General features: G+C 42.8%; 5 protein-coding genes across 6 annotated transcripts in view; 2 read left to right on the forward strand and 3 right to left on the reverse strand.

Annotated features, from left to right (window-relative positions):
- mllt10 (MLLT10 histone lysine methyltransferase DOT1L cofactor) overlaps positions 1 to 13,600 on the reverse strand; it is a gene marked incomplete at its 3' end in the record, with an annotated part of 38,131 nt that extends 24,531 nt beyond the window's left edge. Inside the window, 6 exon segments of the mRNA XM_034200076.1 lie at positions 5,020 to 5,113; positions 5,330 to 5,433; positions 5,518 to 5,627; positions 7,803 to 7,857; positions 10,199 to 10,278; positions 13,238 to 13,600. Of these exon segments, the coding sequence (XP_034055967.1) occupies positions 5,020 to 5,113; positions 5,330 to 5,433; positions 5,518 to 5,627; positions 7,803 to 7,857; positions 10,199 to 10,278; positions 13,238 to 13,400 (606 nt within the window).
- A 9,958-nt stretch (positions 13,601 to 23,558) lies between these two features.
- skida1 (SKI/DACH domain containing 1) lies at positions 23,559 to 28,705 on the forward strand. The gene has a single exon (XM_034200079.1). It carries the CDS (start codon positions 24,026 to 24,028, stop codon positions 26,297 to 26,299), a length of 2,274 nt encoding a protein of 757 aa, XP_034055970.1. The 5' UTR covers positions 23,559 to 24,025; the 3' UTR covers positions 26,300 to 28,705.
- Positions 28,706 to 35,007: 6,302 nt separating this feature from the next.
- On the forward strand, positions 35,008 to 93,415 carry LOC117535544 (polycystic kidney disease 1 like 1-like). Its single transcript, XM_034200058.1, has 54 exons — positions 35,008 to 35,038; positions 38,501 to 38,607; positions 39,883 to 40,145; positions 40,659 to 40,787; positions 41,159 to 41,328; positions 42,768 to 42,933; positions 45,113 to 45,352; positions 46,810 to 46,942; positions 47,445 to 47,648; positions 48,148 to 48,329; positions 49,334 to 49,537; positions 50,163 to 50,326; positions 50,410 to 50,622; positions 50,713 to 50,757; positions 50,902 to 51,120; positions 51,536 to 51,607; positions 53,088 to 53,267; positions 53,353 to 53,430; positions 54,100 to 54,242; positions 54,528 to 54,648; positions 55,001 to 55,157; positions 55,708 to 55,900; positions 56,226 to 56,282; positions 56,377 to 56,664; positions 58,020 to 58,250; positions 60,030 to 60,143; positions 61,501 to 61,649; positions 62,119 to 62,219; positions 62,693 to 62,891; positions 63,470 to 63,553; positions 64,060 to 64,267; positions 74,241 to 74,347; positions 74,474 to 74,573; positions 77,355 to 77,483; positions 77,552 to 77,725; positions 77,809 to 77,983; positions 78,391 to 78,485; positions 78,997 to 79,322; positions 79,846 to 79,930; positions 80,427 to 80,567; positions 80,649 to 80,767; positions 82,100 to 82,210; positions 82,293 to 82,398; positions 82,573 to 82,638; positions 83,001 to 83,137; positions 83,632 to 83,860; positions 85,598 to 85,702; positions 86,115 to 86,255; positions 88,233 to 88,355; positions 88,739 to 88,951; positions 91,935 to 92,096; positions 92,386 to 92,547; positions 92,660 to 92,709; positions 92,803 to 93,415. The coding sequence occupies exons 1-54, from the start codon at positions 35,008 to 35,010 to the stop codon at positions 93,143 to 93,145; spliced, it is 8,244 nt and encodes a 2,747-aa protein (XP_034055949.1). The 3' UTR covers positions 93,146 to 93,415.
- Positions 93,416 to 97,327: 3,912 nt separating this feature from the next.
- Positions 97,328 to 108,110, reverse strand: LOC117535571 (complement C1q-like protein 4). 2 transcript variants are annotated; one of them, XM_034200088.1, is made up of 5 exons: positions 108,026 to 108,080; positions 98,272 to 98,347; positions 98,072 to 98,134; positions 97,833 to 97,961; positions 97,328 to 97,681 (listed from the first exon to the last, which is right to left on the reverse strand). In XM_034200088.1, the coding sequence occupies exons 2-5, from the start codon at positions 98,333 to 98,335 to the stop codon at positions 97,398 to 97,400; spliced, it is 540 nt and encodes a 179-aa protein (XP_034055979.1). In that variant the 5' UTR covers positions 98,336 to 98,347; positions 108,026 to 108,080; the 3' UTR covers positions 97,328 to 97,397. The 2 variants fall into 2 exon arrangements, with proteins under 2 accessions (XP_034055979.1, XP_034055980.1); XM_034200089.1 differs by lacking the exon at positions 98,272 to 98,347 and having other exon boundaries at positions 108,026 to 108,110.
- Positions 108,111 to 109,911: 1,801 nt separating this feature from the next.
- On the reverse strand, positions 109,912 to 112,370 carry LOC117535572 (pancreatic secretory granule membrane major glycoprotein GP2-like). Its single transcript, XM_034200091.1, has 2 exons — positions 112,136 to 112,370; positions 109,912 to 110,113 (listed from the first exon to the last, which is right to left on the reverse strand). The coding sequence occupies exons 1-2, from the start codon at positions 112,325 to 112,327 to the stop codon at positions 110,024 to 110,026; spliced, it is 282 nt and encodes a 93-aa protein (XP_034055982.1). The 5' UTR covers positions 112,328 to 112,370; the 3' UTR covers positions 109,912 to 110,023.
- Between the last annotated feature and the right edge of the window lie 11,637 nt (positions 112,371 to 124,007).

Consider the following 124,007-nt stretch of genomic DNA (forward strand, 5'->3'; position numbering starts at 1 on the left):
TTCATATATTAAGTACATGCATGTTTTATCTAATGAGCATCATTTATTTGCCGCATTTCATTTAGCAGCGAGTCTGAGTGCTTGATAAACTTCACACACTTCAATATCTGGAACCTGTGATCGCTATTTAGGAAGCGAGAATGGCTGCATTTTCAAAGCGCTGAAAATCAACAACATCTTACAGAAAACTCCCAAACATCTCAACTGTAGAGGGACAGTCGTGTGTCGGCTTTTACACTTATACTGGCCTGAGCATGATGAATAATACTAGAACATCTTCTCGGTTTTTGAGCGTGATACAACTGCCTTTTCTCACAAGGGCTCAGTACACATGATACAAAAAAGTGGAACAGATGACTTGACACCTCCTGTAAATTCAGATTGTTCACAGCCTGAGATGACATGTCCTGCTAACAGCTGTGACTGATTAAGTCACACTAATGCAGCGTTCATTAGAGCCTGCAGTCATACCAAATGCAACTGCTGCTGGGTCTGAACAACACACTTCACCACTAACCTGGACATCAAATTAAAAGGACAAGGCCGTGTTAAGAAAACTGAAGGACACATTCACACACTGATCTGTATAGCAGAGGGTTTTACTAAGAATACTCTTATCAAAACGTGTAAACAAAGATAGCAAAAGGAATTCTTTTCAAGGCCATCCATTCATTTTTCTCATATCAACTGACTCAAAAGTGCCATTCACGGCCCAGGGTAGACATTTGGTTCACTTGTCTACATGTTATATATAAATATACAATCAAATAAGAGAATTTAGAATAGTTAATAAAAACCAGACTTGCGATTTAAACAGAAATATGCATTCTGCTATGCCTGCTGCTCGTCAGAGGAAATGTTCTGCCAATATCTTCAAAGACTGTCTCCATCAATGCTCAATATGGAGCCATTGTACTGAAAATGATTATTGATCAATGCTTTTACTGCGTGTTCGCATGTCCCTGCAGTTTGAGCATGTGAGAGTGTATGTTTCTGTAAGATATGAGGACTGTCTTACCTTCTGCTCCGTGTCTGAGAGGAAGAGTCACTTAAGCTTTGAGATCTACTACCAAGACCCCTGCTACTTCGCTAAAACAAAGTAAAGAGGGATTCCAAGCTTCTGGATTAAGTCCAAAAGAAAAGAGTCTTAATTTAGACCCAAAGAAAAAGGAAATGTAGGAAACTAAAAAAGGCTGACGGAGAAAACATTGTCACAGGTGTTTATGGGTGTCTACATTGAGTGACAATAGGTATTCAAACAATTCATTACACCTCCTCTGTAGAAAAGTGATTCCTTTTTCTGACTTTCCCTAACCAAATGTAACCATTAGGCACAGAGACATGCAAATGTTCAAAATCCGTCAATACTACACATAAGAAAAACAGGAAGAAGTTCAGGTTTGAGGGTAAAACTGTTCTTTTCTCACACTGAGATCTAAAGGGGCGTCGTGGGACACTTCGAGTGGTCTTGGTTATCGATCCCAGCTTTCTGCATTCTTACATTTCAGCCAAATGACCTCCAGGCACAGATCAAGGCTTGTGTTTACCCAGCCTCTGTTCAGAAGTACAGGTCCATGACCAGAGTTCCTCTTTGCATTTCATGTAAAACTGACTTTCCGAGGAAACCCGGTGCACCCTGGGACATCAGATACAGCTCAGCGTCTGAGTCACATGGTAGTATCTTCCCTTTTATAACCACAATGTGGATCTACATGCAGTAGAGTTCATCATTTACTGTTCTTAAAAAGGTCTACAAAATTAAAAGGAGCTTAATTGTCAGTATCACCTAATCTTGCTTTATAGTAAGGTGTGTTTTCTCTGCACCTTGTTCAGGGATAGGCATTCTTACACTTTCAATTAGATGAATTTAACTTACTGCTAGGGCTGCACGATATTGGAAAAAACTGACAGTGATATTTTCTTCTCCTGCGATATATATTGCGATATGAAAAAATACAGCAATTGAAGAAAAGACAAGTTTTTTTGTCTGCAAACCATCTTTCTTGAATTTTAATGCGATACAGTTGGTATTTTTTTAACAATATTTAACCGGATGAAGGATTTTAGCCACGGACTTCTGGATCTTAAGTTATCAGAGCAACAAGCTGAGCTCGGTTATCCTGCTGTGATCTGATCAAGAATGATTGTGATTGGTGGTTTGCTGACAGAGCAATGTCACTCACTCCGCACGAGAGACACGAGAGCCGCGCAAGTTTTCCTTTTGTAGCAAGCAGCAAAATAATTATAACATGACGTGTGTTGAGTTCCTTTGCCTACTTAATATCCCACGTCCTGCGATGTCAATATTGCGCATAACGCGATTATCGTCCCTACTTACTGCACTACATGTTTTTACTGATACATATTAGTCACTTCTTGTGTGAAACATCTTAAGACACAAAGTTATGCAACACTCTTTACCAATCACTGACACTGAAGAAACCAAATGTAGTTGCCTATACAGTCCTTGAGGAAAAGGGGAAATTACATTACATTGCATTTAGCTGACGCTTTTGTCCAAAGCGACTTACAATAAGTACATTCGACCAGGAAGACACAACCTTGAAGAAAACAGAATCATAAAGTACATCAGGTTTCATAGAGCCAAACATTTCAAGTGCTACTCAACTGGCTTTAGGTAAGCCAGTCCTTTATTGGTATAAAAGTGCTTCGTTAATAGTTCTATCGCTCGAAGTGGAGTCGAAAGAGATGAGTTTTCAGTTTGCGCCGGAAGATGTGCAAGCTATCTGCCGTCCTGATGTCAATGGGGAGCTCATTCCACCATCTTGGAGCCAGGATAGCAAACCCACGTGTTTTCGCCGATGGGAACTTGGGTCCCCTTCGCAGCGAGGGCGCAACGAGCTGTTTGGCTGATGCAGAGCGGAGTGCACGCGCTGGGGTGTACGGTTTAACCATGTCCTGGATGTAGGAAGGACCAGATCCATTCGAAATGAGTCACAGTCGTGATGAAATCAACAAACGAGGGTAATCTAAGTTTGGCTACAGACGGAGTCCAGTCAAATACCATATGTTGCTAACATGCCGTAAACATCCATCAAGGGGTATTTTATGAATCCCCCTCTCTGCTAACAACGTTGCTTTCCTCGTCATTGATTCCGTCTCGTGCATTTCTGTCATCCATACAATCCCAGCTTAATGACATTATGCCCCGGCGTCCAAAGCCATTCATACACGATCAATAAAGCAGCACGAGTCTTTCCATCAGCGCTTTTTAACATTGCAAAAATGTCCTCTGCGTTTGTAAAGCCTGTACCTCTGTTCCACTAATCATAATAGTTAAGTCACGCTGCTGTTTTTCATATCTGCGTCTCCCCCCAACATGTGTATACCTTGCAATAGGTTAGCTACCTGAGAGGCGGAACAGAATCTAAAGACACAACAGGACGTCTCAGTGTGTGCGTGTAGTGAAAACACATTTCCTCTGCATACACAGTGGTTGCATGTGCGTTGATATGCCTATCTTTTTTTCATTCTTCTCATATCTGATTGAATTCTGCTTGACAAAAGGGCCGGCTATCCAGCGTCAGGTTTGCATTCAGCTGGTTGCATAGGCAGAGTAGCAAAAACAGACAACAAAAAGATAAGGTAGCAATCATGGACAAAGGATCTGCCTTAAAGGACTGAAAGCTGAAGCGCAGGCACAAGAGACCGACTTATATCTTCTTTTGGTCAACCTTTATGGCCTTTTACATCATATTCATCACTGTGTGTATACCTACACTGCCCAGAAACAGAAGGAAAAGCTGGTACCACTTTACAATAAGACTACCCTTATAAATGATTCATAAAGGATTCATAAAGGGTTAGTAAACACTTTATTAATCATTAAGAAGCATTTATAAACCAGTTCTAACAGTTTTCATACATCAACTCAGGCTCACTATTTGGCAAGATGACTAAGCCTTATCTTGGCTACTTGGCGAGAATCAACTCAGTGAGCAACAGATACCAAGGATGCTGGCTGATGAAGAAGACGAAGTAAGCTAGGTAGCCAATATAAGGCTTAGCAGTACAGATACATGTGGGCTCACTATTTGGCAAGATGACTAACCTTATATTGGCTACTTAGCTTACTTCGTCTTCTTCATCAGCCAGCATCCTTGGTATCTGTTGCTCACTGAGTTGATTCCCCCCATCAATCTTGATATTTCTTGGCATCTCTTTATGACCATTTATTGAGTTATTAACATGTATAGTTGCCAAAAGGGAGCCTTGTTGTAAAGTGTAAGACACATTCCCATTTATTAATGAGTTACTACCGTTTCTAATAAGGCTTAGCAGAACAGATAAATGTGGGCTCACTATTTGGCAAGCAACCGGTCACAGTTGCCCTGTTTATCTCGTGTCTTATAAAAGCTTATTAAGGATTTATAAAGTGTTCACAACCTAATTAATTAATTACAAACTATTCGTAAACCCTTTATAAGGGTAGTCTTATTGTAAAGTGGTGCCGAAAAGCTTCTCTGAAAGCACCTCACTGCACATTATGATTCAAATCAACAGTGTTGACCATAAAAACAAGAGCTAGCTGCTGTTGGAAAGGAAACCGTAAGAAATAAATGAGTGTTTAAAACCCATAAATAAGGATGAAGCCTGATTAGACTTGTTTGACCTTACAGTTAAAACCTTAAAGCACCTGCAAACCAAACCCGCTGTGCCCACTGTGGGCTTAGTGCAAATACACAGGGGAGTGGAGGGGAATATGGGCCACGGTGAGAGAGATTAGATGCATTAGGAAGGGAGGAGGACTAGATGGAGGGGTAAGGACAGGTGGTTTATCTCTCAGAGATAAACTCACAATATGAAGAGGTGTTTCTCACTGTGTAACAGGTAAACCAGTATGTGTGCATCGTGTCTATATATCATCTGTTCTTATAGTTAATGGAACACACATCGTCATTCGGATTGTTAATAGACCACTAAGACACACTCATGCATATCTGAATTTGAAGTTTAGAGTATCGAAAGACATATGAGAAGATATGAGAGGTCACTTACCAATTTGCTGTGGTGGTATTTGCAGTATCCACAGTACTTCACATTGTCTGCGTCCGATCCTTGCTCCTCACACAACAACCCCGCAAACTGGGCACTGTGGCAGAGAGTAAATTACATTATTTGTAACATAAATCTCTCACTTTTTATTTTATGGGCATTTCATTGATGTATCAGTAGAGAGGGAAGGGCGATCTGACAGAGAAAGAGGGTGCGTGACATGCAGCATTTGTGCCATGCATCCTATCCACTGGAGCGCTCCACAATCTCTCTCTTTGTGCAGTGAGGATTATGGGATGTGAACGAGTCTCACCATGTGACGTGGAAGGCCTGCCTGCAGCCATGTTTGTTGCAGGTCATACAGGCTCCAGTGGCTGCTTTACTCTCTCTGCCCTGGTCCTCGCAAATATAACATGTCTACAAACAAACACAGAGAAAAACAATGTAATTCAAAAACTTACTTTACATGCAATTGTGTTACTAAATGAATGATTTCTTTACCTTGTTATAACGATCATGTGGCACTGACTGGAGTACTATCGGCTCCATCGTCGAAACATTCGCAAATTCTACTTCCGGTATATAAAGCGCACAAACTACATGGGCCCAGCCTGCAAAGACACACAGAAAACAACCATCAACCTTTGTATATATGGCAGAAAAAGGGAGTTTATGGCAATATTTATAAGATGCATAAGCTGTCTTTAAAAAGGAATAAGAAATGTACAAATGTATGTTTGTTGATTGACTGATAACCTGGAGAATCAGCAAGGTAAAACAAACCCCAGCCGCTCTGATTTGACATGTTATAGACATAACGAGGATTGATGAAGCAAGAAATCAATCGTCAGATCAATAAATTATTTAAGTTACTGCAGCCCTACAGTCATTCGTTGAGTACCTTGCAACAGTGGATAAAACTGCTTTGGCCAAAACCCTGAGAACCAATCTAAAATCCTCATGTGGTCTGGCCCCGATGTCACTTCTGGTTACATTTAACATATTAAACATAAATTAAACTTGAGTTCAATGCTGAATCGTAAAAGTTTTTAATTTGCAACTTGGTAGTTAATCTACCCGAGTAGCCGTTTATGGAGCCCTAACACACACAGCTGCCTGTCAGTGAAGACAAACTGGGGGCGGCGGGGTGACAGAGTGGTGGAGTGGCAGCAGAATTGACGAGGAGCTGAGGAGGAGCAGAAGGCGGTCAGCGCGAGGTCAAATGGAGGTGGGAGTCTCCTGGAGGTGTCTGTTTTTCCCCATAGCGGAAACAAAAACAGGCTTAAACTTACAGTTGAACCCCTGACCTGCCTTTGACCTGGGGGGGGGGCAGAGGGCGGGACAGGGGAGGCAGCGGGTGTGAAATGGGGGCATGTTGTTGTTTTGAAGTCCCTCCAAGAATCTGGAAGAGGCCTATAAAACAGGACTATAAAACTGGCACAGCCTTCCTCTTCAAACCAAGCGTTCACTTTTATCCCCCAAAGACCCAACAAAGCATCCCCTAACAAACAGACGCTACCCGGACAAGTTATCGGAGTCAAATGCGTTCAGCTTTTATACTGTAATAAATCTGGGGGAAATGCTGTATTTTCTGATCTTTTGCTGTAAAACCTGACACGAGCAGCAGGTATAAAAAAAATAACGAACTTCATCCATGTTGTTCTTACTGTAGCGCGTACTTATAAAAAGTGCCTGTACAGTGAAACCACAGCAACATAATAAAACACATGGTATCCAGATCTCTTTAAACTGATTTGTAGGAAGTGAACTTGTCGCTAAATCTACTTATTTTAATTTTAACCCCTAAATGAATGTATGCCACAGACGATGTTTTAACCTTTTAGTGGAACAACTGTACTCTAAAACAGATGCTATAAAAAGATACCCAACATTTACAGATAAAGAAGACCAAAAAGAGGATGTGAAAAGCAGCTGTAAAGTTTATTTCTGTCTTCACTGCCGGCTATCAGATACTCGCTGCTCTGCTTTATTACTGTCCCACCTGAAATAACAGCAAGTACCACACAGATCAACAAGTGAAGAGGAACTGACAAGGGCGGAGAAATGGAGGGTGGAGGAGAAGAGACGGTGAGAGAAAAAAGAGAGAGGGAGGGAGGGGTCACGGGAAGGGTAAAATGAAGGAGAAAGTAGTAAAACGGTGTGTGTTAGTGTCCTGATGCCTCCCTGCAGGCCTGGACACAATCCCACAGCTGTGCCTCTCGCTCTGACACACACACACACTATTTACAGTCTCCACCGAGCTGACCTCCCAATGAACCCGAACCCCCACACACACACACACACACACACACACACACACACACACACACACACACACACACACACACACACACACACACACACACACACACACACACACACACACACACACACACCACACACACACACACACACACACACACACACACACACACACACACACACACACACACACACCACACACACACACCACACACACACACACACACACACACACACACACACACACACACACACACACACACACACACACACACACACCACACACACACACACACACACACACACACACACACACACACACACACACACACACACACACACACACACACACACACACACACACACACACACACCAACATAACTCTCTCAGCACGCTCACACCCCTTAAACTTGCCGGTGACATGCAATTAATGACAAAACTACACAAGAGGCTCGCCACAGATGTGTGTGTGTGTGAGTGTGTGTGTGTGTGTGTGAGTGTGTGTAGCTGAGAGGGATTCTACCTCCGTTGTCTGTCCTCTTGAGGGCTCCGTCTTTATGGGGACACAGCTCACATCTCTTTGGGGACAGAAGAACCAAAAACACACAGAAAAATAAAGTTAAATACAAAGTGACCAGTGGCCTTCTCAGGATGTGTGTGTGTGTGTGTGTGTGTGTGTGTGTGTGTGTGTGTGTGTGTGTGTGTGTGTGTGTGTGTGTGTGTGTGTGTGTGTGTGTGTGTGTGTGTGTGTTGCTCATCTCAAGTCGAAAACAACATGTTACAAAGAACACAGTGTGTGTGCAGAGACACTTACATGTCTCTTCTTTGAGAGAATGATCACATGTTATTTTCAATAACTATCTTGGCTTCAAGCGATTATGAAGTGGAGATAAAATGTTCATTGAGCAGCTTTTTGCCATGTCCTTATCCTTCCTATCCCTGCAACTCGCGTGAAGATAGGAATCTTAGGGTTGTGCGTAACAAAGTGTTTAATAATGTCCTAATTTAAGTCTAAATTCATAAGATGCTTGAACTCGACTCTTTCGGACTTTAGAAAATATATACTTTCATGTATTTCTTACATTTTTAAAACTATTCAAATGATACAAGTCAGCCCTCATTCCCCAGTTATAGGTATCCGCTTTCTATGCAATGACCTGCTCTTTTTAATATGTTCTTAAAAATATAGAAACATTTCACCTCTTTACGTTTCACCGCCTGGAATGATGCTTCCTTCAAGTAAAATAAAGTTTGGACGTTTCATAATTGACGTATCTGCTTGGATGTAAAGATGTTTGACACTGCTCCGCACCGCTCAAAGGCTCCTCATGTTCTTACGTGACCTGCTTATCGTTGTAGTTCTCCCCTTAACGTGTGAATGAGAAACCTGGTTTCCCGCATCAGTTGAGAGGCTGGAGGACAAACCTAGTTATCCTGCTACATTTCTTCGAGGGAAACTTTGCCCTGAGCACACATGAATACGGCAATTCTGCAGATCATTCCTAGCACCTGTATCAACAACTACGCAAGTAAATCTTGTCTGACAAAATCTCGACAGGTCCTTAGAAGTTTGCCGAGGTCATATTAAGTTTAAACTCAGCACGCCATACCAGTGTGTGGCTTTAGCACCAGCGAAGAAGACGTAAAATACAGAGAGCCAATCAGTTGTGTCCTGCATGATTTAGACGTCTGAGGAGAGTGGGTCATATACTCGGACCAGATAAATCAAGAACACATAGTTGTCCTGCTGTTGTGCCATTTTTAAGTTGTTGAATGTTTGAGATGTCTTAATATAATGGAACTGGATGACATTGTTCGAAAGCGCCAACAATATACATTTTAAGAACTCAACATCAATGTCCCGGTCACTCACGATAATCCACAGACCCCGACAAATTGTATTTGGAGTTGGTTTACTGGACTCACTCGAGCAGCATTTGAGATAATCTTTTATAGAGCTTTCAAATCAGGATTAAATGTGATTTGGGGAAACATGATGGTAGCCTGAGCAGAATACAGAGTGTGTGATCGGGTCAAAGGACAGCGGGAGATGTCATGTGACTCAGAAAATGCTGCCGTTACAGGATGTCGCTTCACAAACAGAGGCTAGTCTGTCTAATGTCATGTCTCTAAAATGCCTTTGATACTGCCATGCTGTATTGAGATTGAAGATGACATGATAACCATTGTGGGCTCAAAAAACACAAGCAATATTAGCTCAGTATGCCACAAATGCTCTGTAATAAATGATGTTATTTAAAGCAAGCCCTTGTTAGGCACTTCGTAGATTTGTTACCATCACATCGTATATACACAGGGTCCCAGGATGTTAGAAGGTTAGACCGAAGAACCCTTTAATGCAGCAGTCAATCCTAAAATAAAATATGAAGTTTAATCCCAGAACAAATGAACGATTATCATGAAAACACGGTGATTGTAATGTCATCATAAATGACTGGGCCCTTGTTCTTGTCTTAATGTGTGTCCTTGTTGATGAAGCAAGAAAAAAATCCAGGCTTGATATGATGATAAAATATAATTGTATCTTTCCCTGTTCCTAAAAAACAACGGCTTATAAGGTCAGACATCTTTGCACACATGATAAATGGGTAGATGGATGTGTGACTTGATAAAATATGGAGTTTAATCCCAGAACAAATGAACGATTATCATGAAAACATTGTCTATAGTGATTGTAATGTCATAATAATTGACTCTTCCCTTGTTTTTTGTCTTACGATTTGTCCTATTTTATGTCGTAAATTACGCCGTTATGATGCAAGAAAACATCTAGGCTTGATCTGACGATAAAATATCATCGTATTGTTCCCTGTTCCTAAAAAAACGAAGGCTTATAAGGTCGGACATCTTTGCACAAATGATAAATGGGTAGATGGATTGTGTGATAGTGTGACTCACCACTCGTGCAGCTCTCTCCTGAGATTCACACTTTCTGCAGAACCAAGGACCGGTGGGCACCTGCACGATGCCATAGCATGCTGAACACAGAGAGAGAGGGAGGGAGGGGCGTTAGAGTAAGCCCTCACGAGCACAACAAAAGAGGACATTTTACACCACAGAATACATCTACACAGTGGTAATGCGGAGGCGTGTGGCGCAGTGGCTGGAGCGTTGGTGTTGGGATCAGGGGAGCACAGGTTCAAACCCCACTGCAGTCAGCATGTCGTTGTGTCTCTGGGCACTTCACCCCAAATTACTCCTGTGGGGATCCGAAAACCAGTCAGTATCTGGTGTGACCACCATTTGCCTCACGCAGTGCAACACATCTCCTTGGCATAGAGTTGATCAGGTTGTTGATCGTGGCCTGTGATTGGTCCACTCCTCTTCAATGGCCGTGCGAAGCTGCTGGATATTGGCAGGAACTGGAACACGCCGTCGTATACGCCGATCCAGAGCATCCCAAACATGCTCAATGGGTGACATGTCCGGTGAGTATGCTGGCCATGCAAGAACTGGGATGTTTTCAGCCTCCAGGAATTGTGTACAGATCCTGGCAACATGGGGCCGTGCATTATCATGCTGCAACATGAGGTGATGGTCGTGGATGAATGGCACAACAATGGGCCTCAGGATCTCATCACGGTATCTCTGTGCATTCACAATGCCATCAATCAAATGCACCTGTGTTCGTCGTCCATAACATACGCCTGCCCATACCATAACCCCACCACCACCATGGGCCACTCGATTCACAACTTTGACATCAGAAAACCGCTCACCCACACGACGCCACACACGCTGTCTGCCATCTGCCCTGAACAGTGAAAACCGGGATTCATCCGGGAAGAGAACACCTCTCCAACGTGCCAGACGCTATCTAATGTGAGCATTTGCCCACTCAAGTCGGTTACGACGACGAACCGGAGTCAGGTCGAGACCCCGATGAGGACGACGAGCATGCAGATGAGCTTCCCTGAGACGGTTTCTGACAGCAGAAATTCTTTGGTTATGCAAAGCGATTGTTGCAGCAGCTGTCCGAGTGGCTGGTCTCAGACGATCTTGGAGGTGAACATGCTGGATGTGGAGGTCCTGGGCTGGTGTGGTTACACGTGGTCTGCGGTTGTGAGGCCGGTTGGATGTACTGCCACATTCTCTGAAACGCCTTTGGAGACGGCTTATGGTAGAGAAATGAACATTCAATTCACGGGCAACAGCTCTGGTGGACATTCCTGCTGTCAGCATGCCAATTGCACGCTCCCTCAAAACCTGCGGCATCTGTGGCATTGTGCTGTCTGATAAAAATGAACATTTCAGAGTGGCCTTTTCTTGTGGCCAGCCTAAGGCACACCTGTGCAATAATCATGCTGTCTAATCAGCATCTTGATATGCCACACCTGTGAGGTGGGATGGATTATCTCGGCAAAGGAGAAGTGCTCACTATCACAGATCTGTTCAGATTTGTGAACAATATTTGAGAGAAATGGTTATTTTGTGTTTATAGAAAATGTTTTAGATCTTTGAGTTCATCTCATGAAACATGCGAGCAAAAACAAAAGTGTTGCGTTTATATTTTTGTTCAGTGTACATCTCTTTAAGGGATTAAATAAATGCCAGCAATCTGAAAAAAGACACTCATTGGACAATGTTGCATGTTTCTAGTAATAATATCTAGCAAACTCTCATTTAAAACACTGTCCTGACTGCGGTTCACAATATTAAAGTAATAATATACTACAACTGCAAACTAGCATGCCGTAAATAAAGAATAGACTGTGCTGCCTAGTTCATCACTAAACCACAGAATTTTAAAAAGACCACATTTTGTCTTGATGCGAGCGTTTAATATGTGATCCGATATCCAAAACACTCCAAACTACAATCACTGACGTCTATATTTAGAGACACTTGGCAGTACTGAAGCTTCACAACTCAACTTTCATCTGGGACAGGCTTTGCTTGATGCTAAAAGTAGAACAATCCACTAAAAATAACTTTCCTGCTGAGGCTGGAATAATATGATGCAGTCATTAAATACTAGGCTATGAAAGGTGGCACTGTATAATAACAACATAATAATAAGGCATGCTTAAGACCAGCAAAGTGGACCAGGTGGTTAAAAAAAAGCAAGTTAGCAGACCTACTCTCTCTGGACCTATTTTGCAGTCCATGCAATATCAAATTAAAACTAAAGAAAGTGTGTTTTCCTAACAAGTGCTCATCATTGAAATGCATCTGTGTGTGTTCATGCAGTTGCTGACATTTCAAATAGTTGTCCCCCTGCCTTTGCCAAGTGGACACATGGCCAGCTGTTACACTTGTAAACAGTGGACGTCATCGTGAGTCATCTTGGGTGAACAGTGTCTTGGCAGCACTGTATTTGTTTACATTGCCTGTATTTAGATTGTTCTATTACTGCCACCATATCTTTGCACCTTGTCTTCTAACTGTGTATGCACCTTGTTGTTTGCAACTTGTGTGTAATCCTTATGTATGCACAGGTACACTGGGAAATGGCGTCTCTACCTAAACGTCACTGCAATGTAAATAGATGCATGCATATCATAACAATAATACATGCTAACATGTAGCAGCTAGAAACCATGCAATTGATGGCTTTAATATATGGGGTTCTTTCCATAATGCAGTTTGCACTATTTCTTTAGTAGTAAGTGGCCGTATCACATATCTATAAAGCTCTTGGTGGGAGTTTTGCGCGCACTTTCACACTTCTGACAGGAGGAGTGTATCCCTCCTCTGGATCCCGCCTGACAGGAACACAGAGGGAATGAGAGCAACCAGAATAGCTCTCATAAAGCAGCTGTCAAAGACCGTGTGCAGCGGATTAAAAGCCAAAGTTAAGAGCCAAAACAGTGGAGAGCCTGACCTCAGCCTGGCCTAGTGAGGGCAGGCGGAGGAGGCTCCATAACCTTGCAATAACGCTAACTAGCCTGTGAGCTAAGTGCTAACTCGTAGCCTGGGTGAAATACGCAGCTTTACCTTGATGCACGGCCACGTTGCAGCCGTGTCCGTCGCAGTACACCAGAGGGTTTTCCGCCCAGCCTCGCTCGTCAGAGCAAACACAGCAGCCGCCGATCATCTCCTTCATATTATTCGTCGACCACTCGTCGTCCGCCGCCAGACAACGCTCGCCGGAGACCATCTACGAAGAAAGCGGACATGCGGAGGAATACGGTGCACAGCTAATCAGAAAAAACCTCCGCCGGAGACGCCCTACTTTCCTACGTAGCTCTAGGTTCCTCTCGGTCGAAATGTCATGTTTTTAAGGTATTTACGTCCCTTTTTTGACACCGTATTTTCTCACCAAAACATCCACTTCACGGTGCGGCGGTGAGGAGAAGAGGGGGGGGGGGGGGGGGGGGACTCCGTAGAGAACCGGATGTGCGTTATGACGCACGGCGTGCTCTGTCACCGGAAGTAAAACACCGATGTGATTGGCCCGCTGAAATCCGTTTAGGCTCCACATGGTCGAAAATGTTTGAAGGTTTTTGTGGCAAAAATACTTTCCTTTGCTCGACTCACTGTCAACAACACTGTTACACAACATGCAGGTAGGTACTACAATCTGTCGGGTTAACTCAAGTACTTTACTTAAGTAATATTTTGACACAATAGTACTTTACTTGAGTATTTACATTGTTTGGCTACTTTATACATTTATACAGTGGCCAATTATATACTTTTTACTCCTACAGGTATTATACACTTACTAGCTACTTTTTACATATAAAAACACAAGCTTATAAGATACGACACACTTCTTTACTGCTTATCAACAGTGTATTTTTGGAAGTCTATAGAAGTTGCTCCACATCTACAAAGTAAAACATTAAAATGTATATGATATGCACTGTATTTGTTAGCTTTAAAACACAGAATAACCAAATATTGTTTAAAACTGTGACTGAAAAGAGACAATATACATAACCAGTACTTTTGCTTTTGAGGTCCACTGTGCAGAAATAAAATATTGAACATTTTAATTACTTGTTGTTGCTGCTAATACTTTTGCACTTTAACTTAAGTCATTTTTATTCAGCACTTTTTACTTGTAATAGAGTATTTTAATACCATAATACTTCTACTTAAGAAAGGGATCTGATTACTTTGTCATGCACCTATGTGGGTTACTGACAGAACTATATTCAGGCCCTAACCGTGGAATCACCCCCTGGAGTAAAGTTGTTGCTTTATGAGCAAAATGTCCTGAAAGTGTTCAAAGAAAAGTATCCATTGTGAAGTAAAATGTTCCCTGTCAGTGTTTAACCATAAGGCCCGTCTCTATGATGGGTTTTTTTAATAATTACTATTATTGAGTGGCATGATTTAACAAAGTTCAATTACATGCAGGTGGGGTTTTACTGATGGAAAACAATTAAAAGCAGGGTGTAAACAAAGGGGAAGTATACAAGTCTCTACCAGTATCCTACAGTGGAAATACTGCATTACACCTAAGCTAAAGGGCTTGAATTCAAAATATAACTAGAAGTATGTTAGCTATATTACCAAAGTATTTTTAAAGTACAAATATTCATTGTGACGTAAAATGTTTTCCTGTCTGTTTTACTATTATAAAGAAAGTATTGTGTTTTTTGACTAATTCTGCTGCACAGTTTACTCTTACTGTTTAAGTAACATTTTGAAAACTGTACTTGCGTATCTCTGTAAGAATGCTTTTGGATTGCTGTCACACTACTTCTCAATAGTAGGACTGTGAACATGTTTAATTATGTGTTGGGCTTTATAATAATTTTCAAGTTGCAATGCAGAATATTTTCTAGATGTCATTTATGTTTGTACACATGCATACTTACAATTATTGTTTTATTACTGCTTGTCAAACTAATCTTATGCAACATGGCAATGATTTAAACAAAACATTACTTTTATAATTATATAAACAAAAGGTTTTCAAAATAAGCCAAATATTTGTTGTCAACTATTAGAATTCCCTGCTTCACTATTTTACATTTATTTTTATTATATTTGTAAAGACATGTAACTTGTGGTCGGAAAACATTTAACGCATATTTAACTGTATATAACATTTTAAATAAATAAGGTTGGCCTCACTGCAATTGACTGATTGTATTGACTAAATCATTAATAGATTAATTGGTTGGCAGAATAATCAATAAAGAAAATAATTGGTTTCATTAGTAGTTGCAGACCTGGTGCGTTCACACAGAAAACATTAATAAACCAACATATCGAGTGATGGCACTATATTCTGGAAAGCTGCTGGTGGAATGAGCTCCCCATTGACATCAGGACAGCAGATAGCTTGCACATCTTCCGGCGCAAACTGAAAACTCATCTCTTTCGACTCCACTTCGAGCGATAGAACTATTAACGAAGCACTTTTATACTAATAAAGGACTGGCTTATCTAAAGCCAGTTGAGTAGCACTTGAAATGTTTGGCTCTATGAAACCTGATGTACTTATATGATTCTGTTTTCTTCAAGGTTGTGTCTTCCTGGTCGAATGTACTTATTGTAAGTCGCTTTGGATAAAAGCGTCAGCTAAATGCAATGTAATGTTTTCTATTTCTGTTTGAATTTTGTTTTATTCATGATTTACTTTACTTAAGTTGTTTCTGTAAGGTTCTACTTTGATAACTGTCACGTCACTATATTACTCGTGGATATTTGTAGTTATGATGGAGGCTTAATAATTAACGTTCAAGCTGTAATGCAGGATGTTTTACAGATGTCATGTTTGTATATTTCTACACATACATCCTAGTCACTTATCTTGCTAACTAATAGATGACAATAACTGGGAGGCTGTGGCGCAGTGGTCTGGTGCGTTGGTGTTGGGATCAGGGGGCACAGGTTCAAACCCCACTGCAGTCAGCATGTCGTTGTGTCCCTGAGACACTTCACCCCAAATTGCTCCTGTGGGGATTGCCCACAGTATTGAGAATGTACGTCGCTTTGGATAAAAGCGTCTAACAGGTAACGTATAATGTAACTGGGTGAAAAACATGACATTTATAACTGGTGCACCATGCTATTGAGAAATAAGGATTAAGAATAAGATGGTGTGGGCCTGCTGAGCGTACAGCTGGGAGACTTGAGACAGAATTTGAAATGCTTTTTATTGTAATAATGAATACCTTTAACTAAATGGGCTTTGAGAATCCTATATCAGGCTGCTTGTCAGACATGTCAATATACAGTTTTGTTTTGACAGCATCCCCATGCTGTTGCCAAGGATGCTCCACAACACACACACACGCTATTCCAAGCACTCAGCTGCTGCTTGCATCACCGATTCCTCAGAGCGAGCTCCCGCTCTTGGTTTCCAGAGAAACGTAATGACTTGCCAATAATGCGCAAGAGCACACGAGCGTCCTCCATGTAATATGGTGAGCGAGAGGTCCCTGGGAGTGCCTGCCCATTGTTTGCTTTAATTTCAAATTGCTCAAATGCTCCAGTCGACACTGGGCACTGCACTAAAAGGGGTAGTGGGAGGGATGGGGAGCTGGGGAAAAGGGAAAAAAGTGAATTGTGTGTGGCAGGGGAAAACCTATTAGAGCTGGAGAGAACAAAGGGAGGCGAGGGAGGGGGCAGCGGTTGTGGAGGGGCCCATATAGCTACTGAAAATGGCAAATGATTTTTACAACTTGCACTTGATTAAGTCAAAGTCTGAGCGAATCATGTGTTCCTCTGTGTGTCAGTGAAGAGCTTTCTCTGAGTCCGACTGTGACGCTGCTTCAAACCCATGTGTGACCTCAAACTACATATAGCACTCAGAATACTTATCATTTAAAGTATTATATTATTATGGCAGTATGAAGTATTATAGATGTGTTGCTCAAATTGTGTATGAAGTTAGTATTTGGATGAAGATTTCTAAATCTCCTGCATCAGTGTTTTTGCTACAGGCCTCGAACTGTTTGACTAAATTAGCTGTACTGTGCTTAACAGTTTTCTCATGCCACATAAAATATATAATTAACATTTAACAGACTGAAGAACCGTGCACCACTTTTCCACGATACAGAGCAGGATGTATGTCATAGGCCACTGACTTCAACATTTAGCCTGTATTTTGTGGAGACTTGCAATTAAACCGACTGAGATAACATCCTTGAAAAACATTTGATTATAGTATTTCAAATTTGGTCAATTGATTTGGCAGTTTGTGAGCCTTTAGTAGACTAGAGAGTTTAATTAGCTTTCCTGTAGTATGCTTGACAGTCACTCGTGCTTTTCTTTGTCCTCGTTGGGTCTGTTTAATTGTCAGAAATGTGACTTCACAGCATTTGAGTTTTAAAATGTCCTGTGATTGGGTCCTGCCTGTTTGCTCCGGCTGAGGGAAGTGTTGTGGTCTCTCTGCAGGATGGGGAACGTGTAAAATACGCTGGGAGGACAGAGCACTGTGAAAAGCAGCCCCACAGACTTCTGCATCTGAAATGGTGTTGAAGCCATTGCACACACACATATTGGAAACACTTACCTGCAGGTTATTTGTTTTGCCAAATGGTTACAGCTCCTTATGTTCTTCCTAACTCCATCTTTTTAAAGGCTACTGTGTTTTCTTCACATGTATACATTCTTAGAAAGAGTAAGGAATGCTGTTCGGAAACATCAAACCAGTAATACAATCTAAATGTTGTTCTTTTAAGTTTCATACTGAAGTGTGTGTGTGTGTGTGTGTGTGTGTGTGTGTGTATTATAGGTAAACTGTGCAGAAAACCAAAGCAGTCTGCGAGGAATGTTTTCACAGACTTAGCTCATAAGCTTCAACAAATGACTGACAGCTAAGTATAGCACTTTGATTTTAAAGCATTTGTATTCTCAAACAGATGCCATATGCTGTTTTCAATTCATCAATGAGGAATGTTTTTTTTTTGTCATGTAGAATGTAAGTAGCTTGGCGTGGTAAAAATAAACAGCATAACATTGTTTACGTTAAGTCAAAGAAAATGTATGCTGTGTGACATATTTGATCAGGTTTTACACAAGCTATCCGAGCATATGCATTTAGTCCAACTATTATTCGTTAGATTGAAACAATGAAAACAGTGTTTCAGAGACAAAGCAGTGAGTTAGCAGCGTGCCGGTTTTTCAGCTTTTCATGTGTGTGATGGATTCAATTTCTATCTTTACATCCACATTTTTCCCAACTCTCGGTTGCTTTAAAACAGTCCATTTTAGTTCTGATAATCCCGCAGCCCCTATAAATGCATCATTAATAAAGCGTGATAAGACACCATAGGGTAAGATTTACTTTATTGATCCCAATTTGGGACTTTTGTAAACAAGGCATTGCACATAATGTGAACATTAAAGAGTAGAAAATTAAACAACTCAAAATTGAAAATAAAACAGAACTAAAAAGTAAGATCTATACATATTGACAGTGGAATATACATATTCATTTAGGCAGTAACTATTTTATACCAGACTTCATGGATACCTTATGTGTTTTTCTGTCCTGTTTTAAATCTCTCTTGTGTGGACATAGTATGGTCTGATTCTCTGTGTCTTTCTTGTGGTTTATTGCACTTTATAGGCTACATGTAATATCTGTAGTAGGCTATGAAATTGTTGTGACAGACCATGTGCATTCCCATCTGTATCAAATGATTGTAGTTCCTGTGTTGGGAACGCTTGGACCAAGTATTTGTTAATCGCTATTCCAATAGAAATGTTGCTGCTTCGTGAAGCTTGGAATAAAAACATATTGCAAACACTGAAATGACCCGAGAAGCCGAGTGAACCCTTTACATTCAGGAGCTATAATGCTTCTTTTCTTTTCCACACCACATTCAGAGGCATCCGTATTTACGCACGGTGTCCTCTCTGGTCGGTGAGTAGCACAGGGGCCCTGGAAAAAAATACAAACAGTCCCAACACGGAGGGGTGAAAGGTGAAGAGAGCCCTCCCCCACCACTGTCCGCACACACTTCAGGCTCGGATTGCATGTAAAATCACATTCTCCGGGGGGTGGGAGGAATTCATTGTTTTGGCATGGGGCAGTGGGTTTGTGTCATAAAAAGTCTATGCTCTTACAAGTGCCTGCGCCTCCTTGACCAAGTGTCTCCATAAAACTCGACGCAAAGCAAATGACTTGGAGCAACACGAGTGTTCTAGAAAAAGAGTTTGAAGCCTATTCCAAAAAGATGTTATGCCCAGTGAGTTTATATAAAATATATGATATTCAACCATTTTAATAGGTTACATAAACCTCGTCCGGGATTGTATGAAGTGTGAGGACTTTATATATATTTTTGCAAGCCTGTAAAACTTAAAGCAAATACGTCATTTAGTAGCCTATTTAAAGAGTGCTGAAGACATTTTGTGTGTCCCTTCTCCAGCATTGAAGTTTCAAACTATTTAAATCGTGTTAAAAATGTTGGTTACACTGAGCAAAACCCCGGAGCATTGGTCATGTGTGTCCATCGGTCGTGTGTGTGTGCGTGCGTGCGTGCGTGTGTGTGTGTGTGTGTGTGTGTGTGTGTGTGTGTGTCCTTACCGTAATCCGTCTCTGACAAATTAAAGAAAGCAAGAAGTAAACATTTGCCATGTGTTGGCCTTTTTAAAATAAAAACTAGACGTTATATTCATTTAAGTTTGAATTAAACTATGCATCATGGATGTTCTTTGTGATGAATCCAGGTTTAATTGACTCCCATGTAAACTAAAACAAATACGTGAAATTTCCACGACCTCATTACACTGCATTACGTAATTGTAACATTTTGTGTCTCCACCACGTAGTCATGTCGTCACGTATTTTTGTGAGACCAGGTTGACATCCTGCAGGTTAAAGTGATTTTTAGTGATTCTCCCGCAGTGTAACTCATGCAAAGCTACAGGCAGGAACAGCAATAATGTCCTTGTCTATCTCTAATGAGTCTAAAGTGCAGGACTTCTCGAGCATTTCCCCCCCACCACCACCAGCTCACTGCCGGCTGTTGAGAGAAACCTCCCCCGTGTTTGAGGGCTCTCTCTCGGCCACTCGCTCTGCTTCCTCCCCTCCACATCCCGGCGCAGAGGCTGCAGAAACTGCCCTGTGGCATCTGGTGCATCTCAAATCTGCATGACAAAAGAGTCCCCGGTCCTAATTGGAAATACTCCAGTGTGTACACATGCACCAGGTTATTTATATTCAGCAATTATAGCAATATTATATTATCGTTTTAGGAGGTTTGAGATGGTCCTCAATTCAGACCTGCAGGTAAACGGAGAGCTCTGATTTAAAAACACAAATCATGGCGTCACTAGCAGAGGTTTGGAAAATCCTACCTGATACAAACAGTACAAATAACGATTTTTAATAATTGTATTTATTTCAAATACCTTTTACTTTGTCTTGCTCTGATAATTATTTGTATTATTTAAGAATACAAATATATATTAAAAAAGTGTTTATAAAATGTATTATGATTTAAAATAATGATATATTATAGTAATATATTTTATGTAATGGAGTTTTATGGATAACTCACATTCACAATTGCTTTAAGCAGACTGCTGCTGTTCAGATCAGTTGGTGTGCGTGTGTGAATGTGTGTGTGTAGTTATAATAGAACGTTGGGAAATTAATTGATTATAAGTTTTATAAATAGTTATAATTTTGAAGAGTGTGTACGGTTGCTCATAATAGCACTGGTGTAGAGCTTTGTGACTGAAGTGTGAGAAGTTGTTGCTGATCGATCCGCGCTGCAGTGACGTCACCTCACACACGTAAAACTGAAGCCTTACAACTGCTGTGCAAGCTTTATAATTTGTGACAAAGAGTGTTTGTTATGTGTTATATGACAAATATATTAAATTGAACTCCTCCGTTTAGATGTGGACAGATTTAGGTCAGGTATGGTTGAATCGTCTATAGAGAGGGCTTAAAAACTATACGTATTTAGTCAACCAATAAAAACGAACTCAGGTTTCAAGAAAGGAAAGACATGCAGGGGTCAGGACGTGTCTGTGTCTCTCTGTCTCTCCCTGTCTCTCCAGGCCGGGAACAGTGCACCGTGTCTCCAGGATCTGTGTTATTCCCCCGGGGATCCGGACCTCCACAAGCTGCCCCTCCTCTCACATCACTCCGCTGCATCCGTGAGGCTCCGCATGGCCCTGTGTTCATGCTGTCATAAAGGATCTGCACGGAAATGAGCGAGCCTTGCTGCTGCAGGTTCCTGTATTTACAGCAACCAGAATGCAGGTCAGATGTATCATGGGAGTTGAGTCGACCTGGAGTTTGGTGAAGTGATTGTGCAGACATATAACTGATAGCTGCACAGACGTAGCTAACGCACAGAGATCCATGATTCAGCTGAGCGTAATGTCACAAGTAAACGCAACAGCTTTCTGAGGCTTATGCATAAATGTCACACAAGGAGATCTATCAGGCTTCTATATTCATACATGTTAATGATCCATTAATGCTATACTATGCCACTTGATTTTTTTTAAAGCAAACGATATTTGGCTCACAGAGAAGCTTAATCCATATTTGGTCTGACATTTCAATGTGTAACACTCTGACACTAATCATCCAAATACGCACGAATACGTAGGCTATGTGTGTATGCCCAGATGAATCCCATTCCCTTACTCTCCTTATTTTTTATTCGCTGTAATCCCTTGACCCCAGCGTTAATGATGCTCTACCGTCCAACAGTGTGCGTGTATTTTATGGAAACTGTCCAAAAATATCCAGAGGTTTAACAAGGAGCTATAATAAGAACGCCTACGTATATAACACGATGTTTGATGTAACACCGAGCTAACATCGCTGCCATTCAACGTACAGTGAATGCTCTGTAAATAAGCAAATAGGCTTAACATTGTGGGAATGAGCGTGCCCAGTCTTGAGTCTGGCCCCAGCACAAACTGCACTGCGTGTGAGGAACGGGCCACAAGGGATTCACGTGTTTTATAGATAACAAAGACGCAACATAATAACGCAGGGAGTGATGGGAAAATGTGTCTCAGGGTGAAACACAATGGCCGGTCAAAACTGTTTCATACCGGTAATTCAGACAATTAGCTTTTAATGTGTGTTTGTGTGTGTGTGTGTGTGTGTGTGTGTGTGGTGCACGCACGTATGTGGCTCAAAGTGTGCGTCTTTCTTTATGATTATGCGTGTGTGTGCGCGCATATCCTTGTGTATATTAGGTGAAAAGTCATTGCGTTGTGTGTGTGTGTGTGTGTGTGTGTGTGGTGTCCTCGGCGTGCACATGCAATATGCACGTATTCACAGAAGAAATGTTAAAATGTGTACAAAATATTACACCAAATCAGGTCCTATAACTAAAGTGATCTTTGTGCATTAATCCACACAAAGCGTGCGTGTTCCTGTTCCCCCTGTTATGAAAAGCTACTTGTTGATTATACTATTAACGTATAGCCTATGTTTTAATATGTTATAATTATTGTCTAGTTAAACCTATTTTTGACTATGAAATCTTAATCACATTGTTTAATGGCTTAACCTATTTTCTTGAAAATCTTTGTGGGAAAAGCAACCCTGACTCTGCACTTTTACTGTCCAATCACTGCTCGCGTTGTTTCACCATGCACGCTACAATCTAACTGGGATTTTTCGGTGTAGCACGAGTCCACTAAACTCGCCTGAATATAATTTCTAGTGTTTGACAATATGGCACATTGTTTATCTCCAATTATAGCAATTAACTACACACTATACATACTATATGGACGTTGTAACACCCTGCTGAGCACATTTCAAATTAATGCAAACACACACAGGGAGGAACAGAGACGCACTGAAAGGGAAAAGGTTGCAAATGCCGATGTAGTAAGGTAAAACAGACGCATTCATATAGGCCCTCACAGAATACATATATGAAAAGTGTAGGTCACTTAGTCAAGCATTGAGGAAGAAAATCATATGGACGAAAAACCCGAGCCAACAGAGGCAGACACGTAGAGCCGTGGTTAGGCAAAATGTGGAAAAGCAGCTCTGCAAGTGTAAAAAGCAAATGTCTTTGTTTAAGCTGCGCTGCGTTAACACATCACTGTGGAGTCAGTTCAGCAGCACACTATCGATTGCATACTCCTGCATGCATTTTGACGTGAAAAGTGAACAGCATTTAATGCATTCCAGTCTTCATGACTGGTTTAGCAGCTGGAAATATGAATTTGCTTTATTTTAACAGTGAAGAATTTGGGCACAAACTATTGTATCGGTGGGGTGTGAGAGGGGGTGGGGATGGGATATCCATTTTTATTGCATCACCTGTCAGCCGCGTCCAATGGGCGTCGACTCGGAGGGCATTAATTGATGAAGGTGTCTCCAGACCGGCGCACCTCCCCTCTCTGTCATTTTATTTGTGGCTCGACCAGCAGCCAGAATAGCAGCTGCATTTTTAGCTCTTATTCTTTTTCTCTCTCTCTCTCTTTCTCCCTCCCCTCCACCCTCACAACTCCCTCCCTCCCTCCCTCTCTCTCTCTCTCTGTTCTCGCTATTTTATCCCTCTGGCTGAGGCAGTGGTGTACACCTACCCCTCGTCCTGCTGCCGACCAGAGGGGAGTGGAGCCGGCAGAGGCAGGTAGCAGCAGCCCCGGCTTGGTGGACGTATCCGTCGCATTCCTCCACCATGCCGGACCGGGGCAAGAGGCGACGGGTGGATGCTGTCACATACACCGGCAGCTCCATTTAATGTCAAAGTTTGCATTTCATGATGCAGCAGTGTGGATTAAAGGTATGAGCAGGATGAGCTCTGTGCCAGTCACCGGTAAATCCATAGCATACTGAGACTGCATGGATTAATATTGGATACATAAAACATGGGAGACCTGGAGTGTGGCTTTGAGGAAATGCAAGGAGTGAGATTGGGATACCTGCTCATCCAAGGCAAGCAAATGTTTGCTTTGTCTCAAGTCTTCACCGACCTTCTGCAGAACATCCCCCGGACCACGGTGCACAAGCGCATGGACCACCTGAATGTGAAGAAGCACCACTGCGACCTGGAGGAGCTGCGGAGGCTCAAAGCGATTAACTCTATAGCTTTCCACGCCGCGAAATGCACGCTCATATCGCGGGAGGACGTGGAGGCTCTGTATTTCTCCTGCAAGACGGAGCGGGTGTTAAAGTCCAACAAAAGGAAAGCGAAAGCTGCGTGCTCTCCCGGGGCTGAGGACGCGTCCCAGGGGCGTGCAGACACCGAGCTATGGAAGGAGAAAGTTTGGTTCAGTTTGCACGGTGTCCCGGAGACACCTCTCAACAAAACGAGCAGGAGGAAGGAGCTGACTCCCTGCCTCACCGACTCCAAACTACCTCAGTTTTACCAGAAAACGAACGGACGGGAGTACCGCTCGGCGACTAAGTCCGGTCACAAACACTTTAAAAACTATGAAACAGCAAAAACAGCAGGGAACCGGGTCACTCTGAGCCAAAGGCAAGCGTTTTTCCGGCAGCCGGTAGTGCTTCAGTCCGCCATAGCTGCTCAGTCCAGGCTCTCGCGCTCAGCCGGCGACCTACTTCACAAAAGGAAGAGGAGGCGCGAGGGGGGCAGGAGCAGACACGCGCAACAACACGTACCGCCGGTGCTGCTCGTGCAACCCAAATCCAGCCACGGGACTTCTTTCGGTGCTTTCCACCTCGGTCCGGATCTCTTTCTGGACCCCAGACCTCACCATCATCACCACCACCACCATCATCATCACCACCATCACAACGAGCCCGGCTTCCCGGAGAGCTACAGCAGCGACACCGAGTCCAGCACCTACTCAGACCGGGCCGACTCGGACTTTGGGTCCGGCTTCTCCAGCACCAGCAACTCCGGGAGCTCCGAGGAAGAGGAGGAAGAGGAGGATGAAGATGACACGCAGTCAGAGAGTTCAGAGGTCAGCTCGGATGAAGAGGAGAGCTCCTCTCAGTCCGACTCCAGCTCCGTTTCCAGCCGGGTTTCGGTGCAGAGCATCCGGTTCAGACGGGCCCGGGTTGGATCTGTCTCCAAAAGTGTCAGCACCGGTAAAGCCCCTCTCGTCCTGCAGCCCACGTTTCACTACAACCAGCACCAAGAGAAACCACACCGGTCACTGGGCCACGTTTCCGCGTCACAACCAGGGGACAGGAGACAGAAGAAATGTGAGTTTAACTGCAGTGAAGCTAGAAAAGACTTTGGACCTTTACAGCCGCCAAGATTTAACTCAAGTCTCATGGGAGAGAGCTTTTTATTCGAGTACAAAAAGGGGAACGCTTTTGAGTCTGATCCAAACAGTGTGGACCCCTATTCACCGGGACACAACCGGATTTCCCCCCCCTCACGCAGTTCACTTCAGTGTGACCAGGACAGACACACCAAGCGCCCCAGATGCACCGAGAAAAGGGAGGCGAAGCCCAGCAGCCTGAAACTGTCCCCTCCGCTGAAGAGAATAAAAACCGAGCCAGAGGAGCTCTCTGTGTCCGCGGCCCCCCGCCCGGACCGCGGCAGGACACCCCCCTTCAACCTCCACAATGTGAAAGTTAAAGTGGAGGAAAGCTGTGATGAATATGAATACCAGAGCCAGGCAGCCAAATGCAAAGGAGATAAGACAGAGAGCAATGGGCAGTATCCCCTCAAACATGGGGGCTATTTCGGGATTAAAGCCACCGCGAAAAGCCTTGATGTGGCCCCCAGGTCCCCCTGCAACCCTCAGGAATGCAGGAGCTCCCCTTGTATTGAGGAGGGGAACAAAACCTGCAGGGCTCCGGTGCTGGGGGGGAAAAAAACTCGAGTTTCCAGGACGCAAACAAAACACAGGGTCAACCAAGCTGCCTCTTCCTCCTCTTCTTCGTCGTCCTCTTCTCGTCCAGAGGAAGTATCCACGGAGGATTTACCGAGCAGACGCAAACGCAGCACTGTAGCATCGCCTGCTAAAATGCTTTTCAGCCTGATGGCACATTTCCCCTCCCCGCCGTCGCTGGTTGTTGGCAGCGACGGGGATTTGTGCCCTGCTTACTCCCTTAAATCGCCGAGGGGCGCCGGGCCTCCCCCTCCGTCCCACCCCGTGTGGAGGTGGCAGCCAGGCGGACAGATTCTCCCTCCCCCACCCGCTCAGAGGACTAGGAAATACTGAGCAGGGGTTTAAAAACAATAGCCTTCACCATCGACAACCTCTCCGTGAGCTCATCACTCGCAACTTTACCGGTGTGCAGCCAATTTTCTGTGAATGGGTTTACATTCCGCTTTGTTTTGAAGTTTGATCGAGAAAAAAAACACCTTTTTGGAGCCTCAGAAAACGCCCACAGGACTGTGAGACACTGCTCGTGGATTTACGCTTAAAAAAACTGTTTGAAATAAGCTTTCAATCCTAAGCAATATGTTTCTACTTGACTATTTCTTCTTCGCTTTTTCTATGCTCGACCTGTTGGATTGTATGGTGCCAGGGTGTGTGCTTAAAGGAAATGTTTAAAAAAAGAAAGAAAAAGCACTCCTTGAAATCAGGCTATCTATAGCTGGGACTGAGGGCTAGTTGGTAAATAAAAAATAAAAAATCAGGGTTTCCCATTCTGTGCCACCTGGTAATTGTATATGTCAAAGCTGTTTTCTTTCATGACATGCTGACCACAATGCCCCACATTTCAGAGAATTATTAAAAAATTGGTTCAGTAATATCTACCTTATTATGCTCACAGAAAAGCCTTTATTAGATTTGGCAGGAGTGTATTCTTGCTGGTTGTGTTTTATTTTAATTTTCCTAGAGTGCTTGATGGTTTTCAGTCTTTCAGGTTTTCTTTCTGCTGAGTATTTCCTGGTTTGCAAATGTGTGACAGTGCACAGACGCAGGCCCAGACACAACACAGGCCTTATGTACAGACAATCAAAAAGAGAGAGACTCAGACCTTCATTATAGCACGTCAGCTCCCACCATGGACTCAATGCATGTCCCTCCTGGTGCAAAACCAGTCTGTATTTTCCTCTATGCAGGACTAATGTAAAGCTAAACAGACAGTATGCCAATATCCAAGCTAGGCAGTGGATGGGATGTGATTTAGCAGTCCATATGGGGGGGGGGGGGGGTAACAGCACCAAAAACAGCGTGAAACACCTTCTAGCTCAGGCCACTCTGAAATAATTCGACAAAGCACAAGAGATAGGCTTAAAGGCACTTTGATACTGTTGGGGGGTCTTGTTGTTAGCTTTCTGACTAGCCTGTGAAATGATGTCAGAGAGAACTTGAAAAAATAAATCATTTGGATCTACACACAAAAGCCAAACTGCATTAACTTGACTGATATTTGAATATCTAACCATGCCATTCTGGTTTTCTGATTTAAAAAAAAAAAAGAATTTAATAATATGCTAATTTCCGTGAAGCCACTGTTGTTCATTATTCTCTTTGCAGCTGAAGTTAATTGTCTCGATCTAAGCTGGAAAAACGCCAATTATTTCCTATTATTTGACACCCAAAATACAATCAGTTTTAAAATACTGCTCTCTTTATATGTCGAACATCACCATCTCATTATCTTTAATGTAGCCTTTGGAATATGGCCGCTCAGTGAATGTAGTGTCCCTGATTGATTTACTCCCTTTAATTCATTACAGACTGCACACACAGGAAGTGAATCCAGTGACTGAAGCTGCACCTACATGCAGGTATTTTAAGTAAATGTGTGTTTTTAATGGCAGTACAGGTCTGCTAATTGGCAGGCTTTCAGTCTGCGACAAAGAGAGGCCCAGCTTATGGCGAGCCACACCACAACAAACCCAAAGCCTGGATGATGTCAGCCCCTCACACGCTGCAGTCATTCAGAGGATTGTAGATAATGGGTGATTGTAAAAAAAAAAAAACAGTGAGTTTGCCTGAATCAGCGTGGATGCATATGTTTAACCACGTGATTAACTCTGCAGATGAGAGAGATTTTCAAACTTGAACTTTTATCCCCAGCGCGTAAAACTGGCTGTTTCTGACACAAGCTGAGCAGGCTTGCAGTAAAACGGAGGGGGTTGAGAGGGTACTGTGTTGCAAGAGCTTTCGACCTTTAATCCGCATGTCAAAAGCATAGGCTGCACGGCACAGGGAGAAGAGGAATAGCCTCACCCAGCGCATGCAGGCCCCCCCTGTCGCACCGGCCTCTTCTACGCACAATGCGCGGCCGAGGGACGGAGGTGGTGGTAATGGCCTGTTGGGAGGGCCTTTCTCACCGTTAAGACAAATAGCTCTCTGACAGTGACGCTATCAATGTAAACAATTGCAGCGTGCACCCCCCCTCCTTCTCCTCGTTCACTCATTTTTGATACTTGAGGTCAGCTATTTGACATGGAGTTTGAAGTCACTGGTTGTTTAAATGAAGCTGCATATTTATTTTTGTGACTTTTTCCTGGGGTTTCTTGTATATTGATTTGTTGTTGTTGTGAATATTATATAGAACAACTGCACTCGAAATGGAAACTTGAACGGTGGATTTCTGAAGCACTTTCCCTCTCTTTTCTTTTTTTTATTATTATGAAGCATTCATTAAACGCGACTGAGTGTAATGATCAGACTCTGTCTTTCTTTAGGACCATCACGTGTGGGTTTTTTTCAGAGGGGGTTAACAGATTTAATGATGGAGGAATTGGCCTGGGGTTTGCATTGGGAGAGGGTTATGAAAACAAAGTGATTTTTAAACTTTATTTTATGGGGGTTCCCCTTTCTTTTTTATCTTTGATTTTGGAGCTGCTTTTCATCATTGTTTTATGTTGCAGTATTTCGCCATGCCCTCAGCCTTTCCATTTACGCTGTAACACGAGTCATTGTGTAAATGTTAAAAGGCGTTTAGGGAAATTAGGTGTATCCATTCTTCAATTAAATAACAGATAAGAGTTTGTCCTGAGGCAAACGGGGTTTAGATTTAAAAGAAAATAGATCCCAAGCAGTGCTTATCCACATTGTGGGCAGTTTAAACCAACAATAGAACTTAATGCAGATGCTAAATGCCCCTCAAACATGCTACAGTATCTCTGGTTGAACTCTTACAGCAGAGAGGGAATCCCTCCGTGTTTTAAGGGGTGTGTGAGGGAAGAAGTGGTAGGCCTGCGGAGCCTGCAATAATAACAAGAGGCAAACCGCAGACATTTACGCATGCAGCATTTCCAACCACTGCACATGAGGAGGTGCACGCCTCCTCGTTTTAATACGTGAAGCAGAGAGAAAGCTCCATAAAATGACCTTTAGGTCTGTGCTACCCTACTCGTAAAAAAACCCTTATTGTAGCATGCATTTGCAGGCAGCTTGGAGTAAAACAACGTTATTCCCAAATAGGATTATATGGGTTTATTCAACAATTGGGACCATGCATAAAAATACAATAATCTCAAAAAGAGAAGAGATGTTATATGCCAGATTATAGTTTAAAGCAGGTACACACAATACACCAACATTAAACATTAGTATCACACTAACAATAAAAAAAACAGATCAAAATACAGTAATATTTAATATATAATGTAAATATAATATGTATATATAAATACGAATACATTTGTCACTATAAATATACATTTACAATTCATTTAAACTAACCTGTCAAATTACAGAAAAAATAATGTTGGCAAGACTGCATGGTTGCCCAAAATCCACTTTTTTGCACTGTGGGAAAAAGGGTTAACATCGGAGTATAGTCTTGCAGCAAAACTACAATATGAAAGGAAAAGCAGCAGAGTATTGATACCACAGTGGATAAAATACAATACAATAATATGAATTCACAGCTATATGTACCTGGTTGAACACACAGGGATACAGCTACAACCTTGCCCAAAGGCTATTCACGTTATTGTGCGCAATGCAACTTTTGTGAAGCTTTGAGCTCCTCGCTCAGTCTGCCATGTTTGACGTGATGTTTCCCTGATTAATGGGACTCTGCGGTGTATGGTCCAGGCCAAAGCCCCGGGGTTGATAAGGGGAGCCGGGGCTGGCAGGCTGTCTGGCCCCAGCACGGAGCCTGCAGGGGCCAACAGGGAGCACAGCCATTATACTGCTGCTGGCGTTTCAGGGTTAAATTCCAGTGCGGATTGGAAAGCAGTAGACTGTAACTCCTATAGAATAACAAAAGGAGGGAAAAAGAACGAAACACGCCTTAACGCAATTTGCTCGAAATACAATAAAATAAAAGGGTTTTCTAAAGAGCTCAATGATATTTGTGGCTGAGTGGAAAACGAAGTTATGGGTAATGCTGACAGACACATGCCGCGTTAAGGTCAGCACTTTGCATTGATCTTTGAGACAATCACATACGGAGACCGATAAATGCTGTCAGGACGTTTTTATGTTTAATCTCTCAACTGTGAAGGATCTGTGCGTCGCAGCCTTTCACACAAGGTCACTCTCTGGCTCATAATATTTTTGACGTAAAATATTAATAAACAAGAGGAGCATTTGTTTACAAATGTGTGCCTACTGAAGGCTTTAATGGCTGTGTTTTCTTTCAGTGCTTTTGTGTATTTGTGGTTATCATGGAGCAGAAGAGCCATGGAAATCTGCTCTCTGCATGATACAATATGTTGCACAAACTTCTCAAACTTCCTCGCAGTCCAGGGTGAAATCTGCACACGTTTTGTTTTTCAGCCAAAGCTGCTGCTGGCTGACCTGCTGTGGATACATTTGCAACACCAATTTCAAATGAAAAAGAAACTCCTATATTTATAAAATCAAGGAAATGTCAAGCTGCTAAATCAGAATGAATTTAATAAATTGTCAAATTATTTCTGTACTTTTTCTAATGATGTAATAGCTGCAGGACGGGTCATACAATGTAGTGCGTAAAACCATGTGCAACCCCAAAAGGAGTGTATTCATGTATAAGGGACTTTGACAATACTCAGTGGATTGTTTGATGCTAAAGAAGGGGCGACATTTATTGAAATTAATTTGTATAATTTCAAAATAAAAGCATACTCTTATAATTAAGTGAAACACCACGCGGAGTGTAAGTGCCACGGTGTCCACGTGAGTGTGACTGAACAGAGCAGAGCTTCTGTGTGAGGGGAAAAACAAAGTTTCCCCAGGAGAAGAGGCTTTAAACTAACGGTTCCCGCTGCTGTGCTTTAACGTTAATATATGCACTATACATCTGAGAAACCGTGTGATTAAATGGACAATTAAATCTAAAATGTCCCAACTCTCTGCTTGCTATTGGAATTAGCTATAACACTTCCATGCTTTAACAGTGGTGTGACTTTAAAAATAGTCGAATTAAGGACGTTTAATGTATATGAGAGAGGCCATTGAAGACAAACTATCGAGCATTTTTTAATTCAAAATGTCATTTTTTTAACAAAATACCCTCCAACGTCTGTATTTACAGCCTGTATACATGTTACTTTTAACATGTTTAGTGTATGTTGACTGGCAATCAATCAATGCGGCTAAACGTGTCAGACCTCCATGCATTCAAAAATAAGTAGAGCAAAGGTCAAGGGCTTATGACATTATCATATTAATATAATCATGCGGTTACGTAAGTCTGGAGACAAAGAAAAGCATGAATAAAATGTACGTTTAAAAAAAAAAATCTGGTTGACTCCCGAAATGTAGATTGCTGGACATTACAATACGTGACATTCCCACACATTCAGTGCCATTTCCACTGAAGTCATGTGTTTCATTGCAGCCTCCATCGTCGCCTAACATGAGGAGGAAGCAGCGGGGGAAGCAGCGGAGCCTCTGCTGGGGTTTACCCGGCTTCCCCTGCACAGACCCGGGGTCAGAGGGAGGGATGGCGGCCTGTGTGGAGAGGAGAGGAAAACTCTGCTGCTGCAACTTCTCCTTCTTAAAATCACACCCAAACAACACAAGTATTAGTACGGTAAGTTTGTCAATGCAATTTAAACAACAACACATGCTTTAACTGCATTAAACGGCAGTACATTTCAGGTGTAGTTTTTTTCTCGGTTTCTCTTTTCTTTTAACTTTTTTTACTTATTGTTTGTTATGTATTTGCTATGTTCCTGTCACTAAATGGAATGATCTGTCAATCAAACTTTATTATAAAAACAATGTGACTCCAAAAATCTGGTAACGCAGCAAAACACCTAATATTATTATAAATTATATAAAAGCCTATTTCTTTCATTTTTTTTATTTTGTATTATTCATACATTTTTACACCCTTCAAATTAAAATGTCTGATCACGTGGTGAGGATACGTTTACTGACGTGATATTTCCCAGCCTGCAATTAAATTCAAAGGATCTAGCGTTAATTAGTGACCCCACAGAGCTTAAAACACGTTTATCAGACCCAGGGAGCTGATGTCTGGTGGGGGAGCAGGAGGAGGAGGAAGAGGAGGAGGAAGAGGAGGAGGAGGAAGAGGAGGAGGAGGAAGAGGAAGGGGAAAACCAGCGAGCACCAGAGGGCTTCTACTCGGTCATGGAGCTCAACTCCATTTGTAAAGGCTTTTCTGTGGGCCGGACAGAGCCAGATGTAGCCTAATGTTGAATGCAGCATGCAGGCTGCAGCAACTCACAACATACAATTCAATCATTGATCAACAAGCCCGCTGCAGGCCGGGCACAGAGGCTCTGAGCCGGGTGGAGGAACCAGAAGCTCCGGGAGGAGGAACCAGAAGCTCCGGGTGCACCGGGTGGAGGAACCAGAAGCACCGGAACCAGAAGCACTGGGTGGAGGAACCAGAAGCACTGGGTGGAGGAACCAGAAGCACCGGGTGGAGGAACCAGAAGCACTGGGTGGAGGAACCAGAAGCACCGGGTGGAGGAACCAGAAGCACTGGGTGGAGGAACCAGAAGCACTGGGTGGAGGAACCAGAAGCACCGGGTGGAGGAACCAGAAGCACTGGGTGGAGGAACCAGAAGCACTGGGTGGAGGAACCAGAAGCTCCGGGTGGAGGAACTAGAAGCACTGGGTGGAGGAACCAGAAGCACCGGGTGGAGGAACCAGAAGCACTGGGTGGAGGAACCAGAAGCTCCGGGAGGAGGAACCAGAAGCTCCGGGAGGTTATCCCTCCTCTCATTCAGGCTGCTGTCCTGCATGTGTTCAGTATTAATAGTTTCTGATGTCAAACTGCAATACGCCCTGTCTCCTGTTGGTCCACGTTGTGTTAAAGACATCAGAGCTTTATTCCCTTATGAAATATTCAACATATTTCTTACATGAGAAGGTCATTTAGGCTCCAGTATTAGTAGGTGATTTGTGCAAAAAGGTGTTTTATTAAAGATGGAAAAACTGCACTAAAACAGACTTAGGTTTATTTCAAAGTAGATGAATGTTGTCTTTAGTTAAATACGCATCCACAACTCAAACCGTCAGCTCCATGAAATTAAACCAAACAAATATCCATGGATGTGGTTTTATATTTTAGTGACCCACATTTGACACAAAGTCACATTTTAAAATACATTTTCGTTCTCTTTTTTCTTCTTCAAATACCATAATCCCATTACATGAATGACTGAACATGTGCATGTATGAGCATGTTTCAACAGCCAACCTTAACCCATTATTATTACCATCCTAAATTATTTTCACAATGAATTCATTTCATTATTTTCTTTACAACAAGCATCATTTAAATCAAGCTGTCCTTAGTAAGGAGGAGCACTATTTAAAAATGCATTTTCTAATAGAAATACAAATGCACTCTTTGCCTTTAAATTAATCACACACACACACACACACACACACACACACACACACACACACACACACACACACACACACACACACACACACACACACACACACACACACACACACACGGCACATCTTCAGATGAATCCACTATTTGATAGCTGCCATAGAACCAAATTTTCACGATGCATTTGCTCTGAAATAGTTTATCCTACTTAGCTAGGATAGACGCTATACAATCAGAAAATATTGGTGTCTGTAAATGCTACTAGTATACAAACTGTAGTATCATATAATGTCCTTTGTTTTCTGTCATGTTTGTATTAATGTTTGGAACTAATTGAAGCAGGTCACCATTGTAAAAGAGGTCTATGATCTCAATGGGTTTTATCTGTATAAATAAAGGTTTTGAATTGAATTGAATTGAGATGTTCATCCAAAATATGTTGAAGAACTTTCCATAGAAGGGTATTTTTCATTTCCATAAAAAAAGTGGAAAAACAACTCTTAGGAATGAAACTCAAATGACCCTTGTATGCACATTTTAACGTCTATTTGAGTCTAAGCTGCTTTAAATGCCGTCCTTTAGAAAACAACCAGAGAGGACAGAATAAATCTCCTGTGTGCTCATCCTTTATTTCAGCTGATTGAAATGTTCCACGGCCTGAAAACTAATATCTGGACACTGGTTCCCTTTATAAAGCCACAGATCAGTTGAGGACATTACACACTACAGAGGGATTTGAATAGGGCCACAAGCAGCGGTGACCTTTGGCCCCTCATACCAGGGAGTTAGGACCCGGAGCCCAGGGTGGATTTGGGGATAAAAGACAGGGGAACCTCCTCCACCGCTGACACAGGGACATCAAAAACCCATATAACTACAATTATTAACACATAAAATAGTAATAATCAAGCTTATATGATGAAAAATCATATATTTTAAATGTTCTAACGGTGTTCTCATGCATTCATTTTCTCTCCTCAGTTCAACGTCAAACATCACTCAGAGATATTGCCTTGCTGCAGGGCACGCAGGCAGGAGACGAGATGTGTCAAAACCAAATTTGAGCGGATGAGCTTCCCTTTCTTCTCCTCTTTAAGTTGAGTTCCTTAAATTGGGTGTGTGAGAAATATAATAGGACTCTTTTTTGGGGGGGTTGTCTGGGCCTTCACCAGATAATGTTTCAGACACGTTTCAGGTATTCAGGATGTGGGACAAAGGGGAGAGCCAGAAGAGTGGTAAACAACTCTTTATTAAGGCCACAATCTATCACTTTGAAGTTATTTTAAATTGTGTTCTGATTGCACCTTGGGCAGTAAATACAAATAAAAACAATTCTCACTTCTTTATGCAGCACTTATTATTTTGCTTATTTGAAGCTGATTTACTTGCAGGATTCTTGCTATATTCAGGTTTGTATCTTCATAGTTGAATGCACTTAATGTAAGTCTGTTAAGAGTGTATTTTCACATGTCTATATGCTTGCTTTTTAGTTTATATTATATTATTAAAAGTATTGAGAATGTATACTTAAGAAAAGTATACTATAATGCAAAAGTCCTGCATGCAAAATGTAAGTACATTCTGCTTAAAATATAAAAGTTGAAATATTACCAATGGGCGCTTGCATTAAAATATATAGTTATTATTATAATTGTAGTAAAAAAAACACGTACAGAATTCTATGCAGTTTTGTACTATTGGGTGGTTTAATTTACCTTATAAAGAGGCACTGTATTTTGTTTTTGAATCTGAATCTGAAAAGTTAGTAGCAGCTAAAGTCCTAAAATACATGAAGGGAAGTAAAACATTTACAACACTTCCCCTTGAAATGTGTATGAAGTAAAAAGTATTACAAGTAGCTTACATTTGTATTAAAGTACAAAACTTGAGTGAATGTTCCATACTGGTTTATAGTGACCTAATCATATTTTGTAGATGTGTTATTATTATTCTGATATTGTTGTGTTTATTTCCTCGTGTTCCTTTACAACATACATGTGTTCTTGTTGTTCCACTGTTGTCGTGCTATATGTTGCATAATATCCCATGAAACAGATTTTCCCTCTGCAGACGTTGTTGTCCCACACAGCAGATAGCCCCTGGTGATCCGGCTCTGATAAGATCTGCATGTTAAAGTGGATCCTCGTTAATAATTTGGCCTGATTGAGGCTGTTTGGAGTGAAATGTGAGCCTGCAGAGCTGCCTCTCCTCCCCCCAGCGACTGAGGCTGTCAACACAGCTTTTAAATAAGGATGTTTCACTTCAAGGTTAAAGAAAAGAGGACTCAAACTTTATTAAAAGCCTGTCCTGCTTTAGTTAAGTTATAGGATATAATGTGTGTTAATACCCATCAATGCATGTGCTTATTGACCTGCTGCTAATTACCCATTACTAAATAACATGTCACAATTCTTTGGTTATTTTCACTTTTCTTCACTGACTTTAATTCTGCTAAGACTGGTTTATAATGACTCTCCACATTTACCTTGTATTTTCCAGGCCTCCTTCGTGGACTCTTGCATTGAACAAGGGCCAAATTAAGTCTCTCTAACAAGCTCTGTGCACAAAGACTCAGGTAGAGGGGTTGGACACACGCACACGCACGCACACGCACGCACACGCACACACACACACACACACACACACACACACACACACACACACACACACACACACACACACACACACACACACACACACACACACACACACACACACACACACACACACACACACACACACACACACACACACACACACACACACACTGCTGAAGAGCTTTTGTCCACTTAATGCAGCTGATTGGATGATAAATTGATTAATTTATTAACTAACATGAAGCATCATTGGACATAGGGTTTAATATCTTCCATTAGGTGTCCATCAAATGTTCAGATGAAATATATATTTATGCATATCACACAAAATAAAAAATGTAGCCTAGTGCAATGCTAGTATACCGAAAAATATGAGGAGGTTAATAAAACTGAACTAGCTGTTTAGACAACAATTTATACATGGAACTAATATATTTGGAAACAGCCTTTTAAGAAAAGCACGTTTTAATTTCCTCTATCATTTTTGTTTTATTTATTTATTGAGGATTGAGGTTAAACTCGCTGCCATGACTGCCCACTCTTGAGTCAATGGTGTTATGGCAACATGATGCAGCCTTTAGCCTCTAAAAAATATCACAAAGTGAAATGAGAGGAGTCAGTATATACTCACATTAAGAAAGCTTTACTTAGAGCACAATGAAGATCAAACATGGAGCTTTTTAGCATCAAAAACGATACACTCATGATTTAAATTGAGATCAATTATATGTTCATCCCTGTAAAGTAAGCTTGGGTTTGTCAGAAGGATTCATGTGTGCTGTATTTATTTTTGACTCTCGGAAAATACAAATATATTGGAACATGTTCACCAAACCACTGCCTCATAAAGACTAAAATAAATGTAAAAGAGAACATATTCTAGCAACTGTATGGAGAATTTGATGTAGTTGAGGGAGAGCCGACCTTTTCATCTTTAAAAATGAAGGTATACTTCATATATTTCAATGTGTAGAAAGACTTCCGCAAGAAAGCTCAAGAACCTCGAGTTTGGGGTTACAATTCCTCCAGAAGACAGGAAAAAAATAGTTAGAAAATAATTTATTCTCAGCTGAGTATAACTTTGCTCTGCATGTGGTATAAAAAGATGGGTCACATGAGCTCCATCCGCGGATCACATGAGCAACTTATTTATTTATTCAGTTTAATCTACCTATTTTACAAGTCAAAATGTTGTCCAAACCCTTCTTTCATTTTCCTTTCCAAAGAAAAAAACGCTTAGAAAATTACTAAAATGTAAACCAAACTGATTAGATGTGCTGCTTTTCCTCCACTTAGTCCCTACTTTTATAACACCCCCTTATGACTCTAGGTATTTATTATATAATATCTATTTTTATGCCACCTAAAGCGCCTTCACAGTGTACCGGAGTCGGTGTCCTCGGTAGTGGCGCAGACTGCCGGAGTTTACACAACGACTCTCCGTTACGCAGCGGCACCGTAACGCTCATCCAGCAGCTTCTTTTCAAACATTTCGTTGATTTAATCATTAGTTTATTGTGTCATGGCGCACACACGGTGAAAACACGGCACTCCTTTAACGAATGAAGCCGGTGATAGGAGCTCAAAGGCCCGGGGAGGGTTTTACGCAGCGTCACGACGGCAGCGCCACATATTCATGTTTAGTGTTCGGATAGAAAATGCTCCAGTGTGCTCTGGGAACATCCAGGGGAGGGGGGAGGCTTCAATGGGCTCCGGTGGGTCGTGCAGAAAATAAAACATTATGTATTAACTTCAAATTAATTAATGGTTTAAATGTAATATGTCCTATATGGCCGTCAAACAGGATTCACTCCTATTCCTGCTTTCTATAACAGCTTTGTGTTCAAATAGCTAATTGAACAAATAATAAATCATCAATAAAATCATGGTATTGAATGTTTTTTTGGAAAACAAATACCATTTGTTGTGTTTCTCTGGTCACATATTGTGTTTTGTGGGTGAGTATATGGTGTAAAAAACGTCTAACAGTCCCTGCGTGGAGAGACGAAACGAATTCGCCAAAAATATGCGCGTATTCCGGATAAAAAATGGACAGAGAAAATGTGTTGATTCCCCCCGCTGTGCCCCTCTGTGCTGCAGGCAGCTCGTGGAGGTTCTGCAGTCTGACAGCGCCCTCTGCTGGCTGTAAAGAGAGTGGGAAAACTCTCTTAAAGGGGAGGTCTGGAACCCGGAAGAGATGTTTTAAGGTGGAGCGGTGGAGTTAGCTGCACGGTGAGTGAGCTTCCACTAAAGAGCTAACAGGGCACTCAGAGGAGACACTTTCACTGGTTTCGATGTGTTGTGGCATTTCTCTCTACACACTGCAACACATATCAAGAGCTGGAGCTGACACTCTTACCTAAACAAGTGGAAAAAAACATCCATGTTTGTGAGATGTAATTATATCTCCAGTTTCAAAGAGACAGCCTTGAAGATTTATCTAAAAAAGCAAATAAGTGGCGACTAGTAAAGGAACACAGGGACGATTTAAGACACTCATACACACAGCTGAAGCTTGGTTGCTTTATATTTCATCCCATTGCCCTTTCACTCGTCAGAAAAAATATATTTCGGACTTAAAGGAAATGGTGAAAAAGATCCATATTTTCCACTGCAGCTCATTTTGTTCAAGATGTTTCCCCTTAAAGAGAATAGACTACTCCAGCACCACATTCATCTTAATATAATACAATATGAAGACTCCAGATGTAGTTTTGTTCATGATCAGTCTCTGTCCCTAACGTTTTCCAACGGGCTCCAAATGGGCTTCGTGAAAAATATTATATATTTTAGGTCTACCTGAAACATGTGAACGCGCAGCAGGTCACTGTCCTGTTTACAGTTTCTCAAATAAAACGGTAAAATACTATTATATTATAAATGTGTATTACGGATAGAGACATAATATAAAATGAAATATATATTCCGTTTTTATCAACACAGGTTCCCGTTTTTATGGATACATCGCGTGTAAAGGCATTTACTTTTCCCTATAAGTAGCATTTCCCACAGATCCTACATTAGTATGTGTTGAATGCAGAATCTACATGTCCCTGTAGCCTATGTGTTGTGCTGTGTACAACAGATAATAGCCTACTCCTTATTGGTATTTATGTAGGCCTATTGTGTTTTTTCTTCTTCACGAAATGGAGAATTTAAGAGACAACACATGTCACCAAAACTGGATAAAAAAGGAGAATAATGGTTTGGGCATATGCACATTTATTTTGTATTTATTTATGCACGAGTAAAGACAAAATACGCACAAGTAACTTTGCATATAGGACTACTTTTTGCAGGACTACTTTTTTGCAGCACATTATTGCGCGTCATTTGAAGGAGTTTTTGATGCCAGCTTCCTGTCACACTCTTTCTGGTCCTTTCATTAGCATACAGTGTTCTCTGTTCTCACCTGCGCACAGTCCGTGCACCTCTCCTCCTCTTCCTCTCCTCCTCCTCTTCCTCTCCTCCTCTCCTCTCAGTCTGTGCGTCCCGCTGCTCTCCTCCTGAGCTCCTGCTCCTCCTGCGGCCTTCTGTCCGGATCAGACATGTTCTTAGCTTTTGTTTTATCGCTCCTTTCACTGGACTTCCCTCGCTGGTCCGCTGCAGCTCAGGCACCAAATCCCGGGAGTTCAGCCTTGTTCATGGGGTGCTTCACCCCCAGCAGCAGCAGCAGCCTGTTTGCACCCAGTGGTGGCCGTGACCTTAACCCGGTAACCTGCTCTGTGCGCTGCCTGGATGAAGGGTGAGTGTGGGACACACACGTGGAGACCACTATGGTTGTCCGTCGCATTTCAGCTAAACGTGTGTATGTATTTTTGTGAAAAATTACAAGACATTTTTTGTTGTTGTAATGATTCCCATTGGGACCAGTACTATTTAGATGGTGACATTAGTCGTTGTATTAGTTCTCTCTTATTATGCATACAACAGACAAAAAAATATATATTTAAATTGGATAATTGCAGCCTATAATATGGTCCATTTTTTTCCTCCATGTTTTTTTCCATGAAGAAAAAAAAGCTGAGAATGACTTCAAGAAGCTTAAAATGTAATTGTTTAAATGACCAACAATTGAAATGTATGCCTTGAGCCTAGTAACAGAACAGATGCATAGCCATATTTAACACATCTTATATTTCCAGCAGGTATAAGCCCCCTCCTTCTGAAACCACACTTGGTTGTGTGTGTTTCTGAGTTGGATACATGCACAGCATTTAGAAAGTATTTAACTGACTCTCAGTTTTTGTTCCTGAAGGTACCAGGTTGCAGCGTTGACCTCAGAGGCTTGTTACTGTGGCAACGAGCAACATGGACTGTTGTTCAGCGAGTGTTTCAACACCTCTGCAGATGAAGGGACAAAGGAAGTCAGAGGAGGAAGAGGAAGGTGAGGCAGACTGCAGATCTTTACTTTTTAACAAGGCTCCTTTGTGTCTGTTTCATACGAGTTAATATCTCTTTACTGCCATCAAAGTTACGAACATTCATAAGAGTTTTAGGCATGTGGAGAAATATTTTTTGTATTTAAAGGCTTATTTGTCATGGCACAACAGCTACAGCATGGTTGTTGGCAATGAAAATCCATGGCTGCTCCAACAGTGAAAAATACAATATACATAAGACATAAAGAAATATATTCAGTGCAATAGATAGTGGAATAAAACACTGCTTATTGTAATCAAATATAATAAATATGTGGACTTTCTAAATAAAAGCAAGTGGATATTTTAACTGTGAATCTTTTTCTTTTATTCCCAGTCTCCTCTCTCTCCCTGTTGGAGGAGACGGACATGTTGCTCTCTACAGGACTGAGGGACCGTTCCAGCACCGTGTCCGTCGCTCGACACCTGCAGACAGAGTGCATGCTGGGAAGAGTTTTGTTGTGGAAGTTTCTGGAAACCTGGCTGGACCCCCCACCCAGCCCACAGGTCAGCTGCTGCTACTCATCATGTTCTTGGGAATATGACTCTTTAATTTGCACAAGCAGGACTTATACTGTAAAAACTGTCTGACTATGAAAAAATAATAAAAACATTTTCTCATGTACTTTAAGTAAAAAGGTTTATTTTGACATCATCCGTCATTTCCTTAATATTCATTTGCTATGGCTTTGTTTGTAATTGTCTAAAAATACATTAATCATAGTATTTATCATTATTTTAATCGCATGACACATTATATTTTATTATATGTAATTATTAATATAATTATTACAAAGAGTTCAGACGTTCTCACGAATGACCCTGCTTCATTGTTTTGTTTTATACATTTAAGAAATTATAACTTAAAAAAGTTAAATGTTTTTACAAACAAATCACATTCTCTGCAATCTAGACAAATAATTACATTAAGTTTTATATGTTCTATTATAGTTAGATTTTAACTGCAGAAGCACTGATGCGGTTAAACATGATCAGTGTGATATAATGGACACTTTTTAATTGTATAATTATAAACATGAACAATGGTGCTATACAGAATAACTGCTCTATATCTCATTCTATATTAATAATTATTATCTTTTGAGATCATTGTTCACTATTTTATTCAGAATGTGTTTGTTAGTGAGATTTATGGGAAACAATTACATTAACATGCAGAGAAGAAAATATCAGGACATTTGAACATAATGTTTAACTTCTATTTCTGCGAAAGGTGCTAAACTAAATACACTTATTATCATTATTACATGTTCTAATTTAGTACAGGCAAGAAGCACAAAGGTAACAGAGCTGTGAGATGACCAAAAGACATCCCAGCACAAAAAATATAAAAATAAATACAATTAAAATGTTATCATATAATTAACTAAATTAATGAATACATAAGAAAATAATAATACGAATAATGTTTTTATGCAGGTTAACTTTAGGGAGTTATTATGTAGTTTAGTTCTTGCTTTTTTGAACACTGTCAAATAAAACGGTGGCTTCAAAATGACCAAACATATAAATACAAAAATGAAACGTGTTATTTAATTTAATAATTTAAATTTGTTATGTTTTCACAACATAATTATTTACGTTTTTCAAGTGTTTATAAGGTATGGTACCTTAATGTATATCTACAATGAACATGCAATGTGTGTTAACTTTAGGGAGTTATATGCATTTTAGTTCTTGCTTTTTTTAACACTGTCAAATAAAACGGTGGCTTCAAAATGAACAAACATAAAGAAAGAAAGACATTTTTTTATTTAATCTATATTTGATAGTAAAGCCGTGTTTTCTGGTCCACCTTCTCCATCATTTCTCTGTTTAGAGTCACATTTTTACATTTTCACAACATAATTCTTTACCTTTTTCAAGTGGTACTTACCTGTATATCTATAATGACCATGCGATGTACGTGACCCCCCCCCTCACAGTGCAGATCCATGCAGCACAGAGAGTGTATCCCACACACACAGACGTGACCCTCCTGGCTGTTTCTGAAGCAGCGGATCCTGCACAGCTGCTCTGGATCTTTGGAGACTCGACGTCAGAGAGGACCGCCTCCAGGAACGTCACCAAGAGATACCGCACACCTGGCAGGTACAGATCAAGCATTTAAAATACAGTATACATGCTTTTTGTCTCTATAACTGGGCTACGTTTGATGCATTACAAATAATCTGGGATCATCTGTGAACCAGAATAAAGGAAAGAAAATAGCTTTAAAACAATATTTAATTAAGATGATTTACATACAACTGAAGGTATGAAGACAAGTGTGTATATTAATATTATTATATATTATTATTAATATGTTTCATTCATTTTCAGTGTATACATTTAATAATAATTCTGTACTATTATTAGTGTGAAAAGGGTGAGCATAATAAGATGGCTTTAGTCTAGAGTCAGTTTAAGTTTGCATTGGTTTGTGACTGTTTGAAAAGCAAACCAAAATAAAGTAAAAATAAACACAATAAAAAAACAACTAAAATAAATAAAAATACAATAAAACAAATAAAAATATTAAAACAAAACAACTAACATAGACAGATATTTCCCCGAATAGCCCCTTTACCAGAATACAAGCTATAAGTAACATTCTTTCACCCCTCTCCCTTTAATGCAGGTATGATGTGTTTGTGGTCCTGTTTTAATGCAGGTATGATGTGTTTGTGGTCCTGTTTTAATGCAGGTACGATGTGTTTGTGGTCCTGTTTTAATGCAGGTATGATGTGTTTGTGGTCTTGTTTTAATGCAGGTATGATGTGTTTGTGGTCCTGTTTTAATGCAGGTATGATGTGTTTGTGGTCCTGTTTTAATGCAGGTATGATGTGTTTGTGGTCCTGTTTTAATGCAGGTACGATGTGTTTGTGGTCCTGTTTTAATGCAGGTACGATGTGTTTGTGGTCCTGTTTTAATGCAGGTATGATGTGTTTGTGGTCTTGTTTTAATGCAGGTATGATGTGTTTGTGGTCCTGTTTTAATGCAGGTATGATGTGTTTGTGGTCCTGTTTTAATGCAGGTATGATGTGTTTGTGGTCTTGTTTTAATGCAGGTATGATGTGTTTGTGGTCCTGTTTTAATGCAGGTATGATGTGTTTGTGGTCTTGTTTTAATGCAGGTATGATGTGTTTGTGGTCCTGTTTTAATGCAGGTATGATGTGTTTGAGGTCCTGTTTTAATGCAGGTATGATGTGTTTGAGGTCTTGTTTTAATGCAGGTATGATGTGTTTGAGGTCTTGTTTTAATGCAGGTATGATGTGTTTGTGGTCCTGTTTTAATGCAGGTATGATGTGTTTGTGGTCCTGTTTTAATGCAGGTATGATGTGTTTGTGGTCCTGTTTTAATGCAGGTATGATGTGTTTGTGGTCCTGTTTGAAAGCAGGTATGATGTGTTTGAGGTCCTGTTTTAATGCAGGTATGATGTGTTTGTGGTCCTGTTTTAATGCAGGTATGATGGGTTTGTGGTCCTGTTTGAAAGCAGGTATGATGTGTTTGTGGTCCTGTTTGAAAGCAGGTATGATGTGTTTGTGGTCTTGTTTTAATGCAGGTATGATGTGTTTGAGGTCTTGTTTTAATGCAGGTATGATGTGTTTGAGGTCCTGTTTTAATGCAGGTATGATGTGTTTGTGGTCCTGTTTTAATGCAGGTATGATGTGTTTGTGGTCTTGTTTTAATGTAGGTATGATGTGTTTGTGGTCCTGTTTGAATGCAGGTACGATGTGTTTGTGGTCCTGTTTTAATGCAGGTATGATGTGTTTGTGGTCCTGTTTTAATGCAGGTATGATGGGTTTGTGGTCCTGTTTTAATGCAGGTATGATGGGTTTGTGGTCTTGTTTTAATGCAGGTATGATGTGTTTGTGGTCTTGTTTTAATGCAGGTATGATGTGTTTGTGGTCCTGTTTTAATGCAGGTATGATGGGTTTGTGGTCTTGATTTAATGCAGGTATGATGTGTTTGTGGTCTTGTTTTAATGCAGGTACGATGTGTTTGTGGTCCTGTTTTAATGCAGGTATGATGTGTTTGTGGTCCTGTTTTAATGCAGGTATGATGGGTTTGTGGTCTTGTTTTAATGCAGGTATGATGTGTTTGTGGTCTTGTTTTAATGCAGGTATGATGTGTTTGTGGTCCTGTTTTAATGCAGGTATGATGTGTTTGTGGTCTTGTTTTAATGCAGGTATGATGTGTTTGTGGTCTTGTTTTAATGCAGGTATGATGTGTTTGTGGTCCTGTTTTAACATAGGTATGATGTGTTTGTGGTCTTGTTTTAATGCAGGTATGATGTGTTTGTGGTCCTGTGGAGTGGCCGTTCCTCCGTCTCCTCGGATGTTTTCCCTCTGGAGGTGCAGAGCGCGGTGCGGCTCAACCGGCTGCTCCACCCGTCCTCCGTCCTGCAGAACCAGGCGCTGAGGCTCAGCTGCCGGGTCACTGCGGGGACAGACGTCTCCTTCCTCTGGAGCTTTGGAGACGGATCCTCCCGGCCGGGACTCAGCACCGAGCAGCACGTCTTCCACAGGTCAGATTAAGATAAGATAAATGAAGATGGACCTTTATTAATCCCCATAGGGAAATTCAGTAGTTCAAACAGCAACAGGGTAAGATTGAAAAACAGGGCAGCACATCTTCCACAGGTCAGATCATCTCATGTTATTCAATATTAATGAGTTTTATTGTTAACAGGCATATAAGGTATCTCACAATGTGACCACCTTTATATTCTGGAGACTGATATTCTTAGTCTGAACTGAACCGTTTCTGTGTTTATGACGGTTGAAAGTCCCTTCTTTCAAACTCCCTTCTTTCAAATAGGTGTACACATTTATTGGGATGATTTCTTAAATTACTCTTAGATAACAGCTTGTAAAAAATATACTAATTTGGGCAGCACGTCTTCCACAGGTCAGATCAACTCATGTTATTTAAATGTATTTAGCTTCCTTGTTCTACATAATGCACACAATGTACACCATATCTGTGTTTTTTTATTTTTACTGCACATATTTTATTCCATTCTATTGCATTGTAAATACTGCTATATTTTATTTTACTATATTTTTTATTATTTTTAATTATAGTTTTCTTAAAATAGTTCTCTATCTGTGTTTTTTCATTTTTGTTTTGCTTTTATGTATGCCCCACGACATCAAGTCAAATTCCTCGTACGTCTCAACCTACCTGGTAATAAACCTGTTTCTGATTCTGGTTGAACTTTAACAGAAATATTGGTATTTTACAATGTGACCACCTCTGGAGGCAGATAACTGAAACCTTTTCTGTGTTTATGACCTAAGGTTGAAAGTCCCTTCTTTCAAACAGGTGTAAGCATTTATTGGGATGATTTCTTAAATTACTCTTAAATGTGAAAACGGCTCGTAAAAAATATCCTAATTTTGAAAGCCCCCCCCCATGGAATAAAAGCTTTTATGTTTTTCTTGAATGTATTTATAATTTTCTTGAGTTTCAATGTACCCATGCGCTCTAAACACAAGCTACAAAATAGGATGTGTAAGCAAGTAATGTAACATCACTGTTTTTCTTTTAAATGTACATTTATTTGTAATACATTTGAGTCTCTTTGCAGATGAAAAATAATAATTTGGAATAATCATCCTTTAGTTTCACCTTTTTAATGCTCCTTTATTAGTTTTTTGCAATAGCATACCGTTGTTACATAAGCGCATGTATCAAAAGTAGGAAAGTAAATCTTCACCGGAAAAGTTGTTTCACTTCTTCTACAGTCGTGAATACACATTAAATCAGACTTAGAAATTGGATCTTCCATGCCTCTCTGGGCTTAAGTAGTTTTCTCACCTCAATCTCGTTTAAACTCGATAAAGGAGTGCAGAGTTTTATTTCAGATTCAATTGGGATTGTTGACCTCCTTGTTTTCAAATACCTGTAATGATCAATCCTCTGAACAGTGTGTATTATTGCGTGTGGACATTGACAGTGTGTTTGTCCTCTCTCTCTCAGGACAGGAGAGTTCAGGGTGGAGGTGACAGTGTTTAATCTGGTCAGCTCTGCCTCTCTCAGCGCTCACATCTTTGTTGTGGACCGGCCCTGTCAGCCTCCTCCACTGAAAAACATGGGACCTCTAAAACTACAGGTACATCTCACCAGCAGTAATATAACCTGTGTGTACTATGGTAAATGTTGGGAAAATACTGAATGTTCTCGTCCAATATCAGAGTAACATGATAACAAAGGTATCCCAACTGTAGCTGTGAACATGACAGGATGTATGATTACCTAGAAGAGCATCAGGACTGTTTGAGGCATATGATAGCTATGAGATTAACATGATGATTCAGCCTCTGATAGACATATGACAAGCATGCTCATTTCTGACGTGGAGCTAATCTGAAGTAAACATTGAATACTGCTTTCTATTCCTCCATCTTGTGACTGTGTAACTCCCTCTCTTGGATATCAGCATGTGAAGGACACTGTTCAGGAACTAGTTGATGCTCTGTATGTGATGACTCCTTCCATTCTGGAGAGGATCTGAAATACATGGATCCTGATTATTGAAGCTCAAGCCGGGGACGAGGGAGATTTTTCTAACAGTAAAGATAAACAGATAATTGAGGATATCCTCTCTCTTAAAGGTGCGGAGACATGAGGTCATCCGTCTGGGAGTGACCTATGAGACGGAGATAGACTGTGACATTTCCAGAGGCCTTCACTACACCTGGAGCTTGTTGGACTCTGCAGGACGGGTTTTCTCTCTGCCTCTCGTAGACACGCAAAGACAGAAACTCAAACTGCCCAGCCTCCTGCTGAACTACGACACTTACACTGCTATAGCCAGGGTAAGTAACGGGGAAAACTGTCGCACACTGACATTTAAACTGAGACCTGTGACCCCTGATGTCTCTCTCTTCAAAGGTCTCCAGAAATGTATGTTCCGATATAACAAAAATCGCAATTTCCCAGATATATTTGTTTTTTACTTGTAACCAAATACATTTTCATCCAAGGTCTTCACAGGGAGGACATTTGGATGGATGGGTCGATCAAATGAATTAACCTCCATAAAGTACTTATAAGTTAGACAGACTTAAAACGCACACATATTAAGTAACACGTTTATTTTGTTCAAACCAAAACTAAGGTGTTCTCCTAAACCTAACCAAGCAGTTTGACTTTAATGCAAAAATAATGTGTGTAAAACTACGACCTTGATCCAGAATAAAATGATAATTCAGCAAAACATATTTGAGAATGCAGAATTTCTGTATGGAAACGTACTTTTATATCAGACTGATTTGCCTGAATTTACAGAATTGAGATGCTGTCATTGCCCTGCAGGTCCAGGTGGTTGGCAGTGTGGTGTACAGTAACTACAGCGTGAAGGTGCAGGTGATGCCGAGCCCTCCTGTGGCCTTCATCCAGGGCGGCACCAACATCTTCATCAACAACAGGAACAACACCGTGGTGATGCTGGATGGCACGAAATCTCACGACCCAGACTTCCCCATGAACCCCGTCAGGTACAGAAACAGAGAGGTCAACTTTAAAGGTCACCTATTATGCAAAATCCACTTGTTCATGTCTCTTCTACATCAACATGTGTCCCCTCTTCTCCATGTCTCTTCTACATCAACATGTGTCCCCTCTTCTCCATGTCTCTTCTACATCAACATGTGTCCCCTCTTCTCCATGTCTCTTCTACATCAACATGTGTCCTCTCTTCTTCATGTCTCTTCTACATCAACATGTGTCCCCTCTTCTTCATGTCTCTTCTACATCAACATGTGTCCCCTCTTCTCCATGTCTCTTCTACATCAACATGTGTCCCCTCTTCTCCATGTCTCTTCTACATCAACATGTGTCCTCTCTTCTTCATGTCTCTTCTACATCAACATGTGTCCCCTCTTCTTCATGTCTCTTCTACATCAACATGTGTCCCCTCTTCTCCATGTCTCTTCTACATCAACATGTGTCCCCTCTTCTCCATGTCTCATCTACATCAACATGTGTCCTCTCTTCTCCATGTCTCTTCTACATCAACATGTGTCCCCTCTTCTTCATGTCTCTTCTACATCAACATGTGTCCCCTCTTCTTCATGTCTCTTCTACATCAACATGTGTCCCCTCTTCTTCATGTCTCTTCTACATCAACATGTGTCCCCTCTTCTCCATGTCTCTTCTACATCAACATGTGTCCCCTCTTCTCTCTTCATGTCTCTTGTCTCAGAGGGGCGTGGGGAGGGGCTCCTTATTTTCATCTAAAGTAACAGACACAGAATCAGCACTTTTGAAACAGGGCTGAAACAGAGGGGATTATGGGTAATGCTGCAATGATCTGTTTGGTGTTTGGAGCCAAACACTTCAGAGACATGTTTTGTATCTGAGACCTGTGATATATTGATGAAAAACAGTATAATAGCGGACCTTAAAGCTTTGATGTGTCCCTGAAAGACATAAAACAGGATGATAAAACACCAAAAGTCTTCATACTTTATAAACACAGTGTCTCGTTTTTTCTCCACAGCTTCAGTTGGACATGTAAACCAGTCAGCTCCCTCCCCAGCTCCTGTTTCCATGACGATGTTCCCACTTCCTCCTCAGTGCTCGTATTTCCTTCTGGTTTCCTAAAACACAACTTTGACCAGTTCCAGTTCACGCTCACCGTGCACAGCGGCGAGCGCTCGGCTTCATCAGAGGTCTTCCTCACGTTCACACCAAATGTCATCGGGTAAGAGTCTTAAAAAAGTGTATAGAACATTTTTAGAACACACACAACACAGACTAAAACACCCCTTGTTGTTAAATACCAACTATGTGCAATATATATATATATATTTAAGCAATAGCTCACGACAGGCCGTGGTATATGCTCATTATATCACAGCTAAGGGGCGTGGTTCGGCCCGACGCGAAGCTTGGCAACTAACCCCCTTAGCTGCCAAATAACTGGCAACTGAATATGTTTTCCTGTTTGATGTCTATGTCTGGACCGTTGTGTAAAAAGTAACTACAAGTAAGTAACTACAATTCTACCCGTGATATACGCTCATTATATCACGGCTAAGAACCAATCAGATTGCTTGATTTGACTTGTCCGTTTTATAAATATATATATATGTCATTAATAACTGTGCAATATATACCTGGCTGCTAAATATGTGTATTTTGTAAATTGTGTAATTTTTATTATTATTTTTGTATATTTCATATTTTTGTATGCATGCTTCTTAGGTAGCATTAAGCTGTCTTTGGCTCTTTGTAACAATGTAAATGTCCCCTCTGTGGGACTAATAAAGGTATTCTGATTCTGATTTTATAAATATCTGGTATTTTTTCTGATTGTTTCCACCCAGGACAGTGCCAGTTTCCTGCCCTCAGTGCCATGAAGAGAAGCTGAACTGGGATCAGCCTTTCTCCGTCAGCGCTGTGTGTGAAGGCTGTGATACTTCCACAAAAAACATCCAGTACACCTGGAGCCTGTTCTTAGTCAATGCATCATCCAAACCGGCCATAGAAGGTAAGATATGAAGCATTGGGACATGTGAGCAGCAGAAATATAATTTGCAAGTCAAATAAACCCTCTTTTCTTTTCTATTTTAGTCCCGTTTTGCTTCACGGTGGATCTCAGTGCTCCGTCAAACATCCTGGAGGGTCCTTCTTCCCCGAGGACCTCAACCCAGCCCACACACGCTGTCAATACCTCCACTACTGCCTCTCTGAGGGAGAATGTCTCTATATTTATAGACAACAAGCTGAATCTAAATGGGACAACTAGCGGAGAAGAGTTATCTGACGACAACAGAAAGAAGTCAGGTATGACCGGTGTGTAATAATTACATGTCTTCTAAAACCAGATCATGAGAAGAACAGCATGTCACTAAACGTTCCTGTTTTCTTTCACAGAGCCCTCGCCCATCTCCTCTCTCAACATGAGAACATCAGGATCAGGTTAGCCATACTCTCAGCGCAGAAAACAACAACGTAAAAGCATTTAAGACGCGGGCATCAATAGGGGAAATCAATTAGAAGTAATGCACAAGGTTAAAGTAAAAAGGATGAATTATTTAACAGCTTGTTCCTCTTTGTGTCCAGGAGAGGAGCCTTTTTATCACCCTCTGGGGGAGTTTGACCCTCCAAAGCCTTTGTACTCCTCCACTGAATACCCGCCTCTTGACAACAGTGGCGTCCTTTATTCAGACCACTTTACCCAGAGCGGTGTTATCACTGAACTCCCAGTGGATCCGGACTCTTCTGCTGACTGGGAGTTTCCTTTTCCTCTCCTGGAGAGTGAGGATGTGGGAGATCGACCAGGTGAGACACAACTCTGAGAAACCTCTCTGGTCTGCCAGTCCCACAAAATCAAAGGAGTTGTTCTTTGAATGATACAATTAAAAAGTGTTTCAGTAATAATTGCTGATCAGACCTCTGTTTAGGTGAAGCTAAATTCAAGGATTTTATTGTCATTCGTAAAGTTACAGTGTAGTTATGTCGATGAAAATCTTAGGTCCCAGACTCCTCCAACAGTGCAACACAATAAACGGATAAAATAGTACAAGTAAATACAATAAAATAGAATATAAGTAGTGCCATAAGAGTCTATATACAAGTGATACATAATTTGTAAATTACAATTTAGCTATGCTGAGAATCATGTGTAATATCTGCGATGTCTGTCCATACGTTCAGTGTTTAACTTTATTATGCATTAAATCTAATCCTACAACAGATCCAGATTACGATGTTCCTGTGATGGAGGCAGAGGAAGGAGACCCGGGGATTTCAGCAGGAAGACCTTCAGGTGCAGTGTGTGTGTGTGTGTGTGTGTGTGTGTGTGTGTGTGTGTGTGTGTGTGTGTGTGTGTGTGTGTGTGTGTGTGTGTGTGTGTGTGTGTGTGTGTGTGTGTGTGTGTGTGTGTGTGTGTGTGTGTGTGTGTGTGTGTGTGTGTGTGGCCTAGCATTACTATACTTGTGGGGACCTAAATCTGTTTACACAGTCACGTGTGGGGACTCGCCTCCCTTATGGGGACAAATTGGAGGTCCCCATGAGGGGAATCATTAATTTTAGGGTGGGATTAGGGTTAGGGTAATGGTTAGGTTAAGGGTTAGGGTTAGGCATGTGTTGGTTAAGGTTAGGATAAGTCTCCAGGAAATGCATGTAAGTCAATGTAATGTCCCCTGAAGTGATGTATACATGGTATGTGTGTGTGTGTGTGTGTGTGTGTGTGTGTGTGTGTGTGTGTGTGTGTGTGTGTGTATAGAATAGATAGATAGAATCGGAGGGATGAAACCCTCTTTAATGGTCACACATGCAGAGCACACAGCACACAAAGTGAAATTTGGCCTCTGCATTTAACAGCAGTGGACAGCTATTGTACAGCCTGTGTGTGTGTGTGTGTGTGTGTGTGTGTGTGTGTGTGTGTGTGTGTGTGTGTGTGTGTGTGTGTGTGTGTGTGTGTGTGTGTGTGTGTGTGTGTGTGTGTGTGTGTGTGTGTGTGTGTGTGTGTGTGTGTGTGTGTGTGCAGGGGCGGACTGGCCATTGGGAATACCGGGGGTTTTCCCGGTGGGCCGGTGCTGTGCGTATTCCATGTGTCAAGTCAGGCAAATTGGGTCCAAATGTTATTGCATCAATGATCTGTTAACATTAAAATCACTAAATATATGCTGTAACTATTTTGCTCTAGGCCAGTGCTTCTCAAAGTGTGGGCCGCGGACCACTGGTGGTCCGTGAGGGCCCCCTAGTGGTCCGTGAGTATATTGGTACAATTTCACATTTGAAATAAATACATTTCTTTAAGTTTTTCGTACTCTCGCTGGAATATCTCCACAATGGAACGAGCTTAAGTTTCACTTTCGATTGCATGATATAGCCCAGATAAACACCTTCATCACACATGTTGCCACTTGTTTGTACCATTTTCAGGCGATTTGTGTTTTTGGATATTTGTGGAGTTAGGTGGTCCGCGAGTGTTTTTTTATTGGTTAAGTGGTCCTTGGTATGAAAAAGTTTGAGAAACACTGACCTAGGCAACTCAAGGGCTTTCATACTTTCGTCGCTGGCCGGCCGATACATGCCGCGCATTAAGTGGGCCTGTCTGTCAATTAATCCCCGGGCCACTTTATCCCCCCAGTCCGCCCCTGTGTGTGTGTGTGTGTGTGTGTGTGTGTGTGTGTGTGTGTGTGTGTGTGTGTGTGTGTGTGTGTGTGTGTGTGTGTGTGTGTGTGTGTGTGTGTGTGTGTGTGCGTGTTGGAGGTTTGTGTTAATCCCATGTAAATTGCCAGGTGTGGACGGAGAGAGCTTCGGTCCAGGAGATGATTCAGAGTTTGATCTCGCGTCACATGAAGAGGAAGGGAGTAATCTGGTAGACTCCGGTCCCTCTGTAGTGAAACAGGAGCCAATCCTGCTCGATTTACCTCGACATCCCGTAGACCGAGGCCTTTTTGAGTCCTACACCTACACAGGTTAGTTTTTCAGTAAACTCTCCGACATATTTCCCCTTCTTTACCCACCTGTATCAGGCTTAAATCTTTCTCCATTTTATTTCAGGAGTTTCCGCCCCTTTGCTCAGCTTGAGACCCTTCAGCCTGGCCCCTGGGAGCAGATACATGTTGGAGGTCACTGCTAGTAGGTTTCACAATAAAACTGACTTTTCTTTCCAAAAAGTGTTATTATTATCCCTGTTCTTGGACTGCGATCTGTTTCTTAACACATGAGCAGTTCAGAAATCTTAATACCTAGGAAGTCATGGATGAGGCTTAATGTTATTATGCTTATTTCTTGATTTTAGTGATTTTTACCATTTTATTTCATGGTTCCTGCAAACTACTTTTGAATTGAATTTGATGGTTAGAAAATTAAGGCCTTTACATTTTCTTGAATATGAATGGGTGATTAAAAGTGCTTAAATGTATATATGTTATGCAATACTATATATGTATGTTGTTTTTGCTATTTTTTGAGCTTCTGTAAAGTTAGCTAGTTCTCATTATAAAATTACAATTAACCTTGGTCAAACTCTCAAACTATGCCATGTTTGGTTTTGAATCTGAGTCCTTAAAAAGCTGCCAAATTTGAAATAAGGTGTGATTTTGACTTCACGCAGAGTAAAATAAGTAAAAAAATATCACTTTAACCGCAGAATTCTCCTGTAAATGTAATGCATAATAACTGATTGTTGTCTTTAAACAACACTGACATCATCAGTCGGTTATTAGCCCAACTTTTTATTTTCTTGATGCAAATTAAAGGGATGGATTTGAATACAAATGTGTGATTGTTATTTTTCGTACTCAGAATCTCCTAGTAGTGCACTTGGCCGGACTCAGCTGTTCTTCAAAACCAACCCTGCTCCAAAAGGCGTGGCGTGCCAGGTTCAGCCAATCAGAGGAGTGGAGCTCTACACACACTTCAGCATCTTCTGCACCTCGGGGAAACAGGTATATCCTGTCTAATCTTTTTTTACACAGAAACACGCACCTCACTACAAATGTATCACTCTTTTTTCACAGTTTTTTTTAAAGCAAAGTAAATTAGACACCTGTATAACCCCCGATATGTATAGAAGGTATCAGGCTTTCTCTTTATAGCATAGTTCTATTTAATCACTCCTGTTTTGACTTCTTTGCTGTTCCCTACTTGTTTACACTCGTGTTTATGTGTGTGTGTGTGTGTGTGTGTGTGTGTGTGTGTGTGTGTGTGTGTGTGTGTGTGTGTGTGTGTAGGATTTATTGTATGAGTACAGCATCAGTGTAGGAGATGGGCCTCGGAGGACGCTCTATGCAGGCAGAGACTTCCAGTACTACTTCAGCCTGCCCTCTGGTGACCCCGCTGATCAATACAAAGGTACAAATCGATCACATGTACTTTGATTGATATCTTTTATATTACATTACATTTCATTTAGTGACATATCCAAAGCGACTTACAATACGTGCATACAACCATGCAGAAAGAAACTCAGAGCAAGAATCCTGCAGGTACATTTCCTGTCTATAAGCCCGACCAGATTCAATGCTACTGCAACAGCTTCACTTAAAGCCAAATCCTTTGTAAGCGCTACAGAAGATGTTTTTAATAATTGTTTAGCAAAGATGCAGTCTTAACAAGTGAGTTTTCAGTCTGCAACAGAATGTGTGTAACCTCTCTGATGTCCTGACAGTAAAACTTCTTAATTGTTTTGTATTGTTGCTTGCAGTAACTATTTTCACAGAGATCAGAAGCAGCTCATATGGGACGGCCACTAAACCCTGTCCTGTCACCGTGGAAGTCCAACCCAGCTTCTTCAGAGACGCCTCCTCTTCCTCCTCTTCTTCCTCCTCTTCTTCCTCTCACCCTGACCCTGACCTGGAGCTGTAAGAATCTTTTTATTGTTTTTTCATGAACCAGCACCACCATTCTATATATTTATAAACTGAAGATAATATATTTTTAATTGCCAATAAGATATTTATCAGTTCTAAATATGTCCTTTAGAGTTAGAGCTGTCCCTAGTGTCTCTTTCTTTACAATCAAAGCTACTATTACGTTTTTAATGAATGAGGCTTTGAATGACACCCTAACAAAATCCCTAATTGATTAATCGGATTAAAATATTTTTTTGTTCTTTCAAATCAACTTTCTTTAACAAATATATGTATGTACATTTGTGTCCAGCAAGCAGGAGAGTAAACGTTTTTTGAGCGCAGAAAAATGGTTGTTTTTGAGAAGCTTAACCCCTATAAAAAAGTAATGGAGCAGAATATTACATTTAGAAAACATGCTTTGAATTTTGAATTGGTATCTCTCTTGACATCACTCTCTTGTTTTATCTCTGGAGTTTTGCAGAACATTTGAACACGTTGCAGTCTAACTATTCCTACAGTTTGTGTTGCTGTTGTTTTATAAATATCTCTTTGTCTCCAGTTCAGGGTCTGGTCTGAGGAACCTGTCGGCTCTGGTGCATCTTGGCAACAGTTTGGAGGTTCGTAACTACGTCAGCCTCCTGTCGGGCATCCTGAACCGACTCAGCCTGCACACCGAGGCCAACACACACACGCAGAGACACACACGCAACACACTCATCCACACAGTGTGTGAGCTGGAGAGCAATGGACAGGTAAACACTCACACACAGGCCTTTCTTTAAAGTTAAAGGCAAAATACAACAAAGGTTATTTATTTCATTGCATCTTGAGTTTTCATTTTTGTGTACATGTTCATTTGTATTGTTATATAAAATGGTATAACATTTTTTTTCTAAAGCATCTTAAAGTTCTTAAATAAATTAAATAAATTTCTTGTTAATTCACCAAACGCTTGCATGAGATAATGCATCATTTGCATATTTAAAAATAATATTTCCTATTGTCTGATTGTGTGAAATCTACAGGGGAGGTGTTTAATTGTCTGACTTTATTCACCTGTAATCCTCTGAATCTCAGGCATCAATGGAGGACAACATCTGCATTCTCAAAAACCTTTTAGAGGTCACACGTCAGGTAGGTGGAAGGTCGTCTCTTTCATTGACAAATACACACTGATGGATGATGGAAGTTACAAATTGTTTCTCATACATCACTTATTCCTGTTAAGGTGACAATAGCGAGTGCTAGACGAGTGGCGGCTCACGTTCAGGACGTCTCGCAGCAGTTTTCAGAGTCCGGTGGTCCAGCCTCGTACCGTCTGGAGCAGAAAACCCTCCACAGCCTGCTGTCTCTGCTCTCATTCAGCCTGCAAACCTCCACTAGTGCTGACATTACACAGATGTTAGATCCAGACCCACGTGATGAAGCATCCAGAGGTGGAGGAGGATCCATGTCAACAAAGCAGGTGGAGCATCTGGTAACTGATATTCTGCAGGCTGCTTCAGACTTGATGCTGGTGAGAGAAAATCAATCAAATTGTATTTATACAGCCCAGTATCAGAAATGACACCTTTGTCTCAGGGTTTTTTACAGTGTGTACAGCATAAGACATCCTCTGTCCTTAGATCCTTGCAGGAAAAACTCCCAAACTAACCCCACAATTAACGGGGACACATGTTAGAAACCTCGGGACAGCAACAGAGGAGGATCAGACATGCTATATAGATGTCACATATACAGGTGTAAAAATTGTAATGTGAATGTATATAAAAGAAAAAGGGATGGATCCTGGAGGATGATAACGAAATTACAGGAGATGCCAAGAAAAAGATAAATATAAAACTAACAAAAGGAAAGCCAATCACTGCAAGAGTTCTTTGATTGAATGTCGTATGATTGGCCGAGTGTCAATCACTTTGTATTTCATGGAATAGGCTGTTAGTATTTATTATTCAAATAAGATGTTAAAAAGTGTATTTATGAAAGTATTAATTGGATAGTGTAGAGTGAGATGGTGATGAGATTTTAGGCAACTGAATGCATTTTACATAATGATTATTTAGTAGGGGGGAAAAGCTATCAAATAAAGCTCTTTTGGTATCAGAGGTGGATGGAGTCACTGACGTCCCCTTTTTGTTTGTGGGCGACAGTCTTAAAGTCTTAAAGCCTTGAGTGTATTGTCTTTGTGGTCACCATCTTGATTGATTCGTCTTATTGACATGTTTTCAGAATCAGAATTTCTTTATTGACATCATACATAAGTTTAAGGAAATATTGTTGGCATCTCTCACTGCAGAGATAGAGGTAGACACAAGTAATTTAAAGCAGTGATGAAAGTAGAGGTAGCAGCAATGCACTTCAATGAGAAGGCAATAAGATGAAATGGCATGACAATGAACATATTTACAGGCTATAAAATGTTAATATACAAAACGGCAACCTTTAAATATAACGGTTTGTTCATAAATAGATGCTAAGAATAACCATAAATGCTTAAATAACTCCCTTAATATGTATACCTTAACTGTCAAGTGGGAACCAAGTATTCTTTTGTACGTTTTTGTGTTTCTCTTATTTTCCTACGGTACTGTTATGATTGGCTGTGAATAAGAAAATATGAAGGACAGACCATCTATTTCTATTTATTAAATTTTTTTGAGAAAGGGGCAGGTAATATAAGATTGTTATTATTATTATTGTTTATAGAGACATGTTTTGTAAATAATTGTTATACATTAAGTTGTGCATACCATGAACGAAACAAATACAAATGAAATACAAAATGGTGGTTGCAGTGTTTGAGGGTGGGGTTGTGGACAGGGAACACATCACCTCACATGTATCTCACTACTGTCCATTCTCTCCATTCAGAAGTTCATCTTGATGCACAAAGTCCAGGAGCACAGAGTCAGCACCGGTCTCATAGCCTTATACTCATCCTACCAGAACCAAAGCTCCACAGTGATCAGCAGTGGGTCGTCCTCCTTCTCCCTGCCCCCCTCCCTGATCCAGCTTGTTCACGGCAGCAGACCCCGGTGTGTCCTCAGCACTTTAACAGAGCTCCGCCACAGCCCTTTCACCTGGGACCCATATCACAGGAGGGTGAGACATGCAAGCTATCATGACACTTTTAATGATTTAAAGGTCACCTATTATGCAAAATCCACTTCTTCATGTCTCTTCTACATCAACATGTGTCCCTTCTTCTTCATGTATTTTCTACATCAACATGTGTCCCCTCTTCTTCATGTCTCTTCTACATCAACATGTGTCCCCTCTTCTTCATGTCTCTTCTACATCAACATGTGTCCCCTCTTCTCCATGTCTCTTCTACATCAACATGTGTCCCTTCTTCTTCATGTATTTTCTACATCACCATGTGTCCCCTCTTCTTCATGTCTCTTCTACATCAACATGTGTCCCCTCTTCTTCATGTCTCTTCTACATCAACATGTGTCCCCTCTTCTTCATGTATTTTCTACATCAACATGTGTCCCCTCTTCTACATCACCATGTGTCCCCTCTTCTTCATGTATTTCTACATCAACATGTGTCCCCTCTTCTTCATGTCTCTTCTACATCAACATGTGTCCCCTCTTCTTCATGTCTCTTCTACATCAACATGTGTCCCCTCTTCTTCATGTCTCTTCTACATCAACATGTGTCCCCTCTTCTTCATGTATTTTCTACATCAACATGTGTCCCCTCTTCTACATCAACATGTGTCCCCTCTTCTTCATGTATTTTCTACATCAACATGTGTCCCCTCTTCTTCATGTCTCTTCTACATCCACATGTGTCCCCTCTTCTTCATGTCTCTTCTACATCAACATGTGTACCCTCTTCTTCATGTCTCTTCTACATCACCATGTGTCCCCTGTTCTTCATGTCTCTTCTACATCAACATGTGTCCCCTCTTCTTCATGTCTCTTCTACATCAACATGTGTCCCCTCTTCTTCATGTCTCTTCTACATCAACATGTGTCCCCTCTTCTTCATGTCTCTTCTACATCAACATGTGTCCCCTCTTCTTCATGTCTCTTCTACATCAACATGTGTCCCCTCTTCTTCATGTCTCTTCTACATCAACATTTGTCCCCTCTTCTTCATGTCTCTTCTACATCAACATGTGTCCCCTCTTCTTCATGTCTCTTCTACATCAACATGTGTCCTCTCTTCTTCATGTCTCTTCTACATCAACATTTGTCCCCTCTTCTTCATGTCTCTTCTACATCAACATGTGTCCCCTCTTCTTCACGTCTCTTCTACATCAACATGTGTCCCCTCTTCTCCATGTCTCTTCTACATCAACATGTGTCCCCTCTTCTTCATGTCTCTTCTACATCAACATGTGTCCCCTCTTCTTCATGTCTCTTCTACATCAACATGTGTCCCCTCTGTGGAAAGAGACTCGGAAAGTTTCAGGAACAAAGATTCTCTCTCTTTTTGATCCATTTCTATAAAAACTTGTCTGAAAATGAGCTGATCAGATTTTGGCCACTTTATGATGTCATAACGATGTGTTGGCTTGTGTAACCATTAGCCAATCACCAACCAAGGTAACCCCCCCCCCCCCCACCTTATCACCTGAATCTCCTCCTAGAGCACCATTGAGTTCTTTGTAACCAAATCTCTCTCAGAGGGGCGTGGGGAGGGGCTCCTTATTTTCATCTAAAGTAACAGACAGAGAATCAGCACTTTGGAAACAGCGCTGAAACAGAGGGGATTATGGGTAATGCTGCAATGATCTGTTTGGTATTTCAGCCAATCAGAGACAGGCTCTGGATATATCTGAGACCTGTAATATATTGTTGAAAAAGAGTATAATAGGAGACCTTTAACAGCAAGGCATCAGTCTCATGTTCCTCTGCTGATTTGCAGCTGAGTGGACCTGTGGTGGAGCTGAGTCTGAACCAGTGCAGCTCGAGGAGGAAGATCCCAGTGCGCTCCCTCATCGAGCCAATCATCATCCAGCTGAAACAACCATCAAACAACGTATGTCCTTATTTCTTCTTTCACGTGATTATTGATATCCTCTGCCTGTGGATACTTTACTTTCAATATTTAGCTACTTTGTACTTCTACTCCACTACAGTTCAGAGGGAAATGGTGTACTTTTGCTCCACTAGATTTATTTAATACCTTTAGTTACTTTGCAGATGTGGATTAATGATAAATGATATGATTAAATCTAATGAAGTGTTAAATCAGACTTTAGTTCCACCTGGAGTAAATCCACCAGCTACCCTGCATTATACAAAGTAATTCAAACTAGCTGCACCTTTACCAGCTTTGAGAACACTTTCATGATCAATCATTATAAAACATATCATATATATTATTCTGAAATGGACCAATCTGCACAACGACTACTTTCACTGTCGCTACTTTCACTATATTTTGATGCGAATACTTTTATACTTTTACTTGAGGAACATTTTGATTGCAGGATTTTTGCTTGTAGTATTCCTACACTCTGGTACTTCTACTTTTACTCAAGTACAAGATCTGAGTACTTCTACTTTTACAGAAGTACAAAATCTGAGTACTTCTACTTTTACTCAAGTACAAGATCTGAGTACTTCTACTTTTACTCAAGTACAAGATCTGAGTACTTCTACTTTTACTTAAGTACAAGATCTGAGTACTTCTACTTTTACTCAAGTACAAGATCTGAGTACTTCTATTTTTACTCAAGTACAAGATCTGAGTACTTCTACTTTTACTCAAGTACAAGATCTGAGTACTTCTACTTTTACAGAAGTACAAAATCTGAGTACTTCTACTTTTACTCAAGTACAAGATCTGAGTACTTCTACTTTTACTCAAGTACAAGATCTGAGTACTTCTACTTTTACTCAAGTACAAGATCTGAGTACTTCTACTTTTACTCAAGTACAAGATCTGAGTACTTCTACTTTTACTCAAGTACAAGATCTGAGTCCTTCTACTTTTACTCAAGTACAAGATCTGAGTACTTCTACTTTTACTCAAGTACAAGATCTGAGTACTTCTACTTTTACTCAAGTACAAGATCTGGGTACTTCTACTTTTACAGAAGTACAAAATCTGAGTACTTCTACTTTTACTTAAGTACAAGATCTTTTGAACATCTCTGTTCAATTGTGACCTGTTTTATAACAGCTGTGCCACGTCACTTTCTGACATATTGCATATTTCTTGATTCTAAGAGTACATTTTCATTTATTTTATTTTGTATATTTCTTTATTTAATCATAGTGTTTAAAATAGCTTTAAGGTTTGTCACTTTTACACAATTAAATGTCTCTTATTGTGATTATATATGCACCATTTTACACTAATTCACCCTGTGATAACTTCTGTCCTGCAGGAGAGCTCTGAGTGCGAGTACGTCCTCCTGCGCAGCCGGGTCAACCACCACAGCTTCAACCTTACCCAGAAGCACTTGCAGCAGGCCATCCAGCTGAGTGTGGTGTTCACGCCGCCCAGCAAGCCGTTTCCCATCATGCTTCTCTTCAGGTAGGCTTGGGTTGTTGTTTTATAATCATTATCATCTGATGGTCAGAGCAATATAAAAATAAAACGTAATATTTTAGCGTCACATCCCTTTTTGAATTTGTCTTTTTTTGTATTGTTTTATTTATTTTATTGGTTTTATAGGTTTTTTATTTATTTTAGGTTTTATTAGCAACATCCCCTTTTTGAATTGTATTATTATAATTATTTTTTATATTTTATTGTATTTATACATTTTGTCTTCCTTTATTTTACAGAGAGGGATCATTATTTATTATATTTATATTTTCACACCTTTTACCTCTCTGCCTCCTTGAACTGTGTTATCATGTTGTCCTGCTGCATGTGTGCAGACTGAAAGAGTGAATTCATATGTTGTTAAAGCCCTTTGAGCTGCACCTGGTGTGTGAAAAGTGCTACACAAATAAAGCGTTACTATTTTATTAAATGGCTAGAGTCTGTGTTGTGGCAGGATGTTTGAGAGGCCGACTCCCAGCATGCACCATCTGCAGGGGATTCACACCTGGAAGAGCAACGTCACGCGCTTCACTCTGCCCTCATCTTACCTCAGTGGTGAGACTTTTCATCAGATTTACGCCTCCTTCTCCTCCCTCCTAATAACTACTTATTCCTTTAAGTAAATAAAGAGAAATCATCCGTTGAATCTCAACATTGCCACAGTTTTTATAAAGAATGTCTAATTTAAACAAGGATTAAACAAAGTGGAAAATGTCTGAAAATGAAATGCATTGACTTAATATTTCAAATGTAGTCAATGCATTTCATTTAAGTAGTTTTCCATATTATTGTATTACTCTAACAAATCTAAAATTGACAACATAGAAAATGTGTTCTGATCATATTGGAGAGAAATCACATTATTATTCAGTGCTTAGTGCTAAAAACTAATTATAAGATAAGAAAAATATATATTTCTTCTATTTCAGTTCATCATTCACTTCTACACTATCCATCCAACAATCTCATATTTACTAAAATCTCTCAAGTATTTCCTGCTGCAGTTATTGAAAAAGAAACCTCTCTAGCTGCAGGTGTTGGTCACGTGGCCCTGCTGGACGCTGATTTTGGGAAAAGGCCTGGTGCCCCCCCCTTGAGTGAGCAGGTGACCTACAGCCTATCGGTGGACAGCAGCCTGTGTTTGTCCTGGGAAGGCCAGCAGGGGGCGTGGTCACCCCGCGGCTGCAGGACTCAGCAAACAGACGCCTCTCCTGACGTCACCTGCAGGTAAGGAAGAGGACACACACACACACACACACACACACACACACACACACACACACACACACACACACACACACACACACACACACACACACACACACACACACACAGTAAATAACCCAATTTGTGTTCTGTGAAACTGAAAAGGATATTGCATTGTTTTTGTTGCAGTTGTATATGTCTTAAGTGTAATTTAGCTTGGCTTCCTATTTTGTATGGACATGCTTTTATTTTAAAGACGAGTTTGTGCTGTTAACAAGAAGTTGTTGTTGCTATGCAAACAACGTGACAGAGAAAATTAATATTTACATATAACGGCGGCGAAAGCAAAGTGTTAGCACCCCCCGAAGAGGCACAAGGTTGCTATTAACTATAATATAAAAATGTGGGCTGGCTGTTTGCAGTTCACTTTTGGTAGTATGCTAAGTGATTCTAATGCGGATGGAGCCTAAATGTATTTGTTATTTGTGTGTCTTTGTGGCTCTTAAGTTGATTCTGGAGTTTCAATACATTCGAAATCATCGGTCAAGTCTTCGGAGGGAAACACACACATGCTTCAGATAATTGTGGTTTCTGTTCAGTTGTCACCAGCTGAGGCCGCTGACTGTGGAGCGGCAGCAGATCCACAGCAGCCATGAAACAACACACCTGGACCCCTTCCTCAGGTAAAGCCACCCTCCTCAGAACAGGTGTTTAACCAGAGAAAACTAAATATCCCTCTTAGTTAAACTGTATTTGTATGATGGACATGTTCCTGAAAGAGTACATGGTTCAGTGCAACAGAAAGAGCACGATCATGTTTTGGTGATCAGTTTTCAAATGTAAAAAATGTAGGTTTTGTAGATTTTCTACCTTCATGAACTGACTGAGAAGCAGGCATTTGCAAAAGAGTTGCAGCAATGAGTGTATTTGTTGATTGATACCAAAAACAAACTTTTAAAATCCAGTTTTCAGACTCAAATGTGTGAATGTCCAGCTTTTCTGTTTTATAACATGAAAAAAAAGTTTTGGACTTTGAGAAACTGGGATTTGTTTTACTATTTTCTGATATTTTATAAACCAACCGATTAATTGCTTTAATTAGGAAATAATCTGCAAATTAATCAGTAATGAAAAGATTTTTTATTTTTTTAACGAGAATGTAAAGATAAGAGTCCATCCTCCCTCTCAGTGTGCGCAGAGACCTGACGGTGCTGCTGGTGCTGCTGCTGTGTTTGAGCCTCTCCGTCCCGGCGCTGCTGCTGAGTTTCAGAGCTGATGTCGCCTCAGAGACTCACCGGAGAGTCCACTACCTCTCCGACAACTCCCCGTGTGACCCGTACCTCTATGCTGTTACCATCCACACCGCTCTCTGCTCTGCAGCACGTATGAGTGCAAAGGTAAGGTTGTTTTTTTGTGGGAGAGAAACTCCTTCTGGAGGGAACACAGGGAATTTAGCAGACCGTTGACATGCACAGAAACCTAGAGGAGAGGGAACCCCCCCCAAAAAACATAATAGCGCCTGTTTAAGTGTTGAATGGATGCATGGTTGGTTTCTCAGCATAATATTGTTCTGTAAAAGAGTTCACTTGACATCCTTTTATGTTTATTGACACTTGCATGCAGTGTTGTAGTACCCTCTCTCCCCTCCCTCCCTTCTCTCCCCTCGATCTCACCTCTCCACCCTGCCCCCACAGGACCGGGACTTTAACACCCCCCTCACACACAGACACAACAAATCCAGCACCAGTCACTGCTGCTATGGACATTTTTGCACTCACATCATCGTGTTATATATATATCCTGCTTACTTGAAGTAAACGGTTATTTTGTGTTTTTTTTGTCAATTATTGAGTGTTCTTGCATTTTAATGTGTGTTTTTTTTTTGTATACCTCGGGACTGTGGGAAACTACGGAGCCCTGGAGGGTTCATAGAGAGAAAAATAAATAAAACGTGGCCACGCTTTATTAACTTGTGCGCACGAGATGTAAAGCGTGGCCACGCTTTAAATACAACGAGGTACTACAAAGCAGGATTTGCTATTTACACTATTCATTTATGAAGTATGACGCTGCGCTGTCAGCACGCGTCTCCATGTTTGTGATTGGTCAAATGTTGCTAACCCCGTCCCTTTCACGTGAGCGCGCTCTCAGCCGGACAGAGAAACCCTGGCTGATTTACTGAGTTGACAACCAGCTTCGTAGGACCGCTTAGCGACATCGCGTTTGTTAGGGTTAGTTAAGCCGGGTAACTCAAACATATCCAGGGTCTGTTGAACTGGCTTCGTCGTTCAGGGCACTGGAGGCAGTAACGTAACAGAATCTGAGAAGAGCAGCACCAGCTGCAAAGAGCTGTGCCTTTTACTCTTTACTTCACTGTGTCTTCATTAGAACCGCTGAATAGAGATTGAGGCTGCTACGTTTAACCACACACACCTATACACACAGCGAACTACCAGAGTATTCCCCCTTGTTTTATGAAGGAGATGTCCTGTCACCTTGGTGTGTGTGTGTGTGTGTGTGTGTGTGTGTGTGTGTGTGTGTGTGTGTGTGTGTGTGTGTGTGTGTGTGTGTGTGTGTGTGTGTGTGTGTGTGTTGTGTAAGTGTGTGTGTGTGGGTACCACCGTGCACCTGTGTGAGGACATGGTACTCTTGTAAAGGACGTGTGTTTTGCTCCACCAGCGCAACAAACTGTTTGTGTTTTGCACTTTGGTGAAGATTCTTCTTCTGTGGTGGTTTGTCATGTTTGTGATTCAGAGTTAAATTTAGGAGGACTTACGAAGACGTTCACTTCTACCAATCGTCGTTTTTTCTTGAATCGCTCGTTCCGAGTCTCTAAAATAAATCAGTTTTTTGTCTTAAACCCGTTTCTCTGCTTTTTTAATTGGCATATAGGGAGGCTTGTTTGTTGTTGTTGTCTGCTGTTTCTTAAATGTGTGTGTTCGTGTTCATGTGGCCCCCGGTGTCTCAACAAGCACCGCGGTAGGTGTTGGGAGGCACTTTCTGCCACACACACACACACCGGCGACCGGACACACGCCCTGGCGACCGGACATATTCTTCATAAAACTAATCAATTTAAATTGATTACACGCTTTATTAACTCGTGCGCACGAGTTAATAAAGTGTTCGCACGAGAAGGTATCTCGTGCGAACGTGGCCACGTTTTATTTCTTTCTCTCTATGAACCCTCCAGGGCTCCGTAGGAAACAGTATTTGGATCCCTCTGTGTATTTTGAGATTGACAATAAAGTTGCCTTTGACTTTCAGATCGGTCTTGGTCTCAAGTTTCACATATATGTAGGTAATGTATATATGGCAATGAAAGAGGTAAATGAAGAGGAGTCTTCATTTGAGTTTTTATGGGGATGTAGATTTTACAGATCATTGTGAGGAGTGTCTATGGTTTGCTGTTAATCGTATCACAGTTCTGTAGTCAGGGCACAGACTTAGAGGGCTCTTTGGTCTTGACTTGGTCTCGGTTTAGGGGGTTTGGACAACAACATACTGCTAAAGTGTTTCTCTGATAGTATAGCGACAGGAGGAAACAAAGTCGCTGAGGCCGGGCCCGTTTGAAGTTGTATGACACGCTAAAAAAAGGTACTTGCTGAGATCAAAAGCTCTGTTTGATAGTATTGTAATTTAATCACAAAAAACTCGGTGATCATACATTGTTATAATAATCAAAGCAATCGTAAATCTTGCGGTCAACAAAAAAGTACAACAGCCCTGTGTCACCCTCTCTTCCACACACCCACACCTCACGCAGGTGAACAGGATTATAATGAGTGCCACCCATACCCATGTGAGTGACCCAAGCCAACTAATCAACAGTGATCATGGCTCCTACACACCAGCCTCTAATTATTAGGATAGTATACATAATAATTACTAACATTATTCAAATAGGAGACATGTGACAATTATAGCTTAGTAATCAAGTCCATGCAGTTACATTCATGTATGTGTAGTTTTCCTTCTTTTCTGTGTACGAGTCACAAGTCAGTTAGGCCAAAAGGTACCACCACCTAGGCTCAGTCAAAGATAATCCTTGTGTTCTGTCAGTCGAAAAGAGTCAATACTGTGGAAAAGATGTCTTTTTCACGATATTCTCGCTTTGATCGCCCCACTCCTTCTTTAACGAGGAGCGCAGCATGTCCTCGTCGTCTTTGACTCTGGGTCCTTCGGCCTTGTAGAGCACGTTGGTCCACTTCATCCTGTTCTCCATTTCTTTGTTTGCAGCGGGGGCCTTTCTGAGCAGCCATTGAAGGAGAGGGCTTTTGTTGGGATTTGAGATGAGGCTTCTTCTCATCTTTAAACTTTTATTTTTACACTTCTTCGACTCTTGCTGAAAAAACACTCTCTTCGCAAACCTCTTAAACTTGAGATCCTCTCTTTGTAGGGGAAACTTCTGTGTAGCAATGCAGTGGGAGTCACCGACTCAGGAAGGAGACACGGTAGAGCAGGAGCTTTGATGTCAAACACTGGAAGTTTATTTGGAGTTTCGGCCGGAGAGTTCACATCACAAGTCACAGCAGTCACGGTCTGACTGCACGGGTGGGTTGCCACGTCAATTCTGGAGCGCCTCTCTCTCGTTAGTGCATTTAACTGGTTTCACAGAGAGTAATCAAGATATTTTGATAAGATAGTTTAAACAGTTTGGGCACACTGAGTCACTTGCGTCCGTCATTTATGGCCTCGAAGATGTCATACCTTGGAGTCCACAAACAACAAAGAAGGAAGTGTCCCAGTGCACCCACAACAGCAGACCATCTGTGACCTAGTGTTGACCGGTCACAGAATGGGAACAATAATATTATGGCTGAAGCAGCCTATGTCCTTAAAGGAGATAAACAGACGTCAGGGTTGGTCCTGTACGTCATATCTAGGAGTCTAGGTCAATAATTTCCCTAACACTCTTGACATTCCAGCTTGTTCCTCCAATCTGCATTCAGGGAAGTCTGCGCCGAACTGCTGTTGCCAAGGTCCATCCAAAACACAACTGAGATTCTGTTCAGATACTTTGTCCAAATCCATTGCATTCCCACTCACTCCTTTAAATGGTCCATTCACTGTCCAGCCCAGGATTGTCCTGCTTGCATAGGGTCCGTCATCCACACTGCGTATGACTTCCAATGGTTCCAAGGCCTTAGCAACATTGGTTCCTATCAACAGTCCAATCCCTGCATTTATTTCAGGCAAATTAACATTTTTCAGATGAGGCCATCTCTGTAGGTCCGCTTGTCTAGGAATGTTCCCACTGCTGGCAGGCATGCACTTGGGTGTAGCTTTGTGGTAGTTCAATTTTTTTTGTCATTTTTTAAGCCAGCCACTTCTAGTCCGAACACAATATGGCTATTTACGACCCTCTCTTGGCCCATGGTTCGTAAAATAATCTGCGCCTTCTTTCCAGTTAGGCCGAGCTCGTGCAGCAGATCCTATGTACAAAACACTGCTGCAAGAAAGCATAGGTGGTGACAATCTTGCTGCCCTTCGTTGACTTGACTTGCACTGGAACTATGGGAAGTTTACAATTGTCATCACCAGCCCCTGTAAGGCCACTTGAAACCAGTGCGCTGTCCACTGATAGATCTGATGTATTCTTGGCTTGAGCAGCATTGTGTCTTGCTTCATTGGAAGGGATGTGAAGTATGGTTGGATGTTTGAAGCCACATTTTGAACAGGAAATTAGTTTATTGCAATTTCTTCTAATGTGCCCCACGCACAAACAGCCGAAACAGACACCTTTTTCCATCAGGAAGCCTATCTTCTCTTTGTGTGTTCCTTTTTCAAACTGATGGCACGAGTCCAAGGTGTGACCTCCTCCGCAGCACAGACATGTCCTCCATCTTGTCAGAATGTGTTCCTTCCCTTCAGTATCTGTCTGGGTTTCTTTTTCTACAAGAGCTACAGTGGTGGCAAAGCTAGTTCCAACAAAATCTGAGCGAGGCTGTAATCTGTTTAAAGCAGTATTTGTTGTTATGAAGGGAGCATCTTGAATGTTTCCAAATACTGGGTCGGTTAAGATTTTAACTTGTCTCTCAATGAAGTGTGTGATGTCAAAGAATGTTGCTCTGCGGCTGTTCCTCTCCTGCAGCTCACAGGCTAAAGTTCTCCACTTGTCTCTGAAATGGTAAGGTAACTTTCTTATTATGATCATCATATTTGCAGCCATGTCAAGCTCATGCAAATACTGCACCTCTTCCATTGCGTTTGCACATGCTCTAAGGAAGAAGCTGTAGTCTTGCAGAGCCTTAACATCCTCGGTTCCTATAGGAGGCCATGAAAGAGCCTTTTGCAAATAAGCAGATGCCACTTTCTGCTCATTTCCAAACTGCTCCTGGATTAGAGCTGGCAGGAAGAGTCAGGGGGCCGGGCCCGAGGGCGAGGACCGCGGCACTCAGGGGGCAGGGCTCGAGGGCGAAGACCGCGGCTCTCAGGGGGCCGGGCTCGAGGGCGAATACCGCGGCTCTCAGGAGGCCGGGCAGAACCCGGTGTCGGCCGGACAGGAACCGGCGCTGGTGGGACAGGCCTCGGCAGGATCCCCCACGGAAGAGGACCAGGAGTTGGCAGGACCCCTGCCAGGAGGGCAGTCGGCGGGACCCCCAATGGGACAGGACACAGGATTGGCAGGACCCCCGGCAGGAGAGCAGTCGGCGGAACCCCCAACAGGACAGGACACAGGGTTGACAGGACCCCCGGCAGAAGGGCAGCCGGCGGGACCCCCAACGGGACAGCACACAGGGTTGGCAGGACCCCCGGCAGGAGAGAAGTTCGCGGGACCTCCAACAGGACAGGACACAGGGTTGGCAGGACCCCCGGCAGAAGGGCAGTCGGCGGGACCCCCAACGGGACAGCACACAGGGCTGGCAGGACCCCCGGCAGGAGAGTAGTTCGCGGGACCTCCAACGGGACAGGACATGGAATTGGCAGGACCCCCGGCAGGAGAGTAGACGGCGGGACCTCCAACGAGACAGACATGGAGTTGGCAGGACCCCCAGCGGAACCTCCAAAGGACCAGGACATTGGGTAGGGACTTGAGACGTGACTCAAGTAGGGACTCGAGAGGAGACTCGAGAGGAGACTCGAGAGGGGAACCAAGGGGGAACTCGAGAGGGGACTCGAGAGGGGACTCGAGAGGAGACTCGAGAGGAGACTCGAGAGGGGAACTAGAGAGGGGACTCCAGAGGGGACTAGAGGAGAGACTAGAGGAGGGACTAGAGGAGGGACTAGAGGATGAACTAGAGGAGGAACTAGAGAAGGGAACTCGAGAGGGGACTTGAGAGGGGAACTAGAGAGGGGACTAGAGGAGGGACTAAAGGAGGGACTAGAGGACGGACTAAAGGAGGGACTAGAGGAGGGAACTCGAGAGGGGACTGGAGAGGGGACTCGAGGAGGGACTAGAGGAGGGACTAAAGGAGGGACTAGAGGAGGGACTAAAGGAGGGACTAGAGGAGGGAACTCGAGAGGGGACAGGAGAGGGGACTCCAGAGGGGACTAGAGGAGAGACTAAAGGAGGGACTAGAGGAGGGACTAGAGGAGGAACTAGAGAAGGGAACTCGAGAGGGGACTCGAGAGGGGAACTAGAGAGGGGACTCGAGGAGGGACTAGAGGAGAGAGGAGGGACTAAAGGAGGGACTAGAGGAGGGACTAAAGGAGGGACTAGAGGAGGGAACTTGAGAGGGAACTCAAGAGGGGACTGGAGAGGGGACTAGAGGAGAGGCTAGAGGAGGGGCTAGAGAAGGGACTCGAGAGGGGACTGGAGAGGGGCCGGGACCATGGCTGCTCGGGCCAGAACTGGGGCTGAAACCATGGCTGCTGGGGACTGTACTAGGTCTGGAACCATGGCCGGAAATATGGCTGTATGATCCAGTTCTGAAGCCGGAAACATGGCTGTATGGGCCGGCTCTGGAGCCGGAATTGAAGCCAGAATCATGGCTGTAAGGTCCGGTTCTGAAGCCGGAAACATGGCTGTAAGGAGGTGGAGCGTTACCAGTTGGATCTGGTTGGGCTCACCTCTACGCACAGCGTCGGCTCTGGAACCTTACTTCTGGATAGGGGTTGGACTCTATTCTTCTCCGGAGTTGCTCAAGGTGTGAGGTGCCGGGCGGGTGTGGGGATACTCACAAGTCCCCGGTTAGGTGCTTCGTTGTTGGAGTTTACCCCAGTGGACGAGAGGGTCGCCTCCCTACGCCTGCGGGTTATGGGGGGGAAAACTCTGACTGTTGTGTGTGCTTATGCACCCAACAGCAGTTCAGAGTATACGGCCTTCTTGGAGACCCTGGAAAGAGTCCTGTATGGGGCTCCTGAAGGGGACTCTTTAATCTTGCTGGGAGACTTCAACGCACATGTGGGCAATGATGGAGACACTTGGAGGGGCGTGATTGGGAGGAACGGCCCCCCTGATCTGAACCGGAGTGGTGGTTTGTTACTGGACTTCTGTGCTAGTCATGGATTGGCCATAACAAACACCATGTTCGAACATAAGGATGCTCATAAGTGTACGTGGTACCAGAGCACCCTAGGCAGAAGGTCCATGATCGATTTCGTTATCGTATCATCGGACCTGAGGCCGTATGTTTTGGACACTCGGGTAAAGAGAGGGGCGGAGTTGTCAACTGATCACCATCTGGTGGTGAGTTGGGTCGAGTGGCGGGGGAAGCCTCTGGATAGACCTGGTAAGCCCAAACGTGTAGTTCGGGTGAACTGGGAACGTCTGGAGGAGGCCCAAGTTCAGGAGGCCTTCAACTCCCGAGGCAGTTGCAAGGTACCGACAGGCCCGAAGGGCAGCAGCCTCATCCGTGGCCGAGGCAAAGCAGCGGGTGTGGGAGAAGTTCGGAGAAGACATGGAGAAGGACTTTCGGGTGGCACCAAAGTTGTTCTGGAAAACTGTCCGACACCTCAGGAGGGGGAAGCAGGGAACCATTCAAGCTGTGTACAGTAAGGATGGGACGTTGTTGACCTCAACTGATGGAGTGTTAGGGCGTTGGAAGGAACACTTTGAGGAACTCCTGAACCCGACAACTCCGCCCTCTATGTTAGAGGCAGAGCTGGAGTATGACGGGGGATCAACACCAATCTCCCGGGGGGAGGTCACTGAGGTCGTCAAACAACTCCACAGTGGCAAAGCCCCGGGGGTGGATGAGATCCGCCCGGAAATGCTGAAGGCTCTGGGTGTTGAGGGACTGTCATGGTTGACACGTCTCATCAACGTTGCGTGGAAGTCGGAAACAGTACCGAAGGAGTGGCAGACCGGGGTGGTGGTTCCCCTTTTTAAAAAGGGGGATCAGAGGGTGTGTGCCAATTACAGAGGCATCACACTACTCAGCCTCCCCGGGAAAGTTTACTCTAAGGTACTCGAAAGGAGGGTCAGGCCGATTGTCGAACCTCAGATTGAGGAGGAACAATGCGGATTCCGTCCTGGTCGTGGAACGACGGATCAGCTTTTTACTCTCGCAAGGATCCTGGAGGGGGCCTGGGAGTACGCTTATCCGGTCTACATGTGTTTTGTAGACTTGGAGAAGGCATATGACCGAGTTTCCAGGGAGTTACTGTGGGAGGTGCTGCGGGAGTATGGGGTGAGGGGGTCTCTACTCAGGGCCATCCAATCTCTGTACTCCCAAAGCGAGAGCTGTGTCCGGGTCCTCAGCAGTAAGTCGGACCCATTTCCGGTGAGGGTTCATCGGTCTGCGACCTTCAGCACTCACTGGATCGGTTCGCCAACCGAGTGTGAAGCGGCTGGGATGAGGATCAGCACCTCCAAATCTGAGGCCATGGTTCTCAGCAGGAAACCGATGGACTGTCCACTCCAAGTAGGGAATGAGTCCTTACCCCAAGTGAAGGAGTTCAAGTATCTCGGGGTCTTGTTCTCGAGTGAGGGAACAATGGAGCGTGAGATGGGCCGGAGAATCGGAGCAGCGAGAGCGGTACTGCAGTCGCTTTACTGCACCGTTGTGACGAAAAGGGAGCTGAGCCAGAAGGCAAAGCTCTCTGTCTACCGGGCCATTTCCGTTCCTACCCTCACCTATGGTCATGAAGGATGGGTCATGACCGAAAGAACGAGATCACGGATACAAGCGGCCGAGATGGGTTTTCTCCGCAGGGTGGCTGGTGTCTCCCTTAGGGATAAGGTGAGAAGTTCGGTCATCAGGGAGGGACTCGGAGTTGAGCCGCTCCTCCTTCGCATCGAAAGGAGCCAGTTGAGGTGGTTCGGGCACCTAGTTAGGATGCCACCTGGGCGCCTCCCTAGGGAGGTGTTCCAGGCACGTCCAGCTGGGAAGAGACCAAGGGGTAGACCTAGGACCAGGTGGAGGGATTATATCTCTTCGCTGGCCTGGGAGCGCCTTGGGATCCCCCAGTCAGAGCTGGTTGATGTCGCCAGGGAAAAGAAAGTTTGGGGCTCTCTGCTGGAACTGCTACCCCCGCGACCCGACCACGGATAAGCGGGAGAAGATGGATGGATGGATGGATGGAGGTTAACAGCTGATTAACCTCATGATATATCCTATTAATAGGTTAATTATGAAATGGGAAATGTTTAGTAGTAGAGTTTCTGTTTCTTACCTGTGTTCTCTCTCTGGAGCTCCCCCACCTCTTTTTCACTGGAGCTCATCTTGGCTTCTAAAGCTGAACAAATATTGAGTTTTGTATTAGGGTCATGCTAAATGTTACTCTGGAGCTTGACCAAGTACGACAACTTTCACAAACATTAATTTTATATCTAAATGATGATGATTGCATGTATCAGTGCAGCGTGACGTGGCTCTCAGTGTGTTTTACGTCAGGTGTGTCACCTGTGTTGTCTTGCTCCAGCCTCTGGATCTTGAACCTGTGTTCGATGGCCATGTCTCTGATCTCCTTCAGCTTAGCCAAGACGTCAGTGCTCACCTGGGTCTGACTGCTGCTCTAATCGTGGGCTGCTTTCACTCCTTGGATATCAAACTCCCCCTCTTTCTTCCCTGTCCCCCCTCCATCCTCACCCTGAGCCCCCGTCCAGAGCAGACAGAGCAGCAACGCCAGAAAAACTGCAGCTCTCCTCATTCTGAAATATCGCTGTTCAGACAGAGAAGTGAGACACGTCTCACTCTGTTCCCGTCTTTATATCTACGTGAAACAGGTCACTGGCAAGGCCATGTGAATCCAGCAGATGGCTTTGATAACACATATACAAATAATCCAAACGTCCCTGGACATCTTACTGATAGTAAAGGGCAAACAACAACTTGAATTCTGTTCTTTTAAAACAAGTGTATTATTCCTGATTTTTCTATATCTCTCTTTTTTTGTGATTAGACCTTGTTTTCCTTGACTTGTATTAAACTAAGCTACCCAAAATGATCCGATATTTAAAGGAAACCTCTATGTGTTTAACAGGTGTACATGGTGCTCAAAGGGGAAGATGGTTTCTCACAAACAAGAGAACTACATGTCCCAGGATGCACTCTGTTCAGGAGGAACTCTCAAGACACCTTTATCATCAGGTGAAATCCTAAAACTCCACATAAAGTCAATACACAGCTGCGTTTTACATAAATCTCACATAATTATTGAACTGCTTTGAATTGTTTTTGCTCATTTATAAAGGCGGTCTGTCTCTGACCCCACAGTGCAGCCGACAGCCTGGGCCCTGTGTGGGGGGTGCACATCTGGCACGACAACTCTGGACCCTCCCCGAGCTGGAACATCAAACACCTGGACGTGTCCGAGGTAAAGAGTGACATCACCACACACATCCTTTACCCCAGGGGTGTCCAAAGCTTTTTCACAGAGGGCCACATACAGAAGAATATACGAAGGGCTGGGCCACTCACTAGAGGAGAGGTATATCGCCTCATAGGTTCAGTTATAAGTTGGAAACATCTATCAAATGTAGGTAAATTATTCTTGATACTTGAAAATGCTTTAACAGTACGTCCACACAGCAGCTTTTCAAAAATCTTGAAAATCTTGGAGCTGGGCGTGTCTGAAAGCTTGGGGATTTTTTGCGAGCAACGCGACCAACAACCAATCACATGAATCTCCCGCCCCCGACATACAAAGCAAAAAAACCCCGGGGATTTTATGCGAGCAATATATATATATATAAACTCCCCAAACAGGCGAAAACCTACCAGTTTCACCCACTGTCTCTGCCTCCTCCCTCCATGCCTGGTTCCTCCGGTTTGTATCCCGTTAATAGTTCTGGTCGTAAAGAACCAGGTGATTTGCTACCGTAATTTCTCGTTTGGAATATGAGGAAATGAACTGCGGTCTGGTTCTCCCTGCTTACACGCGGTTTGATTGGCTAGCGCTTTTACTGTCAGATTTGCATAAACGTGATTTGATTGACTGACGCTTCCAGCTCAGCTTCAAAAGTTGAACATTGCTCAACTTTTGAATCCTGGAAATCCTGGAAATCTTCGCTTCGCTCCCCCACAATGCAGTTCGGCGAAAAGCGAGGCAAAGTGACGTCATCCCCATTCAAAGTCAATGGGCAGAGAAGCGTTGGAAGCGGTGGAAGATTCGTCTAATTCGTGCGTTGACGCTTGCCGGCGGGCGTGTCTGACACTCGACCAACAACCAATCACATGAATCTCCCGCCCCTGACACACAAGCAGCGGTTTGATTGGCTAGAGCTTGTACTGGCATATGATTCGATTGGCTAACGCTTCTGCCGAGGCGTCAAAAGTTGAACATTGCTCAACTTTTGCAGCGAGCCACGCCAGCAACGCTCCGCGTCGCTTCCCATGATGCAGTTCGGCTAAAAGTGACGTCACCCCATTCAAAGTGAATGGGCAGAAGCGTTGGAAGCTTCAACGCACGCCGCTGTGTGGACGGGCCGTAAAGCTGCTGTGTGGACGTACCGTAAGAAACACAACAGCTCACAGCTCTCCAGAAGGTTTACTTTATTTTGTTAGCAGCTCATTCCCTAAAACAAAAGCTTCAGATTGCTTTTAATAAGAGGAAATATGAAGGGTCTATTTCAAGGTCGTTATGTACATTTGTTATTTGGCTTTTTTCTTATCAACTTAGATTTGTTAGAAAATGTTTTCAACTTTAATTGACTGAATTTATTTGAAAATGGTTCTTATTTACACACGAATACTGTGTTATATATTTGAACATATATATTTAAGAAGTGCAATACAAGACATGCAGAAGTTTAATTTGTTGGCCATATTTCTTTATACTTTTTTAATTAGCTGAGGGCCGATTCAAAACGGTCCGCGGGCCGCATTTGGCCCCCGGGCCGTAGTTTGGACATCCCCGCTTTACCCCCAATTTCCTTCATTTCTGAAATACAAATTAGTTTTTCTCGGTGAAGGTAGAATCCAAAAAACTGAGAAAATTATTGACGTATTTCCTGTGGGTAAATTACGGCAGTATGTCACAACACTAAAACTATATAAACATCAGTTTACAAACTCTTGCACAATTTAACTTATCCTGTAACTGCTTCACAAACACGTGCAATTTCTCCTCACTCTTTTAGACCGTTCTGCATGAACACTTCTGACATTTTTGCAGGCGTGTTTGTAAAATATATACGACTGGATAAATGAGAGTTGGATTGTACTGCATGTTTTGTGAGAGTTTTTTTAAAAATCATTCAAGAATTTTCACTTTTTGTTGGATTCTTCATTTTTCATGGAGGCATTCCCTGGCTCCACCAACAATGCAATATAGATAGATATAAGGCATAAAACAATACAAATAAAATAGACTAAGTTGCAAATAATGCAGGAGTAGTTCAATAAATACAAGTAAAATATAATAAGATGAGCTAAATAGTCTAGTTGTCAGCGTATAGAGTCCTGTTGTTAACCCGGAAATGTACCCTAAAGTTAGAAATGTATTTGTATTGGACAGATTGCCTATTTATTTGAAAAAGAATTGCCCACAGTAGAGGTAATCATTTCCATCTTGTGCTCTGTACATCCAATGGTGGCACCATTACTCATGGTAGTCAAAATCAGCTCAGAGAGAGTACACATATGGCCACTTTCTGGTTAAAACTGCCATCATTGATCCTGAAAATCGCCCCAAAACCACTCCAAATCGGCCACATCATTGTTTTACTTTTGTTTACATATGCTATAATGCCATTCATCTTAATTAACTCCATTTATGCTAATTGTGCAAAGTGCCCAACATATGCAAGTTAGCATCCGGCAGTTTCTATGTACTTGGGACCCCTACTATACATTACTATCATAACACTTTGGGGTACTCAACATTTCAGGGTTCACTAGAATGTAAAATGAAATGCTGTAATTTAAATACTGCTTATTGTAATAATAGATAAACATGTGAGATGCGAACAGATGGTATGAAGTTGTGAAGGCACAGAGCTCAGGGGTTCATCAGTCTTATGGCCTCTGGGATAAAACTGTAACACAGGATCAGTCATTGATATGCAAATGTCATTCTCCGGGTAAAGTGTTGGGGATCTGCGTGGACTTTCCTTTTGAATATGGTTTGTGTTCCTTCTGTTTCTTAATAACCCAGGTGAGCAGAGGGCAGCTGAAGGGACGTGCGTGGCTCTTTGTGGCTCAGTGCTGGTTGGCTGTGAACCAAAGTGACGGGCGGGTGGAGAGGATTCTGGTAAAATGCACTCGTGGAATAGGCTTTTATAAGGTACAGAGTCCTCATACACATACACTCAGATACAAAAAACACATATTAATATCTTCCCCCCCTTGCAGACGCTGAGTCTCAAGCTATCAGACTATTTGGCCGATTACCACATCTGGATATCTTTGTACAGCTGCCCCTGCCCCAACGCGTTCACACACACTCAGAGACTGTGTGTGAGCCTGCTGCTTCTGCTGGGATATGCATGTGTCAGCACACTGATCATATCACACATGGATGATCAGGTTGGTTAATAAAACCTATACAGTTTAATATTTAGAGCCCCAAGAGTGTCCAAAACATTTTAACGATGATCCGTTGTTTGCAGTTGCCCTTCCAGTTTGGCTGTGTAGAAGCAACAGCTGTTTCTGTGCGGACAGGACTTCTGAGTGTGTGTGTGATGTTGCCAGCAGCAGCAGTTATATCATTCCTGTTCAGACAGAAAGAGGTTGAGAGAGTTCAACACGCCAAGAGCAGAACAACTGGAAAATACTTTTTTCAAGGTCAGATTTGGTATTTAAAGTCTAATTGACATTTCTGCATTAAAATGTCTTAAAACGACTTGACATAGACTATAATCATATCCTTCTTTCACACTTAATTTAAATGAATGTTATCCTATCCTCCATTTTGTTAGTTGTAATTTGTCTTGTCTACAGATTTGTATATTTTACTGTTAACATGTATATTTTTCTCTTTAGTTCTGTTTTATTTATTTTTTTGTTGAGCTGTTTCTATTTTGTGTTTGTTTATTTTCTACTTTTTATGTGCAATGCCTTGTTTTAACATGCTGCTGTGAGGATAATATTTACCAATGGGATTCAATCAAGTAAATCTTATCTCATCTTAACTTGTCTCCTCATCTCCTTTTCTATTTCTCCTTATTTTATTGTGACTCGTCTCCTCTCAGATGATTTTTCAGTGAGCGGCAGTATATCGGAGCCCCATCTCTCCTGGAGCGTTCTGCAGCTGTGGGCGCAGGACACCTGGAGGAAGAAATACCAGGTGACCTTCGCTCTGTCCTCTCACTACGCTCGTCTCATTTATCTGTTCTGTGAATTTCTTGAATGCATATCAAGGAGAGAGGCTTGTCAGACGATATGAGCAAGAATGCACATATACGAAATACAAACCATAAGATATACATTTCCTGTGCAAAGTAAAATACTACATTAGCTTTTGATCTTTGAAAACCTACGTCTGCAAGTGAAAAAGCTAATTCTACAGACAAAAATGTCATTCACAAAATAATTTACTGTCCTTTTTAAAGTAAAAACAAAGAGAGTATTGGATGGAATAAACTTTAACTCTGAGAATCCTTGAAGTAGGATTTTCCTAAGAAATAATCCCTCTTATTGTACAAACTATGAATTTAAAGGTCATACATGTGTTGTCCTATTATGATCATCTGACAGATAAAAGAAATGGAGACTATCGGAGGCAAAAGATAAGCACTTTATATCTTTATTCCCACAACATGGTGAACCCTGTCTGACTCTAACTCTTGTGTTTTCAGGGCACAGATCTGCCTTCAGTGTCCCCTACGATTCAGGAAAATAAAAACACGGATAAAGAACCTGAAATCACAAAACTTTGCAGTTTGTTGCTCATTAACGAGGGGGACAATGCCAATCACACACCTCCGGGAAAAGAGTTTGGGACGGGGGATGGAGGACAGGAACCGAGAAGTGTTGATGGGGGTTCATCGGACGGCAGCTTGGAGGAGGACGTCCCTCTGAAGGGAGGAGGATTCAGATCTCACTGGGGCCTCTACCTGGCCTGGACTTTGTGTCTGCTGATGTCCCTCTGCTGCCTGGTGCTCTCTGCAGTGCTGGGGATGAGGTAACAGACATCTGGAGGATTGTGAAGTGGTGTGGATAATCCCGACTGATTTATTATCAATACTGACTCTTTAAAATGTCTCAGTCATAATGTTTATTGTCGGGAAAATACAGAATGTCCTCTTCCAATATGAGAGTAGCATGATAACAAAGGTATCCCAACTGTAGCTGTGAACATGACAGGATGTGTGATTACCTAGAAGAGCATCAGGACTGTTTGAGGCATATGATAGCTATGTGATTAACATGATGATTCAGCCTCTATGCAGATAGACATATGACAAGCATGATCATTTCTGACGTGGAGCTAATCTGAAGTAAACATTGAATACTGCTTTCTATTCCTCCATCTTGTGACTGAGTAACTCCCTCTCTTGGATATCAGCATGTGAAGGACACTGTTCAGGAACTAGTTGATGCTCTGTATATGATTCTGGAGAGGATCACAGATACATGGATCCTGAGATTGGAGCTCAAGCCGGTGACCAGTGATATTTTTCTAACATTTATTTCTCATGTGTCAGGTTCAGCAGCAGCAAGGTTCTGCTGTGGATGCACTCGCTGTTCTTCTCCCTGGTGTTCTGCATCTTCATCATCCAGCCAGCCCTGGTAAATAAATAAAGCCTTTTCCAATGAAAACAAATAGAGAAAAGGACATGAGTAGATTACATGTCTAGGGCTTTTATTTTGAAAGAAAATGGAATCTGGTATATATTTTTTAAGGGTGAAAGGATGATGAGGTTTTATGTTTTTAGTTTTGATTATTGAACCATGCTGTTGTTTTATCATGGGTTGATGCCTTCACATGCGCTGCAAAAGCTCCGAATATTTATGAAATTTAGTCTTAACTAAATTGAAATGGCACATATCAGAGCAAACTGTGCTTTTTCAGGAGGTGAGCGTAAAGAATCAGGCACTTAAATTAAGCTTTTAGTGTAAATACAGGTATATTTAGGCTGATATTATAAGAAAACAAAAAAAATGTGATCATTAAAGCATGTACAACATGTTCTAGTAGAAATCCAAAATACAAGTATGAACCGTGAAAAAAGCATCATCTGTCTTTAAAGCTTTGCACTGTACATGTTATTTTTTCTTTCCCCAGATATCTGCAGTGGCAGTGGTGGTCTCCTTCTGGTTCAGGAATAGATCAGACTTTCATACTTCCTCCAGTATAAGAGAGTGTGAGAACCTGCAGAGCCACCATGCTGCCTTTCCTCAGGACAGAAGCTCTTACCTTGAACAGGTGATAGTCCGACTCTATTTTATTCTCTTCTAATTTATTCTTTCTCTATTTAAATCTAAAGTCATGATGTGTGTTTAACAGCTGCTTGGAGCTCGGCAGCGAGTCAGGTTTCTCCGTCTCGTGCGCCCGCCGACTCCAGCAGAGCTGAGGAAAACCAGAGGGAAGAAACGAAGAGAGAAACTGATCCAGAACACTCTCAGGTTCGTCTTTGTTTGCAACCGTTTCTAAGGGATTTAAAGGTCCCCTATTATACTGTATTCACCAATATATCACAGGTCTCAGATATATACAGAACATGTCTCTGAAGTGTTTGGCTCCAAACACCAAACAGATCATTGCAGCATTACCCATAATCCCCTCTGTTTCAGCCCTGTTTCCAAAGTGCTGATTCTGTCTGTTACTTTAGATGAAAATAAGGAGCCCCTCCCCACACCCCTCTGAGAGATATTTGGTTACAAAGAACTCAATGGTGCTCTAGGAGGAGATTCAGGTGATGAGGTAGGGGGGGGGGGGGGGGGTTACCTTGGTTGGTGATTGGCTAATGGTTACACAAGACAAAACATCGTCATGACATCATAAAGTGGCCAAAATCTGATCAGCTCATTTTCAGACAGGTTTTTATAGAAATGCATCAGGACAAAAAGAGAGAGAATCTTTTTTCCTGAAACTTTCAGAGTCTCTTTCCACAGAGGGGACACATGTTGATGTAGAAGAGACATGAAGAAGAGGGGACACATGTTGATGTAGAAGAGACATGAAGAAGAGGGGACACATGTTGATGTAGAATAGACATGAAGAAGAGGGGACACATGTTGATGTAGAAGAGACATGAAGAAGAGAGGACACATGTTGATGTAGAAGAGACATGAAGAAGAGGGGACACATGTTGATGTAGAAGAGACATGGAGAAGAGGGGACACATGTTGATGTAGAAGAGACATGGAGAAGAGGGGACACATGTTGATGTAGAAGAGACATGAAGAAGAGGGGACACATGTTGATGTAGAAGAGACATGGAGAAGAGGGGACACATGTTGATGTAGAAGAGACATGAAGAAGAGGGGACACATGTTGATGTAGAAGAGACATGAAGAAGAGGGGACACATGTTGATGTAGAAGAGACATGAAGAAGAGGGGACACATGTTGATGTAGAAGAGACATGAAGAAGAGGGGACACATGTTGATGTAGAAGAGACATGAAGAAGAGGGGACACATGTTGATGTAGAAGAGACATGGAGAAGAGGGGACACATGTTGATGTAGAAGAGACATGAAGAAGAGGGGACACATGTTGATGTAGAAGAGACATGGAGAAGAGGGGACACATGTTGATGTAGAAGAGACATGAAGAAGAGGGGACACATGTTGATGTAGAAGAGACATGAAGAAGAGGGGACACATGTTGATGTAGAAGAGACATGAAGAAGAGGGGACACATGTTGATGTAGAAGAGACATGAAGAAGAGGATTTTGCATAATAGTTTACCTTTAAAGCTCTATAAGAAAATATCTCCTTCTCTTTTACCCCAGGGATCTGTCCGTCTGTGGCTCCATGCTTCTCCTGATGCTCTGCATAAGTTATGGCGGCTCATTCACTGATCATTACCAACTCAATGAAGCTGTCAGAAAACAGTTCACAAGGTGACATCCTAAACATGCTGTCTCTCTCTTTATCCCCTTAACTCTCTGACACACTTCAAAATGATTATTTATCTTTAAACAGGGGCCATGATAATGCATTCATGTCCATTCAAAAGCATGAGGACTGGTGGCTGTGGGCGCAGAAGAATCTCCTTCATTCACTCTACAAGAATTCATCATCCACTGTGGTGAGATACAAAAGGCATCGCAGTGAAGTTTCTAAAATACCTTGAGAATAATTCATCCAATGCCATGAATGCACACTTCTGTAACCATCTTAAAGAAATACATGTTCCTGTATCATGAAACATAAAAACAAACATTTCCACGTTTTCTCTGCTTAATAATTTGATGTCCTGCAGCAGTCACACACCTTGATTGGAGAGCCAATCCTGTGGAGGGAGGAGTCAAGTGCTTTTCAACGCAAGGTAAATAACCAAAGGAGACATTTAATGTACAGAAGTACTCCACTTCTATTATTCTAATACAAACATGTACCATTAATGACAGCTCCTAGAAAATTAACATGATTGTACTTCTAACCCTATAGTAGCACCTTTACCAACTTAGTCAAACAATATTCTCCCTCAAAAATACAGTGTCTTTATTTGAATCCATGGTTTTGCACCAACTCCCCCCTAGAGAGCGCTGTTTCACACATATTGACCCATACTGTATGTGTCCAGTAATGCAAAATGTGTCACAGTTTTGAATTATTACTTTAAGAGATTCATTAATCCTTCATCGTCGATTTTAACCTTTAAATGATGGTTTTGTTCTGACCGCTCAGGTCTCCAGTGTGACTCTCGTACCAGAGAGTCTTCTCTCTTTCTGGTCTGGGAGCAGATCCTCTCACAAACAAACCAAAGACTCGGTGCCTCCAGGGACGTTTGGTCAGAGTGCTTCAGTCGGCTTAGGCCACACAAAGTGAGAAACAGACACATGATGGGGAGGACACTGGAAACAATGCTGCTCCATAAACAAGTAAAACAAGTTGTTTTCACCTGAAATAACTACAACAATCTGCCAATAGAACAAGTGAACATTTGCTTGGTAAGATTTCTTGAAATAAGATGGGATATTTAGATGAATCAGATCTTGTAATTAACTGGGAGAACTTATTTTAAACTATATTTTACCAGGATCAGGAAATGTTGTGTTACAATATAAGCCGCAAATGCTGAAAAGTGTTCTGTTTTCTGATGTTAGTTGGTGATGTTAGTTACAAGATGATGCATCGTCTCAAAACAAGACCCGATATCTCACTGCGGTGTCACTTCTGAAGTTATTATTTCTTATATCAGATGTAAAGACATATTCTGACTAGATATTAGACGAATAAACTGGGCAAGATTTTGAGTGTTTGTAGAGAGTTATGAGGAATTTCCAAATGTGCTGAAAGACTTCCTGTATTTCTGCAGGTCTGCTGCTGCGTCCAAACTGAAGCTCCTGCAGTCAGACGGCTGGCTGGACGGACATACGGTCTCTCTCCACTTCACCTTGTTCAGCCCTGCACCAAACCTGTTCACCAGTGTGACCCTGCACACTGAGCAGAGCCCCCCCGCTGGCCTACTGCCCTCTGCCAGGGTCCAGTCAGTGGGGGGCTGTCACTCTCCTGCTGTGGGGGAATATGGTGTCATGGTGTGCCAGGTAAAATACTGCATTAGCTTTTAATCTGTGGAAACCACTAGTGTGCAGCTGGAGAGAATCTACAAAATACAAATGGAAGCTTGCTTTTTATTTCATCAAGGCAAGGCAAGTTTATTTATATAGCACCTTTCAACACAAGGCAATTCAAAGTGCTTTACAAAAAACGAAAGACATTAAGAAAATGGCATTTAAAATCAGTCATTAAAAAGAAAAGATAATAAAATAAACATTAAAAGAAAAAATACATGGATAAAAGTTACAGTGCAGTCTAAGATGTAAATAGTTCAATTAAAAGCAGCGGCAAAAAGAAAAGTCTTCAGCCTGGATTTAAAAGTAGTCAGAGTTGCAGCGGACCTGCAGGTTTCTGGGAGTTTGTTCCAGATATTTGGAGCATAATAACTGAACGCTGCTTCTCCATGTTTAGTTCTGACTCTGGGGACAGAAAGCTGACCAGTCCCTGAAGACCTGAGAGATCTGGATGGTTCATAATTTAGCAGGAGGTCAGAAATGTATTTTGGGCCTAAACCATTCAGTGCTTTATAAACCAGCAGCAGTATTTTTGAAATCTATTCTTTGACACACAGGAAGCCAGTGTAAAGACTTCAGAACTGGAGTGATGTGATCCACTTTCTTAGTGTCAGTGAGGACTCGAGCAGCAGCGTTCTGAATTAGCTGCAGCTTTCTAATATATTTTTTAGTGAGACTTGTAAAGACACCATTACAGTAGTCGAGTCTACTGAAGATAAAAGCATGGACAAGTTTTTCCAAATCCTGCTGTGACATTAGTCTTTTAATCCTAGATATATTCTTTATGTGATAGTAGGCTGATTTAGTAACTGTTTTAATGTGACTGTTGAAACTCAGGTCAGAGTCCATGACTACACCTAGATTTCTGGCTTTATCTGTTGTTTTGAACATTGCAGACTGAAGCTCAGCGCTAACTTTTATACGTTCTGCCTTGGCTCCAAAAACCATTACCTCAGTTTTATCTTTAGTCATTGATTTGTTCAATGCACTTACTCAGTGTTTTAACTGGAGCATAGTCTCCTGGTGAAATTGTTATGTAAATGTGTGTGTCATCCACATAGCTATGGTAACTTATTTTGTTGTTTTTCATTATCTGAGCCAGTGGTAGCATGGAGATGTTAAAGAGAAGAGGCCCCAAGATGGAGCCTTGAGATACCCCACATGTCATATTTGTCAACTCAGATGTGTATTTACCTATAGAAACAAAGTTTTTTCTGTCCTTTAAGTAGGATTCAAACCAATTTAGAACTGTTTCCGAAAGTCCCACCCAGTTTTCTAGTCGGTCGAGTAATATGTTGTGGTCAACAGTGTCAAACGCAGCACTGAGACCTAATAATACTAACACTGAAGTTCTGCCACTGTCTGTGTTTAAGTGGATGTCATTGAAGACCTTTACAAGAGCAGTCTCAGTGCTGTGGTTTGGACGAAAGCCTGACTGGAACACATCCAAACAGCTATTTAAATGCAAGAAATTACTCAACTGTTGAAAAACAACTTTTTCAATGATTTTACCTAGAAATGGCAGGTTTGATATGGGCCTGTAATTGTTCATGACTGAAGCATCTAGATTATTCTTTTTTAAGAGCGGTTTAATGACTGCAGTTTTCAGGGCCTGTGGAAAAATACCTGAGTGAAGAGATTTGTTTACTATATGAAGTAGATCTGAGGCCATGCAACGAAAAACATCATGTGCTTCTTCCTCCCCTCCAGCTCCTCTTCCTCGTCCTGTCTCTGCTGCAACTCTGTCGTCAAGTGTACGCTGTAGGGGAGCAAGGGCTGATGGGATACTGGAGGACTCCCTGCAACTGGCTGGAAGTGAGTCTACTACATATGCATTACACACACAGGCAAACATATAACTATTCAATTCAAGGCTTTTATTGTAATGTGTACATAGCTACAGTGTAGTTATGACAATACAAATATTAGGTCACAGGCTCCTCCAACAGTGCAACACAATAAAACAGATATATCAACATAATATGATTTATTTTTGGCTTGCACACAACTTTAAGATACAGTAAACACACAGAAACATGCACACACACTTGGCCACACACCAATGCAAACAAGATCACAATGACCTATCTGCAGGGTAAAGTAACCTGCAGCTCTTAAACCAACATACCTGTGGAAGGTCACAGCATGGTCTTAACTTTCAAATAATCTACCTGTGTATGCTTTGACTGCTGTAGAAATATAACTCTCTCTCTCTCTCTGTTTGCAGGTCAGTTTGCTGACTGTGTATTTAGTGTACTATATGTATTACATCTATCGCTCCGTTATCGTCCTGGAGGTTGTGGAGCTGCTGCACAAACACAGCTACAGAGGGCATGTGGATGTCAGCCTCCTGGCAACATGGGAACAAGTGAGACGGAAAAAACAATATTTAATGTTGAGAAAACTACGGAGCCCCTAAAGGTTCATGGAGAAGAAAAAAAAAGTATCTCGTGCGCACGATATACTTTCTCGTTCGCACAAAATACTATTTTGTGCAAACGAGAAAGTATTTCGTTAGTTAAAGTTACCGGTTAAAGTTACCGGTGCGCCAATTAGGAAGTGGAGCACAGAGGAGACAACCGTTTCATTGCAGACTGTTATGTTTATGTGGAGAAATGGCAGTGCATACATTATTTTAGATATATTTCAAACTCGGACTTCATTTGGGGACATTTTGGCCAGGGGTTTAGCGCTATTTGTTTAAGCACCGGATTCGCAAAACAGAAGAGTCTGTAAACCAGTCTGCTTTGATCTATGAATTCCTGTCCGTGACTCTCACAGTGTCTGCTGCCCACAGCTGTTTTATAGAAGGAAAACCTCCTTCACTTTATGAAATCTCTGCGGCACCAGTGCCCTGTACTACGAAGCAGGATTTGCTATTTACTTTTCATTCATGAAGTATGACGCTGCGCTGTCAACACGCTTCTCCATGTTTGTGATTGGTCAAATGTTGCTAACCCCATCCCTTTCACGTGAACTTGCTCTCAGCCGGACAGAGATTTACTGAGTTGACAACCAGCTTCGTAGGACCGCTTAGCGAGATCGCGTTTGTTAGGGTTAGTTAAACCGGGTAACTCAAACATATCCAGGGTCTGTTGAACTGGCTTCGTTGTACAGGGCACTGGAGGCAGTAACGTGTAACTCAGCAGAATCTGAGAAGAGCAGCACCAGCTGCAAAGAGCTGTGCCTTTTACTGTTTACTTCATTGTGTTTCCCTTCATTAGAACCGCTGAATAGAGATTGAGGCTGCTACGTTTAACCCATAGAGGTTTAACCACACACACCTCTACACACATCGAACTGCCAGAGTATTCCCCCTATTTCTCGTTTTATGAAGGAGATGTCCGGTCACTATGATGTGTGTGTGTTTGTGCTCAGCTCCGCTCTGTGTGTGTGTGTTCGGTGTGTGGCATTTGTTTTCAAATTACCATGAACAGTAATTTACACACATCTGGTTCTCCATAGTTATATGTGTATTCCCAAGTGAAATACATGTGTTTAATCTTAATCTCGATGTAGTGCTATAGTCCTGCCGGAGTGCACCGGAATGAACAACACTATCATAAACAAATGCCCTACCCCCACACACACACAAGCCCTGGCGACCGGACATATTCTTCATAAAACTAATAATATGGCGAAATAATCGGGCAGTTCGATGTGTTTTACCATAAGAAAGTATCTCGTGCGAACGAGAAAGTATATCGTGTGCATTAATAAAACGTGGCCTCGTTTTATTTATTTTTCTCTCTATGAACCCTCCAGGGCTTCGTAGAAAACAGCTCACTGCTACTCCTGCTTTAGTTTGAAAAAAGGAGCTTCCCTTGAAAAAAAGCCTCATCTTTAGGGGGGATAATCACAAGGACTTAATTACAACGTTCCTTTAAAGGTAAATACTGAATGAAAGCCCAACTTTAAGGTTTAGAAATCCCTAACAGATCATGGTGTCGGATATTAAAATGAAAGTAATTATTGAAAGGCATTATAATCCAAGTTATCAAGTGCTCTACATGGCTAAAAAGGGAACAGGAAGAGAGGAGGAATGCACTACAGTGTGGGAGAGGTGCTGACCATAGTGGAAATAAAACTGTGAACCAAGGCAGAGTCATGAAGCTAAAAAGTTATTTATTTACCAATGTTTGACTGAATGAATGACATAAAATCAAACAATTACAAGATTTTTATATATGGAATAAAACACGCAAAAAGAATTTCTAAAAGAAGAAGAATAACATTTACTAAAAGACATGTTGGGAATAAACTAGTGGGCTCACATTAAGAAGCTTTTTAATGATTTAAAGGATTCTACTACTGACTCAGTGTTACGTTGTGTTTTGTTTCACAGTGTATTCGATCTCTGCGTGGCATTACGCTCTTCCTCCTCACCATGAAGTGTGTCACCGTGCTGAGAGTGAACTCCTCCGACTCACTCCTCACCCGCTCACTCTGCAGCCTCCTCTGGCCAACGGTAAACACAGAGAGCAGAAATACCAGCAGCATTTCAAACTAAACACTTACTTTACCTAAAACTAACATATAAGATATGAAGTGTGAGTGCAGAATGTTATAAAATACATTAGGAACACACACACACACACACACACACAGATATAGGCCCCAGTTTTCAATAACATATTTGAAATATTTCTGTACGAGAGAAATATATTGAAACCATCATCTTGTGATCCACAATGAGCAGAACAACCTGTCAACAACAATTCAAAACCAGACCGGAGAAAAAAAGAGAACATTTTCACATAAGCACTTGAAGACATAATGAGAAATCATGAATGACAGTTTCTTTATGAAATGTTGTGAGGAAAGCAAGCAGTCAATAATGTTCTGTCCTAGATTTCCTGTGTTATCCTGATGGTGGCGCTGTCCTGCGCGGGGAACATCCTCTTCGTGCAAAGCTCCTCGTCTTTCAGCTCACTTCCCCGCTCCTTTCGGACGCTGCTCCGTCACTGCTGGGGTCTCCGGGCCCTCAGGGGCCTCCACCGCTCTGAGAGGGATCTCCTTTACCGTGGACTCCTCTTTCTGTCCTCTGGGCTTCGGACAGCAGTGGTATACTTTATAATATAAAGTGTTTTTCTCTGTATATAATATTTAGTTGAATATGCTATTTCTTAAACACTCCATGTTAAAAACATCCTACTTTAATATTTGGTTAGCCTTTGATTGACCCTTCATAGTGTATATATGACAGAAAGTCAACTATGTTTATTTGTGTCTTAATTTCTCTGCCTTTGTGTTTTTTATGCTGCTGCAACGCAAATATATCCCAAATTGGGATCAAGTATCTATCTATCTCTCTCTATAAAACGGATAAGTCAAATCAAGCAATCTGATTGGTTTTTAGCCGTGATATAATGAGCGTATATCACGGGTAGAATTGTAGTTACTTTTCAGTTTTCACAGGGTTAGGGTTAGGAGCAGAGCTACGTGAAGAACAGGTAGGTAGACCAACTGGAAAAGTACCACCATTCAAAACTTTTTGATGCGGGTCTTGAAACTATTAGGATATTCCTTGTCCTCGCGTCCAGGAGAGAAACTTAAAATAAGGAGACCAATGAGACTCTGAGAAGGTTCAAATGGGTACTTTAATTAAATGGCGCGGTAATAAAACAAACAGAAGGTAGTGAGGAGAGAAAGGCTGCAGCCTCTTCTTGCAGTGGCCGCCGTGCAGAAGATTCTCCACACACATTCGTCTTTCCCGCTTGCCTGCATCCCCCTTTGCTCCTCCTCTCTGGGGCTGTGACGTAATCTTCCGCCCTCCTTTCACCAATGCCCGATATCGCACATAACAGAGGATTTCGACATTTACATTCATTGCTTACTTCCACACGCCTTTTCTCCTCCTTATCTCTTTCATGACTTTTTATTTAATACCGTTTAACGGCTGTAAATCGTGTTTTCCATAAAGCCTGAAGTCAAGCTACTGTTGGTATTTCGGAGATCCTTTCCGGAATAGCTTTTCAAAATAAACTTTAACCACAGGCGGAAGCTAACCGGAAGTATTTTCACAATAAAACAGTTATAAAATCATGTTTTATCATTAAATATTGATTTTTAATTTCTAACAAAACAAAGCAGAGAAATTATGACCACAGGTCTCTCCAGAGCTACTGGAAGCCGAATCTCGGGGACCGGAGCAGACCCGGCGCCAGAACAAATCTAAAGGGAGGGCATATGATTTTCATGGGAGGGCACACAAAACCGTCACGTGCTGCGGGCCTGCGGCACAATATATATCAAACAGCAAGGCCAACAGCATTGCGTAAAGACGCACACTTATCGCAAACATACACAAATAAAGGGCAACATAGCAACCACTTTGAAACATGGTGTGCGTGGCAGCACAGACACTGGTAAATCACGAGCAAGGCACACTGGTTACGGATGGCAGCTTCCTCATCGCTGCACTCGGAGAGAAATAGTAGAGACGGAGACGATGAACTGTTTAGCCCGCCTTGGGCATGGTTTATGTTCTATGCACTGCCTGACTCGGACATGCTGTGGAGTGAATCGAGTCACCTCTGAGAGGGAGTTGGTTGACAGCTAAAAAAGCTATAATATCAACGACAGCTGACACGTAATAACGGCTCCGTGCAGCTGATCTGAACCAAAGTTCTAATTTCCTTATGTGTTTCCTCTCGTATCTGTCTCTCTCTCCACAAACTCTCACATGAAATGTGTTCTTTTGATGCGGCATGTCTTAACAGTCCTTTATCAGTCTGTAATGCGTGTTTCCAGTCGCAAAAACCATTGACAGTAAAAGCCGCATCAGATGAAGACGTATTTACTTTAAACTGTCTACAGGGGAAACAAAAGGCTGCGTCTGCTTTTAACGAATATTCAAGCCATGGTCTGTTGTACCATGCAGCGGCAAAAGTGCGCATCTTTCCTGAAAACAATCTCCCTGGATAACGATCCAGTTTCACCTGGTTGGGTTTATTAACCACAAGATCATCGCTAACTCAGTCCCGGGGTTTGCCGAGGTCAAGCTTGTGACATTAAGGCGTGCTGCTGCAACGGCAGGTGCAGGGTCGCCAGCAGCACCATCGGCTGCAGTTCTTTCATCGCTATTTCCTTTTAATAAATCCTTAGACCTTTTAAGCCAATTTTTTATGTCCATTTTGTAATTCAAACAGAAATGGGAGTCTACAGAATGCACAATAAACAAATCCAGAATAGGCGGCAGAGTCTGACGGGACGAATCACAAATCACAACAGACACATGCATTTATTTGACGTAGCCTGCGATTTTTTTGTTTTGTTCTGACATCACATACATCGTAGCATAAAAGTTCACAGTTTATTTATAATTAAAACAAATTAAATATATATATTTTTTAATTTGTATAAATAATAAAAAACGTGTTTATTGGGGGAGGGCAGGAATGTCAAATGGGAGGGCCTGGCCCTCGCTCTCTGTCTAATATGTTCGCTAGCTGTTAGTGTTGTTGCATAGCAACCACCTCGCTCTATGTTTTGTGCAGAAAGCAACGGAGGGACTATTTTATTTTAAACATCATTATTTACTAATAAAAAACTATTTAAGTTAGAGTGTGTATTTTTCTTTCATATTGCCACACTTGGTAACCGTTTTATAAAATCAATAGCTCACTTCAGGCCGTGGTATATGGTCATTATATCACAGTTAAGGGGCGTGGTTCGGCCCGACGCGAAGCGGAGGGTCGACAACCCCCTACCCTAACCCCTATGTCATGAGCTATTGCTTAAATCTATCTATATACCGTGTTGAAAAAAATCCCAAATTTAGATCAAAAACACAAGATAAGTTAAGATATACTTTATTGAACCCAAATTGGATTTTTTTCCCATTACAGCAGCATGTTAAAACAAAGTATTGAGTAGAAAATAAACTAACTTAAAATAGAAACATCTCAAAATAGAAAAAAAAACTGATCTAAAATGTAAAATATTAATATATCTTATCTTTTCTTTACCTTAACAATGTGTTGGATGAGAGATGACTCACTCAGTGATATTTGTCAGAGTCTATATCACTGCTGGGTTTTAACAGGTGATAGGGGTGATGTCCTCATTAGTCAGAAGAGCCAAAAGATCTGGAGGCAGGGGGAATGTGCTGACCATGGCAGAATTATCCCGCTACATCAGGAGGAAGATCTCTGAGGTCACCTGCCAGCGAAGACAAGCATGGACTGAACATCGTGTGGAGGGAAAGGTGGGGAAAGAGTCAATAAAAACAATAAAACTGAGATCCATTTTACAGACTGTAATAAAGGATGTGTAACATTTGTATTATAGTCAAATTACCTTGGTGTGAACATTGGAGGTCAGGTTTATGATCTAATGTTACTGGCAATGCTTCTGCAGGTGTCTCTTAAAATGAAGACTATATCTCCAATAAATAATATCCGATAAGATAAACCTGTATTGATCCCTGTGGGGAATTCAATTGTTGCCTCATACCATACATCCTCAAACCTAATATATCTCACCACTTTTTGCAGACGTATTACTTTGAGGAGTTTGAAAGCTTATTAGATGAGCTTTTGTTCAGACTGAGCGCCCTCTCCAACAGTCTGCACCAAACTCTGCCCTCCAAAGCTCATCGCTACCGAAAGGACAGTCCTGCCCTCTCACACACAAAGCGGATCAACATGCACGCACAGGTGAGTCCGACTTCAAGGAATAGGACACATGCTTACAGAGCATTACAAACATATACATACTTTATCACAATGGTTTATTCTGTGACGCTGATGCTGTGTGATTCTATTACAGGACTTTGTAAGAACACAAGAAGAAACCCTACCTGCATCTCACCTGCTCAGGTAACACACATTTCTAAGCACAATTTAAAAATCACCAATTACAAAATGATGATAATTGACAAGTTTCTTTTTTGCCTGATTCTGCATCACCAGGTCCGAGCTTGAACTGAAGGACATGCCGTTTCTGCAGCAGAGAAACCAAAGGGGAGGCTGTCCCTTCTCTGACGTTGTTGTGGGATTGGATAATTCACAACAACCAGGAACAAGAGCCGGAGAAAACCCAAAAGACCAAGAGCTCCAGACTTATTTAAAGACACAGAACTACCCGTCCCGCCCAGATGATGCATGTATCATCAGGGTTTGGACCGAAGATGTTCTGGAGAAGCAAAGTGAGCCATGGACAGTAATCAATGATACAACTCAGGCCCCACAGACTGAGATGGTGGTGGAGGTGCTGGTCCACGAGGAGCCTGGAAGTGTAGAGCCAGATCAATAAGTGATGGAGATGTGGCTGAAAATCTGCAAGTATTACAAGACAACAAGATCTACAAGGTCTGTATTTTCTGTTCTGTTAAGATTAACAACTGTATGTGTAAGCATGTATTTTATTTAATGCATCACATTTGCCTATATCTGTTTTTAAAAGCATTTTGACAAGCAAGTAATTCTTGTCTAACTAGATATAGAATAACTTAAGAGCTATTTTTATACTTGTTTTTATTCAAATGTCAAAAATAATAAACCAATATATATAAATAAATATATAAATAAATATATAAATAAAACAGGTTGCTTGAGAAAAATACATTCAATTTGTCAAATCATTTCTAGTTATATACAGTATAGAGATATTTGGCGCATCTCATTAATTTCAGGGACATTGAGTGGAGTCTTTATGGAAGTAGCATGTGAAAATAGTTGAGGGCTTTTTTCGCAAAAATGTGCTTAATTTTTTTATTTGAGAGTATATAAGTTTAAGGGAATACTATGGATGTTAGTTTCCAAATGCTAGGTATCTAAAATTATAAAAACACAACATATTGACATCAGGGGTACATATACAGAGTTAAACAAATATAATAAAGTAAGGAAATAAAACAGGTTTAATTTCAAGTAAAATATTGATCAAATACACACTTGGTTTGTATTGCCTTTTTATTTTTAATATGTATGTAATAGTGCTGCATTAAAACTCAGTCCAGTTCTTGTGAATGTGACATTTTCCCAAAAATAAAATTAGTTTAAAGTTTATTAAAAAGTCCTGAAGACCATGGCTGAAGTCGAATAGTCCAAAAATCAGCTCCTATCGTCTATTCCTTAACCTTTGTGTGAAACGTCACGGGGTTAAGGGATAGTGGATAGAAGAATTCAAAAGGACTTAGGAAAGAGACTGCGGTGCTTTGAGAATCCGACTGCACTTTCACTATCCAACGTGTTTATGATTCGCCAGTAGACGTCATGAACTACAGTTTTCTATACAGCGGAGTGAGCGGACTACATGGATGTTTAATAAGAACGAGGGACTACTGTAAACTCATCTAGAGACTCTGCACCGTGCTCTGATGCTGTTGCTTTATGCTTTATGAATGTGGACAACAGAGAAACATAAATTCTTCATGATCAAAGTTGGAATTGAAATAAAAAAGGAAAGTGAAACTTATGCTCGTCACCCTCTCCCTCCGGTCCACATTAATACAAATGATCCCAATACGTATGATTGATGAAAATATCTGTTCCTGTCTAAAACACTTTAACGTGCTGTCTTTAGACAACTCTCCTGCTATCTCCATCAGAACAACCTTCTGGATCCGCACCAGTCTGGTTTCAAGGCAGGTCACTCCACAGAAACTGCCCTCCTTGCTGTCACTGAGGAACTGCACACTGCTAAAGCAGCCTCCCTCTCCTCTGTCATCATCCTGTTGGACCTGTCTGCTGCATTCGACACGGTGAATCATCAGATCCTCCTTCGCACTCTCCAAGCACTTGGAGTTTCAGGCTCTGCACTTTCCCTCCTCACCTCATACCTCAAAGACCGCACCTACAGGGTTACTTGGAGAGGGTCCGAGTCCGACCCTTGTCAATTACCTACAGGGGTCCCTCAGGGCTCTGTTCTTGGTCCCCTCCTCTTCTCCTTGTACACAAACTCGCTCGGATCAGTCATTAGCCCGCATGGTTTTTCATACCACTGCTACGCTGACGACACCCAATTAATTCTGTCCTTTCCCCGCTCAGAGACCCAGGTCGTTGCACGCATCTCTGCTTGTCTAGCTGACATCTCTCAGTGGATGTCTGCTCACCACCTCAAGCTCAACCTTGACAAGACTGAGCTGCTTTTCCTTCCGGGAAAAGATTGTCCCACTCTTGACCTAACAATCAACATCGGCACCTCTGTTGTTTCCCCGACTCAGACTGCAAGGAATCTGGGTGTGACCCTAGATAACAACCTGTCCTTCACTGCAAACATCGCTGCTACAACCCGTTGCTGCAGATACACGCTTTACAACATCAGGAGGATGCGTCCCCAGCTGACCCAGAAAGCGACGCAGGTTCTGGTCCAGGCTCTCGTCATCTCACGCCTAGACTACTGCAACTCCCTCCTGGCTGGTCTACCTGCATGTGCCATCCGACCTCTGCAGCTCATCCAGAATGCAGCTGCTCGCCTGGTCTTCAACCTTCCTAAATTCTCCCACACCACGCCGCTCCTCCGCTGCCTTCACTGGCTTCCGATAACTGCTAGAATCCACTTCAAGACAATGGTACTTGCGTACTATGCTGCGAATGGATCTGGCCCTTCCTACATCCAGGACATGGTTAAACCGTACACCCCAGCACGTGCACTCCGCTCTGCATCAACCAAACGGCTCGCTGCACCCTCGCTGCGAAGGGGACCCAAGTTCCCATCAGCAAAAACACGTGGGTTTGCTATCCTGGCTCCTAAATGGTGGAATGAGCTCCCCATTGACATCAGGACAGCAGATAGCTTACACACCTTCCGGCGCAGACTGAAAACTCATCTCTTTCGACTCCACTTCGAGCGATAGAACTATTAACGAAGCTCTTATATACTAATAAAGGGCTGGCTTATCTAAAGCCAGTTGAGTAGCACTTGAAATGTTTTTGCTCTATGAAGCCTGATGTACTTATATGATTCTGTTTTCTTCAAGGTTGTATTTTGTTGGTCGAATGAACTTATTGTAAGTCGCTTTGGATAAAAGCATCAGCTAAATGCAATGTATTGTAATGTAATGTTGACCTCTGAGTGAAACGTCACGGGGTTAAGGGATAGTAGGAGAATTCAAAAGGACTTAATGTACTTTAGAGAATCCGACTGCACTTTCACTATCCGACGTGTTTATGATGCGCCAGCGGACGTCATGCGTCTGCTGCTGTGGGGAAACTATGGAAACTACAGTTTTCTATACAACGGACTACAACATGGATGTTTAAGAAGAACCAGGGACTACTGTAAACTCATCTAGAGACTCTGCACCGTGCTCTGATGCTGTTGCTTTATGCTTTATGAACGTGGACAACAGAGAAACATTTTCTTCATGACCAAAGTTGGAATTGAAATAAAAAAGGAAAGTGAAACTTCTGCTCGTCCCCCTCTCCCTCCGGTCCACATTAATACAAATGATCCCAAAGATTGTATGAACTATGAAAATATCTTAAAATCAATACAAATGTATTTATTATAAACGTCAGTCCTTAACATCTATCACTGTGTATATCACCATTCAAACATCTTTTAAAAGTTGAACAAACCCCACACAGCTCAGTAAAGACTGTGAAATGTTGACTTTATTTGATCATTTCAGTAAAAACTAACGTTCATATTTCTCTTTTTGATTATAATACTGATGCACGTTCAAAACAAAGCACTTTGGCAACTTACCACATACGTTTTAAAAAGCTTAATAAGCACCGTAACTTTCATGATATCATTTCTCAGTCATAATCGGTTGTTTCCGTGAACGGCCGACTGTTGTGTGACGGCAAATGCCGCGGCTGCAAGGCATTGTGGGGCAGCATTTTCTCCTCTCCTTTCGGTAAGGGAGGTCCAGTGGTTTCTAAGCTAAAGGAGGTTATAAAGGAAGTTTGAAACCTCCTTTCCTATAATGTAGAGAATTCAAACGGCTCTTATCATGGCTGCCACTGAGGGACTTCCGGGTCATTTCACTCCGTTAGGAAGGTTCCTAAGCTAAATGGACTATTCGACTTCAGCCCTGGTCTCAGAATCAACCTTATTTTGATGAGTTTCTGTCTCTGACAAAGAGATCATAAAATAAAGGAAGATTCCCGGACATAAAAGTCAATTCTGCTTTAAATTTCTCATATAACATTCATACACAAACATATACTGTAAGTATATATGGCAAGCAACCAGGTGAATGAAGACATTTGAGTTTTTCTGGGATTGTGGATATGACAGATCCTTTTGAGAAGTGTATGAAATATTTTTCATATCTGTGTCATGCAGTGTGGGTCTCACTTCTGTAGTCAGGGCACAGACTGTAGAGGGCTCTTTGGTCTTGACTTGGTCTCGGTTTAGGGGGTTTGGACAACAACAGTACTGCTAAAGTGTTTGTCTTATATTGTCCGTAGAAAACGTTGTTATGGTAATGAATGCCTCTTGTTCATGTAACCAAGCAAAAATAAACACAAACAACTATATAAATTGAGTCAACACACTTATTTATTAATATGTAATGTTGAAACTTAATGCAGTGGGTGTTTTACAGTGGGCTTCACAGAGGAAAGAGTAGAAATCCACTGAAAACCATGCGATTAAACAAATCATCATAAACGCTGTAGCTGGAGGGCAGAACGATGTTGGCAACATCTCCCTTCTCCAGCTGAAGAACCATTGAGTTAGCCGCAGAGACATAGCCATAGGCATCATTGTAATCTTGAAGTCTCATCTTCATCACGTTGTTGAGAGCGAATTCAAGAGCGGTATCTGATACAAAGCGGCTTCCCCACATGTTGAAGCTGAAGTAGTAGACTCCTTTGACGGGGGCTGTGAAGATACCTGCATCACAGGAGAAGGTAATGGTTTCATTAAGAACACTCTTAAGAAAGCTTACAGTCACATATCTACTGTAAATGAATGTTAGCGTGTGTGTGTGTGTGTGTGTGTGTGTGTGTGTGTGTGTGTGTGTGTGTGTGTGTGTGCTCAGTACCTGTAGTTGAGCTGTAGGCCAGGCCGATATTGGTGAAGACTTTACTGTACTTCAGTATACTGTTAGTGCCGAAGGGGCCGACTACTCCTGCATCACTGAGACCGACTGAGAACGCCACCTGAGGACCGGCTGTGAGAAAGAGGAGGATGCAGCAGAGTTTGATATTTGCTGGTATATCAGTATACCAGTTCTATTCTTATTCAATACTTTGACTCTTCATAATAGTTTATGTTTCTTACCTGAGTTATGTGTCTGGAACTCCACCACCTGCTTTTCACTGGAGCTCATCCTGTTCTCTAGAGCTGAACAAGTTTAAAATCTTTACAGTAAAATATAGTTTTCATCCTCAGTTTATTTCAGTTTCTGTCATCACATATTAGAAAGTTTGACACCTGTTTTCTACCACACTAAAGAGTTCACTTTAAATCAGATAGCTTACCTCCATCCTCACCCTGAGCCCCCGTCCAGAGCAGACAGAGCAGCAAAACTGCAGCTTTCCTCATTCTGAAATATCGCTGTTCAGACAGAGAAGTGTGACACGTCTCGCTCTGTTCCCGTCTTTATATACACGTTAAACAGCTGACGAGGCCATGAGAATCCAGCAGATTTCTTTGATAACACATATCAAAATAATCCAAACGTCCTTGGACATTGTTTGATGTTCTCATAAACAAGTCATGTTTATCTTGGAACTTGGTTTAATAACCTTGATAGTGACGGAGCATACTACATACACATGGCAGTTATCAGAACCATAACTACACAACCCCCTGGGTACGGGCTCAAGCCCTGTATGTCCCTACATTCAGGTACCGTGTCTGTAGAAGGACAACAGAAACCAAATGCGAATACTCTACAGACATCTTACTGATTACTGATTCTCTGTCTGTTACTTTTGATGAAAATAAGGAGCCACTCCCCATGCTCCTCTGAGAGATATTTGGTTAAAAATAACACAATGGTGCTCTAGGAGGAGATTCAGGTGATACGGTGTGTGTGTGTGTGGGGGGGGGGGGGTTACCTTGGTTGGTGATTGGCTAATGGTTACACAAAGTAACCTGCAGCTCTTAAACCAACATACCTGTGGAAGGTCACAGCATGGTTTTAACTTTAAAATAATCTACCTGTTTATGCTTTGACTGCTGAAAAAATATAACTCACTCTCTCTCTCTGTTTGCAGGTCAGTTTGCTGACTGTGTATTTAGTGTACTATATGTATTACATCTATCGCTCCGTTATTGTCCTGGAGGTTGTGGAGCTGCTGCACAAACACAGCTACAGAGGGCATATGGATGTCAGCCTCCTGGCAACATGGGAACAAGTGAGACGGAAAAAACAATATTTAATATTGAGAAAACAGCTCACTGCTACTCCTGCTTTTGTTTGAAAAAAGAAGCTTCTCTTGAAAAAAGTTACAAATAAAATACATGTTAAAGGAAAACCCCCCCGCAGGACTTGATACGCCCCCCTTGATAAATAAATTAAATTATAATGAAACCAGCTGCAATGGATCATGGATCCACCAGGGGGAGCAGTGATTAAAAAGCTGCCACACTGGAATTCATGTGAAATAAACAGCTGATAGATCTACAGGAATCTGATATAGCGGAGCTTTGTTAATATCCATATGTCATGGATAGGATCATATTCTGTGCTATATAAGAGACATGTAATCATTTACAAAACATCACCATGTTTTTATTTAACAAAATAATGTTGTTTAAAACCTCTTAAGCCCCACGGACCCGGTTCCGGGGCCGAAATCGCGTCATTTGCAGGAAACAATGTCTAAGGAACCTTAATATTTAATAAACTATGAATATTTTATATCCATATAACGGGGAAAAACTCATTTAACTGATCTTTTTCATTTAAAAAAACCAAAACACACACAATGCTAACAGTGAGCCTCTGAATTAGCCCCGAGCGAAAAATGCTAACCTATTACTGCACCGAAAATCACTCCTAGCTCCCTTATTACTTATCCTAGCTGCACATCCAACACATCGTTTATGATCGTAAAGACACAGAATCTAACGGTGCCCACCTCAACACTGAAAGATACAAACTCGCGACGTTATCAACAAAAACGTACATCAAAACATGTGGCGCTAGGTAGCCTACAACGCTAACATGGCTTACCTTGGTTTTGTCTGGTCAAAACTGGTCTTCAATGGCATTAAAACGATAAAAACGATGCTGTAGTTAATCTATAGGTTAATATCCAATGTGACTGTGTCCCCTTTGAAATTTTCTGATAATCTATAAGCAATAAAACTGCAATTCCGTTTTCAAATATCAGAGCAGGCCATTCCTACGCTTTGTAGAAAGATTTAATGAGCAAGGATGCAACCTTTTTTTTAACATGAGTGTGTGCGGGACGATTTCCCTTCGATTCTATTGGCTCTAAAACGGTCAGAAAGAGATGTCACATGTCAAAATCGAAGAAGGGGGGCCAAAGATAAGGAAAATCCACCCAAATGGCCCCAGAAGAGGTTTTTTTTGCTAAATCTGTCTAAAAAGGTCAAATATAACTTGTTTTGCATCAATCTTGATACAGGGTACTTATTATATGTTGTATAAGGTTAGTTTTCACTATAAGTACAAAATATGTTTTGGACGGACACTATAATTTACAGTTTTTTACCATGTTCAATCTGAATTTTCTTTAAAATAAAAAACATCTATATTGATTCTGACTTTTCTACATCCAACTCACAGGTTTATCATTACTTTGAGTAAAAAGATTATTAATTTAACCCTTTTAGAAGGGAAGATATGGTCATTTGTTCTGGGAATGTCATTTTCGAGCCTGAAACCTGAAAAACAGGCTTGGGGCTTAAGAGGTTAATCCACGTTGGCGTAGGTACAAAACCGTTGGTTTGTTTTTTCATCAGGAAATGCAGACCGGCTCAAACAAACGATTTTTAATCATCATCCTCACGACCATTTAATGCATCATATGTTCGCCGAATTGACATGAAAGCACAAATAAATGTGGTTTAATCCACATGTGTTTACAACTACAAAAATAATCGGTTTGTTCACATCCGACGGGAGGAAATGCAGTACTGCTCTCACTACCGGTTTGTAATCCTATTTTAATCATCATCTTCACGATCATTTATGTTTATGTTCGCCGAATTGACATGAAAGCACTGACACATATGAATATACTTTAGTCAACTCCATTAAAACGTTATTAACTTGCCCAAACTCAGTAATTCACTAAAAATAGGTTTATTTTTAATGAAGCCTCGTCATCTCACCATGGGCAAACGGGCTATAATATTATACTATTGTTAATAGTTTACTGTATTATTAGTGTTTAATATTACTGCTATAAACAATCACACATTGAGTTCATTGTTGTGCAATGTTGAAATCAGACCGTTTTTTATTTTTTTAAAATAGTCTGAATGAAACGTCAGCTCTCAGGTGATCAGCTGTGTGTTTACACACCTAATGGCCCATCAGCCACAGCTCTCCCCCCCTGATCTCTCTTCTCCAGCAGTAAAGTTAACTTTAGGTTTGCATATTTATGCTAGTTTCAGGTGGCCTGTGGAACTGCCAGTCAGCTGTTCCTAAGGCTGACTTCATCTCTGGCTACACCTCCCTGCAGTCTCTGGATTTCCTTGCTCTCACTGAGACCTGGATTACTCCATCCAACACATCCACCCCAGCAGCTCTCTCCACTGCATATTCCTTCTCCCATACACCCAGACCCACTGGCAGAGGAGGTGGCACTGGTCTCCTGCTCTCTCCCAAATGGAGCTTTTCCCCTCTTCAAGCTACCTAACTTTACTCCTTCCACCTTTGAGTTCCATGCCGTCACAGTAACCCATCCTATACAGTTAACCATTGTTGTTCTCTAACGTCCACCAGGCGCCTTGGGGGACTTCTTGGAGGAATTAGATCATCTCCTCTCACACATCCCTGAAACTGGCCCTCCCGCTGTACTTCTCGGAGACTTCAACCTCCAGATGGGGAAGATAGACGAACTAATATCTCTGTTAACCGCCTTTGCTTTCTCACTCTCTCCGTCCCCACCGACTCATAAAGCTGGCAATGTCCTTGATCTCATATTCTCAAGGAACTGCGCTACTTCTAACCTCTCTGTAAACCCGCTCCACACATCCGATCACTTCTTCATTTCATTCTCTCTATCCCTTTCCAACATAACAAACTAATCTCTTCCCATCCTACACTTGTCCGCCGTAACCTTCGCTCCCTCTCTCCCTCTACCTTTGCCTCGTCGGTGCTCTCAGCCCTCCCTTCCTCTGATTCGTTCCAACTACTGCCTCCAAACTCTGCTGCAGAAACTCTCCTCTCTACTCTCTCATCCACTCTGGACTCGCTCTGTCCTCTGACATCTCGGCAGGCTCGTCAGTCCCCTCCGGCTCCCTGGCTAAATGATGCACTGCGTGCTAATAGAACCGTCCTTAGGGCAGCAGAGCGGAAATGGTGGAAATCCAAACACCGTGACGACCTCCTAACCTATCAAGCTCTCCTCTCCTCTTTCTCTGCTTCGATCTCTCAGGCAAAAAGCACTTTCTTTCAAGATAAGATCCAATCTTCCTATTCCAATCCTAAAAAACTATTTTCCATCTTCTCCACCCTCTTGGACCCTCCAAAAGCCCCTCCCCCCCTCCTCACTTCTGTCAAGCGACTTTGTTACCCACTTTGAAAAAAAGGTTAATGATATTCGCTCTTCTTTTTCTGACTCACCTTTACTCACCGCTGGGTCACCAGACCTTCCTTCCACCAACACACTAACCTCCTTTTCCCCTCTCTCTCCAAGTGAGGTTCTTACCCTCATTACCTCTGCCCGCCCTACCACCTGTCCTCTGGACCCTATCCCTTCAAACCTCCTTCAGACTATCGCTCCTGATATTCTACCGTTTCTCACCCATTTCATCAACACTTCTCTAACTTCTGGTCACTTTCCAAACAGTCTCAAGGAGGCAAGAGTAAACCCTCTCCTAAAGAAACCCACTCTCAACCCGTCTGATGTTATAAACTACAGGCCTGTCTCTCTCCTCCCGTTCCTGTCTAAATCACTTGAACGCGCTGTCTTTAAACAACTCTCCTGTTATCTCAATCAGAACAACCTTCTGGATCCGCACCAGTCTGGTTTCAAGGCAGGTCACTCCACAGAAAACTGCTCTCATTGCTGTCACGGAGGAACTGCACACTGCCAAAACTGCATCCCTCTCCTCTGTCATCATCCTGTTGGACCTGTCTGCTGCATTCGACACGGTGAATCATCAGATCCTCCTTTGCACTCTCCAAAAACTTGGAGTTTCAGGCTCTGCACTTTCCCTCCTCACCTCATACCTGAAAGACCGTACCTACAGGGTGACTTGGAGAGGGTCTGAGTCCGACCCTTGTCAATTAACTACGGGGGTCCCTCAGGGCTCTGTTCTTGGTCCCCTCCTCTTCTCCTTGTACACAAACTCGCTCGGATCAGTCATTAGCCCGCATGGTTTTTCTTACCACTGCTACGCTGACGACACCCAATTAATTCTGTCCTTTCCCCGCTCAGAGACCCAGGTCGTCGCACGCATCTCTGCTTGTCTAGCTGACATCTCTCAGTGGATGTCTGCTCACCACCTCAAACTCAACCTTGACAAGACTGAGCTGCTCTTCCTCCCGGGAAAAGATTGTCCAACTCTTGACCTGACAATCAACATCGGCACCTCAGTTGTTTCCCCCGACTCAGACTGCAAGGAATCTGGGTGTGACCCTAGATAACAACCTGTCCTTCACTGCAAACATCGCTGCTACAACCCGCTGCTGCAGATACACGCTTTACAACATCAGGAAGATACGTCCCCAGCTGACTCAGAAAGCGACTCAGGTTCTGGTCCAGGCTCTCGTCATCTCACGCCTAGACTACTGCAACTCCCTCCTGGCTGGTCTACCTGCATGTGCCATCCGACCTCTGCAGCTCATCCAGAATGCAGCGGCTCGTCTGGTCTTCAACCTTCCTAAATTCTCCCACACCACTCCGCTCCTCCGCTCCCTTCACTGGCTTCCGGTAACTGCTAGAATCCACTTCAAGACACTGGTACTTGCTTACCGTGCTGCGAATGGATCTGGCCCTTCCTACATCCAGGACATGGTTAAACCGTACACCCCAGCGCGTGCACTACGCTCTGCATCAGCCAAACGACTCGTTGCGCCCTCGCTGCGAGGGGGACCCAAGTTCCCATCGGCGAAAACACGTGGGTTTGCTATCCTGGCTCCAAGATGGTGGAATGAGCTCCCCATTGACATCAGGACGGCAGATAGCTTGCACATCTTCCGGCGCAAACTGAAAACTCATCTCTTTCGACTCCACTTCGAGCGTTAGAACGATTAACGAAGCACTTTTATACCAATAAAGGACTGGATTACCTAAAGCCAGTTGAGTAGCACTTGAAATGTTTGGCTCTATGAAACCTGATATACTTATATGATTCTGTTTTCTTCAAGGTTGTGTCTTCCTGGTCGAATGTACTTATTGTAAGTCGCTTTGGACAAAAGCGTCAGCTAAATGCAATGTAATGTAATGTAATGTAATGCAGTGTCTCTTCCTCTCGTTAGTTAGTTTTTACTGAAATTATCAAATAAAGTCAACATTTCACAGTGTTTACTGTTTACAAACATTGACCATACCGTTCACCAGCCCCCACCTCTTCTGAGTGACAAGCTGAGAAGTAAACTACTGTCAGGGAACATACTGTTACCCAGTTAGCTGTCTTTAGGTGCTTTCACACCGCAGTACTTTTCCCACAAAGGTTCATCAGAACTTAGTTCATGAGAACTCTTTAGTTCTCATGAACTAAATACAGATCGCGTTACACAGGAATAAATCCCTGGGGGAGGATTAGGCAGATTAAGCCGCTGACGTCACTTCTTCATCTTCTGCTTTGGGTTTACTGGCAGGCCGCAAACAACTTCACGGCGTATACTGCCACCCGAAGTCCCCGGCGGGAAGTCCCCGGAGTTGGGGACTGGCTTCAGTAGAAGCTGCTGGGAGTCCCAGCAGCTTCTACTGAAGCCTTCCGAGTAAATCACCAGAACGCCGACACCTCCTCATCTCCACCGCTCCCATGTTTTATTTTGTGTTGCCATAAGTTAGTCTCTCTGCATTTCTGCACTGGGCTAATGCTAATGCTAATAATGCTAATGCGAGGATAATAAAATGGCGGCTTCACAAAACTTTTTGGGAGTTTTACGGGGCGTGGTTTGCAATCCACCCAGCCAATTAGACATAGGAACCTTTTTTCTCCAACGAAAGTACCTGCTCTCTAGCAGGGACGGAAAAGGGGGTAAAAAGGTTCTCATTAACTAATTTTAGTTCCGGCTCTTTTTGGTGTGAACGCGACATTTCGGAACTATATCGGAACTAAAGTGGGAAAAGTACTGCGATGTGAACGCGCCTTTTATGTATTGCCCATCGGAATGTGTGGAGAAAGTCTCCCAAGGGGGATGGGAGACTTTTTACTTTTGTTACATTCCGATGGACAATCGGAATTACATGCAGGGCAGCATTGCCGGTCTGAAAGGGTCTCTGGAAATATCAAACATTTAATTAAAGTTTTAAAAACAGTGACAGGTTAAAATCAGAGGTGGAAGAAGTATTCCATTTATTTACCAAGTTAAAACGACGTATTAGAAGCAAATGTCCCGCATTCAAAATTGTCGATAGCCCAAGTGAAAAGTATTATCTGTCACATCCTGGCCCTGGCTGATCGCCTCACTCCCTCACCTGTGTGTTTTCCTTCCCTGTTAATCACCTCAATGAGCCTCAGCTGTCCCTAATCATTACTCCTCTCCTGTGTATTTAGTCTGTGCTGTTGCCTTTGTCATTGCCAGTTCGTCTTGTCTGTCTAGCAGGAGGTGCTCCTAGATACTCTCCTAACGTAAGCTATAGTTCTAGCTGTTTAGCATTTGTACCAACTTAGTTGGTTGTTTTTCGTTGCTTCCAGTCTGTACATTTTTGGATCTTTGCCTGTATTATTTTGCCTTTTGGATTAAACGCTTGACTAAAGACCTTTTTAGCCTGGTTGTGCTCTTGAGTCCTATTTTTGCTCGTGGCCATTCTTGTGCTTGATAGTACGAACTGGCCAGCATGGACTCAGCCGACCAGGATTCTGTGCGGGCTGCTCTTCAGAGTCAAGGGAGGAGGATTTACCACCAAGAGGAGGAACTTACCGGGCTTCGCCAGGACTTAAAGTTGATGGCCGAGAGACAGGAGTCTGTTTTGTCGTCTTTTGGTGGGCAAGTCTGTTATTTGGTCGAAAATATCCAAAAACTATTACTCCAGCCAAGTCCTCCAGCTCCCCCATTGTCTGTTTCCCCAGTGGATCCTACTCCAGTCCAGTCTCCAACTCCGACCCTGTCTCCTCACCTCTCCCGACCAGAGCGTTTTTCTGGGGATTCCGGTGATTGTCAGGCTTTCCTGGCTCAGTGCGGCCTCCACTTTGAGCTGCAGGCTGCATGCTACCCATCTGAGCGCTCAAGGGTGGCATACATTATCTCCCACCTTTCTGGCCGAGCTGAGGCTTGGGCGACGGCAGAGTGGGTGCGAAGGTCTCCTGTTTGTGACTCCCTCGATCTCTTCTCTGAGACCTTCACCAAGATCTTCCAGCACATCCCACCTGGGCGGGGCAGCCAGAGCACTCGTTGGATTGCGCCAGGGCAGCGGACAGTGACTGGAACCAATCAGCATTGTTTGATGCTTTCCTTTATGGATTGTCCGGCATATTAAAGGATCAGTTGGCTCCTCTTGAGCTTCCAGCTGATTTGGACTCCCTAATTTCATTGACTATTAAGATTGACAAGCGACTGATAGAGAGGGAGCGAGAGAGAGACACTGCGATTCCCTACATCCTTTCCTCAAGTATAGAAGTACAGATACTCGTGTTTAAAAATACTCTGGTGAAAGTAGAAATACTGACTAAACTTCTTTGCTCAAGTAAAAGTAAAGAGGGCTTTGAAATGTACTTCAGTAGAAAGTACCCATAACTAGCAGCTGTTTTAAAGAGTACCTGACCTCCCTTTATATTAATAGAACAATAATGTCATTGTTAGCTAATGAATGTTTCCATGCTGAACAACGGCAACATGACAACGTTTCCATTGGTCCCTCTTCTTTAGAGAAGACCAGGAAATGATGGATACACGGATCGTGTTCAAATCAATAGGCACGCAATGACTCTAAAGAATAATGATCACGCATCAAACACACATTCAGACTAAAGGAACCAGCTGTTTGGAAAATGTAAGAAGTAGAAAGTACAGGTATTTGTGTTCAAAATGTAAGAAGTAGAAAGTACAGGTATTTGAGTTCAAAATGTAAGAAGTAGAAAGTACAGGTATATGTAAGAAGTCAAAGTAGTCAGAAAAACAAGTAGTGGAGTAAAGTACTGATACCAGAAACATGTACTTGAGTACAGTAACAAAGTATGTGTACTCCAATACTTCCCACCTCTGCAGTTCAATCATCTATCTTGAGACTTTCATCTATGCTTCATTCGGCAAGGATTTGATCCCAGGCCATGAAATATGACTGCCTGTTGCTTTTCTAACTAGGTTTTGACAGGTGCTAGTTTATTATTATTATTATTATCATATATAAAAGGTCCAGCCTTTTATACACTCAGGTCTTTACACTGGCTTCTTGTCTGTCAGTGAACTGATTTTTAAATACTGCTGCTGGTTTGAAAAGCATTGAATGGTTTATTGTGATCTCCTGCTACATTACAAACATGGAGCAGTTCAGTTATTAAGCTCCAAATATCTGGAACAAACTACATGAAACCTTATGGTCCTTTTTAAATCAAGACTTTCATATCTCACAATATATAACATGTATTTTATATGAGCTTGTTTTATGTTTATTGTATTCTCTTTGACTGTTTTCTAAATGCCATTTCATAATGTGTTTCTGCTGCACTCTTTTTTAAATGTTGTTCATGTTTGTAGAGCACCCTGTGTTGAAAGGTGACCGTTAGTCCGCTCTCCACACCTCACCTGTTATTTAGTCACGTGTTTTCTCTCGGGGGGTCACAGAATATAACGGATGACATAACTAATCACATCTGTTAGCATTAGCAGCGTGTTCACCATAAGCCTTTTTAATCGCTTTCAGACACCACATCTAACCGTTAACTGACAACACCTAAAGTAAAAAGTGACATTACCTGTTAGAAAACCTCCACGGTGAGTCGATAGGCTTTAAAAGTGAATTAAGGGACGTTACAGAGCTCAGATTATAATGTTTTACTTGTTAGCTGTTAGCAGCAAATCGATGCTCCTGTTTCTACGGTAACATGACGTCATCACGCTGCCAGGACGCACAGACTTTTACCTCATTCTTTTTTTTAATGCAATAAGATAATGGACATTTAAAAGTAGGATATTATTTACATATAAAGGCAGTTGGCATCGAGACATAACAAATACAAATATGGGTCATTCCAGAATTGGAGGACAATTTAGACACCAACATTTTTGAAAAATTAACCTTTTATTTAGGAAAAACAGATAATAAACCATCAAAAAAAGTGATTTGCCCAGCTAGGCATCAAATTAATATTTTCCAATGAAGAATTACCCCTGCTACTCTAATTATAGTAACAGGGTTGAAAATCAATGCTAATTTGAGCTTTAATCTCAGGAATTATTGCTAGATGTAGCATGTAATGCTACTTTCAAGGCAAGGACAAACTTGGATATCTAATGAAAGAAAGATAACTTTGAAATGAATATGCTTTATTCTGATAATATCAGTAACAGGGTTGAGTGGGTCAGAGTGCCACACTCTTTTAAGACTGAAAAGATTGTAAAAATATGAAAAATAAAAGAGAGGACTTAGTTTTGGTCTACCCATGGCACTATCACATGGCTTGCTGATGTCACTTCCACTGTGTCATCTGATTTACAGTTTTTTCACTTCCTGTGCCAATCTAAAAAGGTTTGGGTAACAGGGTTGAACGCATGTTGAGGGACACACCTTCTGTGCGAAATTACTGTTATCTGCCATTTTCTTAATCTCTTTCATTTTTTGTAAAGCACTTTGAATTGCCTTGTGTTGAAAAGTGCTATATAAATAAACTTGCCTTGCCTTGCCTTATCTAAAATATGTTTATGATTTAACAAATTGATTTTACCATTACAAGAGACATATATCAATAGAATAATACCAACAAAAAGTAAATAAAATCCCTATTTTAAATGTTATATTTGACATGCAAGTTGGTCACCAAGAAGCGGGGACAAGAGAAAAATGCCATTTTAGGGGATGTTCGAGAGCTATTTGATCATTTAAATAATATTTTGAAACCACTTTTTCTACAACTTTATATACATTTTGTCTCAAGACAAGTATGTTTAACACAACAAGTGCATGTTTTAGCATTTTGGGCATGGATTATTAGTTTTTTTTATATGGGGGACATGAAATGTCCTCCAATTCTGGAATGACCCATATACATTCAATTTAAAATAGCTTTATTCTTATTATTACTTACTTATTACAGCTAACCAATCAGAGCAGATGAGAAAAGTATGATTAAAATAAAGAGCTTTTTGATCATTAAAGCATGGAGACATGTCACACAGTAAATACTAATATACTCCTGAAAAAGATGAATAAATTACTGAAGCTCATATTTGATTTACTTACTCCGTTTATTCAATTGTATTAGTCATTATTACAACACATAATCACACTCAGCAGCAACCACTGTTCTTATGTATTTCTTCATTAGTCGTGACTTCCACCTGCTCATAACTCATATTTTATGATTCCCATTTAGCTCAGGATTTCCTTCCTGCTGAAATGCTTCTTTAAACTTCAACACAAACATTCAGTTTCTGCATTCAGGAGGTCGAATCTGTCTAAAGTAGGTATAGAAAGAAAGTAAACATTAGGGACATTATCTTTATTGCACAAAATATGTAAGATATCTAAGTGTCTTAATAGCTTGGGTGATTCATCTGTTTTGAATCAGAGGCAACGGTATCGTCAATTATCTCAGGTGTTATCGTCAGGATTTATTTTTTGCAGTTTAGTCTATATATATTTTTTAAAGAATTTAATAATCCCTGCACACAGGGGCAAACACTGCGGAGCTGCCTGCAGATGATGGCACTGGATTAAAGTTAAACACACATATTACATTCTTACTCAATGGTCTTTATTTCGTCCAGGACATGGAGATGATGGCTGGGTTTTTGTCCACATATTTAGAGGCTCTGCGCCTCCTGCGAGAGCGAGGTTTGCAGGTCTGTGGGAGAGACAGGAGCGTTACTTTATGGACAGATTTAAATATTTAAAACACTGTTTGTATACCAAGTATGTAAGGCATAAACACAACCGAGACACTCTTAACAAAACCTACAGCTTTTCTTTAATGTGTTCTTCAAGTAATACAAATAAGTTAGCTTGGATAACCTCAGTTAGCTTAAGTAAGTAATATAGCTTTGGTAGCTAAAGAAGGTTACCTGAAGTAATAACATTGATTGATTGATACATCTTATTTCGAACAAGTACAATTAATCATTACAAATAAAATGTTGCAGTGCATAGTCATGTAAGAGAAATCAAAACAAAAAATGACATTTACAACAACAGCATTAGCAACATCAACAGTCCCACATCTAGTGTTCGAAAAGGAGTGAGAATAAGTATAATTTATTTAATCTCACCCCCTTGTCCCTAAATGATTTATTTATAATCTGCAATAATTATCATTATTATTATTAATCTGCTTTAACTGTTGATTGACATATATACACATGTGTAAATACACACACACACACACACACACACACACACACACACACACACACCACACACACACACACACACACACACACACCACACACACACACACACACACACACACACACACACACACACACACACACACACACACACACACACACACCACACACACACACACACACACACACACACACACACACACACACACACACACACACACACACACACACACACACACACAGACATAGTCAAACACCTTCCCCATCCCTGTACCTCGAGAAAATAATTTCTCTGTATTTCCTCTTGAACTGGTTAATGTCTGGACATCGCTTTAGCTCCACGTTCACACTGTTCCATAGTCTCACTCCACAGGTTAGGGTTAATGTCTGGACATCGCTTTAGCTCCACGTTCACACTGTTCCATAGTCTCACTCCACAGGTTAGGGTTAATGTCTGGACATCGCTTTAGCTCCAAGTTCACACTGTTCATAGTCTGACTCCACAGGTTAGGGTTAATGTCTGGACATGGCTTTAGCTCCACGTTCACACTGTTCCATAGTCTCTCACTCCACAGGTTAGGGTTAATGTCTGGACATGGCTTTAGCTCCACGTTCACAACTGTTCCATAGTCTGACTCCACAGGTTAGGGTTAATGTCTGGACATGGCTTTAGCTCCACGTTCACACTGTTCCATAGTCTGACTCCACAGGTTAGGGTTAATGTCTGGACATGGCTTTAGCTCCACGTTCACACTGTTCCATAGTCTCACTCCACAGGTTAGGGTTAATGTCTGGACATCGCTTTAGCTCCACGTTCACACTGTTCCATAGTCTCACTCCACAGGCTGAGATACAAAAAGTTCTTCTGGTTGTACGGACCCTATGAATTTAGAATTGAAATTGTTTCCTTGAACTATATCCCCCCACTCGTTGAGTGAATACTTTTTGGATGTTTCCTGGTAAAATGTTATTATTTGCCTTAAACATGATTTGTGCCGTTTGGAATTCTACCAGGTCTGTACATTTTAACAATTTTGACTGGAGGAATAATTCGTTAAGGAAGTTAGCTTAGACAACCTAAGGATAGCTTGAGTAGCTACAGTTAGCTTGAGTATCTACAGTTAGCTTGAGTAACCAAAGTAAGTTATTAAAGAAATGACATCAAGTATTTTAACTTAAATAACCAAAGTTAGCTTGAATAACCTAAATTAGCTTAAATAACCTAAATTAGCTTAAGTAAGTTAGCTTTAGTAGCTAAAGTTAGCTTTTGTAACAAAGTAAGTTACCTGAAGTAATACAAATAAATTAGCTTGGATAACCTCAGTTAGCTTAAATAACCTCAGTTAGCTTTGACCAATAGGGTGCCTTAAAAATAACCATTATCAAGATGCTAGTTTAGCATGAGCCTCAGATTGCTAACAGTAGGCTATCAAATAGGTTACTCTATTTTCTTCTTCTGAGATGCAGAACTTCATCTAAGTAAAAAACATTAGATTGTAATTGTGTTTCTAGTCTCTTCTTACCGGCTGGCAGGAGTTTCCCATCCTGACGCACAGCTCCAGTTTGCAGTGCAGGAAGATTTCTCTGTTTCCTCCGTTGAACTCGAACATGTTTAAAGAGAAAACGTTGGAGGTTCCCTGTCCGTTTCCACTCAGTCTCACCGTCTCATCGTTAGCGTTCGGGCATCTGTTGAGGAACAGGAACACAGACATCATGACTACATGTTCAGCAGCAGACCTTTCTTATGATGCCCCAAACATAATATGTAAAGCATCAGGATGTTCTGAATCTGCAGTCTGCATTTCTGGCTATTACTATTATGACCCACAACCCTCTGATTTACACTTCCTGTCCAACCCAGTCTCACGGCATTTCGTGTTATAGTCACGACATTTAATCTATTGATTCGTGTTCACCAACAAGATGTTCCCCTTTTTTTCGTGTCACACAGAACGATTTTAAAAGCATTGTATTTCTATTGGTAGTATGTTTCGTGCCTGCACCACGTCTTTTTGTCCGGTCGGGTCTTGGAAGACCGGAAGCTGTGGGGTTCATAAAAACATGTTCTTACTAAATATCAAGCCACAATTATTGTTTTTAATTTTAAATCGTATAATGTCGGACTTTTTTTGCCGTCCGGGAGGAAAATAAATGGCTCAGAGCCTCAGAATACTGAAATCTGCATTTTTTGAAAATATTTTTTTCCTTCTAATTTGTTATTATTTTCTAAATAACACACAATTATCCTTGTTTTTATTTATTTGTGTAATTCTATAATCTCGGGCTTTTTTGGCGTCCGTCAGGAACTGAATTTCAAAATAAAATAGCCGGAAACAGACGTTGGCCTATAAGGGACATTTTGAGCATCATTGCGATACACAGCCACTGAACTGATTACCCAAGATCCTCAGCTATGGTTTAAGCTCGGTGATTGGATGTTTTAGCTGCAATGCATGTTGGGATATGGTGTTAATGCAATATGAAATCCAAAAAACATTTCAGAACTACACATGCTCGCTATTGTGTTTCGCAAAATGTGCTATGGGACGTCTCTACTGGGAACGTTTTCGTTTTTCCCACAATTAGAAGTTGCCAGTATTAAACACATTGGTGTTATCAAATGGGCTACAATCCACCGTCTTGGCGAAGACCACACCACACCACCCATAATCACAACAGTCACAGCAAACTCGGTTGCATCACAGCTGGTGGCCAACGGCCGTAACCAACACCCGCCGCCAACCCACAGGAGAACACCACCTGTCCCCGTGCCTCTATGCGCTAGCCGGCATCTCTCTCCCCCCGCACATCAGACGACTAGGTATCGCTCAAGATGAACGGAGAACACAGGAGACAGACATCAGACACCCCTTGCATGGCCACGTAGCACCCCCACGCAGGCTCCGATCCAGAGCCAGTTTTGTGCAGACAGTCCTGCCCCTCCAGACAACTAAACAAGCAGCAAGGACCAACATCTGGGAAGATGAATGGCAAATAAATGACACACAAGCTCTTGAATGGCTGGACAGAGGAATCACACCAACGGAAAGCCTCGCTAGTGGCCACAACCTTGGCTGGACAACCTGGAAGTCACTTGAGAGACTGCGTGTGGAACAGGGGAGGTGCAAGCACTGATGAAAGTGTGGAACTACACCACAGAAGACCACGTGCAGCTGTGGATCAGTGCAGACAATGTCCCACCTACTGGAATGTGCCGATGCCCCCCGGTGCAGTCCAGAAGACCTGGCAGAACCTACCCCATCAGCTGTGGCCTGTGCCCGATACTGGCAGAACGACATCTGAGATTGCCACGGACTCGAAGAAGAAGAATCAAATGTAAAACATATAATTAATAAATGGGTGAAAATGGCTTGTGTCCATAATGGGCAGCATTAATATATACCCACATGACAGCGCATCTCTAGGTCGTCCTCAGACGAGCCCTCCATCGTCACTTCCAGTCATCCCGGTTCTCCATACATCTGGCCAGTTCATTGGTACTTTGTGCATTCTTGAGTACGTCAGCGTATGTTGGTGTGGGACGTCCTCGTGACCGATGCTCGTGTGTTGGTTCCCACAGCACCAATTTGCTGGCTGGCAGCTCTTGATGCCTTTGGCAATGTCCTGCTAGTCTCATTCTCCTGGCTGCAATTTTCTCACTCACCCTATTCCCTCTTACAGGATCTTGTTGGTTACATGTACATTCCTGCTGATGTTAAGTAATGCTCACAACATTCTGGTGTAGCATCCGTCTAGAGACTTTTGCAGGGTTGGCTTCAGGGTCCAGCATTCACTGCCATAGAGGAGAACAGACTCTACTGTTGCATAGAAGAAGCTGAGTTTGATTTGACGGGGGAGGTTGGAGTTCCATACACTGGTCATGCCGTTCAGGGCCCTCCATGCAAGTGCTCTCCTCACCTTGAGATCTTGCTCGGTTGAGTTGACCCATGAGCCCAGATACTTGAAGCCCTTGACTTCTTTAAGCACAGTGCCTTCTGTTGTTTTCAGAGGTGGATGTTCCGGTAAGATGTTATAGGTGATAACCTCAGTTTTCTTGGCATTTAGCCAAAGGCCAACCTTGGCACACTCTAACTCCACTCTGTTCAGGAGTTCCTGTGCTTGTTCCACGCTGTCGGAGAGCAGGCTGATGTCGTCCGCATAGTCCAGGTCTGTCAGGACTACTGTGGGGTATCGTCTCGACCTCCTTGGTGTTAGAGTGAAACCAAGATCCTGCACTCGTCCACTGATGGCCTTCCTGAGCGCATAATCCAGGACTATGATGAAGAGGAAGGGGGCTAGGGTGTCCCCTTGCATTACCCCCGCCAGGATGTCAAATTCCTCGCTGTTGCCATCTGGGGTCACCACCTTGGCCCTTGTTCCTGCGTACATGGTCTCTATGGCCCGGAGTAGGTTGGGAGGGACACCGTATGCCTCAAGGATCTTCACCATTGTGCTTCTGTGGATCGAGTCAAATGCCTTTTTGAAGTCGATAAAGCACAGTACAGCAGTCAGGTTATCCTTTTTCACCTCCTCATTCTCCTTAGTGCCAAGATCTGGGCTACGGTGGTTCTCTCCTCTCGAAAGCCATTCTGGTTCTCCCTCAGGTGAGGGTCGATGGCGTGCCGTATCCTGTTCAGTATCATCCGGTTGTAAACCTTTGCGGTGATACATGTCAGGCTGATGCCTCCGTAGTTGTCTGGCTTTGAGAGGTCTCCAGCTTTCGGCACCGGGATGATGTTGGAGAGAGACCATATACCAGGCTGCATGTTGTGCAGTAGAGCGAGGTTGCAAAAGTCTAGGATGCGGTCATCGAGATCACAGTTCTTTAAGACCACCCGGGGTATGCCATCCGGCCCAGCACTTTTGCCCTCTCTCACTGTGGACTTCGCCCTGGCAAGCTCACTGGCTGTGAAGGGACCATCGTCGATGGGCAGGTTCTGGAGGAATGCTGGTATACTTTCCTCAGCTCCATCCGCTGTTGTGCCCAGCAGGCTTTGGAAGTGGTTGAACCAGGTCGTCACCCTCTCCTCTGGGCTGTGTCCCTCAACTTAGTCCTCTTCCGCCCAGTCATCTCATTGATGACCCTCCAGGCCTCCCCATATTGCCTTTCACCTTGCGCTGCCTGCACTCTTCGCACACTCTCCATCAGTTCCTCCCCTTTGATGGTGTCGTAGGTACTGAAGAGAAACTGTTTGGCTTCGTTCAGTACCCCACGTCTCTCCAAGGTTGGTTCACGCTCAAAGTTGAGGCGTGCTTCCTCCACCCTACCCCGTGCCGCTATGACCTCCGGATGTCTGGACCGTAGGGAGGTTCTGGCTCTGTCCAGCACGGGCACACAAAGCCTGGTCGCGTCCTCGTTTGCAACAACGAATCTCCTGTATTCGCTGCTGGGCTCCGCTCCCTTATCCAGCTGCCGAAAGCGCTTCCTAACCTCCTCCGTATACCTGGTTTGAAGGCCAGGGTCGGTTGTGAATGCCTTCCAGTCATGCCGGATCTTGGGGCTTGGCTTGGGGACCCTGAGGCTCAGTCGCACCCTCATGGAGACCATGCGGTGATCAGAGCACACAGAGCTGAACGTGCTGTACGGTTCAGCATTCAGGATGGAGTTCCTCCACTTTTGCCTCACAAGTAGGGATGGGTACCGAGCCTCTGTATTAAACGGGCCCCGGGGCTGAATTATTAAAGACCGTGGTACCGTTAAGCTCCGACGTTATCGGTCTTTTTATCGGTACTGGAGACATGTAAAACATATATGTTGTATATATATATATATATATATATATATATAATGTTTGTCTTTCTAGTAGCTCTGTAGCCCCGTCCACGAGTAACGTTTCCACGTCAGGTGTTATGTATGCTAGCAGCAACACACGGAGTTAACTACATTATAAAAACATGGGTTAATGATTAGAGGTAACTGAGTTATTTATTTTTGTTTCAGCTATTCTGTCATCAGATTATTTAATAAGATTTGTTAAAGCATTGTTGTTTCTTTTGAAGTGAAATATTATTAATTTTATTTAAATAAAAAGCTAGTTAGTTTTGTTCACAATTTGTTTAGTTAGTTTCCCTTATTTTTTTTCTCCAAAAGAACCGATAAGAGTACCGTTAAAAGTAGTAGTACCGTTAAAACCTTAACGATACCCATCCCTACTCACAAGTATGTAGTCCAGGGGTCACCAACCTTTTTTAGGGTGAGGGCTACTTTAAAAAATGAAACAAGTCGGGGGGCTACTTTTACTCCTCTTTTTTGTTTTTTGCAGTGTATATATTTAGCACATTTTAACATTATTATATGGTTACCTTTAACCTTTGTGTGCTGTTTGGGTCTGTGGGACCAGTTTGCAGTGTTTACTAAAAGAACATGAATGCAATTTAATTATTTTTAACTGCTTTATTTGGGGGTGGACGGGTCTCACCTCCTCTAGGGGGGTCCGGGGGCATGCTCCCCGGGGAAGATGTTTTTTTACATGTTGAAGTGAAATGCATCAATCTGGTGCACTTTGAGCACACAATGAATTTATGGATACATTTCTCAACACTCATATGAAAGGGAGCTGTATACTTTTCAATAATCCAAACATCTTTAGAATATGATCACAACCAATAACAAATCATTTCAACTGGTTTATTCTTATCTTACCTAGTTAGTATTCTTTCTTTTTATTTATGCATATTTTACTAATCACTCCCCTTTTAAACTGTTTTTTTTTTTTTACTGTCCTATAGTACACATTGGAATGATTTCTTACTTTATCTATATTAAATAGAAAAAGGTGTGCTCTCCCTAGCTCTCTCGCTCTCTCTCTCTCCCTCTCCCTCCCTCGCTCTCTCTGTCTCGCTCGCTCACAGAGGCTGTGTGCTCCTCCTTGGCGATGACGGCTTGCGTTAAAAAATAATAATAAACATATTTGTAAAAAACAAGTTGTGGGAGCAGCTGTAGTTGGAGCAGTCGTTGTTGGGGCCACAGTTGTTGGAGCAGCAGTTGTAGGAGCAACTGTAGTTGGGGCTGCAGTTGTTGGAGCGGCTGTAGTGGGAGCAGCTGTAGTTTGGGCTGCAGTAGTTGGAGTAGCAGTAGTTGGGGCGGCTGTTGTGGGAGCAGCAGTAGTTGGGGCCACAGTTGTGGGAACAGCTGTAGTTGGAGCAGTAGTAGTTGGGGCCACAGTTGTTGGAGCAGCAGTTGTAGGAGCAACAGTAGTTGGAGCAGCTGTAGTGGGAACGGCAGTTGTTGGGGCCACAGTTGTGGGAGCAGCTGTAGTTGGAGCAGTAGTTGTTGGGGCCACAGTTGTTGGAGCAGCAGTTGTAGGAGCAACTGTAGTTGGGGCTGCAGTTGTTGGAGCAGCTGTAGTGGGAGCAGCTGTAGTGGGAGCAGCAGTAGTTGGAGCAGCTGTAGTTTGGGCTGCAGTAGTTGGGGCCACAGTTGTTGGAGCAGCAGTTGTTGGAGCAGCAGTTGTAGGAGCAACTGTAGTTGGGGCTGCAGCTGTTGGAGCGGCTGTAGTGGGAGCAGCTGGAGTTTGGGCTGTAGTAGTTGGAGTAACAGTAGTTGGGGCGGCTGTAGTTGGAGCAGTAGTAGTTGGGGCCACAGTTGTGGGAACAGCTGTAGTTGGAGCAGTAGTAGTTGGGGCCCCAGTTGTGGGAGCAGCTGTAGTTGGAGCAGTAGTAGTTGGGGCCACAGTTGTGGGAACAGCTGTAGTTTGAGCTGCAGTAGTTGGAGCCACAGTAGTTGGAGCAGCAGTTGTAGGAGCAACTGTAGTTGGTGCTGCAGTTGTTGGAGCAGCTGTAGTGGGAGCAGCAGTAGTTGGAGCAGCTGTAGTTTGGGCTGCAGTAGTTGGGGCCACAGTTGTGGGAGCAGCTGTAGTTCGAGCTGCAGTAGTTGGGACTGCAGTTGTCTGAGCGGCTGTAGTGGAAGCAGCTGTAGGTTGGGGCCACAGTTGTTGGAGCAGCAGTTGTAGGAGCAACTGTAGTTGGGTCTGCAGTTGTTGGAGCGGCTGTAGTGGGAGCAGCTGTAGTAGTTGGAGCAGCTGTAGTTTGGGCTGCAGTAGTTGGAGTAGCAGTAGTTCGGGTGGCTGTTGTGGGAGCAGCAGTAGTTGGGGCCACAGTTGTTTGAGCAGCAGTTGTAGGAGCAACTGTAGTTGGGGCTGCAGTTGTTGGAGCAGCTGTAGTTGGAGCAGCTGTAGTTTGGGCTCCCGTAGTTGGAGTAGCTGTAGTTGGAGCAGCAGTAGTTGGGGCCACAGTTGTTGGAGCAGCTGTAGTTGGGGCCACAGTTGTTGGAGCAGCAGTTGTAGGAGCAACTGTAGTTGGGGCTGCAGTTGTTGGAGCGGCTGTAGTGGGAGCAGCTGTAGTGGGAGCAGCAGTAGTTGGAGCAGCTGTAGTTTGGGCTGCAGTAGTTGGAGTAGCAGTAGTTCGGGTGGCTGTTGTGGGAGCAGCAGTAGTTGGGGCCACAGTTGTTTGAGCAGCAGTTGTAGGAGCAACTGTAGTTGGGGCTGCAGTTGTTGGAGCAGCTGTAGTTGGAGCAGCTGTAGTTTGGGCTCCCGTAGTTGGAGTAGCTGTAGTTGGAGCAGTAGTAGTTGGGGCCACAGTTGTGGGAGCAGCTGTAGTGGGAGCAGCTGTAGTGGGAGCAGCAGTAGTTGGAGCAGCTGTAGTTTGGGCTGCAGTAGTTGGGGCCACAGTTGTTGGAGCAGCAGTTGTAGGAGCAACTGTAGTTGGGGCTGCAGCTGTTGGAGCGGCTGTAGTGGGAGCAGCTGTAGTTTGGGCTGTAGTAGTTGGAGTAGCAGTAGTTGGGGCGGCTGTTGTGGGAGCAGCAGTAGTTGGGGCCACAGTTGTGGGAACAGCTGTAGTTGGAGCAGTAGTAGTTGGGGCCCCAGTTGTGGGAGCAGCTGTAGTTGGGGCCACAGTTGTGGGAGCAGCTGTAGTTGGAGCAGTAGTAGTTGGGGCCACAGTTGTGGGAGCAGCTGTAGTTTGAGCTGCAGTAGTTGGAGCCACAGTAGTTGGAGCAGCAGTTGTAGGAGCAACTGTAGTTGGGGCTGCAGTTGTTGGAGCAGCTGTAGTGGGAGCAGCTGTAGTGGGAGCAGCAGCAGTAGTTGGAGCAGCTGTAGTTTGGGCTGCAGTAGTTGGAGTAGCAGTAGTTCGGGTGGCTGTTGTGGGAGCAGCAGTAGTTGGGGCTGCAGTTGTGTGAGCAGCAGTAGTTGGGGCCACAGTTGTTGGAGCAGCAGTTGTAGGAGCAACTGTAGTTGGGGCTGCAGTTGTTGGAGCGGCTGTAGTGGGAGCAGCTGTAGTGGGAGCAGCAGCAGTAGTTGGAGCAGCTGTAGTTTGGGCTGCAGTAGTTGGAGTAGCAGTAGTTCGGGTGGCTGTTGTGGGAGCAGCAGTAGTTGGGGCTGCAGTTGTGTGAGCAGCAGTAGTTGGAGCCACAGTTGTTTGAGCAGCAGTTGTAGGAGCAACTGTAGTTGGGGCTGCAGTTGTTGGAGCAATTGTAGTTGGGGCTGCAGTTGTTGGAGCAGCTGTAGTGGGAGCAACAGTAGTTGGAGCAGCTGTAGTTTGGGCTCCAGTAGTTGGAGTAGCTGTAGTTGGAGCAGTAGTAGTTGGGGCCACAGTTGTGGGAGCAGCTGTATTTTGAGCTGCAGTAGTTGGGACTGCAGTTGTCTGAGCGGCTGTAGTGGAAGCAGCTGTAGTTGGGGCTGCAGTTGCTGGAGCAGAAGTTGTAGGAGCAACTGTAGTTGGGGCTGCAGTTGTTGGAGCGGCTGTAGTGGGAGAGGCTGTAGTGGGAACGGCAGTTGTTGGGGCCACAGTTGTGGGAGCAGCTGTAGTTGGAGCAGTAGTAGTTGGGGCCACAGTTGTGGGAGCAGCTGTAGTTTGAGCTGCAGTAGTTGGGACTGCAGTTGTCTGAGCGGCTGTAGTGGAAGCAGCTGTAGTTGGGGCTGCAGTTGCTGGAGCAGAAGTTGTAGGGGCAGCAGTAGTTGGAGAGGCTGTAGTGGGAACGGCAGTTGTTGGGGCCACAGTTGTGGGAGCAGCTGTAGTTGGAGCAGTAGTAGTTGGGGCCACAGTTGTTGGAGCAGCAGTTGTAGGAGCAACTGTAGTTGTGGCTGCAGTTGTTGGAGCGGCTGTAGTGGGAGCAGCAGCAGTAGTTGGAGCAGCTGTAGTTTGGGCTGCAGTAGTTGGAGTAGCAGTAGTTCGGGTGGCTGTTGTGGGAGCAGCAGTAGTTGGGGCTGCAGTTGTGTGAGCAGCAGTAGTTGGAGCCACAGTTGTTTGAGCAGCAGTTGTAGGAGCAACTGTAGTTGGGGCTGCAGTTGTTGGAGCAATTGTAGTTGGGGCTGCAGTTGTTGGAGCAGCTGTAGTGGGAGCAACAGTAGTTGGAGCAGCTGTAGTTTGGGGCTCCAGTAGTTGGAGTAGCTGTAGTTGGAGCAGTAGTAGTTGGGGCCACAGTTGTGGGAGCAGCTGTAGTTTGAGCTGCAGTAGTTGGGACTGCAGTTGTCTGAGCGGCTGTAGTGGAAGCAGCTGTAGTTGGGGCTGCAGTTGCTGGAGCAGAAGTTGTAGGAGCAACTGTAGTTGGGGCTGCAGTTGTTGGAGCGGCTGTAGTGGGAGAGGCAGTAGTGGGAACGGCAGTTGTTGGGGCCACAGTTGTGGGAGCAGCTGTAGTTGGAGCAGTAGTTGTTGGGGCCACAGTTGTGGGAACAGCTGTAGTTGGAGCAGTAGTTGTAGGATTAACTGTAGTTGTTGCTGCAGTTGTTGGAGCAGCTGTAGTGGGAGCAGCAGTAGTTGGAGCAGCTGTAGTTTGGGCTGCAGTAGTTGGGGCCACAGTTGTTGGAGCAGCAGTTGTAGGAGCAACTGTAGTTGGGGCGGCTGTAGTGGGAGCAGCTGTAGTGGGAGCAGCAGCAGTAGTGGAAGCAGCTGTAGTTGGGGCCACAGTTGTTGGAGCAGCAGTTGTAGGAGCAACTGTAGTTGGGGCTGCAGTTGTTGGAGCGGCTGTAGTTTGGGCTCCAGTAGTTGGAGTAGCTGTAGTTGGAGCAGTAGTAGTAGTTGGAGCAGCTGTAGTTTGGGCTGCAGTAGTTGGAGTAGCAGTAGTTCGGGTGGCTGTTGTGGGAGCAGCAGTAGTTGGGGCTGCAGTTGTGTGAGCAGCAGTAGTTGGAGCCACAGTTGTTTGAGCAGCAGTTGTAGGAGCAACTGTAGTTGGGGCTGCAGTTGTTGGAGCAGCTGTAGTTGGAGCAGCTGTAGTTTGGGCTCCAGTAGTTGGAGTAGCTGTAGTTGGAGCAGTAGTAGTTGGGGCCACAGTTGTGGGAGCAGCAGTTGTAGGAGCAACTGTAGTTGGGGCTGCAGTTGTTGGAGCAGCTGTAGTGGGAGCAGCTGTAGTGGGAGCAGCTGTAGTGGGAGCAGCAGTAGTTGGAGCAGCTGTAGTTTGGGCTGCAGTAGTTGGGGCCACAGTTGTTGGAGCAGCAGTTGTAGGAGCAACTGTAGTTGGGGCTGCAGCTGTTGGAGCGGCTGTAGTGGGAGCAGCTGTAGTTTGGGCTGCAGTAGTTGGAGTAGCAGTAGTTGGGGCGGCTGTTGTGGGAGCAGCAGTAGTTTGGGGCCACAGTTGTGGGAACAGCTGTAGTTGGAGCAGTAGTAGTTGGGGCCCCAGTTGTGGGGAGCAGCTGTAGTTGGGGCCACAGTTGTGGGAGCAGCTGTAGTTGGAGCAGTAGTAGTTGGGGCCACAGTTGTGGGAGCAGCTGTAGTTTGAGCTGCAGTAGTTGGAGCCACAGTTGTTGGAGCAGCAGTTGTAGGAGCAACTGTAGTTGGGTCTGCAGTTGTTGGAGCGGCTGTAGTGGGAGCAGCTGTAGTGGGAGCAGCAGTAGTTGGAGCAGCTGTAGTTTGGGGCTGCAGTAGTTGGAGTAGCAGTAGTTCGGGTGGCTGTTGTGGGAGCAGCAGTAGTTGGGGCTGCAGTTGTGTGAGCAGCAGTAGTGGAGCAGCAGTTGTAGGAGCAACTGTAGTTGGGGCTGCAGTTGTTGGAGCGGCTGTAGTGGGAGCAGCTGTAGTGGGAGCAGCAGCAGTAGTTGGAGCAGCTTTAGTTGGGCTGCAGTAGTTGGAGTAGCAGTAGTTCGGGTGGCTGTTGTGGGAGCAGCAGTAGTTGGGGCTGCAGTTGTGTGAGCAGCAGTAGTTGGAGCCACAGTTGTTTGAGCAGCAGTTGTAGGAGCAATTGTAGTTGGGGCTGCAGTTGTTGGAGCAATTGTAGTTGGGGCTGCAGTTGTTGGAGCAGCTGTAGTGGCAGCAACAGTAGTTGGAGCAGCTGTAGTTTGGGCTCCAGTAGTTGGAGTAGCTGTAGTTGGAGCAGTAGTAGTTGGGGCCACAGTTGTGGGAGCAGCTGTAGTTTGAGCTGCAGTAGTTGGGACTGCAGTTGTCTGAGCGGCTGTAGTGGAAGCAGCTGTAGTTGGGGCTGCAGTTGCTGGAGCAGAAGTTTTAGGAGCAACTGTAGTTGGGGCTGCAGTTGTTGGAGCGGCTGTAGTGGGAGAGGCTGTAGTGGGAACGGCAGTTGTTGGGGCCACAGTTGTGGGAGCAGCTGTAGTTGGAAGCAGTAGTAGTTGGGGCCACAGTTGTGGGAGCAGCTGTAGTTTGAGCTGCAGTAGTTGGGGCTGCAGTTGTCTGAGCGGCTGTAGTGGAAGCAGCTGTAGTTGGGGCTGCAGTTGCTGGAGCAAAAGTTGTAGGGGCAGCAGTAGTTGGAGAGGCTGTAGTGGGAACGGCAGTTGTTGGGGCCACAGTTGTGGGAGCAGCTGTAGTTGGAGCAGTAGTAGTTGGGCCACAGTTGTTGGAGCAGCAGTTGTAGGAGCAACTGTAGTTGGGGCTGCAGTTGTTGGAGCGGCTGTAGTGGGAGCAGCTGTAGTAGTTGGAGCAGCTGTAGTTTGGGCTGCAGTAGTTCGGGTGGCTGTTGTGGGAGCAGCAGTAGTTGGGGCTGCAGTTGTGTGAGCAGCAGTAGTTGGAGCCACAGTTGTTTTGAGCAGGAGTTGGTAGGAGCATTGTAGTGGGGGCTGCAAGTTGTAGGAGCAACTGTAGTTAGGGCTGCAGTTGTTGGAGCAGCTGTAGTTTGGGCTGCAGTAGTTGGAGCAGTAGTAGTTGGGGCCACAGTTGTGGGAGCAGCTGTAGTTTGAGCTGCAGTAGTTGGGACTGCAGTTGTCTGAGCGGCTGTAGTGGAAGCAGCTGTAGTTGGGGCTGCAGTTGCTGGAGCAAAAGTTGTAGGAGCAACTGTAGTTGGGGGCTGCAGTTGTTGGAGCGGCTGTAGTGGGAGAGGCTGTAGTGGGAACGGCAGTTGTTGGGGCCACAGTTGTGGGAGCAGCTGTAGTTGGAGCAGTAGTAGTTGGGGCCACAGTTGTGGGAACAGCTGTAGTTGGAGCAGTAGTAGTTGGGGCCACAGTTGTGGGAACAGCTGTAGTT

The sequence above is a fragment of the Gymnodraco acuticeps genome, unplaced genomic scaffold (assembly GCF_902827175.1).
Source record: "Gymnodraco acuticeps unplaced genomic scaffold, fGymAcu1.1, whole genome shotgun sequence".
Lineage (NCBI taxonomy): Eukaryota > Metazoa > Chordata > Actinopteri > Perciformes > Bathydraconidae > Gymnodraco > Gymnodraco acuticeps.

What these genes read in the sequence shown, in the direction of transcription:
- LOC117535572 (XM_034200091.1), bottom strand. Translation starts at nt 112,327, where the DNA reads ATGATGTCTGTGTTCCTGTTCCTCAACAGATGCCCGAACGCTAACGAT. An exon ending in TGGGAAACTCCTGCCAGCCG is followed by an intron (nt 110,114 to 112,135) that starts GTAAGAAGAGAC and finishes TCTCTCCCACAG; the next exon opens with ACCTGCAAACCTCGCTCTCG.
- LOC117535544 (XM_034200058.1), top strand. Translation starts at nt 35,008, where the DNA reads ATGTGGGACAAAGGGGAGAGCCAGAAGAGTG. An exon ending in AGGGGAGAGCCAGAAGAGTG is followed by an intron (nt 35,039 to 38,500) that starts GTAAACAACTCT and finishes TCTGTGCTGCAG; the next exon opens with GCAGCTCGTGGAGGTTCTGC. An exon ending in GTCGGCTTAGGCCACACAAA is followed by an intron (nt 83,138 to 83,631) that starts GTGAGAAACAGA and finishes GTATTTCTGCAG; the next exon opens with GTCTGCTGCTGCGTCCAAAC.
- skida1 (XM_034200079.1), top strand. Translation starts at nt 24,026, where the DNA reads ATGGGAGACCTGGAGTGTGGCTTTGAGGAAATGCAAGGAGTGAGATTG.
- LOC117535571 (XM_034200088.1), bottom strand. Translation starts at nt 98,335, where the DNA reads ATGAGGAAAGCTGCAGTTTTGCTGCTCTGTCTGCTCTGGACGGGGGCT. An exon ending in GTTCCAGACACATAACTCAG is followed by an intron (nt 97,962 to 98,071) that starts GTAAGAAACATA and finishes TCTTTCTCACAG; the next exon opens with CCGGTCCTCAGGTGGCGTTC. An exon ending in GGCCTACAGCTCAACTACAG is followed by an intron (nt 97,682 to 97,832) that starts GTACTGAGCACA and finishes CCTGTGATGCAG; the next exon opens with GTATCTTCACAGCCCCCGTC.